Source organism: Pogona vitticeps, chromosome 2, assembly GCF_051106095.1.
Source record: "Pogona vitticeps strain Pit_001003342236 chromosome 2, PviZW2.1, whole genome shotgun sequence".
In the NCBI taxonomy this organism is placed as follows: domain Eukaryota; kingdom Metazoa; phylum Chordata; class Lepidosauria; order Squamata; family Agamidae; genus Pogona; species Pogona vitticeps.
In genome coordinates, this window is record NC_135784.1 from 100,524,019 (window position 1) to 100,668,197 (window position 144,179).

Consider the following 144,179-nt stretch of genomic DNA (forward strand, 5'->3'; position numbering starts at 1 on the left):
CATAATTCCTGTTGAGCAAACAACAGCTGCCCAAAAGGATTTCAGCCAATGAATGCAGTGGGTCTAGCACACCTCTGAGAATGCAAACCAGGGACAGACCACCTGGTGGCCAGCAAATATTTTGCACTATGAACCAGTGGCCAGGCTAGCTTGGGCTTCTAGAAATATAGCCCCAAACATCTGAAAACAGTCACGTTGCCTCCCTCTGTTCTTTTTGTGCAGAAGATACAGAAACCCAATATCAACCCCATTTCTCTGTACCTCTCTCACATACAATACTCATGTAATATTTAACATTCCTCCTCATTACATTACTTAGGTATGGAGTAAACAGCTAACATATCTTCACCAGAGAAAAGGTTAAAGAGCACACCTTGGCAAAGAATCTGATCTGGGAGAATTGGGGGACCTATCTAATGGGAAGGTCAAGTACAGATCCCTGGAAATAATTAGTGCCATTTTAAAGGTCTACAGACCTTTTATTTCTCTTATTTAGACTTGTGTTTGTGCCTGCTTGCTTTAATTAATCCGCAGAAGAAAGAAAGAAAGAAAGAAAGAAAGAAAGAAAGAAAGAAAGAAAGAAAGAAAGAAAGAAAGAAAGAGAGAGAGAGAGAGAGAGAAGAAAGAAAGAAAGAAAGAAAGAAAGAAAGAAAGAAAGAAAGAAAGAAAGAAAGAAAGAAAGAAAGAAAGAAAGAAAGAAAGAAAGAAAGAAAGAATTCTCTAGGAGCAGTTTTATCAGTTACCTTTTTGGACTATATTAACTTCACTGCCAAATTGGTATTAAATGAGAGAGAGAGAGATCTCTCATTCATTTAAACAAATTTTCAAAGCACTTATGAGTTGCCATGCAGCAAACGAAAGCTTGCTGCTCTCCCTTCCTTAGCCTGAGCAGAGAAAAGGAGGATTACAATCCCCTCAGCCTCAATCTCTTCACTAACAGCTGTCCTCTGAAGATGCCTGCCACAGAGACTGGCGAGACATTAGGAAGAACAACCTTCAGAACACAGCCAAAGAGCCCGAAAAACCCACAACAACCATTAGTTCTCGGCCGTGAAAGCCTTCGCGAATACATCTTCACTAATAATTTGCCTTTAATCAATTCCTGACATGAAAACAACTGTAATTGTTTTTGACTTCCACCTGCAGCTTCATGTCACAGTTTTCTTTTAAAAGTGTCTGGTGATGAATAAAACAGCCAGTATCTCATACTCACTACTGTCTGGTCATGAAAACAGGTGGTGGGTGGGTGGAAGAGAATTAAGTTCCTCATTCATACCTAGATTATGATAGGAGATTTCTAGCCTTAAAATAATGTTAGTTTTCTTTCTTCAGTCTCTTGTTTTGTTTCTTCTCTGTTCATCATTGTACATCCCTTCTCTAAGGATGGCAATAGACCAAATTTATCTTCATAGTAAATGGGACAGTCTAACATGGCATGGGCATACTGTAGTTTTTCTTTCTTTTTTCTCCTCGAATGTTGCTTTCATCGCCAAACCACAATGGCTTCTTAAATTCCTCTGATAGACTTGCACATAGCTAGGATGCATTACCCAACAGACTACTACAGGTTAGCAAAGCCATCTCTCTTACATTCTGTCAATCCCCTCCAATTATTCTCTGGCTACAGAATATTCATTAACAATATTTTATTGATCAGCCGTCCTTCCTGAAGATTACTCTGCTGAAAACATGTTTCACTCATATAACTTTACCATATTTTGTTAATGCCTGAAATAGTCCATTTTCGGTCTGTCCAGCTCTTGTCACCATGTGTGTGACATCTTGCTCATGTACGAAAAAAATTCTAGTTTCCACTAGGTGGCGCAGGAAATCAGGAAAAAAACACAACTATTTGCATTTCGATACATTTGTGCCAAACATTCAAGTGATGGTAACAACTTCATTCCATGCCAAGTTCCACTTACATGCAATCAGAGAAGCACTATTTTTCCCCTTATGAGTGTTCTCCATGAAGTCTGCTCTAAATGTAATCTATGTACAATAAATTATGGTCTTCGTGAATATTATAGAGAAGTCATATAAAATGTAAGAGAAAAGGATTTTCTTTGGGATAAGAAAGCCTCTAGACCACAATATTAGTTTAACATTGATTCTTTAAAAAACATCGACTGTTACAGAAGTTTGAAAAGTGCCCCACATCACTGTACATAGAAGCTGTTCTAAAAAAAATTGCTGTGTGACCCACGCTTTCAACCACTGGAAGTTTCATTTACCATGAGGCAGTCTTCTGGTTGGCAGAGGGGGGAGCTAACAGGCCTACCCACAAAGAGAGAACAATTCACAGGGTTGCCCCCCATAGCATTATGGGAAGAAAAGGAGTGTGTATTCACACTTGTACGAGTATGGGTGCCCACAAATGTAATCCAAGTGAAGGCGGGTAGTTAGGATTTCTTGGTTTATTCCTATAAATTCTTTCTCAGAGCTAGAACAAATAAGTGGTACTAACAAATACATTAAAAAAGACCAAGACAAAGCACGTAAGATGTTGCAAATGACAATGTTTTGGTCACATATTTCCATTGACTCAAGTGAGTTCACTCTAACTATGACTTCCTACAGCAAAGTTGCAGTTAGAGTAGACCGATTTAAATCAATAGAAATAATGAAAGAGTAGACTGACCAAATCCCCACTGATTCAATGGGCCTACTCTAAGCAAGCTGGTTTTAACCTATAAAGCCCTAAAAGGCTTGGGTCAAAGCTATCTCACAGACTATGCCTCTCTTCATGAGCCCGTGAGGGTGTTCAGGGCTAGATGGGAGATGGCTTTCTCTGCTGCTGCTCCTAGACTCTGGAACTTCCTCCCAGAGGAGGCCAGACTGGCCCCATCTTTGCTGACCTCCCACAAACAGGTAAAGACCTTTCACTTAGTGACTGACTGTCTAGGAAACAATAAATGGGAGAGCTTACATTTTGTTGCTTCTAAATCTGTTTTTCCTATGGCCTAATATTTTAAATATAATGTCATTAATTCTACTTTAATATTTGAATAATTTGCTGCTTCTAGCTTTTAATATTGTGTTTTTAATAATGTAAGCTGCCTTGGGTCTTTTTAAGGAGAAAGATGGGGTAAAATATGTTAAATAAAAACAATAAGTTAAAATAATTGAGAGACAGATTGCTACAGCTCATGTTGCAAGATGAAAAAAGGGGCGAGGAAGCAGCACACGAAGGCAAGGAATTTACCAAAGAATCTTGAAGTCTTGTTTGGGTGACATACATCATTATTTTTTGGAGCTACCATATCTGACAACTATGGTGACATCCCATTTCTGGTAGCAGGAGCAGGAGGAGCGCATTATCTCATCAACTCTTATCTCTCATCTAGAATTTGACATTCTTAGGTAATGCCCGCCCCCAGAACCCACCTCTAACAGCCACCTCTGCCAGCGAAATTTGTCTTCATCTCCCCCAGGAGACAAACATGGCTCTCCTATTTCTATTCTTAGGCTTAACGGCAATTCCTAACACAGACTTCATCCTCTTCTGCTGTAAGTCTTGTAGCCAGTTGCAGCCGACCCAGGCTTTCTCTTTCTGCCCAAATGTAGTTCTGCAATAAACATCCTTCTCTTCACTGAAGTTCATCATTTGCTTTTTATTCCAAATACCATTTCCGTTCAGGCAAATAAGAACATTCCACTGAGTTACTCCTTCTCGTGCCCCTCCACATTTATCTGTACTATTAGTGGTTGATGAAGGTCGTCTCCAAGCATTTTCTTAAACTTTTCAAAGTTTATGCTAAAGTATTAAAACTGAAAGCATTTCTTCTTTTTCAGAAGGGCATAAACATTTCTCTTCAGCCCTGCCTTCTTCCAAAAGAGGAATCAAGAAAAGCATATTTCCCTGTTTTACTATGGAATTGCATATGTTTGCTTCAATCAATCAATTGTTTATTTACAGTCAAGGACCAGCAATATGTTACAATTAAAATATAATTTCCATAACCTTGAAAATCATGTGATCCATTGTAAAACATTAATTTCTATGTTATGCTTCACTTGTGTTGTTTTAAATATAAGATGGGGAGCATGGTGATGTGAGCTCTTAGAAGACGTCCCACAGCTCTTGGAATACCTGGACATTGCAAGAACGTGAATTGGAGATGACCTAAAATTCACTAAGAAATCAAGAAACCTCTTTTGCAATCAAATGTGGCACAACACAGACAAATCTGTGCAGCTGGTACTGTGTGATAAGTGGTGCATATATTCATTATAAAGGTTTCAGACTGCTGTAATAAACCATATCAAAGCTTCAGTACAAAACTTATCTGCACTGAGCATGTGTGTGTGTGTGTGTGTGTGTGTGTGTGTGTGTGTGTGTGTGTGTGTGTGTGTGTGTGTGTGTGTGTGTGTGTGTGTGTGTGTGTGTGTGTGTGTGTGTGTGTGTGTGTGTGTGTAAAAGACACATGAAGCCGATTCTGTTTAAATTGCTGTTGCTGCCCAGGCCCAATTCAAAGTGCTTGTTTTGTTTTGACATATAAAGCCCTAAACGGCTTGGGCCCTGGATACTTGAAGGACCGCCTCCTTCCATATGAGCCTACCCGGCAGTTAAGATCTAGCCAGGGGGCCCTTTTGAAAGAGCCATCCCTCAAGGAGGTAAGAGGGACGGCTTGTAGACAAAGGGCCTTTTCGGCAGCTGCCCCAGACTAAGAAACACCATCCCAAATGAGATTCGTCTGGCACTGATGCTGATGACATTGGTCAAAACCTTCCTGTTCCAGAAGGCTTTCAATTGAAATAATATCAACTATGGGTCCTGATGGCAATTTTAAGAGTAGATATTTTAATTGTATTTTAATTGTTTTATCTTTTTTTATTGTACTGTATTTTAATTGTTGTAAGCCACTCATAGACCTTTGGGTAGTGTGGGCAACATATAAGATAGAAAAACAAACAAACAAACAAACTAACAAACAAATAATGGTGGTGGTGGTGGTGGTGGTGGTGATGATGATGATGATGATGATGATGATGATGATGATGATGATAATAATAATAATAATAATAATAATAATAATAATAATAATAATAATAATAATAATAATAATAATAATAATAATAATAATAATAATAATAGAAGAAGGAGAGAGAATGGAGAATATTCTATTTTTTTTTCAAAAAAACATCAAAACTACTCAGAACTGGGGGAGTATTAAAAAGTATTTTAAAAATAAAATTACAGTATTTAATGAATGTACTGTACATAGCACTTATGAAAGTGCCATCTCCTGGCTGAAATCTTTAACTGCACCATCCCCTGCTCGTGCATAATTAGTCCTAAAGGAATGCAACTTCTTCAATATACTAATAGACTTCACACTATGCTTATCCCTTTTGAAAAGGTATGCCTCACCTTTACATTTCATGGAGTGATGACCTTCAGTTCTACAACTCTACAACACTGAATGGGTTTCCTTCCTATTCCATATCTTATAAAAGGGCCATCTGCCTTAGCATTAAAGTTTCACATTCTCCTGAATCAGAAGGGCTTGGAATTCTACTTGCCAAAAAATAATGTATTGCAGTTATAGTTCCAAAACTCATTATTTTAGTTACTGCCTTAGATACATTTAAAGTATCTTTGCTTCTTTATCTAGAAAATAACTTGAAAAGTTCCTTTTAGTTATCTTAGAAACACCTCTGAATTCCACAACACACTGACTTGTGATATAAAACAGTCCCCCCCATCCACTTTGTTAGCCCTCAAAAGCCATTTCAGAACACAAGGCACAGTACTATCCAGTGCTTGAAATCATGTGACATTTACCTTCCATCATTTAGGGAAATCATATCAATGAAACTGGAAGGTGTGGAATTTTGTGTGAAGGCTACAAGTGATACAGGGATAGAACTTTGCTGTTTTAACAGGGGAAAATGAGGGAAAGCCTCTTTTTCATTTCCATTTTCTTTCACTGATGACTGGAACACAGTGTTGAGAACATTAATTATTTGTATCAACAAAATAGGAGTACATGAAACTTTTGTGTTTCCACTTTTGTGTGAACTTTCATTTGTATGTTAAATTGCCTGATATTTTTTTTTCATCCCGTAGCATCATGAGGCGTGGCAGTGTGACCAAGGGCTTTCAACAGCCAATCAGAACATGGGGGCATTTACTTGATGGGGGGTGTCTTCATGTGTGTTACTGCCAGGCAGCCTCCCAGAGCCAGCATGTCTCCCAGGGATTTTTGTTTTGTTTTTGTTTTTCTCCCCCAATTTCTTTGGGGATTTCCCACATTCTTTAGTTTGCTTTGTTTTTTTTTTTTTTCTCTTCCCTGGATCATTTTTGCTGCTGCCTGAGCTTCACCTGCCTGTTGCTGTCCTGCTGTCTACTGGGGCACTCAGAGAAGAAAAATGAAGACATCAAGCAGTAGATGGAGATAAACCTCCCAATATTCTATAGTTTTGGTTGGGGGTGGCTCTATTGTCATTTTCACCTTATTTGCTTACCTTATTTGCTTGGGAGTTGGTGTGTATGTGTATGTTTACTTTGCTATTTTTCCCACTACATGTATAAGGGGTGTGCTTTCCCTGTTTTATTGTTTTTTTAAAAAATGTCATTTGATTATTGTACTGCATATTTATTCCTTTAGAGCTGTATAGTTTAGTGGGTTTTTAAAAAATCATTTCTGTTTCTCATTTACTATTGTCTGCTTTTGGTGGAGACCATTGCCTTGCCTCTGTATTTTTAGAGTAATTTTAAGTGTTCTATAGGACTTTTGAAGTGTAAAAAAAAAAAACCCACCACTAATGGAAACACTGCCCATTGCCTAGGTGACACTGAAACAAGGATGACATAAAGGCCTTGAAAAAAATAAGAATACATCTATGTGACTTTCTCAGTGCTCACCCCTAGCTTTTAGAAATGCCCAACCAACTCTGAGGGAGACTAACCTGACTCTGTCCCTCTTTTCTTTCTTTCTGACAACACACACAAATATTCCATTCAGGTAGGCAACTACCCTTTCTTGCAAAAGCAAAACCAGGGGCTTTTAGCAGGATGGATCATATATTTTCTTCTTTATTCTGCACTCATAAATTCAGTTTCAGATTCGCCACACTTCCATTCTTTATGGCCTGAACATAATTGGCAGTCCCAACTAGAGCAAACATATTCCATCAATGGGATTTACAGAAGTGTTGACTCTCTCTCCAGCAGTGGGTTCAGTTGCTCTTCCCCAGTTGGCACTAATGTTTGGATTTAGGCTTTTATGTTTTCCCCGTACTTGTTGTATGTATTTAAGTGTAAAGCACTTTAGGATGCATTTTTTGGCAGAAAGGCAGGTTTTAAATCAATTAAATTAAGTAATAAATTGTGCAAGAAAAAAAATACTGCAAGGACTTAACTTTGACAACAGAACAATAATCTCAGAATGGGGAAAAGCTACTATGTTTGCCTTTCCTCATTCTGGAAGCAGCAGATGGCTTCCAGATGTCCTCCTATGGCACAGTGTCTACTGAAATTCCCACTGGAACTGCACAACTCTCTCCTAATTTCCTTGTGAGCTTGGGTCCAATAGAAGCAATCTGAAGCACAATTACTATCCACTTGCAACAAACAACATCACAGCTCTGCATAATATTAACACTCTATTTTTTTGTCTCCTAAGAGAACTTCACGTGAAGAACAAGTGTGATAATCTATTCATGAAATGAATTTAATGCATTAATTTTCATGAACAACTTGCATTTCTGGTTTTCTTTTTCTCTTCCCCTTCGCCCGCATTTGTAACTATGGTTTTATGGTTTAATTACTAGGCTGAACATTGTAATTATCTAATTATACTGGCATCATTTTCCATACCTTGCTCTGATCATTTCATCACCTGAAGAACTGTCTCATCTTATAGCTGGTAGATTTATCATTTGTTTCAGTTAATACTTCATTACAAAATTATTCCAAAAATGTCATCTCCAATTTGAAAAATATACAGCTATTGTTGCATAAAATATTATTTATTTCATGCTATCAAGTCAATTCTAATTTATAGCAATCTTTGCTATGGTTTTCAAGGAGCAGTTGCTTACCATTCCCTTCTCCTGGGGGTGCTCTGGGATCATGCAAGTTGCCTAAAATTATACAGGCATAGTGGGGAACTAAACTCCCAACCTCTGGTTCAACAGCTAAGCACCAAACCCACTGATCTGTCTAGCCAGCTGTGTATTGCAAGCATATTTAATATATTTCCCTTTTCTCAATGTTATCTGTGAAGACCTCAATCCTGCGCCCCAGCCCTCCTGTAGAGACACATTAATGTTGTGCATGGCCCATTTCCTGGTTGAATCCCTTGCTGATCTTAAGAGACAAGGATCTAGACAAGAAAAGGTGGGTTTGCAGTACATAGGCGCCTTGTCTACATCTGCAGGCTTTACCAACTGGTCCAAATTGACTAGACATCTCCTTCAGATATACTGGTATCAACAAGGAGTCAAGGTCCTAACAGATCTTTCACAGGGACAGATGCTTTGAGTTACCTAATATTAGGGCCTGTCCTCGTCACTGCCTGAAGTGTTTGTCATGAAAGTGATCAGTTGTCAGTAGACCACTGATTCTTAATCTCACATGCTGTCACAGCTTCTCCCTTCTTAACCATAAATGACAATTGGGGGTCTTGCAGAAACCATTCCCAAGCCCTTTCCTCTTTTAAGCAGTGGGCTTGACCTAGAGCAGGCCACCATCACGTTCTCCAACAAAAATCAAAAAACTCCTCTCTGAAAGGGCAGAAAAGGAACTCTCACTTTAGGGAAACTTTTTAACTGGGAAACTAAACACGAGCTCCTATACTGCTTTTCTTCTCAACCAGGAAGATTCCTGAATACATAGATCTGGAAAGGAAACTGAGTCTTGGCTACATTGGGAGAAAAATGGTCACTTGCTCTGAGATCTTTTGCTTCTGTCCAAGACTGAAAAGACCAGATTTTCCCCCCACCAGAAGCATTAACAAAACATTGTGGAGTTTGTGCAGAAATTGATTTTGCGCCCCAAAACCTGTATTCTTCCCAATGTTGTTGTCATTGTTTAGACAAAATACAAGTTTTTTTAAATTAAATAACCCCTCTTCTGTGTATATCTCACACACAAAAACCAAACTGCAAGAATTTCATAAAACTCTCATAATCTTACACAACAGTGAGAAGCTTTTGAAAATTTCCATTCTTGCCTGAAGGAAGGAAATGGTAAAAATTTGCATTCCTAGGGTGGGTGCACTACTGCTTTTTCTAGTCAGTCTCATCTAACTGGACAGTAGGTTGGGAGTTCAATTTTCCACTGTGCCTTCCCGACAGGGGCTGGACTTGATAATCCATAGGGCCCCTTCCAATTTGCAGTTCTAAAATTATTGTTGTTGTTAGATTATAACCACAGTTCAAAAATAAATAAAAATTTGCCACATATCTTATTTGCTTGCGCTGTTCTAAAATTGTGCAGCAATGAAGCTTTTCAGCACAGATTTGATACTTTTGCCAAAAATATTTTAAAAATTTCTGCCCCGTGAGGCAAGCACTGAATAGTTTGATATTTCATGACGATAGTAAGACTACAGTTTTTAAATGTAAGCACACAAACAAAAAATCCACAGCCAAATGCAAACTTTTTTAGAAATATGACTTACCATTTAAGATAGGGCTACCACAATCATATTTAGATGAATCTACAGTTATGTTAATTGACGTGAACAAGGTACATACAGTATCTTGTTTACACCATCAGGCACACAGAGTACAATTATATTGACAGACAACAACAGGCTAGAATTCTGAAGAGTTCTGCTTTATCTGGGTTGGCACTTAAACTTCTGCTTATCATTTGACCATGGCAATCTAGGATGACTCTGCCTCCAGAGAAAAGAGAGAAGGGAACTGTGATCTGTTCTAAGGTTATTCCTATGCCTTCTTGGGGAAGAACCAACCCAGGCTGCCAGGTTTGGACATCTTGGTAAACAAGCATGAAGGGAAATTCCCTCCTTTGTTCAGCCGCTCCTGCTGACAGGAAGCACATGCAGGAAGAATGCAGCAGTTTTACCCTGTCTGCTTCTCAACAAGACAGAAAATTTCCAAACACGGCCAAGTGAACCAAAGTCAATGGACAATAACTCGTAGTTGAGGAGGAATTTTTTTTCATCCTGATACTGCACATTTCCAGTGGGCTGTATTAGCAAAGCAAAGTCCTCCTCTGAAAGGGACTACACACTATATCTGAAATATGACATGAGTTTAGAAAAGGCCACAGAGAAACAAATGCACTATCTCTTTTATAGCACAGTTGGGGATATGTAAAAAAGAAGAGCAGCAATGGAATAAGCTAATGGGAAGTTTTTTAGTGGACTAGAAATAACGCAATGTATATCGGGCAACAAACTTGTATCATCCAGGTGGACTGTATTTGCTTTTGTATTCTCCACTACTCACATTTTTAAAGTATATAGCCATGTTAATCTGTTGCATCATGTGTAAATAGAAGTAAAACAAAAACAAACATATTGTAACAGATCAAATGACTAAAAGATTTATTTCAATGTGAAGAAGGGAAGTGGACTGTAATTCGTGGTTTTATTTAAGTTTTGTTTGATTACAAACAGGTATTTATATTTTTTCGAATTGAAGCTAGAAGTAACCTAATTGGCATGGGATGTGGTGGTGCTGTGGGTTAAACCACAGAAGCATCTGTGCTGCAAGGTTGGAAGACCAGTAGTCGTAATGGAGTTAGCTCCTGTAGCTTGTCTCAGTTCCTGCCAACCTAGCAGTTCGAAAACATGCAAAAATGCGAGTAGATAAATACAGTAGGTACCACCTCGGTGGGAAGGTAACGGCGTTCCGTGTCTTGTCGTGCTGGCCACGTGACCATGCAAACTGTTTATGGACAAACGCTGGCTCTACGGCTTGGAAACGGGGATGAGCACCGCCCCCTAGAGTCAGACACAACTGACTAAATGTCAAGGGGAACCTTTCACTTTACCTAACCCAGGTGACAAAAGTCCTGACTAGATGAAACACTGACTCTCAAATACTGTACAGTCCTCCTGGCTTGTATGCACTGTCTCCATGTCCTGCCCGTAAGTTTTTCAGGTGCATCAGACTGGCTACTACTGAAACAAAATGTAATGTTTACGTCCTTTACTCTTACCAACAGTGGCCACCTTATGGTCTGGGATGGGGGCACCACAATGTAATATTGTAGGGGAGGAGCACCCACCCTGATCACAAGTCATCATTGGCTACAACTCTACATTAAACAGCAGAAATCATCAGTAGCGCTGTTTGCTTTATACCCTATCTGCCCAGAACAAAATTTCAGGAAAATAAGTAGCATGTCTCTGTTGGGTTATCTGCTCTCAAGTCTGCTCTAGGTATTATGGAATCCTTTGCCTCCTTTCCCTATAGATCAGGCTCGTCCAACCTGCGGCCCGAGGGCCACATGCGGCCCAGGTTGGCTCATAATGCGGCCCAGTGCAATTTTTTATTTTTAAAGAAATTCCAAAGTTTAAAGTTACACTGCTGGCACTTGCGGCCGGAATGCAGCTGGGGCACGTCACAATGGTGGGGGGGAGAGAGGGAAGGAAGGAGTGGGAGGGGAGGGGAGCTGCGTGACTGCATTGCGCCATTCCCGTCAATAGGTGGACCCCCTCCCGGCCGCATAAAGCCACTGGAGACGAAGTTGGCAGTCTCTGCTGTCTGAGATCGCTGCTGCCGGTAAGCGCGCTTGGAGCGGGGCTGCGGAGGACGGCTAGGGCTGCCCCCCCATGCGGCCCAAACCAAATTTCTGTGCGGCCCAAACCAAATTTTCATCTTCTAATGTGGCCCAGGGAAGGTGAAAGGTTGGACACCCCTGCTATAGATGAAACCTGGTTGCTGGGTGAGAGAATGGAGGCAGCAGCCTCTCCATGGGATGCCAACAGAGCTAATACCTAGGCATGTAGCAAGTGAGCTAAATAGAGGGTGATTGGGAACAGACAGCCTAGCCCTCCTGTGTTTTCCTCCTGTTTTCCAGATCTACATACAGTAGGCTTCTTTTCTCCTTCTCCCTAAAGATTGCTTCCTGATTCTTTTCATCCTAGCTGTAAGAGGCCTATGATAAAACAGTCCCCCAAAAGAGCTAGCTGACCATGCACCAGAAATTATGTCTAGAACTTTCAGTCCTTCCTGCCCTCTTTTTCTGGATAGTATGGTGATTAGGAATGGGCCTGTTGAGGTTCATGTAGACAAATGTCCTACTGAAAGGCAGAGGAAAGCACAAGTAAATGAGACATTATAAGTTGATTTTAGATCGACAATATAATATTTTTAATACAACACTATCTGTGGTTTTATCTATATCAAGGATATATTATGTTATTAATTGGAAATAAGGGTTTGTTTGATCATGTTTTAATGGAATTTTATTACCCTGCTCGACTTTCCTAAACAATAATTGTATGTATCTATTTTATACTGTTCTGGTTTTACTGGTCTTTGACCGTAATAAAGTATACCTACCTACCTACCCACAAGTAAATGAGTAGAATTAGCAGCGCCTTTTCACTAACTCAACCAAGCTGCTGTAGCACAGCAATAGATAGGATGAGAAATGAGCACACACTTCAGAAGTTGCAAGGGCTGTCCTCTGTGAACGCTTATTTTCTCCTGCTGGTAATTTGTCCAGAAGCTGCCTTGCCACCCCGAGAGCACTTTCATCCAATCACTACACTACTCAGAAAACTGAGGCAAGTGAGAAGAATTATCACGTGCTTAACCTCTTTATCTCTGTGTGTTTCTTTGGACATATGTCTATACAGTATCGAGATTTGGCAACTGAAGGGCAGCCCTGACTCCTGCACGCATACTCTATGTTGTTTCATGAGATATGGGCTAGCGGGCAAGTCAACCCAGTGAACATCTGAGGATATCTCCCAACCCTGGTTAGAGAAAAGGAAGAAACTCTATGATTGTCCACATATTTTGACCTACAACTTCTATCCAGAAGCAGTACTGGATAGCTACAGGAACAGCTACATTTTCGAGACCACTTGTCCCACAACTTTCCAGCCAGTATGATTCTGGATGCTTTTTCTCCAGAAAGCTTTTGTCCCAAGCTCTGCTCCTATTGACCTGGCTTCCTGCAGATTATTGTTGGATTGCAACTCCCAGTATTCCTTACATGAGGTACAGGGGCTGGAAATAATGGGAATTGGGAGTTTGTCTTCAGAGCTGCATTCTGGCCACCTAGAAAAGAAGGGGGAAAGCCAGCATTTTTGCCAGATGGGCATCTGGCTCAACTGCGGATGGGTGGGCAACGACAGGGCCAAGAAGCACCAATTTCCCTCTTCCTCCGGGCCGTGTTCGTTGGCCCCAAAGGCAGCGTCTAACAAGAGTCGACTGGTACTCTTTGCCACGTTGTGCTACTACTGTCCTCCCTTGCCTGCTTTAGTAAGCCAGCCAGCGGCACCCATGAGGTCGTCCCTCTTTTAGAGGAAAGGGAGCCCGTTGTGGCTTTCACCCCTCCCAAGATAGGGTTCGGCTCCTGCTCCACCTCTTCTTGGACCCTCCCGCCGGGCCGGGGCTCCCAGGGGCCATCCCAAACGCCGACAAATGCAGAGCGGGGTAAAGAGGGCAACGGGGAGGGGGGGGTGAAGGCTGCAGACCGGGAACCCTCGCCGGCCGCGGGAAAGGCACGGCTTCCGACGGGGCGCCGGCCTTGCGGTGGGTGGGTTGGGAGGAGGGCCTGCTGCGCGTCCTCGCAACGCGAGGCAACAACGGCGGAGGGAAGAGGCGGAGCGGGAGGCGGCGTTGCGAGGCGCTCGGCGGGGGCCTTCGGCACCCGCACGCCGTCCTCCTCCGTGGGAGAGGCGAGCAGTCCGGAGGAGGAGGAGGAGGAGGAGGGGATGTGACGAGCGCTTCGCTGTGCATTGTGGGGCTTCCTCCACAGACTCGCGACTTGTTCCCGTTCACACAGCAACCGAGCAAAGAGGGGGGGGGGAGTGAGCGGTGCGGGAAGACATATTGCTGCTGCGGCTGCCGCGGGAAGCCACACGGTGAGTCAGTGCTCGCGGGTAGGTAGGTGGGTGGGTGACCCCCTCTTCCTCTTTCCCCCGCCGGCGCTCCCTCTCCCTCTCTCCCGGGCGCGAACTCTGCCCCGGCGCGGCGCCTTTTGTACCGGGCGCGAGCTTGTTCCCTTGTTCCGAACGGGAAGGCGGGGTGAGAACGGCGGGCGGGCAAGCGAGCCTCGCTCCCTCCTGCCGTTCGTCCTGCAGCAGCAGCGCTCGCAGGAGCGGGACGTGTGGCCCTTGGGCGAGGAGAAGGCAGAGGGCAGGCGGGGAGGCTGTGGCGCGCCCGCGCGTGTGTTTGCGATTGTGTGTGTGGCTGAATCTCGCGGTCCCGGGAAAGGCAGTCGTCGTGGCACTCGGGGGGGGGGTGGGACTCCCCAGGTGGGATCGGCGGTGGAAGATCTCCGTCGATCTGTGTTGGGGAATGAATGGCGCGGGTTAAACGGAGTCTGGATTGGTTTCGCGGTGCCCTCAAGCAACCGGGGAGATCCACTCTCCCCTCTGCCGTAGTTATCCATAGATGGCCATTACATTAGATCTCAACTGGACGAGAAGTCTGGAATACGAGTTCAGCGTGGCCCGTGAATTAATTCCACGAAAACCTGTCCCTAGCGCCGTGGGGTTCAAAGACAGCCGGGCTTGGCTTCCGGCCCGGCAGCGGCACCCTGCCCGCCCCGCCTCCCCTCTCCTTTTCCTTCCCTCCCGTCCCTTTTCCTCCTCCTCCCTTCCTACCCACTTCGGGTCATTGCACAGGAGAAGATAACGTACAGAGACTGGGAACAGAAGAGCTGGCGAAACAGTGGGAGGACATAATTTGGCCCGTTCCCCTTTCGCCTGACAACCCCGGGCAAAGTTACTTTGTGTGCAGAGAGGGAAGGGCTGGACTCGAGGAGTGTTGGAAACCACGCCCGGAGGAGGAGGAGGAGGAGAAAGGCTGCCTAAAACAAAGTGGCAGGGAAGAAATCCTGGGTCCAGAATAGGCACCCCTCGGGGTATGATTGTACACAGCTTTCCAAAGCCTATGATGATTGTGCCCACGACCTGCTTCTCCTGCAAGTGACCCTGGAATAGGTGCTCCTTGCTCGCTGAAAGCCCTGCAGGTGAAGGCAGGCAGCTGAGAAAGAGAAAGCTGGGACGGGGTAGGCAGGCTATAAATAAAATGACAAAACCAAATGCAGTGTGAACCACGAAGCACTTCTAAATGGCCCAGTTCAAGTGACCTCATTCCAAACCCGGACGACAGCTTACATATGTTTTTTGTGTCCCATTGCCTGCAGTAGGGCAGGCCTTCTTGTGTCAAATAGATGAAGGGACTGAATTGCAAGTTTTTACAGCTTGTGCACAACTTGTGACAATCTCTAGTTTATATCCAGGCCTGGTCATGCTTAGAGTAGACCCATGGAGATCAGTGAAACTTAACTTTGTCGTAACTAGGCCTGTGGATTTATTATGACCATCACTGAGTTGCATTCTGGCTTGCTGTGTTCATATTTCTCCCTATAATGTCTTGGCAGTAAAACCGTGGTGCTGCCATTTTATGTCTTTTGATGGTCAAAGGGTGACCTGGCTTGAACCAGAAATGACTTCCCTTGGATGCTTGTACTGTAGAATATAAGATTTCTGAGCATACCCACATTGTATTACTTGATCATGATTTCAGGCTTTGTTCATGTGATCAAAGCGTTAATATTTGCCTCCTGTGATTATTGTCAGGCTTTCACAGATCTAAAGGGATTGCTGCAGCCCATGCCCCTCCTTCCTTGTTCTTTAGTGTGTGTAAAGAACCAATTGCAAAGTGTGTCAAAGTCTGTAATTGGGGAAGGGACACTTGAATGTTGATGAGGAGGTATATTTCAGCAAAGGCATACCAGCTGTGTTTGGATTTAGTATTTCAGTTTTTTTTAAGACTTAACAATCACAATTTTAAAAGTGTATTAATAAAGTCAAAGGAATCAGTTGCATAGGCTGGTGGTTAGTTGAAAACAATGTGCTTAACAGGTTTGTTAGGTTTTCAGGCTTTTAACATTAAATATTTTAGAATATTTCAGAATCTAAAATAAGTGTGGGGAGGAAAGAAGGGAAGTTGAGCAATGTTTATAGTTTCTGTATGGCTAAGTATTTTAAAAGAAAGGCTATATCAGTCTGTATTAATATACATGTGATCTAATTTTCCTCTAGATTTACACTGGTCTAACTGAGAACAGGACTTGACCCAGTGACACTAAACACTGGACAATACAACTCAAGAGTTCCTAACTTTAGAACAAAGTGACACATGCATTACTGATAAGAAAATATATCAAAAGTTTATACAGTCATAAGAATATGGTGTGCACCTTTGGAACTGTACTGGTGTCATAAAATAAGCTCTGTTACATAAAAAAAGAATTATTTGAAATAGAAAGCTTATTTCATTTGAATAGTTAAAAAGGAAGTAAAACTGTGAAATATATATACTCTTTTAATTAGCCATCAAAGTATCAAAATTGTTTAATCAGAAATGGGGGGAGAGATCAAAGGAAATGTTTCCTATTTGCATAATTCTTTTGATTTTTTTTTAAAGTATAGAAGGCAATATAGTGTGTTCAAGGAATAAAAGAAAATGGCAGAAGCTCTTTTTATACCTTCAAGGATTTGTGTGTGTGCTGGGGCTGAGGCTGGTCTCTGCCTTTCATACCCCTGTGAACAGAACTTGTATATGTAGGAGCAAATGTTTGCAGGATGCTGGTTTGTAAGGAGAGTTACAGGCACAAAGAGGCACATGATAACAGATTTGCACACACTGGGTCCAGTATGGAAGCTTGCTCCTCTCCGTAGAATCATAACATTGGCCGGGACTCCAGGTATCATCTAGTGCAGCCAACTGCTGATGCAGGAAATCCATAGTTAAACCATTAAATGGGCAGTTCTCCAGTTTCTATTGAACAACCTCTAGTGAAGGAGAGTCCACCAACTTTCCAGCCAGCCTGTTCCCCTGTTGAACAGCTGTTACCAAAGTTCTCTCTAAACTGCACGGCTGCATAGCACTGCATTGGTGCTGCACATCCACAGCCAGTGTTACCACCCATTTGGTTCTAATTGCAGCTGGAACCCTGCACACATAGGTTGGGCAGGGTCCCAGCACTGGCGGAAAATTAGAGGGGATATTGGCTGTTACCCATCAGGAGGTTCTTAATGTTCAGCTGATATCCACACCACTGTATCTGTAGTAAGCTGGTGCAGTCATACTACATAACATGATACAGCAAGGTGAACTCTGGTCACAGGTATCACTGCAAGGTTGATTTTGTGCTACCTACTACTCCCAATTATTGCTGCTCCCACCAGTGGGCCTTAAATACATTGGTGGCTGCATTGAAACTGATGGTGGTTTCTCCCCTTCCTTCTGGAAAAGAAGGAGATTGTCCGCTCTGTTGACTCACAGAGCTGTATAACAGTCGATAGCAGTGGTTCCCATCTTTGAGTCCCCAAATGTTCTTGGACTAAAATTCCCAGAAGCCTTCATCACTAGTTAAACTGGCCAGGCTTCCTGGAAGTTGTAGTCCAAGAATATTTGAGGATCCAAGTTTGGGAGGATATTTGGGTACCCTGCTACATAATAGAAATTTACTACTATTACTGCCAATTTTTTGTAGCAGCGGTGGCAAGAACAGCCTTATTTGCCACTGCTGAACAATGGTAACTGCATGAGAAACTTCATGCGTGGTGTTTCATGTTGGATATTAGATTCTTGGAGAGCCCAGCTAAGCCTAGAGAAATTGTCATGCCTGTGGTGTTGCATAAAATAAGTTTGCATCGTGGGGATGTACATCGTTTGGAAGAATTGTAGTTATCATGCTCTGCAGTACTGAAAATCACACAAAGGCCTTCTTTAATTCACAATGTAATATATTATATGCATTATTTGTAGTCATTTATTTATAATTATGAAATGTTTTTTTCTTCATTTTTCCTGCAATTCCCTTAGTTTCCAAAGGGAAGGGCCATCATATTCTTTCCTGGGTTCTGTGTTTCATCTGTTAGGCTCCACTGCCAACTGTAGCTCCACCACCCTATCATGCTGCACTGCTGTTCTGTCTCCTTGTGATTCCACTACTTATAAGCCCCCAATCTGGAAGGATAGTCTCTTGGCAGTAGTAAGGTACTTTGTTTACAAACAGCCTTAGGAAGACAGCCTTGTGATAAGCCTGCCTGTATTCTAGGATGAATAGTGTCTCTCATGCATAAGAACCTGTTCCTTCACTTCCTACAACCATTTCATATCAGCAGCTGCAAGCTTTGTCTTCATTCTAGAAGTGGTCATTTTGAGTCATCCAAATGAATCTGAATGGTGGCAAATTTATATCCTTGCTTAGCTAAGACTGTTTCCTGAAGGTATTGTGATGGCCAAGAAGACTTTAAAGCAGAGATTCCCAACCCCCGGTCCGCGGCCCAGTGTCAGTCCATGGCCTGAGTCAGACTGGGCCGCGGAGAGAAACCTGCCCCACTCCTGCACACACTCTCCTCCAGCCTGTTTGCGCCTGCGTGCATGCCCCCGCACAAGCGCTGCGCCGTCCTTTGCGCATGTGCACAAGCACGTGCCTGCATGAGTGCTCCACCTCCCTTTGCACATGCGCACAAGTGCCCGTGCACCTGCAGAAACACTACATTGCCCTTTGCGCATGTGCACAAGCGCAAGGGGTGCTCCGCCTTTCCCAGCCGGTCCGTGGGACTAAAAAGGTTGGGGACCGCTGCTTTAAAGGGGGGGGGGAAATGCATGTGCAGATGATAAAGCTATCAACGGCTGTTAGTCAAGTCATAGCGGCTGTGTAATGCTCCTGAAGCAGATGCAGCATGCTCCTGAGTATCAGCTGCCGAGGAACAACAGAGGGAGAGGCTGTTGCCCTAATAATGTATTGCTGCATGTGGGCTTGTCATGGGCATCTAGTTTGCCACAGTGGGAAACAGAAAGTGGGACTGGACAAGCCTTTTGAGCAGGGCTCTTCTCATGCTTTTAGTCTTGTGTTAGCTGGATGAAGAAGGCTTAGAAGGAGGGCACTCTACAGTGCTTTGTACCTGCTGCAGATTGGCATGTTTGGGGCTACTTTGCTGCCAGTTTTTAGCTTGGGAGGAGGATCGGTTGATGACAGGGCAATCACTACGGCTGTGCCCTCTAAATTTGGCACCTTGGGGCTTAGCCCTGGTTGCTCTGCCCTGGTTATGACCCTGCTCCTGTCTGGGGCTGTGTTGAGAAAGAGCTAAATGAATGAATAAAACTAAATTTTAGTGTGCAAGTCTGAAATAATAGTATTTGACAGTTTGAAAGAAAACATTCTCAGCTGGTGACAAAGATAATGTAATGAGAAAGTAACAAATGTGCCTCTCATTTAACTCGGCATTCATCCAATCCTAGGGGATCATTATCTAGTGTCAGAGTCCCATTGATGCCATTATACATGTCGAGCAAGATCTATCATCTGTGAGATAAAGGCAATTACTGTCCATATGTATGCTTACTTCAGAACGGACAAGCCACTTTCTCATATTCGTTAGGACAATTACTAATTATTCCTTTGAAATTCACTCAGTACTCAGTTGTCTTTACTACTCTTGTCTTTAGCTTGACCCCTTTGCCAAATGTTGTCTGGATAGTAACTTAGGTAGTGTGAGATGAGTGACCTAGCCTGCCAACAGACAGAGAAACCAGGACTTGTAAGTCTTGTAGGAGTGCTGGGATTTTATTTCTATTTTTGGGGGTGACCAGAGTTAGGAGGAATAATGGACACATTCTTACCTACTTGAAGCCCTTGGGGAAGACTGCAGTTTTAATAAACATAAGAAGGATGAGTATTTTGAGAGTATTAACAGGAATTGTTAGTTTAATTCAGGGTGGATTTGGTTTAAATCACATTGATTTAAATCACAAAATCAGATATATTTTTTGATGATTTGATTTTTTTAAAAAAACTAATTTTTAATCCATCGTTTTAACTGATTAGCTCATATTGTAACTGAAGACAAAATGTGAAGAGTTATAGCTAAACAAAGCAAAGGCATTTCTATTTGCATCTGCTGGAGTCATTTTCTCCCCCATCTACCAAATCGCCATGCCTCAAGCTGCTTCTGAGTTCTTTAGCATTCTCTGCTAAGGACCAGTGAAAAGGCCCTGATGTCAATCAGTCATTGCCAGTTTCCCATGCCCCAGCATGTCAGCACCATTGCTGTTGTTCTTCTGACAGAGATACTAGCAAGATAATGTAGGTCCCTCTCTGCTGGTAGTGCGGTCTTTGTGTTTAACAGCTTTCTTGCCTGTGTATGGAGCTGAAAAAATGTAGACAGTGGTGGGAACGAATAACAGAGAGTAATGTTAAGATGGGTTAGCATCCCTTTCAGGTGCAGTAATTCTCTATTTGCTGATTCATTGAAATTGTCCCAGTACACTAGCTCTGTACCTAAAATACATTCACATACTTAATATAGGTGCTGAGTTACTGTTTAAAACTCATTAGAGCTATTTGTAGCACTGAAAGGGCACTCCCCCTTTACCAGTAAGCACAAGATTTGTTGAGTTGTGCAGAAACTATATCTTGTATCGTTCCATCTTCAAGAGGAGGCCATGCACCATTAAATGAAGGCCAGAGACTTCTCAAGAGCTTCAGGTAGGTAAGAAAAAGTTCTGGAAAAGTGCAGCTACGCAAGCTGCTTTGAAAGTTTGCTGTGCCTGGTTGTGCAATATTAACCAACACTGCTGACAGTTAAAAATGCAGGCATCTCACAGAAGAGGTAGGTTTGTGTGTTATGTATGCATACTGTATGCTGTATGACTATAAAGTTCTGTTTGCTCTCCCCAAAAAAACAAGTAGACATGCTTATTTTCCTCCATTCTTTCCATTGGCTTCTCTGACATAAAGATTTGCACTAGTAGGTCAGGAAGAGGAAAGAAAGAAATGTTGCAGAAAAAAGTATAACTGCTGTCTTTTTTCTTTCCATTTTGTAGAAGTACAGTGGTGCCTCGCTTAGGGATTGCTTTGTTTAACGATGTATTCGCTTTGCGATGGGTTTCTTTGAGGAATTTTCAGCATCGTTTAACGATGTTCTCTATGGGGGAATTTTGCTTAACGATGTCCGTGTTTGCTCATTTTTAAGTGTCTTACAATGTTTGGAACATGTTTTAAATGATTGGATTCGGTAGTCCACCTTGTGAAACCTATGCACACTTAGTTTGGCTTCCTTCTGAGTCTTCGTTAATTTTTGGTGATGTTTTGTTTTTTCCGTCATTGAAATCCAATGGATTTCGATGTCCGTCCAATGGATTTCAATGAGGGAAAAAACAAAAAATCAACCAAAAATTAACGAAGACTCAGAAGAAAGCCAAACTAAGTGTGCATAGGTTTCACAAGGTGGACTGACTATTCCAACCATTTAAAACATGTTCCAAATATTGTAAGACACTTAAAAATGAGCAAACACGGACATCGGAAAGCCATTCCGTTGGGGAAACATTGTTTCACTTAGCGATGTTTCCTATGGGGATTTTCGCTTAAGGATGTTAATCCATTCCCATTGGAACGGATTAACCGGTTTTCAATGCATTCCTATGGGAAATGGTGTTTCACTTAACGATGTTTCCCATAGCGATGGGTTTTTTGGAACCAATTAACATCATTAAGCAAGGCACCACTGTACTTGTTTAGAGAGAAAGGCCCAGGTATGTAAGGTATGTCACATCTTTGCTGCTGGTGCTGCAGGAGCAGCTACTCATACTCAGCATTTTCAAAAGTACAAGTGCTTATATCAGCTTGAAGGGCCAGCTGCCGTGAAGAATTCCACCACTCCAACAGGGATGTAAAGAATACTAGCACATTCTTCATTCTTGTGATTTGGGCTGATTTGATTCAGTTGGAAGCCTCCAGATGGATTTTTCAAGCCCTGCAAGGTTGATCACTTCTAGGCAAAAGTGAGACAAAGAGTGCTAGTTCATCTTCTCAGAGTGATTGCAATCTGCGCAAACTGTCTGCATGCAAAAGTGCGTCAGAAAGCAAAGCATACACATGCCATAAACACAGAAGAAATGGCTGATTGCTAAATTAAAAAAGCCCCCACTCCAATCCTTCTGTCTTTCATGGACCATGTTACAAAGTTGCAGCCATCGTCGTTTTGCCTAATTTGTGTTTGAACGATATTCGCAATAAAGCATTATTTGCAGAAATTCTGCTTGATGTGCACAGAACTTATTGTGGGTCTCATTCTGTTCTTTTTGAGAGCACCAAAAATATCTCGCCTTCTGGCAGATTAAAAAAGAATAATTTTGTAGTTCCTCATCCCCATGTGTGAAGATGAAACAAGCAAGTATTTACATCTCTACCTAACAGTTGTTGTACGTCTTTTCAAATCTAATGGGAAGCTGTGCTGCATAAACAGATAGCTATGGCTGAGTCCTGAGCTTGTGTGCCACTTCCTCTTTTTTGTATCTACTAGGTGGAAATTGGAGGCATCTCATTTTAAACTATTGTTCTTATATCTGAACTCAGATAAGTGTGATTTGTTTACACTATATTTTAATAAGAACAAGCCAGGATCAAACTATAGTTTTAGCACCTCTGGCACCTTCATATTAAGAAACAGGATGGAGTTGATTTGAATCAAGTCAATTTAAATCGTGAGTTAATTCAGTCGTCAGTAAGATTTGATTTAAATCATGATGTAAAAAACTCATTCTTGCTGGGAGTTATAACCTTTAAAATTGGCAATCAGATGAAGATTTCATATTTAGAATAACAACCTGTCAGATTAGTAAAACAGCTGTATCAGAACAGATTTTATTTGACCAGGTTAATCACTCATATTTACTTTATGTAGCATGCATATTCTTATATTTGCTTAAACATGAATGTGTTCGTTGTTTGTACATAAATTTGCAGAACAACAATGAGATGAAGGTCTTTCTATGAAATTTGTTCATTCTGTACCATTTTTACTGTGAAAAATTGCGTATTATCTCAGCTTGGATAACTTGAATTAATTGAACTAGTTTACCAAAAATGTAAATATTGCATGAACATACAGTTATATTTCATGCTCACTAACCTTTCAACTAGATATGTTTTTTTTCTCCAAAAGCATTTTATTAAAATAAAATTGATTCAAATAAAAAAATACAATTTAAATTTAAAAAGTCCAATTTCAATAAAAATGCATTTTTATATGGGAGTGTGTGTGTGTTTAAAATCATTGATTTTAATCCAACCTATTTAGAAACCATAATTTGATGTTTAAGTAAACCATATTTCTCTGCATATAAATGTCCCATGCAACAGTGTTAAGTTTAAAGTGACAGGAAATGTTAGCAATGTTTTCCTTTCAGTTGCACAGGAAGAGGAGAAGGGAGTGCACGGATCTAAGGCTCAAGCCATATTTGCTTCCCGTGGCTGCCAACCAGTGGAGTTGAAAACTGTTAATTTCTTAATATGTAAAGAGTTGCTAACTGTTTTCTTGAACACAGGGATAATGCCCAGAATTCTGTTAGCATGTTTGTTTGTTTGTTTTGCATTTGTTTTGTTTAATTCCTATTTGAAGCAATTGGCCCAGTTTTAATTTTTAGATCCTGGTGTGTTCTAAGTTCGTGCACATTTGCTCTGCAAAGTTAATGCAGTAGTGCTGCGGAAGAATGGTAGATTTGGTAATCTTATGCAATCTTTGTCATATGAGAGCCGAGAAATGTTGCAAAACCTTCCTGTCAGGTTTTGTAACATTTAAAGTTGTATCCATCATTGATTGTTAAAGAGGAGGTCTGATATTGTGGTCTGTTAAATGGTGGAGGGAAGCCCAGCGATCTGTTTGAAGGATGATTCACGCTACTCTTGAAGTTTTCCAGGAGCTGCAGTTCCTATTATTTTGTTGGAAAAAGAGCAAAGTCAGGGAAGACTGCAAAGACAAACTTCTGAGAAGTACGTTGTGCAGTGCATGGTTAATAATTGGGCAGACTTGAGTGTGAGCTCAAGGGTAAAAGCAGTCCCTATTCAGTCAGACCACAGGCCACCTAAGATTAGTGATACTAAGCACTGCAGGCATGACAGATCATTTCCCATATTAGGCATATGCAAATCTGTGCTTATTATGAACTGCATATGCAAAAGTGCACTAAAGCTAGTCATGGCCCCTTGGAAGTTCTGCTTGTAAATATGTACACCGGGAAATGTAATGCTCTGGAAAAAAAAACATTCAAATAAGTTGCTTGTCTCCTTAAATATAGGAAAATTTATTTTTTCTGTTCTTTGAGCTAGTGTGTTGAGTGGAGTAGTAAATTTGCAGGTGCTCATCATAACAGCCCTCATAACCTCCCCTCACCCCACCCCTGTTGACAAATGAATTCTACTTATTTCTGCTTTCTACTAGTAGGAAGTATTTTGTAAAGTTACTGACTCTTAATACGTGGTGCCACAACAGGGAAAGCATGCAAAAATATACTGGTCCTAGGGAATAAAATTTCTTTGCTAGCTACTGTGTGGTTTATTACAACTAAGCTCAGGGAAGCCTGCAAAGGCTGGTGTTGATGTCAGAGTCCCTGCTAATCTGAAACAGTCAGATCTTTGACTCTCTGCTAAACCACTGCTTGTGTGAAAATTAATGTTATGTTTTGTTTGATTTGGCATTTAGAATTTGTGATTCATTCAGGGCCATCTCCCTGTTCCGTTAAGTTGCCAGTCAAAAGTTAAAAAGATCATGGGAGGAAAGAACAGGTTTAATGCTAAAATTATAGTCACAGTCAAAAACAGATTCCCAACCTGAACTTTAGACAAGCTAGTGTGTATAAAGGAATGATATACAGTATTTATTTAGAAGCTTGTATGACATGTCAGCGCAGATCAAAAATTCCGTAACAGCAGAAGTTGCAAAATGTCAGAATAAAACTGGATGGACTTGCTGCACTTCATTCAGGAATCAGCCCATCTGGGATGCCTGGCACGTGTATTATTGATAGGCTTACCTTGCAGGGATTACAGCCCAGGAGAAATGGAACAATGCTGGTGGAGAGTTGCAAGGGGAAAAAAATTCAAAATCTTGATACAATGATTTCATCATATTAAGAAGTGAGAGGGGGAATGGGTTTGAGAAGCGAGGGGAAAAATCACTGAAAAGGCAACCCTTTGTGTCAGGACAGCTTTGGGTCAGCTGGAGGTTTTCCTAAAGCCGAAATACACCATTGAGTTTTCCTTCAGCTTATAAAACATTGTTTATAAAGCTGTCTATCTCCATAGGGGTGAAGGAAAAAAACCTCTGCAGGCCTCTAGTACAGGAAATCAAAGGTTTAAGAATTTGGACCCGTTTTCTAAACCACCAGCTCCCAGAAGAGCCACAGTTTCTGAGCTTGTAAACCACTGCTCTCCATGGAGCTTTTTAACATTTTAATTTAATGCCTCTGCTTTTACAAAAACACAAGTTAAAAACGACGGACACTGGACAGAATGATCAGTAACAAGTTTGTGTATGGCCGTAAATTAACATGCAGTTGCTGACCCTCGTTCATAGGTGGCAAGTCCAATTAAATGGGTGGAAGGAAGTTGTCAGGTTGAAGTTTATGAAATTCCTGCAGGAGGATGGAATAAAACAGTGTGATTGGTGATGAGATAGGTTCCACATTTTAAAATCTCAGAAAGTTAATGGCATGCCTTTATGCTTTCCAAAGAGATAAATGGGCAAAACAGTATCTATGTGTCAGCACTCCTGGTGAGGCCTAGACTGAAGGGGGTCCGGCCAGCAAGCTTCACCTTGGAATTTGTTTTGAGGCCCAAGGATGAGCTCTGAAACTTTTGATGTCGCCATGGCAGCCAAGTTACCTTTGAGCATCTGTGGCATGTCTTTCCCTAATGACAAGTAATCCTACACATCCAGGATTAAGGGCCACAGTAATGAGCCTGTTCTATAGACCGTTCTAACCCTTTTTCTTAAAATGTTCATTTTGGACATTCTTGTCAGTACAGTAAGAGAGATTTTCCTTCCATCTATCACCAGAAAGAAAAAGTCTAGGAACAATTTAACTTCCAACTAATAGCATTCTTGTACAAGCAGGTTATCTTAATAGGAAAGGTGATTAGGAATAGTTCTAGCAACTTCAATGGTATTTTTTTTTACCCCAATAGTAAATATTTAGTACCTGCTAATGTATCCGATACTATAGAATAATACATTTTATTTTGTTTTATTTTATTTTTAGAAAGGATAGTTTATCAAGTTCAGTAATTTAAAGCAGTTTGTTAAGTGCAAATTTTACTTTTTAGCTTTTGGGGTTCTTTTTAAAATGAAACTCATATTTTTGTTATAAATGGAGAATGAAGTAAAGTATAAAAAGAACAAAAAGTTGGTTTCCATGGTTTCACCCAACTGCCAGCTTTTAAAACTAATTTTCTAACAATTTTTAAAACTAATTTTCTAACAATCGGGGCAACTTAAATACTTGTGACTAGTATTGCCTCAGAAACATTTTTGAAAGCCTGTGTGCAGTTGTTTTTTAGGAGAAAAAACGTGTTTTGTTCTTTTTTAAAAATTCAGGCTGCTTTTATGTGCATACTTTTGTGGAAGTAAACCTATCTGAAACAGTGAAATCTATTTGTGCCTGGAGATGTACTGTTAAAAACTTGAATTTGAATTTATGTTTCATGTATTTTCTTCTTCTGTGTTTATTTTTCTTCACTTCATTGAAATCCCTCTTTTCCTCCATGTAGGAACTCCTGGCAATCACTGTGTATTTAAACAATGATAAACCACAATCTTGATACAAGTAACCAGGGTGGATAAAATCAATTATGTTTTTAAGATCAAATTGATTTAACTTGCGATTTAAATATTAAAAACTCATTTAAACAATTTAAATTGTCAAAAGAAGTCTGATTTTTAAAAACATTTAAATCATGATTTAAATCAAATCTCCCCAGCTAGTAACATTCAGATTATCTAAACTGGACACAACACCGCTTTTTTCTGTACGAGACTGGTTATTTAGTCTTTCTGTTAGTTTGTAATCACTTGCTGTATCATCCAGGCCTAGCAGCTCTCTTATACAGCACATTGCCTTGTCCTTGTGATATACTATGGTCCTGAAAATACAGAATCCTATTTGCCAGATTTGGTTTCTGAATGGAGGGCTAGGTTAGACAACCCCTTTGTACTTTTCCTTCTCCGAGAGTCTAATCACCAAAATAGTTATCTTAATTCCAAACCTGTGACACCTTTTCAGATTGCATGATGTGCTTAATTTTTCCAAGGAAAGATGTTCATTGCTTTCACATGCATATCCAGCAGAAAGATGAACAATAGGGACAGTGTGGTATAACAGTTAGAATGTTTGACCAAGGAGAGTTCCCAAGTCAAATCCTTGGTCAACAACCCAATTGTTATCTACCATTCTAATTTTCCAGAGAGGATTAAATGAAGGAAAACTTTGCGTATGGTCCTGAAAGTTTGCTTGCTTGCTTGTTTTTTGAGAAAAGGGTGGTATAAAATTATAATAAATATAAATGGGCTTAGTATAAAGAAAAATCAAAGTTATTTGTGAAAGTAATCATGATGATATTATGCAAAAATAAATTTTTGCATGCTTGTTTTGCATAATTAGCTTACTGTACATTTTGGGTTGAGTGGAAAATACTTTGTGCAGCATTTAAATATTACATACACACACCAAATCCAGTAATCTTGTACAGATCCATATTTAACTTCAGATTTTAAGTGGCATTAGACAGAATCCTATTGGCATCTGTGCAAGATTTGTGTCACTTTTTGCACTGATTGTGGCTAACTGATGAGGTATTGATGTGCATTTTAGTTGTACAATTAGGTGTGTAACCAGACAAATGTCAAAAACATGTCAATCCATGAAGGGGGCAACTTGTTAATGAGCCACAATTAACTGTGACATGTTATACAAACCTTACATGAACACCAGTAGGATTCTGGCAATTATCTGCAGACATTCACATCTATCTGCTGGGCAATAAGAACCTGGGTCATTATCCAACTGCAAAGCTCAGTAGAAAATAAAATAATGGAAATAAGTCAAAAGTTATGTCAATGAGTCTAGTTGGGACAAGCAAGAGGATGCTGTCTTGATGTTAAATGCAGTAGATGAAAGTTAAGATCCTAAGGTTTTTGAATGTTGTACCCAGTGCCATATTGAAATGATACTTGCATAGCGTGATCAACCTTCCCCATCAATGCTATATAATTTATATATTTCTATGATTTCTACATGTTTAAAGATAACACTGCTGCATTCCATATCACTTACATAACAATTGGAACTGCAGTGCACTGAGAATCATGTGGGTCTGATTTTGCCAGTGGTCATTTAAAAATGGTGAAGGTATCATTCGCTCTTTGCAAACAATTATTACAGTGGACCCTCTACTTACAGAATTAATCTGTATTGGAACGGTGGCTGCAAGTCGAAGTGTCTGTAGGTCGAATCTCCATTGACCTACAATGCATTGAAAACCGATTAATCCCATAACTGGCAGTTTTTATTCTATTTTTGTTCCATTTTTGTTTTTTTCTGGTCTGTAAGTCGATTCTCCGGCTGCAAGTCGAATCTAAATTTTGCGGCCAGAGAAGTCTGTAACTCGAAAAGTCTGTAAGTTGAGCCGTGTGTAAGTCGAGGGTCCACTGTATAGTCCTTGTTTGTCATCTTACCTTTTCTTCTTGCTTCTAGTAGACCCCCTTCAGAGAAAATGTCCAGCAGGAGTGGGAAGAAAAAGTCAACGAAGACCTCTCGATCAGCAAAGGCTGGGGTCATATTCCCTGTTGGACGAATGCTACGTTATATTAAGAAAGGTCATCCGAAGTACAGAATTGGAGTGGGTGCTCCAGTGTATATGGCAGCTGTGCTTGAATACCTGACTGGTAAGTTTACTTGAATAAGAATCAAGAGATTCCAGTGAAAATAAAACCCAATATAAATAGACTGTTAAGCGATATGTGAACGCTCCGTGTCTGTATCTGTGTGGGGGTAATATGAATTGTCTTGCTTTCCTTTTATGATGAGCGAAGTGTTGGCTCTTAACACAATGTTAAATTCATAATGCATGTAAATCCCAACTACAGAACCTGGATTTCTCATCAGTTTTCTTTGTCTTGGAAGTGTTATGCTGAAAAAACCCTGTCTTTTAGATTGCATTTGTAATGGATTCTCATTCAGATTAGTCAGCTTTTGAATGCGCTTTTCATGATACTAAGTTAAATGCATAGACGTATGTAGTGCTGGAAATAAGAATTACTTTCAGGGTCTGACACTGTAGTTTAATTGATGAATTTTTTCTTTTCTAATAATTTGGATTTACGGAAAAAAATAGTGTATTAGTTCAACTGTTTTTTTTTAACTCAGGCAGCCAAAATGTTTGTAAAGCATTTTGGCATTACAGTAAATGTACAGAACAGATTATTACAAATATCTATAATGAAATATAGTGGCTTTCCCTGGGGCAAAATTAAGTTACAGTCTGTCTACCATTAATTAACTGGGTGGTTAGTCGGACTGTCAAGTAAACTGACACAGAGCAAGTCTTTGAAATTCAGATAACACACTCTACTCAAGAAGTTCATTGCCCTTCCTTCTTTTTCACAGAGAGCTTCAGGACAGATCTCACTAGAGGAACTGGGAAGGAAGGAGGTTTTTGTTGACTCTCACTCATCATGTTTTCTATTCCAATTTTTTTCCTGTTCCTCCAAAGCCTCTGGGGATGTGTGACAGAAGCCTGTATGCTGGGAACTGTGGAGTTTGTTTCCAGTCCCTGTGCTGGGTCCATCTGTTCAACAGCATGCTTTTGCTCTGGTACTGTAAAATGCAGTTTGCTAAATTGAACTGAATGAGACCTAATCATCCATTCAGCCATTGCTGCCACCACCTGAAGCCTGCTAGGATGGATATATTAGTAGATTTGTCTAGTGCAGGCATGAGATGGTACATATGACCAAGCACATGTAATTGCTATGGAGTTTTCAACTGTTAGCTCCACTATGTGAGGTGTCCCCAGCTACAAGTTGTGCCTTTGATGTTAATACATACTGAATCAGGAAAATAAGTAGTGTTCAGTGATAGCAAAAGAAATGGGAGTGATTCCATTTCATAAGGCAAGTTAATGTATCCAGACAGAAAATGTAGGCCCTCTGGGGAAAAGAGTGGGATTCACTATATGATAAAATTTGATGGTCCTTTATCTTTGCAGTCTATTTAAGTTGTTTGAATACATTTAAGGGTAGCCTAAACAATAAAAATGGCTTAAACTAAACGTTTACTACACAGGAGTGAAATGGAGTACCTAGCAAACAGACTGAATGAGTGCAGGCTTTATATGTATAAGCTTTAAATGTTCTTGTTGTGAGCCTTGACAGTGCAGCTGTTTCAACCCAGGCCCAGCTTAACACAGTGTTTGTGGCAGGTGTGGCAAATCACACACATACAACAGGTTCACACACTAGAATTTCTATGGGAAATATCCAAAAGAAGTCTAATCCCATATGTCATTTCTTATACATGAATTCACACTTGATGTTCTCCATATGGTTACTATTCAGCTATTTGATCCCTCTTTTCCTTTCCTCGTCGTATGTAAAAACTTACAGTATTATTTCTTTATATTCAGAATTTTTATCTTGTATTTCTATCAAATGCATTCTTAAGATGGCATAAAGCAATTAGCATTGGTGTAATTACTTAGAAGCCAGTTCTGTTTTATGGCATTCTGAAGAATTATGGGACACTCAGTAATATTTAAACATGCATATAAAACTAAAGCTCCTAGTGTTACTGTGGCAGATGTTCTAATTACTAATAAAAATTCCCCTTAAAATTAATTCTTTTCTTCAGCAGACAATGGCTGAAACCTAGCAGTAAGTCACAACTTGAGTTGTCCTGTTAAATCAGTGGGGTTTTGGAGAATCAGTACCTATGTATGTTAAATTGATTAAATGGGCCTACTTTAGCTGTGACTTACTACAGTGGTGCCTCGTTTAACGATTGCCCCGCAAAGCGATGGTCTAAATGGGAGAATTTCACTTAGCGATGATCGGTTCCCTGCTTCGGGAACCGATTTTCGCTTTACGACGATCAAAAACAGCTGATTGTCGGGTTTTCAAAATGGCCACCGGGTGCTCAAAATGGCTCCCCGCTTTGCTTAGGGATGGATTCCTCACTATACAGGCAGCGAAAATGGCTGCCGTATGGAGGATCTTCGCTGGACGGTGAGTTTTTACCCCATTGAAATGCATTGAACGGGTTTCAGTGCGTTTCAATGGGGTTTTTATTTTCGCTTTACGATGTTTTCGCTTAACAGCGATTTTCCTGGAACGGATTATCATAGTTAAGCGACGCACCACTGTACTACATTTCAGCCAATGTGTATTGCTTCGGTAAAGAAGGGTAGATTATTCATTGGGCAGTATAGGATAATCAGATATAATCATCAGGTTAATTACAGCTGTCTATGATTATAGTTTTCCTTTACATATAACAGTAGGGATACAGTCTGATTAGAGATGGGCACAGACCGCTAATTCAACAGTTTGTGTTGGTTTGTCCTTTAGTTGAACACGTCTTCCTTCCGTGCTTTCCTCTGCCAGGCGCCCACTCAGAGGCAGAGCCCGGAAGAGGCAGGTCAGGAAAGCCAAGGTTCTGCCTCTGAATGGGCACCCTCTGGAGGAAGCAGGGGCTGGGAGGAGCTGAACACCTGTTTGGTCTAAGGACGAACTGGCATGAACTGCCGGTTCAGCAGTTTGTGGCCATCTCTAAATCTGATGGTCCCAGGGACCATTTAGAGATTGCAGACTGCTGCCTCTTGAGAGCAGAGACATTTCTGAGACATTTGATGTCTAGACATTGTCATAGCTTCCAGTTGCTAGTATTGCTGAAAACAGAGCAATATGGGAGAGTGTAGGAAACACTAAAGACCTGCAAGCTCATAGGCCCCATCATTTTCCACGCACGATCAGAACTGTCAACTATGCACACTTAAAATAAGTTCCCTACCATTGGAGGCAATGGGAAGGAAAGAATGAAATGGCTGCCCTTGCCTTCTGTTCTGTCTGACACAAGCAGAGGCTTAGGATGCAGCTGTTCTTCTTTCTTCTGCCATGGATCCTCCACTCCCACCGCAAAAGCCTTAAAACGGTTGTGCTGGATAGTTACAGCTTTTATTCAGTTTGTAATTTTGGAGGTTATTTTTCTTGCAAGAGTGATTAGCAGTATTGTATCATAATAATTGTTGCATGCTGTTGAGTCTGATATTGTGACCCTTTCCAGGGTATTCTATGTAGAGTGCTCAGAAGTTAAACCAGTCCTATCTTCTGGGCATGCCCTGGAATTGTGCAGTTTGCCTAAAGCTAGGCAGACTGCCTCTACTCCCAGGAGGCACAGTGGGGAATTGAACTCTCAGTTGAACTCTGCATCCAGATACCTAATTCACTGAGATTTATACAAGACTTTCATACCATCTGGGCTGCATAAAAATTGATAAATTATGATAATCATGATAACTTTTAGAGTATATATTTTAATTGTATTTTAATTGTTTTATCTTTTTTTTACTGTAATTAAATACTGTAGCTGTAAGCCGGCCAGCGACCTTTGGGTTGTGTGGGTGGCATATCAATTAAATAAATAAATAACTATATGTCACCTCAGCAAGTAGATTTTTAAAAGTACAAATTCCATTTTGAAAAAAAAATGAATTGGATGTTTGATATGTGAATAAATATCAAAGGATACATTTGAAGTACAACCATGTTCACTCCACACTTATGTTCCAAACCAGTGGTTCTTAACCTTGGGTTACTCAGGTGTTTTTGAACTGCAACTCCCAGAAACCCCAGCCAGCACAACCTGAGTAACCCAAGGTTAAGAACCACTGTTCTAAACTTTAGAAGCCAAAATCTTAGTGGTGATCACAAAAAGCTTGGATGACTTGCTGCTGCTAATTAGCAATGTTTTGGTCTGTGACTTGGTTACATGATTGGTCATGTGCTTGATTGTGTAATTTGGATGTATTCTGAGTCTTTGGTGATTATCTACAGCAGGTTATGTGTATCTTACAAGAATGCCAATAGGATTCTAGCCAGAGATGGTTACAGTCTAATTGGGACCATTGCCTCTGATACACTGAGTTAAAGGAAGCTTTTTTGTATTAATGAAGAAGCAGTTTGTTGGTTCTCAGATATTCTATTTAGGCTGTAATGTAAGCATTTCATTACATGGCTTTTCAGTGGAGGGATTTAAAGGAGGCTTTCTAATTAAATTTTCTCTTATCGTAATCTTTATTTTTGCTAAATTGATGTTTTATTCAGATTGGAGTCTAAATATATTTTGATGCGTATCCTTAGTTTTTTTCCTGAAGGAAAGAAATATTTTGTCATTGTATAGTTATGGTATGATAGTTTAGATTGTAAATCTCATGTACTTTTTTAAAAATACCCTGCATTGAGTGCTCTTTTTAAAAAATGCAGTTAGCAACTGAGTTATATTACAGCTACAGTTAATGAGCAACACATGGTACCAATTAAATAAATGATTTGCTCACTTTTATATACTGAAATATCTTGAGCAAGGAAAGAATAAAATGGAGCATGAAAATGTTTTGAAAGGGGAAAAAACCATGGGAATTTGTAAACATGGCTTGCAAGCCAAACCAAATTATCCCCAAGGAAGATATAAAGAGAGCTGAGAAAAATGAATTCTCGGCCTATAATTAGTCCCATTCTTAGGACATGGAATTATTGTTTTTAAAAATCTATTTTATGTTTTTCTGTATTACTTACATTTTTTAAAATGAACACTTGTATTTATGTGGTGTTCCCATTTCTATATTAGTGCATCATGATAAGAAATTATAACTTTATTCCAAATAGAAACTTGGTATTCTGGCTATTTTTTATCTGTTATGTAAACTACTACACCAATTTAAACTCTGCTATCAAATCGTGTCTGTACAGTGTAATGAAGAATTGTGTTTTTCAGTATTCTCCTTTTACTGTTTTTAAAGGTATATGTATATTTATCTGTGTAGCAGTCAGTCACATAAACATGAAAAGTGGTATCTTCCTATTTTTTAGGGGCAAGCCCACAGAAACATTGTGAACTACAGACTGAGTTGACTGGGGCTTTGTCCTAGGACACTGAAATTTAAGAGAGTGCAAAAATGTGCACCTTGAAGTACACAAACTCACCTGTTTGCTAGAAAGCAATGAATGCACTTGGCCTTATCACGTACATACACAGTGATGCCTCGACCTACGAATGTCCGGACTTACAACCATTTCGAGTTGCAAACAGCTCTGGCTGCAAAATTTTGCTTTGACTTGCAGCCAGCTGGAGCTTTGAGTTGCAACAGGAAAAAGGCAGGGAATTCAAATGTGCTAACCATTGGTAGGCGAAGAGGCTGCTTCTTTGTAGCTCTTCCGCCCCAATGGTTAGAGTGAGTGCACCAAAGGCGGCTTGGGACTGCCTGGAGCTGCTTTCTGCTCCTGAGTAAGTACATTTATTTTGTTTTGCAGGTTGGGTTTGGGTTTTTTTTTTGGAAGGGTTATGTTTCTGTGCTGTGATTTTTTTGTGTTTTGGTGTGTTTTTTTCTCCAGCTCCATCGCGTTCAGGCTAGCTGTGTGTGGTTTTTTGTCTTTTTTTCCCAGCCCTATGGTGTTCTGCTGGGGCCGGCTGTGTATATGGGGGGCTTTGTGTTTTTTTCCCTAGCCCCATGGCGTTCCACTGGGGCTGGCTGTGTGTGTGTGTGTGTGGGGTCTGAATGTTTTTTCCCAGCCCCATAGCGTTCCGCTGAGGCTGGCTGTATTTTTGTTTTGTTTTGGTGTGTTTGTCTTTCAGCCCCAGTGCGTTCCTGTGGAGCTTGCAGTATTTTATTTTTATTTTTTCCCATGGCCGGAACAGATTAATGGGGTTTCAGTGTATTCTTATGGGAAATGGTGCTTCGATTTACGACCATTTCGAGTTACACCCATCTTTTGGAACGGATTATGGTCATAAATCGAGGCACCACTGTATATGCTACTCCCTGGAAGCAATATGGGCATCATGTCCTCAGACCCAGGCGTTCCTTTCCATTCTTCTGTATGTACCAGTTTCATGTGACCTAACCTTAACCAATTGAGCAACAAGGCTCCACACATCAAAGTTGCTAGTTCCAGCTCTGTCATGCCTCACCTGAAGACTCCTGGCAAATCTGCACTGGGGCAGGGGTGTATGTGTCAAGCCAACCTTTAGTTTTCCATTCTGGAAGAGGTAGTAAAACGAATACCTTGTAAGCCACCAGCAATTGTATGAGGTTCTGCATCAGGCCAATCTGAAGGAGGCCATAGTTTTTCTTTCCTTCTGGCCTATATTGTATGACTTGGCAAACTCAGAGCAATGTGCCAACTATCTTGTGCTCTTTCTAACGTGCCAAACCTGCTACCTTCATTCCTGCCCAGATTTTTCATGCACAAGCAGCAGTAGTATCAGTAGCAGCATTCAGCTTGTGATGGACTTCCATAAGTGGCTGAAGGGCTGTGTTTTTTTCCCCTTATCTGCTCATTATGACCATTTGTAGGACAAAATTGGATTTATAGAAGATTCAGAGCTGGCTCTCCTTCTATCAGTATTTAGATATCTAAGGACAAAATCTATGTACTACTTACCAACTATAGAAAAGTAGTTACACACAGAAGGCTGCCTGGTAAGGGAAGGTGCTGTTTTCTGTTTTTTAAAAACTGTTCCAGTTGTTTTTGCAGCATGGTTTTGGGTTGTGAGAGGTTATGTTTCTGTGCTGTGATGGCTCTTGGGGGAGTTGTTTGTTTTTTGGCTCCCCCCATTTCTGATGGTAAGTAGTACAACTATGTACTACTTACCAAGCTATAGAAAAAGTGACACGTTTCCTAATATTTTAAATGTACTTGTGCTGAATTTTGCACACTTTTATCTTTTCAGTTTGATGATTATTTTGTGTATTGTCCGGGACTATAGCTGAGAAGATGCCTCTGTTGAATCTCATTGCCCCCAATATATTAAAAATCAAGATACAGTGGTGCCTCGACCTACAACCATAATCCATTCCAGAAGATGGATGTAACTCAAAATGGTCGTAAGTCGAAGCACCATTTCCAATAGGAATTAATCCATTCCTGCAAAACCCCCAAGACCCATTGGAAATCGGGGGAAACCCCCCAAAAGCAACCAAACTCCCCAAGACCTATTGGCAATGGGGAGAGCCAAAAAACAAACAACCCCCCAGGACCCATCACAGCACAGAAACATAACCCCCCACAGCCCAAAACCACACTGCCAAAACCCCCAGAACTGTTTTTAAAAAGCAGAAAACAGCACCTTACCTTACCAGGCAGCCTTCTCCGATCACACACTCTCTTAATTGCTGGGGCGAGAGAGCTACAAAGAAGCAGCCTCATCGCCACCTACAGTTAGAAATTTGAATTTCCCGCCTTTTTTCCTTGCCTTTTTCTGTTCGTAAGTGGAAGCTCCGGTCGCAAGTAGAAGCAAATTTATGCAGCCGGAGCTGGTTGCAACTCGAAATGGTTGTAAGTAGGGACGTTCGTAAGCCGAGGCACCACTGTACTGTTAAGCTTCTTGTCTGAGATCCAGTAATGCATTTCAGTATTCCATGCTATCAAACTGGGACTTACCTTACTCTCCCCTTATTGCTGCAGTGCTCCATGGTGCTTAAAAACAAAACAATTTCCCAGCCCTTGGGAGCACAGGATTTAGGGTCACTGGGGGGGGCACAAAGGATGAGGCATACCAAAGCCTGGTACTAGTAGTATAATTCAACAAAATACACCATTGAATTCTGGCCATTGCACTTTCTGCGTGAACCATTATCTTTATGAAAAAGACAGATATTAAAACACAAAATGTGAAAACATACATGATTTAAGGCTTCTATATATACTTATTTGTTTTAGAGGCTCATCAACACTTTTTCAGATATATCTTGACAATTATAGAAAGCTAGAACAGTGTTTCTCAACCCATGGAATGTCTGTCACCACTTTTTGTTGTTGTTGTTTAGTCGTTAAGTTGTGTCCAACTCTTTGTGACCCCATGGACCAGAGTACACCGGGTCCTCCTGTCTTCCACTACCTCCCGGAGTTTGGTCAAATTTATGTTGGTAGCTTCGATGACACTGTCCAACCATCTTGCCCTCTGTCATCCCCTTCTCCTCTTGCCTTCACACTTTCCCAACATCAAGGTCTTTTCCAAGGAGTCTTCTCTTCTTATGAGATGGCCAGAGTATTGGAGCCTCAGCTTCAGGATCTGTCCTTCCAGTTAGCACTTAGGGTTGATTTCCTGCAAAATGGATAGGTTTGTTCTTCTTGCAGTCCAGGGGACTCTCAAGAGTCTCCTCCAGCACCACAATTCAAAAGCATCAATTCTTCGGCGGTCAGCCTTCTTCTGTCGCCACTAGGACACAGCAATAGTATACCTCAGCCAGTTTCTTCACAACAATAACTAAGATTAAATTATCTTCATGTTTTACCATGGTAGTATTCTCTATACTGATTAGCATTATAAATTGTTTTTCCTTTACTGACTTTTTTTGTCTTGTTTCTCCCAACAGCACTGCTTCAATTGTTTATGTCTTTTTTATAAATTATCACTATAATAAAAGAATGCCTACAAGCATCTGTCCTTCTTTGAACATGGCATTTTGGTTCTAGGACCCACCATTATTTGATAAGGCAATCAGCATAATATGTGAAATGTAGGATAGGGAAGCTCAGAATCACAGTGCTAGATGGCTTTTAAATGTTGGGTTCTGAGATTTTCCAAGTTGCATAAAGCAGCTTTTGGTTACATGTTGCTTCATGCTATGTGTTTCATTTTTCTGCTCAGTCTAGAGTTATTGTAGGGGGAGAAAAGATAAAAAAAAATAAAACATACTTAGTGAAGCCTAAAATAAATTAAATTATGATAAATTGGTGGTGGTTTCTTTAATGTGAACTCACCATATTTTCCTCTTTTTTCCCCTGTCTATATTACCATTTTGCTGGACTAATCGTACATTTATGTAGGGTAAAAGGTAAAGGTTCCCCATAACATTTAGTCCAGTCCTGTCCGAATCTAGGGGTCGGTGCTCATCCCCGTCTCCAAACCGTAGAGCCAGCGTTCATCCATAAACAGTTTCCATGGTCACGTGGCCAGCTGGATTAGACATGGAACGTCGTTACCTTCCCACCATGGGAAGCCCTATTTATCTACTCCCATTTACATGCTTTCGAACTGTTAGGTTGGCAGGAGCTGGGACAAGCGACGGGAGCTCAGTCCATTGTGTGGATTCGATCTTACGACTGCTAGTCTTCTGACCTTGCAGCACAAAGGCTTCTACAGTTTAACCCGCAGCGCCACCACATCCCCTATGTAAGGCAAACCATTTGTAAATTAGGTTTTAAATAAAGCAAAACAGGAAAAGAAAAACAAGCCTACAGGTACAGTTTGAAAGAAATTAAACTTATAGGAACTTATGGCAGTGTGTTTTTCTCTACAGAGAAAAAAAAAAACATGAAGAGAGTGAAGAGCTCTTTACAAAACAGCAGATGATATATAGTGCCCCCATCCCTAAAATATACTTTTATTTACATTGTTGCACATTTAGAAACAAGGAGGGAAAAACCTTGAAATGTCTGCTTTGGCCATTAACATTTTCCCACAACCATTATTTTATTACCCATCCATGTGCTGGGTAAAATTTATACGCACTCCCCACCCCCACCCCTAAATTCCACAGCCATAACTCCCTCTCAGGGGTTCTGATGACTTTTATGCTTTGTTCTTGTGCTTCTGTGACATCACCAGAATCCCTGAGTGGAGTTTCAGATACTCCAAGTAGTCCTTGGCTTGCTGCTTCACCATGATTTATTTTCAGAGTGAAAGCCTGTCCCAAGCCATTGAGTGCCTGAAAAATAAAAGCCTCTCTAGTCAGTATGTTTAAGCATTCGTCCCAAGTACTCACAGTGTTGGCTGTCAAAATTCATTATGTGAATTATCATTCCACTGTGGTGTCTTTTTTTTTTCCTTCTCAGGAGGAAAAAGGTAACCATGTGACAGTCATGTTTCATTCCTAAAACATATTTTTTGTGCATGATTTTCTTTTGAAAGGACAGTGGCTGCAGCCACTGTGTTTTACTATAAAACTGACTAGCTTGAAAGCAAATTTTGTTTCCACAACACAGAATGTTGTGTAAGAGAGGTAGAAAAATGGCTTTGAAACAATGAAAAAATCATTACTGTACAGTAACAGCACGATTTGAAACGATGTATATTCTGTCCATCACTATATATTTGATTTCTATGAATAATATAGTGTTTCCTAAATAGAGAGCTCAAGTTGACTAACACTGAAAACTTATATGAACAAATCTCAATAAATTTAAACATTGTACACCTGAGGAAGAAGGCTAAAATCCACAAAAGTATGCCAAGTAAATTTATTAATCTTTGAGATGCCACAAGTCTCTTATTTTTGGTATAACTAAGATAGCTGCCCTCTAGCCCTTAAATTTAGAGTGAGTGTAATAGAGTAAAGATTAAATCCTGTGACAAGCCCCAGCTAAACTAGACCCACTGAATCAACTACAGTAAATTTCATAGATTCAGTAGGTTTTCTCTAGTTGGACTGCTTACTAGGTTTACTTTTTTTTTTTTTTTTTGGCAATGCAAACAAGCATTCAACTCGCATTCTGAATCTAAACAATCACTGCTTGTTTGTTGTTGTTGTTGTTCATTTCTCCACATGTCTTGTGAGGCACACACAGAGAGTTTAAAGACCAATTTATACAGTACTGCAATCCCTTGAAGTCACAAGTCAGTCCCACTAAATTTAGTGGGATCCAACCCTGAGCAAGTATTTTAGTTTAGGGTTGGGATAAGGCCAGGGGTGGGATCTTATGCTATCAGAAATAGCTTTGCGATGGCTCTGTGTTTCTGAAGCATGGGACCAAATGCAATACTGCACACTCAGCTAACTATGTGTTCTTTCCATGCCTTAGCTTGAAATAACATCTTGGCTTCTGACATTATTGTACAATAATGGCATTTTCTCACTGCTTGCTTTTCAGCAGACTTGGCCCAGAGTGGCAATATATTATTATGGTCCCTTCTTAGCTTGAATACTGCTGTAAGCTACATGAGTCAACAACTTGTCATTCAGAAGCCTCTGCAATAAATACAGAATGTGTACCAACTTAGTACAACTGTGTTATTGAACTTGGAGTTGTTCTGTTGAATCAGTTCACTCACATTCAGTTTGAAAACCTGTCCTATTACAGGGTGGCTCATAATTGCAGTGCCGGGTGGTAATATGTGTGTGAGTTCCCTTCTGGGAATTAATATAGTCTGTGATGACATCTGAGCAGACTGCGGAGTGGTGTTGTATAAGATGTGGCTGGCAGATAAATCAGAAAATTTCAAACAGTAAGATTAAGAGGGGCAGGTAGGGAACACAGGATTGGTGAGAAAGACATTTGGCAGCACTTGCTTTCCTGTAGACTGATGTTTCTGTTCTGCATTTTAATAGGGTAAGACCAAACAAAACTTCAATATTTCAAAATACTGATTTGTTGCTCTCTGATTATCTTGTAACAAACGGGAAGATGATTTTTATTTTAAAGAGCCTCATTCTGCAATACTTTCCTTTCTAACCCAAACGTCTGTGAAAATGTATCAGTTATATACTTGGTAGCCTCCTCCCCATCTCCTGTAACTTCACATAATATTTACAGCTTGTTTTAATTTTGGTTTTCCTGTCCGAGCTTTCCATGTTTTAGTTTCAGTTCCAATAGCTGTGTTTATGTTGAACTTATCTCTTAGGGTCTCCCAGGCTTTTCAACAACTAGAATGTTTAACAGTCAGAAGGATTCAAGAGTAAAATAGATAAGGACAGAGTAAGGTTTTCTGTACACATTTGTAATGGGTATAACTGATTTCTTCTTTTTTTAGCCAAAATATGAGGTGAAGCATGCTTTGTCTTTCTTCAAAATATGGTGTGAAACTCACAGAACTGGATAAATAGTGCAACTTCGTTTTATCTTGTGTAAGAATGTAACAGTATAAACAATAGTTCCTGCAGTTAGTAGCTCAAGCAGGTATATGCTTAGGAAGACTGCCTAAAATGGAGTATCGGGAATCTTGATGTTAGTGGACATTCTGTGATCATTACTTCAGTATTGTTGACAAATATATCAGTAGAAAATGTTTGACATTAAGATGTTTCAGCTATCAGGATGAAATAACAATTAACAATCTTTACTCATTATCAGGACGTTTCCACAGGATTTATTAGAAAAAACATGTTGAATTGAGTATATGATTAAAAATCTTTTTTTCAATGGATGACTCCTAAGAACTGAGAGTTAATAGTTTCATTTATAATATTGATTTCTGTTCAATTTATTTTTCCCCTATGGTAATTTGAATTTAATATTAGACTTATTGGATCTTTTAGCAATTCATTAATAATTATTATTGAGCAAAGAACAATAAATAATATTTTAATATTAATTTTTCCTTATCACTTAAACATCTGCATTCTTCAGTTCCTTGTGCTCTTATTCTTGTCCATTTGCTTTTTTTGGTCTTCATGCCTGCTTTCATTTGGAATATGAATTCAGAATACATAATAATTCTGAATTCTTAATAAATATGATTTCAGAATATATAATAATTCGGAAACATCCAGAGACATGTAAAATCTTTTATATATTCCCTATAGAGAACTGGAAATATTCAGTTTTGATATGGAGTATATATAATACATGATATATATTGATTGCTACCTATTTCTCTTTTTCTTGCCTTAGAAATATATACCGTTAATAAAAATTAGTTGAAATTGGGGTGCTCCTTGTCTTCAATAATTGTTACTTTACCTTATGTGGAGTATAAATATTGTATTCAGTATGCTTGTGTGTGTGTGTATGCATATACATATAGTGTACACACACATGTGCATATATACATAAACAATGCTAGTAAAATACTGTTAATCAGAATTGGTAGTCAATATTTGCCCTGTTCTTGAAATACATGTCAGTAAATACTAAAGTAGATATGTTGACATTACTGTGATATTAAACCCCAGAGAAAGAATAACATAAAAGCATAGTTTTATAGTAGGGGCATAATTCAGGGGTAGAGCAGAGGCACAAGAAAGTTCCAGGTGTAGAGTCACCTGTGTCTTCTGGCAGGGCTGAGAAAGATTGATGCCTTATATCCTGGATAGCCACTGCTAGTCAGTGTTTGTATTGAGCTAGATGGACCAATAGTCTGATTTGATATACATTATGTCAGTTTCCTGTCTTCAGATATTCATAGGAAGGCAGAGGCTTCTGAGTCATATCTCTAGCCCAGACTCTTGACAGTGTATGATGCCCCATTTCTGGCCCCTGTGTTAGCTTAGTTATTTGAGACAAACATATGTACTGTACACTGGAGTTATCTCAAAGCATAATCACACAGGATAGATTAGGTGTATGGCACAAACATTAACAAAGGTGTGGCAGCAGGCAACACTGAAGATGGCATCAGAGTTGAGTAATATGAATTTCTGTCAGAAAGTAGAGAGAACTATCCATAATGTTATACACTAAAATAAGTTGTTCAATACTTTGTTCCTAATGTGTTAATGTTAACTGGATAACTCAGTGAGGTGGAGCACCTGACCTGCAGAGCTAGGCACTGGGAGTTCAATTCCCCACTGTATTTTGTAGAAGAGCCAGCTTGTGTTCCCTTGAGCAGGCTACGCAGTCCAAAAGCACTCCCAGAAGAAATGAATGGTCAACCACTTCTATTATCTAGTTACCCTGTACTTAGAAGAATGCGGAAAGGATCACTATAAGTTGCAATCAACCTGACAATGCATATTTATTAAATCAGTAATACATGCAGAAGGTACCTCTGGCATGACTGGTGTTTAATTTGTGTAAATGTAGGTTTATACAGGTTTATGCCCTAAGAAGTTAAGGTGTAAGTCAAGAGCTCATTCAAAAACACAAGACCTGTCCTAAGTGGTAAACCAGTTTGTGCCAAAATGTGTGTACTACATTCACTCAGGCAACATCTGGCAGTGCTTAGGCTAATCATGTTTAAATGCATTTGAAGAAAAACGCATGTGTAAACTGTTAAGAGTAACAAGTAAGTGTAAACTGGTAGGTGAAGGAAACACTGCTTCACACATGGAAGAAGCTAAGTATGAAAATATCAAGATGGCTTTGGCTTCCTGCGAACAGGCACAGATTGCACTCACATTTGAATTCAGTCTCTGCTCATTCTTTAGATATGTATTCTTTAGGTTGCTTCTCGGAGATCCAGTACCAAGTAAACAAATAGTGGAGTAAGATTCACTGGACACAGTGTGACTTACTTCCAGGTAAATGTGTATAGAATTTTTACTGTTAGTCTTAGGAAGTGACTTAGCTTAGAAGTTCAAACATCTGAAAGGAGCACAACAGAAGATTCCTATAAAATAAATGCACTGCAGGATTGAGAGTGCTTCCAGAGGTGGCATTTATTGTTCAGTTGAGCTGCCTCATTCACATAATCCTGTGGGGGCTCCAGACTTCATTTTCCATTTGTAACCCTCTCATATTTTCTCACTGCTCCTTTTGTCTCTTTTTTTTCCTCTCCCCTTAACCACAGAATAGCTGCAAAGTGTTTTTGACACTGCTCTCAGCCTACTATCTAGAAGCATTTCCCTGTTGAAAGTAGGGAAGCACTTACATCTTTTTTTCAGCTCTAATGACAAATGGCTTTTTAACCACAGTGTTAAAAAGTAAGTCATAGTACCCCAAAACTGTAGACCTAGAAGTGCCCCTCAGGATCATCAAACCACCCACAAAAAGGAGAACATCCTTAGCTGCTGCTTCTCTGATAGTTTGCCATCCAGCCTCTGTTTAAAAACCTCTAGTGAAGAAGAGTCCACCACTTCTCAAAGTAGTTCATTCCAAGTTCAAATAGCTCTTTGTATTGTGAGAATCTTGGTAGTGTTCAGTAGATATCTCCTTTCTTGTAATTTGAATATATTACTTTTAGAGTTGTAGAAAACAAACTTGCTCTGTCTTTCATGCAGTAGCCTTTCTTATATTTAAATATGGGCATCATATCACTTCTCAGGCTTGCCGTTTCCAGGCTAAACATAGCCAGTTCCCTCATGGGGGTCTGATTTCCTGACCTTTTGCGATCTTGGTCACCCTCCTCTAAACATGTTTTAGCTCATCAATATCTTAAACTGTGATATTTAGACCTGGCCACAATACAAATAGTAGAGGAGGTGATACCTTTATTTAGACATTTAGTTATTTAGTTAGTTGTCTTTTTAGAACTGGACATAGCATCCTAGGTGATTAAATAATAATAATAATACAGCCGTACTCTTAGCTGGGTGAACAGGTCTACAGGGATATACATATAACCAAAATGAGTGTCAAATTTAAATCTACAGCTGGCTTGACAAGCAGCGTTTCCCTTCTGCTCACCATCTATTAAGCAGCTAGGTATGCCATCATTTGCTCTGCCAGTGGATGAGGGGACTACAATAGATGGTCTGCTAATGCAGTGTTTGCACAGTTGTCCTTCATGATGATGATGGACAATAGATTCTGTCCAGTGTTGTTTTCTTTCTGTGCTAAAAAGGAATATTGTAGGGAATGTATAAGGAAAAGGATCATTGTTGACTGGGGCTGATGGGATTAATAACATCTTCTACAATAATGGACTATTCTAAATTCTCTAAATCAGTGATGGAAACATTGTTTTGTTTTGTTCTGTTTTTGTTTTTTTACATCTATTGTCTGGACTTGTCTGTATGACATAAGTGGTGCCGTAGTTTTAAATGGGCTTATGGCATTGTCCCTTTTGGTTTTGGAAACAGTTTTCTGATTTCTTTTGCATTGAGCATTACCTAAATGTCATACTTTTTCATTGTTTTTCTCTCATTGAATTTTTTTTGTGTTGGAAATATTGGCTATTGCTCAGTATCTCATCTGTTTGCTGTTAGTAATTAAATTCTCAGCATTATGACTTCATTTCAGTAAAGTGAAGAATGACAAAAGGTTTTGAAATAAGAGAAGTGGTCCCCCCCTCAACACATGAAATCTCTTCTTTTCCCCCACCTCTGTCAGAAAAAAAACTTAATCAGCCTTTGGATGAAGTCACCGTTCAGACTTCAGGTGTATTCATATTTGCATAGTGAAAGTTTAAGTCTTGAACACCTGTCAACTGCAAGGACTTTCCTCTTGAGCCAAATGCTTATAATAAAAAATAAGCCTACTATGCAAATATAGAATGTGAGTAATTTTCCTTGACAAAGAACATTTTTGACTTGAAATGACTACTATGCTAGAAAAGGTCCTGACATTTAGCACCAGTTTCAAGTTTCAGAATTATGAAGTGTGCCAGATAGTTTATAATTAATTTTCATATTGTACACTTGATAGATTTGAACCACAATTGATCAGTAATTTTTGTTTCTCAGTGCTGGTAATGTGCATATCAGGGCTGTAAAGAAATTCAATTTATGTTCATTTACTTTATCTTTATGAAGTATACCAGGGCCAGCTTACATTGTGTGTGAAGGTCGTGCTGTCTGGGAACTGGCTTTATTTACATGAGCTTTTCATTTCCTTATGTGCATTGAAACAGTATTGAGCAACATCCATAAATAAGTTTTAAAGGAAAAAATTAAAATCACTGCTTGCAAAGAGCACACAAAGATATACAGTAAATACGAAAGTTCACTAGAAGTCTTTTGGACGTGTTAGAAGTATACCTTTTTAAGTGAAGACAGTGAGCAGTAACCCAGCCATCAGCTATGCCTGGAAATAATAGTAAGTGTCTTTGTGAAGGCAGAACCAACAGATGGAATGTTAGCAGGAGTGCATTTGTTTGATATTGTGTTTGTCAGGTTAAAAATGCATAACATAGTTCCTGAGAAAAACATTTTACAGTACTTGAGAAGCACTTGTCACTGGGAAAATATTGAACTTAGATTTTGGCTTTGAAAATGAATAAAACTGGAAGAGATAAAATGGATTGTTGTACCTTGTTGCTTTGTATGTGTTTTGGTGTTGATTTTGCTTAACCTTTTATTATGGTATTTGTTTCATTCTAATGTAATATTTGTATGCTTACTGTTTTTAGCTCTTAAACATTGTCTTCTACTAATGAAGGCCGCCTTGGGTCCTTTTTAAGGAGAGAGTAAAAATATTTTAGATAGATCGGTAGATAAAGTTAATGTGTCATAAGGTTTTTGGAGCTCTCAACACTTCCAATTAAAAGCTTTCTGCTTAAAACAGATAACTAAATACTTTCTTCTGATTCTGATATAACACCACAAATCAAGCATTTGTTATAATCTGGGGAAAAATATTTAATGAGCCCACTTGTGACTTTTAGAAGGTTGGCAATGGATTGTAGTACTGTTCATTTGACACAACCCCGGGAGGCAGTGGAAGATAGGAGGGCCTGGCGTGCTCTGGTCCATGGGGTCACCAAGAGTCGGACACGACTAAATGACTTAACGACAAACGATGACTGTTCAGTCATTACATGCCTGCAGGCCTCATGTCTGGCTCTGGCTCTGCCAGTGTGCAGCACCTCTTCATTCACACTGAGTCCACACTTTAGCATGATCTGATGCAGAGAAGCTTAGACATTACATAGTAGACTGTCACAAACATAGTCATTATGAAAGTAACTGTTTACATTTAACACTATAGAACATGTGTAAGTTACTGCTTTGTTACATTACAGTTGCAAAGTACTGTAGCTTAGTTCTTTTTTTTAAGTTATTGCAAGAATTAATTACCAGTAGCTTGTTATTTTATGATAAGTCATAACTACCTTGTACCAGGATAAACTTAGCAGACCTTGGGATTTCATTTTGGGTTTTTTGGTTTTTTAAAAAACATAGATTTTATAAAATTACAACACCCATCTAATTCCTAATATGCACCTTCTAGTTTGCATGGACGCTCTATAAAATTACACTAATGTAACTCTGATGTGGAAAAAAAAGTTTATCAGAATCTTACTGGAATCTGCAGTACACATTGGAAATTAGATAACCAGCGTCATGCTGGCACTCTGTCATGTGCTCTGATGTACCCCAGTCCACACCACATTGTGTGCAACCAGGTTTGTGATAAATGAGCAAAATGGTTGTGAAAACTATTTGTATAATCTCCCTTATATGTGCATATGTGCAGTATTTTATAGTAGCACTTCGGCACTGGTTTGAGGGAGCAAACTCAGCAGTTACTACACATGTAGGTTAGATTTGAAGTTTCCTGTTTCTTAAACATTAGAACAGAACTTTGTGTTTGTTCATTGTTGTAAAAAAAGTTTTTATTTCTAGGTTGAGCTATTCTTTTTTCTTTTCTTTTTTTTGGAAAAGTGTTGGCCAATGTTTTTCAAAAATCAGAATATCAGTGCTCAACTGTAAACTGTTTGCTGTAAATGGAATATTACCTTGCTGCACTGTTCAAGGACTTAAAGTAGAATATATGTGGAAGATGGAGTGAGTAAAAAATAAAACTTCCCTTCGGTGCTCCTCATTTCATTTCATTCTGTCCTGTTACAAGCTCCTACCATTCCTCTTAGGCCACACTTTCTTCCTGCATCTGAAAGGAAGTGAGGTTCATGACCTTCCCTAAAGAGCCATTAGAAAGCCATACTTTCAAAATCATTTCCTGTCGAGAGAGGAACATATAGCACTTTCAAAAATATTTATCTTCAGAAAGAAGGCGAAGGACAAATAAATGATCCTCTGATATTTTGAAGAACAAAAGTTATGTCAGCACTCTGGTTACAATATGACTTGTCTGTTTAAGTCGTATTTGGTGCCAAGAGTAACAGAAATGTATTACTTGTTCCAAGTAAATGCAGAATAGAAATTGGAGTGAGATTGTAAAAGCGTTTTCCTAGAGAGGAAAACGGAGCAAAGTAAAAATGCAACATAGATTGTTATTGTTTCACTCTCTCAAGTTGTTTCTAACTTACAGCAACCCTAATAATTTCCCGTCCTTGAGATCTTGCAAATTCAAAGCTGTGGGATCCCTTTTGGTTTATTTTGTTTTGTGGGGGGGTGTTTTGGTTTTGGGGGGGTTATAGATAGGAATAGGGAAATCCATCAGTTTCACTTTTTCCCATATTAATTTTTAAAAATACAGTATATCAAGTCTTCTGTATGGCAAGTTGGCTGGATAGCTCAGTGGTCTGGGAATCTGGCTGTGGAGTCAGATTCCCTACTGTGTGTCCCAGAGGAACTAGCGTGTGTGGCAAGCTACGCAGTTCCAAGGCATCCCGGGAGAAAAGGAATGGTAAACCCCATTTCTGAGTGTTCTCTAGCTGGAAAACCCTGAATAGGGTTGCTGTAAATCAGAATTGACTTGAGGATACATGATTTTTTTTCCAATGAAGAAATATGTGAATTTTGGTGAATTCTAATTAAGTAATCAGTTGAAACAAAATTATCTTGCGTCCTCAAGTGTGAGTGCAAGCCCCCTAGTGTCTTTTTTTTTTTAGGCCAAAGAAAAGAACGAGGTGAAATTCTCATTCCTTTACCTCATTCTTCTAGCCTGCTCTTGACACTGGCAGTACTCACCAACATGTCATCTCAGACCCTGAGGCCTTACTCCATCTTCACAGTGCTTGCTTTAGATTTGGCTTGCAGGAGAATGATGGGGTATCAATCACAATGGCATCTCTAACCTGCAGCCTAATTTGCTTGACACTGCATCCTCCAAAGCAGAATTCTTTTATTTCAGTTTCAGAAGAAAAGAATAGCACCAGATTATCAAGTGCTCCCTTTAACTGTCTTTCCTGTGCTATGAACCTGCACAGGAGTCTTTTTTCAATAAGTGGAATAAGTGGAACATTTCGTGACTATTTGTGGCAGTGGGAGAACTTTTTTTCCTGAAGCTAATAGCAGCACAGGAGAGTGTGCTGCTTTTGCTGGAATTGTGAAGGGCAGGGAAAGAAATAATATTTAATTGAAATAATAACAGCTGTGGGTCCTGATGTCAATTTTTAGAGTATATATTTTAATTGTATTTTAATTGTCTTATCTTTTATTGTGTTTTAATTGTTGTAAGCAACCCAGAGACCTTTGGGTAGTGTGGGCAGCATATAAGTTAAACAAACAAACAAACAAACAAACAAACAAGAACATTTAAAACTCTCTTCCATATGCACTGCTGCACCATTGAAAACCAAGGTCTTCCTCACTTGCTGCTTATTAGAAAGCACAGTATCCTGTAATGCTTCTAAGTGACACATGCCACATTCAGTTTGGGTCTCAGTAGTTCTTCCTGCTTTCTTCTTCTGACATCTAAGTTGCTTCTGGACTATCTTGCATCTTTATTTCCAAATCACAGTGCTGCCTGCAGATCCATTCTTCTTTACCTCCCTTTAGGGTTTGCTTCTGAAAATATTTGGGGTTTTTTCCAAAGACATTGGGCAGAATCTTAGTGGTTAGTTATGCAACCATAAAGGCAATTGCAGAAATTGAAGAGGTGAATTGCAATTAGTTGACAAGATGATGCTTTTATCTCTCATTGTATGCCACCTCCTCTGTCTGGCACACAATAAGGGATACAGCCAGCAACCTGTTAATGGGCAGTCATTCACCACAGCAACTTGTTAACAAAATACAATTCACCACCATATAGCTAAGCAATAGGATTCAGGCCATTGCAATTTGGAATCACTAGGGAGACTGTGGGTAGAGAAAATGGTTTGAGATCCTGAGAAGATTCATTATTACACACAGTGATAAATTTCATTCATTCATTCATTCATTTTTTAGTAAATAGCACAGGTAGCTAGGAGAAGTACTGCCTATTGTTATGGACTTGCCACAGAAATAATGTAAGTTTTGCAATCAATTGATCCCAGTGTATGGTTTGTAGGGAGCAACAAATAACACTCTCTGTGATAAGCTTCCATGTTGTGTCTGTCTCTGGTTGAAGGAGTTGAATAATTTAGTAAAAAAGGAAATGGATCCCACAAGTCCTAGATTTGCCCATTATAACCTATTAAGGCAACCATGTTGTGTAGCCATACGTTCTGCCTTGGCTATTAATGTGCATTCCAGTTTGTGGAATGTAATGCCTTTCTAACACAGGACACCATTTATTTTACACTAAGTGTGACACTAGACCCAGCTGATGCAAAAGAGAGAGAGAGAGAGAGAGAGAGAGAGAGAGAGAAAGGTCTCCTCCTAGGAGTATTCATAAGATGATTGCAAAATGGTTTCTGTGTTATATCTGAAATTGTGGCAGGCCAGTTGCATCTGAATATTCAACTGATGGAGATGCTTTAGACATTAATAGTGCCTAATGGAAATGACTTCCACTTGCTGAAGTCCTGCTGTAGAAAGGTGACAATGTTGGCCAGCCAAGATGCAATTGATAGTAATTTATATCTTCTGTTCCACAGTTTTTCTGAGTCCTGTGCAGTGTCACTCATAGCTTAGAAGCCAGAGCTACTACAAAAAGAGAGAATAGACAAATAAAATGGTATTAGAAATAAACAGATGAAGTAGTACTAAATAGTACTAAGTAATACTAAATAGACAGATGAAGGTTTACTAAAAATCAATACAATAGTCAAGTACATGTAGCCAAACCCAGAATTCTACCAAATAAAGTACACGTCTGGAAGATGCAAATTGAGATCACCATGACCACCAGCTTTCTTAAAAATGTTGCTTTAAAGGCAAAACAGGACACCTTTTCAGAGATGTAGGATGAATAATCCTGCAGTAGAAATATAATTAGGTGTCCAGCAAGTCAAAAGCCTGATCCTTTAAACAAAATTATTCTTAGATTATCATAAATTGGGTAGCCAAGTAGATGATGCAGTAAGTTTTCAAGTATGTTGGTCCTCTTCCCTCATATGGAATTCAGCAACAACCACCTTTGGCTATAACAGAATTCATGGACTGTCATCATAGAACTATGAAATTATTTCTGAATTTAAAATTTGAAATACTAATTACATATTGTGAATAAAGAGTTTAAATAGGTAACTTGGCATACTATGATACAGTAGTAAATCCCAACTAGTGTAGACCCATTGAATCACTAGGGACTTAGTCAGTTTTTCTGTAAGTTGGATTGATTCAAAAGGCCTGCTCTGGTTGCAGCGTACTACTGGATGTCAGCAATTGTTACTTAAATCAGTTATTAGAGAGCTAACATAGACGTTGAACCATGTTGGAGCTTGGAGGCAACATTAATGGACATCTTGTGTAGTTGGCATAGGGTCCAGTAAGAGACCTGAAAGGCCTAAGACTTGAATCTTAGTACCAGCGTGCAGTCCCCATATCAACATTAATAATTTTCTGTCTGTAGAGTCTTTCTTAATTTGCTGCAAAGTCAATCATGATTACTTTATTCAAAAGCTTTATATTACGAGACAAGTGGCCAAATTCTGTGCGGCCGCAATGGTTATTCGTAATCAAATGTTTGGGTAGGTGATTTTAGATGGATATGTTTTTAATATAACTCTGTCTGAGGTTTTCTTATATTAAGATACATGATGTTATTAACTGGAAAGAAGGGGTTGTTTTATCATGTTTTAATGGAATTTTATTACCCTGACTGATTTTACCAAACTATAATTATATGTATCTATTTTATATTGATTTGGTTTTACTGGTCTTTGACCGTAACAAAGTATTCATTCATTCATTCATTCATTCATTCATTCATTCATTCATTCATTCATTCATTCATTCATTCAAAGCTGCCAATAAGTCAGTGAATGCCACAAATGGACACCTGTGTTTTGGTTTTAAGTATTTGGGGACCAAGTTATATGGAACAAAACAGTGATCCAGGATTGATTGATTGATTATTTAGAAAAACAAATTGTTATATAATCAGGAGTTTAACTTTTTTTTAGTAATTATTTAGAATAAACTGAAGAAATATCCTGTGTAACCTCTTTCAACACATGCAATCTGTGATGGTAGAAAGTTTTTAATTACCAAAAATCCAGTACCATAGGATGACATGAGTAGCAGAGGGAGATTATTATTTTTTTTTTTTTGGTAATTAAATACTTCCTTCTTCCATCCTATTACTCACCATGGCTTCCACGTGATGAAAGGGACTGCACAGGAGTCAGAAAAGCTGTGAGACAGAAGTAGGAAGGTTTTGACAGACATAAATTGCGCAACAGGATTTCAGCCAGTATTTAACTTTGTAGGTTTCTAAATTAAAAAATTTGTCAAAAGTAAGTTAATTACTGTTCAGTTATTATGCATGAGAAGCAAAATATGATCTTAGTTCTGTATCTTTTAGAAGCCCTGAAAAAACATGACAAAAATAGGGTTTTTTATCATTGATAAAAATACATTGTGGTTTGTCAGGAAATAGTAAGTATTGTAACAGATTTATCGGAGGATTTACGATTATAGCACACATTTTACAAAGGTCAGTTTATCCAGTGTACGTACTGAAATTAATCCTTTATATGAAGTCTGCTGTAGTTTTAATAGTTTTCTTTTCTCTCTGAAAACTCCTGCCTTACTTACTTCTCCCCACAACTTGATCCATGTAACAATCTTCCTTATATATTGGGTTGATTTTTGTTCCCATGTTAATATTTTATGAATATTCTTTCATGACATTTAATATCTGTTATATTAAGAATAAGGTGAAACAGAATGCTCAAGCTAAACATATTGTTTTTAAGTAGCAAAAATGTCTGTGCCCCTTCCTATATTTCTGTTGCATTTAAAAGCAATAGCAGACCAAGCTTTACAGCCTAGAAATCTTTCCAGTAGCTAGATGGACCTTTTAAAAAAATTACGTAATGCATACATATATTTTTGGTTTCTTAGGTATTCCATTAGTTTTCTACAAATGTTCTCTTTTACATTGTTTTTTTTTTCTCATGAGGTTGTAATCAAAATAAATTATAGATTTGGATTCTTTATTTCAGTCCCATAGCAATTGCATCACATTTTGGAAAATTAAGGCTAATGGCTTCAGTCCTAACTAAGCTGTTCAGCTATTACAAACACAATAGCTTTTTCCATTCATGGACAGAACTGACAGGGCATCCTACCAGCAGAAACAGCATTTTGTTTTCATATTCTCCTCCTCTTGATGATTGTCCTGCTGTTCTAGAGTGTCTCCAAGAAATCTGGAGAGCATAGGGGCCTTTGTGAGGAACTGGTGAAAGTTGCCTCCCTTCTTCTGCTAATTTGAACAAAGTCAAGTTCTGAGCCAGTGTGTCAGGAATAGTGACTTTAACATCTTTGTATCATGGAGTCCAACATAGACGTGGAGGTTGGAAATGTTACTATTTGTGGGATAAAACTACTAGGATCCCTGGAACAAGTAACATTGAGATTACCACGTATCTATGTGCAAAGCTAAATTCTTTCCGTTGTATAATCTGAACTGCTAGCTGAAATTGTGTTGCTTAACATTTTAAATCACACTGCAGTAGATGCATTGAAGCCAATTTTTCCGTATGTTCCACAGATTCGAATGGGCCTGCTTTAGCTGCACCTTACTTTAGGCAAGCTTATTTGAATCAGTGGAATTTATTGAGGAATTGATTTACTTCGTCGTCGTTTAGTCGTGTCTGACTCTTTGTGACCCCATGGACCAGAGCACGCCAGGCCCTCCTGTCTTCCACTGCCTCCTGGCGTTGGGTCAAATTCATGTTGGTCACTTCGATGACACTGTCCAACCATCTCATCCTCTGTCGTCCCCTTCTCCTCTTGCCGTCACACTTTCCTAACATCAAGGTCTTTTCCAAGGAGTCTTCTCTTCTCATGAGATGGACAAAGTACTGGAGCCTCAGCTTCAGGATCTGTCCTTCCAGTGAGCACTCTGATTTGATTTCCTTTAGAATTGATAGGTTTGTTCTCCTTGCAATCCAGCGGACTCTCAAGAGCCTCCTCCAGCACCACAATTAAAAGGCATCAATTCTTCGGCGGTCAGCTTTCTTTATTGTCCAGCTCTCACTTCCATACATCACTACAGGGAAAACCATAGCTTTAACTATTCGGACTTTTGTCAGCAAGGTGATGTCTCTGCTTTTTAAGACGCTGTCAAGGTTTGTCATCGCTTTCCTCCCAAGAAGCAGGAATCTTTTAATTTCGTGGCTGCTGTCTCCATCTGTAGTGATCATAGAGCCCAAGAAAGTAAAATCTGTCACTTCCTCCATATCTTCCCCTTCTATTTCCCAGGAGGTGATGGGACAAGTGGCCATGATCTTAGTTTTTTTTGATGTTGAGTTTCAGGCCGTTTTTTGCGCTCTCCTCTTTCACCATCATTACAAGGTTCTTTAATTCCTCCTTACTTTCTGCCATCAGAGTGGTATCATCTGCATATCGAAGGTTGTTGATATTTCTTCCGGCAATCTTAATTCCGGCTTGGGATTCCTCCAGTCCAGCCTTCCGCATGATGTATTCTGCATATAAGTTAAATAAGCAGGGAGACAATATACAGCCTTGTTGTACTTTCCCAATTTTGAACCAATCAGTTGTTCCATGACCAGTTCTAACTGTTGCTTCCTGTCCCACATATAGGTTTCTCAGGATACAGATAAGGTGGCCAGGCACTCCCATTTCTTTAAGAACTTGCCACAGTTTGCTGTGGTCCACACAGTCAAAGGCCTTTGCATAGTCAATGAAGCAGAAGTAGATATTTTTCTGGAACTCTCTGGCTTTCTCCATAATCCAGCGCAAGTTAGCAATTTGGTCTCTAGTTCCTCTGCCCCTTTGGAATCCAGCTTGTACTTCTGGGAGTTCTCGGTCTACATACTGCTGAAGCCTACCTTGGAGGATTTTGAGCATAACCTTGCTAGCGTGTGAAATGAGTGCAATTGTACGGTAGTTGGAGCATTCTTTGGCACTGCCCTTCTTTAGGATTGGGATGTAGACTGATCTTTTCCAGTTCTCTGGCCACTGTTGAGTTTTCCAAAATTGCTGGCATATTGAATGTAGCACCTTAACAGCGTCATCTTTTAAGATTTTAAATAGTTCCACTGGGATGCCATCACCTCCACTGGCCTTGTTGTTAGGCAGGCTTTCTAAGGCCCACTTGACTTCACTCTCCAGGATGTCTGGCTCAAGGTCGGCAACTACATTGCATTCAATTTTCTGTAACTTTCCTTATCTCCCTTGCATTTTGTTTCCCTTCTCTTCTCTGCTCTTTGTAAGGCCCCATTGGACAGCCACTTTACTTTCTTGCATTTCCTTTTCTTTGGGATGGATTTTGTTGCTGCCTCCTGTACAATGTTATGAGCCTTTATCCAAAGTTCTTCAGGCACTCTGTCCACCAAATCGAGTTCCTTAAATCTGTTCTTTACTTCCACTGTGTACTCATAGGGGATTTGGTTTAACTTTAGATTATACCTGAGTAGCCCAGTGGTTTTTCCTACTTTCTTCAGTTTAAGCTAGAATTTTGCTATGAGAAGCTGATGATCAGAGCCGCAATCAGCTCCAGGTCTTGTTTTTGCCTACTGTATAGAGCTTCTCCATCTTTGGCTGCAGAGAATATAATCAATCTGATTTCGATATTGCCCATCTGGTGATTTCCATGTATAGAGTCGCCTCTTGTGTTGTTGGAAAAGAGTGTTTGTGACGACCAGCTTGTTCTCTTGACAAAACTCTATTAGCCTTTGCCCTGCTTCGTTCTGAACTCCAAGGCCAAACTTCCCTGTTGTTCCTTTTATCTCTTGACTCCCTACTTTAGCATTCCAGTCCCCTAGAATGAGAAGAACATCTTTCTTTGGTGTCAGTTCTAGAAGGTGTTGTACATCTTAATAAAATTGTTTAATTTCAGTCTCCTCAGCAATGGTGGTTGGTGCTTAAACTTGGATTATTGTGATGTTGAAAGGTCTGCCTTAGATTTGTATTGACATCATTCTATTATTTTTGAGATTATATCCCATTACAGCTTTTCTCACTCTTTTATTGACTATGAGAGCTACTCCATTCCTTCTATGGGATTCTTGCCCACAATAGTAGATATGATAATCATCTGAGCTGAATTCAACCATTCCTGTCCATTTTAGTTCACTGATGCCCAGGATGTCGATGTTTATTTTTGCCATCTCCTGCTTGACCACCTCCAGCTTACCAAGGTTCATAGATCTTACATTCCAGGTTCCTATGCAGTATTTTTCTTTGCAGCATCAGACTTTCCTTTCACTTCCAGGCACATCCACAGCTGAGCGTCCTTTAAGTTTTTAGCCCAACCACTTCATTAACTCTGGAGCTACTTGTACTTATCCTCCGCTCTTCCTCAGTAGCATGTTGGATGCCTTTCGACCTGAGGGGCCCATATTCCAGCGTCATATCTTTTAGCCTTTTGTTTCTGATCATAGGACATTCTTGGCAAAATTACTGGAGTGGCATTGCCAGTTCCTACTCCAGGTGGATTGCTTTTAGTCAGAACTCTCCACTATGACCTGTCCGTCTTGGGTGTCCCTGCACGGCATAGCCCATAGCGTCTCTCTGAGTTACTCAAGCCCCTTCACTTGGCAGCAATCCATGAAGGAGAATTGATTTACTTAATCCCTGATAATTCAGTGGGCCTACTCTATTTGTGACTTAGTACCCTAAGCAATCCCTGGGACATGGTGGCACTGTGGGTTAAACTGCAGAAGCCTCTGTGCTCAAGGCCAGCGGTTCTAATATCAAATCCATGCGACGGAGTGAGTTCCCGTCGCTTGTCCCAGCTCCTGCCAACCTAGCAGTTCGAAAGCATGTAAATGCAAGTAGATAAATAGGTACCACCTCAGTGGGAGAGTAATGGCGTTCCGTATCTAGTTGCGCTGGCCACATGACCACGGAAACTGTCTACAGACAAACGCTGGCTCTATGGCTTGGAGACAGGGATGAGCACCACGCGCTACAGTTGGACACGACTGGACTAAATGTCAAGGGGTACCTTAACCTAAGCAGTATTTAAGCTAGTGAGGAAGTAAACATGCCTAGCATTATACTCTGTGTATCATTTACCTAAAATCAGTGGAGGTAATCTAATGTTAAACAAATGCCAGTAGTGTTAAAATGCTGATTGTATAAGACAGATATAATCATGGGTATAGATTCCTATTTCCTTTTTATAAATTTGATGGATTAGTAATAGTTCTCCATTACAGTCAATTATTATCTGTTAATGTAACCCATTACAATTAGGACTGTGTGTCTGATCAAGAGGCACTTGACAGCATGAGGTACCTGCATACCTTTGGTCAGTTGCTAGAAAACTGATTATACAGTCCATAATTGGCCTCATTCACTGATCATAGTCTGTTTTGTTTAAATTAAGATGGTTTTTTTCTTCTTTGGCAGCGGAAATTCTTGAATTGGCTGGAAATGCAGCACGGGACAACAAAAAGGGTCGTGTCACGCCTAGACATATCCTCTTGGCTGTAGCAAATGACGAAGAATTAAATCAGGTAAAAAAGATATTCCCACGTGTGAGGATTTCCTTTCTATATTCCTTTTCATTCTTTCCACAAAGTTGTAATTCAGGACTTTTGAAGTAGTTTGCAGATGGTCCTTTCTAATTACATGAATGGAAAATATATTATCAACTGTTGAAGTTCAAATTGACATAAAACCTCTATTTAAAAGCTGCTCAGATGTGCTCTTCTTCTTCTTCTTCTTCTTCTTCTTCTTCTTCTTCTTCTTCTTCTTCTTCTTCTTCTTCTACTCCTCTTCCTCCTCCTCCTCCTCCTCCTTACTGTTGTTTCTTTTCCTTTTAAGCTGTTGAAAGGTGTTACCATAGCCAGTGGTGGTGTATTACCAAATATTCACCCAGAGTTGTTGGCAAAAAAACGGGGATCAAAAGGAAAACTGGAAGCTATCATTACTTCACCCCCAGCTAAAAAGGCAAAATCTCCATCACAGAAAAAAACCACAACAAAGAAAGCAGGTGGCAAGAAAGGAGCAAGAAAGTCCAAGGTATCTTTCTCATTTATAGCCCTGTTGTAATTGGATTATTATTATTATTATTATTATTATTATTATTATTATTATTATTATTATTATTATTATTATTATTATTATTATTATTATTATTATTATCATCATCATCATCATCATCATCATCATCATCATCATCATCATCATCATCATCATCATCATTCAGAAGCAAGACAGATGTGCTCAGGGAGACTCACAAGTCAGGGCTGTACTGCTAGTACTTCCATATACTGTATGGGTTTTTGTTTTTGTTTTAATTTCTGGTTGGTTGTATGAAAGCCTGCTCTGTTCTACCCAGTAAATGTCACTAAGTCCCTGCTAAAGAGAACAGTGGCTCATACTGTACACCTATGACTCTGCTCCATTTTGTTAAGGTGAAGGTCAGCATTATGAACATTCTAGATCTAAGATATCAAAAGTGAGAATAGCTTTGGAAGCAGGAGTAGAGAGTTATCTTCAAGAGGCATGTTTACTGGTAAGAGAATTCCGTGGCCTGTTACTTACACCTGCTGGCATTGAGTCCATCTACCTATTCAGTGGCGAATATCTATAAGTAAAGAAGTTAGTGTAGGCATTTAATGTTTCACATCAGTTGCGTGACTTGGTAAGCAACAGCAGATGCCTATGCTGACTTTAGCAATTTGCCTAATTTTTGCATTGGATCCTAGCCATTTTGGTGTCCGGATCAATCAGCCCTATTACAGAGGGAGAGGCAGAGAGGACATTTTTTCTCAGTCCCCATATGTATAAAAAAGTGCCTCTCAGCCCACCTAGCTGGCTTTCAAGGGTCTGCTTGATTTGATTTTAGGGACCACATCATCCACAAGGCAACACAATTTTGTTTTTTTAATTGAGGGATAACCTGGCAATATATTTGACTGGAAGAATATCCTTTTTTTAAGCCACAATCTCACTCTTCTTTATGAAATTGGAAATGGAGCATCAGAGAGCAGAAATTCTGTGTCAGTTAGTCCTTTACCTTCTAATGCTGAATATTATTTGCTTGTAAAAGAAGTGTAATAGGTGAAAACCCAGAATGCTACTGGAGGTTCCCAAACACAGATTGATTTCTTTTAATTGCATTAAATAAGCAGAAATAATGGTATCAAATCTTTCAATATGTTTTTTTCTATCTGTTGCTTATCTGCTTTGGGAAGGAAGAGGCAATATTTTTCCTTACTTTTGATATTGTGCATTTAGAAGCCTTGAATCTGAAATATTCAAAGGTTTATAACCATCACTCAAAAGTAGCCTAAGATTTAGCAAGTTTTGCCTGTAGGATTCTGTTTATTCAAAAATGTCTGCCAGGAAGACTTAAAAAAAACTTACAAATGCAGAGCTGAACAACTTAATAAACATTATATGCATTATATAACACTATAAGGTTTGCATGTTCGTAGGTTTACAAACTTGTATTCAAACTGAGTGTGTGATCAGACAGAGAGAAAGGATTGCATCTGATCATTGCTAGGAGCTATATCCCCTAAAGTGATTCTTTTGAACATCCAGGAATCGCTCCAGCCCAGCCCTGAAAAAGAGTAGCCCTGTGGCTGGACCAAAAAGGACCAGCTTGGCACAGATTGGAGTCAGGCTGGAGGACTATTTCCTGCATGCTGTGTGGTTACTGGGAAATAGTTATAGAGGGAGCCCACTAGTTTCATTTATTGTTTAAGTGCAGTGGGAGCAAATCTTGTCTACATGGACCAGATGGCCTGGCGTTCCCTTACAAGATCCAAGGGGGAGTATGAACATTGCTCCCTCTTTGCTGTACCTATAGGATAAAGTGTCTCCCTTCCTATATACTCTGCATGGCCATGGTGGGTTTATTATTATTATTATTATTATTTGTTAGTTTTAGTAATAGTATTTTAAAATTGCTTTGATTGACCAATTGGTTCCTTTCCCACGAGAAGAAACAGGGAGAAGTTAGCAAATCAGCAAGTGCTGACAGCACAACAGAAGGCACCCCAACAGATGGCTTCACTGTCTTGTCCACGAAAAGCCTATTTCTTGGCCAGAAGGTACGTCTCGACTTTTCATTCAGAATATTTGTCTGTGTTGATTTAAACTTCCCTACCTCGGCAGTAGTTTGACATGCATCCATATCAGCAGTTCTCACATCTGGAGCAATGCCTCTTTAAAAACAATCTTCTTAAAATACCTATTATATAGAGTTTTTTTAAGGGGGAAAGTTTGTATATTTAAAAAAAACATACAGAGTTTAATAGATAAACGGAGTTACATGTACCTAAAACTTGATTACAGTTGTGGATAAGACTTCATATATTAAGATGAAGGGCTCACATAGAGAAGAAATTGAAGTGGGAGAAGGGTAGGGGTGGGCAGTTTCTCACCCAGCAAATGTTGTTGGACAGCCACCACCATCATCCCTAGCCAGTGGTGAGAATTAATGCAAGTTGGAGCCCCACAACATCAGGAGGGCCACATATTGCCTACTCCTGATTTTGAGGGACCCCTAGGATAAAGGGAACAAATGACTAACAGGGAGTCAAGTTTGTGCTCAATAGAAAAAGCAAAAAGCAAAAGCAAAGCATGCTGCTTATATACTGCCCCATAGTTAATGACGCAGGCTACACATTGCCCCCCCCCCTCCAGTGAGTTGGGTACACATTTTACCGACCTCGGAAGGATAGAAGGCTGAGTCAACCTTGAGCCAGCTACCTGGGATTTGAACCCCAGGTCGTGAGCACAGTTTTGGCTGCAGTACAGCAGTTTAACCACTGCGCCACGAGGAACAGGAAGGAAGGGAAGGGATCTGGGGAGTGTTGACAGAAATGAGTAATTTTGATAGCAGAATCTTGAACAGGAATAATAGAACTGAGGTGTCATCAGAAAGAGACCATTTCGGTCATTAAGGGTGACAGTGACCAGCAAAGGAGAGAAAGACACATGGTTAGCAAGCTAAATAGTGGTATTGGAGGCTGCTATAAAGAACAGCCACAAGTCACAGATTCCACTGACCAGAAGAAGTGCTGAAAACCAAAAAATGCACAAAAGTTCTCATAATCTTGTCCAACAGGAAGGAATGTTTTATTCTTGCAAAATTATCAAGGATTTCTGTCAACTATCTGAACTACAATATATCCATTGAATCAATTACTAAATGGAATGGCAGCATTTATGCAAATCCCACGAAGTCACTTCACTCTTCACTTTATGGACCGGTTTAGTTGTATTTAGCCTTGACTATCCAGCACCCCCTACAGCTTAGTTTGCATGCAGTGGCTGGCATCCAGTAGTAAACTGCAACTAGAGTAGCCTCATTGAATCTTTGGAGTTTAATGAGTCACCTCCTATGTATTTTCCATTGATACACTGGACCTGCTCTAGTTGTGATTTATAGCTGGATTTCAGCCAGTGTATGATATTTAAGCCCTATTCAGTTTATCAGTAGAATGCATGCATACTCTTAAGAGGTGGCACAGGACTGTGCATACTGGCCATCACCTCATATATGTACATGTGCACTGGCCCACCCCGTTCACATCTGACATCTCTGTGTTGAGTATGACGATTTGAAGGGAAATTTTGAGTTCATCTATTTGGATCAGCTTTGAAGCTTTGCCATAATTGCAAACCATTTTTCTAAACACCTGAAAAGGGCTGAGTTATATTTTGGCATGGCAGAGGTGTACCTCCCAAACATGTTTGCCTATTCATGATGTTGGGGTTCTTTAGAGTTCTGCCCTCTGTTGATTCTCCCTGATACCATCTTCCACATCAGCCTTAGGACCGGAAACATTTATCCTGGGGGAGGAAATAATATGATAGAAGAATTAAAAGAAAGAATCATTAGGTGGGGAATCACTGAGCAAAGTTTTCCCTTGTGAAGCCCCCTCCAGTCACATCATTATTATGAAACAAATATTTGCTCTCTAATGTGTTACTACTTACTGCATGAGCTGAAAAAAAAATCTTAAGGTTGTACTACTACTGCTACACAAACTTAATATGAAGACTGAAGTACAAGAAAATTACTAGTGAACACAAGTTCATTTTTATTTTATGTCTTTTTATTTTGCTCAGAGACTCTTGTTTTCTTCTTTATTAATTTAGTATTACATACTAAATTACAAATCTCCTTTTAGTGTGAGCAAAAGTAGATTTAAAAAGGTTATAATTCATTCATTTCACCTTTAGAGAGACAGAGAGTTTTGGGTTTTTTTGCACTGAGAAATGTTAATGTTTTCTACTAGCTGTCTTTCTGCATAAGTAATGTTAATATTGTGGCTGTCTATCAGATTCTAATGTTTTTATTGCTGATGTGCAATGATTCTCATACTTTGTCAAGCTACATCCATCAAATGTTAAGAGCTGCATTTGATTCTAATCATCGTTAGGAAATAACCTGCTAACATACAAATAATGATGTAGCAGTAAATATCTGGCATATGGTGGAGTTAGCATTCTAGCTATACATTCCATGTTGAGAATCCAAAGAAACAAGGACTTGATGCTATGTGCCCCAGAAGACCTTGGTCTTGCACCTCTATGCTGTCAGCTTAACATGGCAAAACAATTTTTAAAACTAGGAGACTTTCAGAAACAGACTGTAATTTTGAAGTTCCCCTGTATTGAATACCTATACACAATTTGAATGTCCCTGGAAGTCTTTGGGTCCTGGCCCATATATTATATTGAACTGATATATTAATTGGAAAATAATTAAGTTGTTCCTCGGACAGCCCAGTTAGGATATTTCATCTTTATAGCTTCCAACTGTATTTGTATACAGTGTGTGTGTGATCTGAGTATCTCATTCATTTCTACACTAGATAAAGTTACAGTTGCAATCTATTTCAATACATGGCCCATTCATAACATGCTAAGAGCTGAATTGTTGCACATTTTGATATATGTTGCAAAAAAAGCACATATAATGGTCTTTAAATAGTTTTCCTATGTGTGCTTTTCTTCCATATTAATTCTCAGCATATAAAGTTTCATGCCTCTTAATACTGTCCTATCATCAACAACAGTTTGGTGTGCCATCCCAATATTCTTCTCTCAAGGTGCCATTTCTAGTGCAAGAAAGCTTAGGGCTTTTGGAGAAATGATGGCATGGATGGGTAGCAGATTGTCAATGTACTTTTTCCAATTGCAATGGGTTTATACCATATACACTTCCATTCAGGCTAATATTTTTCCATTGTCAAGTGGGCAATTGCTGTACCTTTCCTTTGAGAAAAGAAATAGAGACACATGTATTTAACAACTATGTTTGCCCTATGTTTGATAAGATGTAAATCTATGATCTAGATACAAATTTCTTTCCCTCTCCTGGCCCTTTTTGTAACAGCTAAAGTGCAGATCTATATGCAAAAATGATGTGCTTGTCATGCTGGATTTAGTGTGATAGTCTTATGTTATAGTGCACATGTATGTGTCATATTGAAACTACTGGAGATTTGGTGTGTGCAGCAGTAAGCTATGACAAGTTCAAACATAATAAGAGATCAGGAATGAGCCACCAAAGTTAGCTGTGGGATCATATACCACTTCCTTTCCCTCAGCCGTCTCTGGGAAATTCCTCCCATCCGTATTACATGTGGTTAAGAATTACACTTCATCATCAACAGATTTCAAGGCTGCTGTTGCTGATGCAGGTACCAAGCTATGAAGCTGGTTAACAAATATTCATTGGCTAAATACAGATAAAGGTGACAGTAGAAGAGAGTTGCAGTACAGTTTATTAGCATACAGTAATGTGAGAGGAGAAAGCAATGGGAAAATAAGTAAAGTCACCTTCCTTCTCCGCAAATGTACTTATCCTGAAACTACTTCTCATTTAAAAAGAAAAAAAATACACAACAAAACAACAAAAGGTCAAACTTTCTTACTAGCCATGGCATATAACATGGCTATTATCCCTGTTTAAATGAGCACAAAGAATTAGCACTGGCAAAGAGCATCTAAGCCTGTAGCCCACTTCTCTTATGATTGCAGTTACAAGATTGCCTGATCACCAAGATCAGCTGTGGAGGCCCTCCTCCATGTCCCACCATGAAGAACAATTCATTATGTGGAGACATGGGGAGGGCTGTTTCTTCCATAGCACCCCAGCTGTGGGTAGCCCTCCCCTTGGAGGCTCAAGTTGACACAAACATTGGCATCATTTTGGCACCAAGTCAGGATGGACTTATTTATTAGAGCCTTTGGGGATTGAGGATCATAGCTGTATAGGTTTTAGTGCAATGGTTTTAATGTTTTAATTTTGTGCTGTTTGTGTTTAAATTTAAACATCTTATGTTTTAAAATTGTTTTAGACAGCTTTGTAACCTGCCCTAAGATCCTGTGATATGGGATAGAAATGTTTAGATAAATACGAATAAATGTATAAATAAGATTACCCTAATTATTTCCTGAAACTACTTCACACTTATATCTAGACCAAATATAATATTTTATATAAATGTTATATTTTATAAAAAAATAAAACAGTAAAAATTTTCATACCAGGGATTGCTTGTATCAAGGGCTTTGTTATGTCAACTGCCTAGAATTGTACTTTGATCCCAAAATATTTACTCTATTGTATACCTGCTTGGGACACGTGGTAGAAAAAGGGAATCAAGCACTAGTGTCCATTCAAGAAGCAGCATATGTTTTTAGTTACAGGAAATACTTGGAGGAAGAATCTCTTGATTGAGAAATTAAAGTGTGCACATCTGAGCAATTAGGTTTGTGTTTGCCCAGGATGATGTCTACAATACTGGTAGTTGGAACAGTTGAGGATGATTAACATTTAACTACTGTATTGCTTTAGTTTGTGATGTGTAGTGAAATCATCCTTTAACATTTTTCTTCAGTGTCATATAAGATTTTTCCCCTACCGCTTGGCAAAATGAATTGTCAAAGACAACGTTCAAATAGAAAATGGAAAAGGATTCTAGTAATCACTAGAGGGACATGAAATAATTAGAATGGATCAAAAGATGTTTATAAACTATTTTTTGTATAGTTTACATTAACTCAGAAAATTCATTCATTTTTAAATGATAGTATGATGTTAGGTATATCTGCTCAATTAAATTATTTTCTGTGACCATGCCAGTAGCAGATCGTGGAAAAGTTATTCTTCGGACTGCAACTCTGAGAATCTCAGAAGTTATAGAAAGCTGCCTTATAGTTAGAAGCTTGATCCACCTAGCCCAAAATGGTCCACTCTGGCTGACTGCAATGGCCCTACTGGATTATCCTTGTATGGTCTTCCATTCTAAATACTAACCATGTTTGACCCAAAATTGGAAGATTGAGTGTGTCCATGTTGCAATGGTGGTTTGGTTTGGGCCTGCTGCCTGGCAGATTCTGGGAGCTGAACTCCATAAAAGTAACTTTTCCACGCTGTCCTAGTAGGGAGTCAGGCTAGATGCTAGAAACCTAACATTCCTTTCTCTTGCAGATTCATCCCCATCAGGCATTAAAGCTTACTAAGCTACAGTCCTGATTGTGACAGATGTTTCCTCCCCATGTACAGCATCATGTTTTCAGTCCTCAATTTGAAACATATTATTTTCCTTTTGTTTGTTTACCAGTAGCTTCTTATGACCTGCCATTTATTTTTGCATATTTATTTGCTGTCATGCAATCCCCATCTGTGTTGCAGATCTTGCTTTGCTGCGGCTTCTCTGTGATTTCCCAACTGTCCTGTTGTTATTTCCCACTTCATGCTTTTCTTTTCAGCTGAACCTTATTCACAGTGAAATCAGTAATTTAGCCGGCTTCGAAGTGGAGGCCATTATCAATCCCACCAATGCTGACATTGACCTTAAAGATGATCTAGGTAAATGGGGGAATGGGCTGTACTAACTAACAGTCACTTGAAAATTATGGAATTCTTGTACTATTGTTCTGTAATAAATGCAGCGTATTTACAGCACAATCCTATACATGTCTGTCCAAAGTAAGCACTATGGAATTTTGTGGGGCTTACTTGCAGGTAAGTGAGTACAGGACTGCAGCCCTAATTTCTCAAAATACATTATGAAAGGATTATTGTATGGGCAACATTCTATACACAGTAACTGCATGGTGACTATAACCTAATACCTCACTTTGAAGTCACTTAAACATTGTTCCATAATAATCAGTGGTGACTGTTGGTTCATTTGGGAATGTTTCATGTATGGATTTTGAGGCCTGAAATAGTCTTTTATCTGTCTCTCTATATCAAGTTACTTTCAAAATGAATTAGTTTCTCCATTATGATTACAGGTTTCTATTTTCACTGAAGTAGGTGGGGATAAAATGTGATAGAGATGCAAGAGAAATTTGCTTTGCTCCTTCAACATTCTCTAGTTTAATTGAATCAACTTCCTTATCCTTCAGTTGTAAACAAATATTATTTCAATATTTCAGTGTCTATGTTTGATTTGTTTTTAAATACTGCTTTTGTTCAAGAGGCTTTTGTACTGCTTTTGTTCAAAATTATTGCAGCACCTTGGAGACTGAAAAATTATTTTCATTATGAGATTTTGAGGATTACAGTCTAGTTCTTTCAGATACATGAATGAAACCATACATTTGACTGCGGACAAATTGCTCATTTTCTCCATGTTCATCTATCTATTAGTAGAGTCAATGCATGACCAAAAATGTTAGGACAGACTTGATCCAAGTATTCTGGTTTTCCCCAGTTACCTCATATTTAAATAAAATAATTATAAATAAGCTATCAAAAGACAGCAATGTCTTTAACTATTTATGAAGGATTTATGGCATAGTTTTAATACACATCTAAAGCATGTGGCTTTAAATCTTCATTTAGAAAATAAACATAATTCATTGCAAAAGGACAGCTGTTACAGTAGGCATCATGGACTCAAAAGGAGGCACTGTTACATGTGCTGAGGCAACAGAGTAACTGACCCCAGATCTGCTGGGTTTGAGAGCTTAGGATAGGATAGGGAAACCAGTCTGACAGGGGAGAGGTGCTCTGACAGTAGAAGGAGGACAGTCACCTCTGCCTCATGGATATGATTTTGCTCCTCACCATTGCTCCTCTAGGCTAAAACACCCAGCAAAGCTGCACCTTTCAGTCCTGTGCCTAGGTCAGTATGGGCTACCAGGTTGTGGAAATGACTAGCAATCTACTAGTTCACTCTCCCATCATCTTGTTTAGGATAGCTGCCTTAACTCCCACTGAATTCATTGGGCTTACTCAAAGGTAAGTGCATATATGTACACAGCCTTAAAGTAAAATTGATTTCATAAATTGGCTGGTTCATGGCTTTCTCCCAGTGTGTGAAGACTATTAATACTTTCTGTGGAAAATAATGAAGAAAAAAAAAACAGAGCATGTTTATCATCAAAATGGAGAAACTGGTTTTTTTTGTTGGACTTGATTCAAACATAAGATATTGCTATAATGTTATCTAAAAGTCCAGTTTTACAGGTTTCTGCCAGGTCAAGAAGGTGCTAGCTGCTCTTCATATTTCCTTTTTCAAATGCTTGCAGTGTCTTTGACCTTTTGATCAAATGTTAAAATTGATGTATTCAGTGTTTCTGTACTTCCTCCTTTCATTCTCCCCTTTTCTCAGTACACATCTGTACAGATTTTGGGTTTTATTGTTATTTTTGGCACATATTTTGGAGTTAAAAGGTAGGAAAACAAGGATGTTGGTACATGCATAAATGTAGGTCCTGTTCTGGGTCTTTGACCAACATGGTTGATACACATTTGTTTACCTGTTGTAGTTGCAAGTTGTTCAGGCTGACATTGCCACGATCGACAGTGATGCTGTCGTTCACCCGACAAACTCTGACTTCTACACCGGTGGTGAAGTAGGTAATGGAGAGTTCAGTGCTGCAGAGTTTGTATGTGTATGCATGACCAATCAGCAGCAACAAGCTTGCCCTTGCTTTGCAGATCTGCATTCTTTTCTCACTTCCAGCAGTCCTGTCCAGTTCAAAACACAGAGAGTGCGAAGTTGGTTTAAATGCAAAGATCTTCTAACCATGATCTACATTGCATAATCAGTCATTTTCGTCCACTGGAACCTTTCTTGCTTAGGCCACACTGTGGTTAATGATATCATGGGGAAAAGGCTTGCTCTTAGCATGCTGTAGCAGCATACAGGTACAAAGCAAGTGGTGCATTAATGATGTACCCCTGATAGCAGGTAATCTGATACAAGATGGTTCTCAATTTGCAGCACAAACATTAGCTAGTTCAATATAGTGGGGTCTCTACTTAAGAACTTAATCCGTATTGGAAGGTGGTTCTCAAGTTGAAAAGTTCTTATGTTGAATCTGCATTTCCCATAGGAATCCATTGAAAACCATTTAATCCGTATCTGCTCTTTTCCGTCCATAGAAACTACAGTGGAACCTCTACTTAAGAACTTAATCCGTTTTGGAATGGTGCTCTTAAGTTGAAACGTTCTTAAGTTGAAGCAAAATTTCCCATAGGAATGGACTGAAAACCAATTAATCCGTTCTGGCTGTTTTTTTTTTTTTTTGTTATGTAGAGGTGCGTTCGTACATTGAAGCATTAGTTCCCATAGGAACTAATGCAAAGCTGGTTAATACGTACTCTACCACTAGGGGGAGAATTTTTTTTAACCTAAGATGACCTAAGGTTAAAAAAAGAGCAGGAAAGGTTTTTTTTCCTGTTCTTATCTTGGATTTCTGTTCTCAAGTAGAAGCAAAATTTAGCAAATGGAGCTGTTCTTAAGTTGGATTGTTCTTAAGTAGAGACTTTCTTAAGTAGAGGCCCCACTGTAGTTGTTCCTTCACCCTGGAATTACCTGGAGAACACTTTAAAAATCCTAATAGAAGAACAAAAAACAAAAAAAGCCCACAAAACCTCACATCAAAGTATAATTACCAGAATTTGTATAATCATTGAATTGTAGATTTGGAACATAAGCAGTTCATTCCCCTGCTAGTGCATACATTTCCAGTTTCTTGGGGGAATATGGTATAGTTGTTTAAACTGTGTTAAGAGTAGCATTTGGAAGATTGAGGATCATTTTCCCATTTGACAATGAGATTATGTATGGTCAGTCACTCACTCTCAAACTGACCCGCCGTATAGGGTTGTAGTGAAAATAAATGGGAAGAATGAGAAACAAGTTCAGTATATGCCCTTGAGCTCACTTGAGAACAGGCAAACTATATGTGTAATTAAAAAATGATTACTTATAAAATTTAAACAAACATGTATTCATAATGTTGGTATGATTACATATTTGCACAAAGGTTATATTCCTTCAGATCTGAGCTAGAAGTACTTTAGGAATTCTGTGACTAAATCCAATATCTCCACTATTGATCATATTCAGAAGGGTGTCATTTAATGCATCATGATAGCACTGGAGACAAGCTAGTTTAAGTACAGAATTGCAAGTTCAAAAATATGTGGATTACAAATCAATAGATTTTGAAAACTATACCTGGAAATTCTTAGCTCCATATATGTGTCATTAGCTATAATGAGAAGGCTGATTCGGGTTCACTGAGCTGAGCCTCAGCTACAGAAGAATACCAATCAAAGTCAGACAAAATGAAGTAGCTCATACAGTGTGACACACTTAAGCTTAATGGAAGTTTGTAGGCAAGCAATTGCATTTAAACAAGGTGCAATGGCATAAGTCCCATAAAATCAGAAAATGTGCTAAATATAAATGCCTTTTTTGATGTCTTTGTTCACCACTTCGGTATGATATGTATCTCTTCAATAATGGAAGCCTTGCTGAAAGGTTAATTTAGAATGAACACCAACAGCTGTGGAACCAGCAGTGTTCTTTCACTGAGGTAATCTAGTTGATACAGATCTTTTGAAGATTAAAGTCTGTAAAAAGCATTCTTGAAAAGCCTCATGATTTCTTGAATTTCCCACATGCATTCTAAAGATATGTGTAGAAGAAATCCACAAATTCCTTAAGACAGTTCTATCTTTGAAATATCCAAGTAATACGTATGTTTCATACATATATGTTTGACATTTCCTGAGTCTTTCTAAAAGGAAAGGGTTGCTATGTACACTCACCGCATAAAGAGTAGAATGCTGTAGTTACTTTCCTCACATTGCATGTTTTGTCACCCTCTTACATGTGGAGGATGATGAGTCTGAAGAGAAAGAACTCCACAATTGATGTACACATTCCCCGGTCCTGATTTGCATGGAGAGTGCATACAGATAGTAGAGCTCGCTCTCATCAGATTTGTCAAACACTCCCTACTCTGCACGCACATTTAATGATAGGACGGCATAAGCAACAACAGAGGAGAACAGGGCTAGACTGCTCTGTCCTTCAGGTTGTGACTGTGCACAAAGTACAATGCTTGAATAGGTCTGTAAACATTAAATTCTCCTGAAGGTAGAAAGAACACATCTTACAGGTGGTAGGGATTGCCGGTAAAGTTGCAACTTTGGGATCAGTTTTTCATTATCTGCTAGGACAGTCGCTACTTTATGGAAAATTGTCTTTGAAGCAGTACAGGCAAAGTGAGTTATGTGCCTTAAAATAATGGGTTGGATTCTAGACTGTGCCAGTAATACTTATTACTGCTGAAATAAGGACAGGTGCCAGTTATTTCAGTGGGACCTAAATGTGAGATCATCTTGATCATTTGTTAAAACTGCAAGTTTGGTCTAATGAAGAAATGTGTTTGTATCAAATTGTGGGAGTGGGTTGGAACCTAGTTCATTTCAGTCAGTAGTATACAATCTTTTAATTGCCTGTGACTGCTGGAAGGAAGAAAAAAAATGCACACATGCTTAGCTTCAAATGATTAACTTTTATCCATAGTAAGGCCTTTCTAACCGCAATATGTGTTGGGGGAATATTTTGGAATCTTTACAGGCTTGAATTTTTGCCTAGGCTCTTGTCACCAATGTACCAATGCCTGCTTTGACAGCATGAAATAGTGTATTTCTTCTGTGGGAGGAACACATATATTTGTGCCTGTGATGAGCAAAGACATGTTGAGCTGGAAGTTGTGAAGCAGGACTTTAGCAAGAGCCCCTACCAAAGCAATGTAGTATAAAGAGTTAGTACAATATGTTGTTTCTTAGGTGCAGCTGGCCGTGCTAAAGTACAGCTATGACATACCTGTCAACATTAAATATTACATCCATTTTAAAGTCACATTTAGGGCTGCTAGATTTTGGAGTGTCATTAAAGGTCAGGAAATTATAAACTATTCCGTATATTATTATAAATATTACCACTATCGTACTGAAACACCCACTTTCTGCCCAGGCACCTCAGCACCTGTAGCGATCTCTGATGTTGCTGCGTACATATGCTGAGGGAGTAACGTAGCCATGCACATGAATTTTTTACATTTAAACAGTTCAGAGACAATCAGAATACAAGAGGAAAAGCCAAGCTGGACAAAGAAAACCAGGTTAGGTTGGCTGTATGATGTGCCTGCATACTAATGTATTCATCATGGTAATGAAATGAAACTTAGAAAATCACCGCTTTGAACTGTCTGGAAGAAATTTGTGCATAACTGGAATCAACCAGTCACCCATTTAAATACAATTTAAGGTGACCTAAAGATGCATGGTTGTTCCAGTCATTTCATGGGTTTGAATCTGTGTCTGTTCCTGAATGGTATAATATTTTTGCTGGAGTATATCTAGACACATATCTAGTCATCTTTGTTAAAGTGGTGTATTTGTCCCTTACTGGTAGCCTTGGAATTCTTAATTGTTCAGATTCCCTGATAGTCACAGTTCCAAGGAACATTTTCCATTAAGATTCCCATTGGAACCTGTCTTTTAAAGAGTCATACCCTTGGTCCATCCTGGTCACTGCTGTCTTCAAAGACTGACTCTCCAGGATTTCAAACAGGTGTCCTTCCTTCCAACCCCACTTGGTGAAAAGGCCAGTGATGGGACTTAGAACCTTCTGCATGCAAGGCATGGCTCTATTACTGAGCTATGATCCTTCTCTGCTATGGAGAGTATGATGTAGCTTGGCTATGAAAATACTGAAACCTTTTGATTGGGCTTATATCCTATTCTTCCATCAGGAACCTTAGTTCTGCTGCTCCCAGGCACCCTCCTGTCCACATCAGCTGCAGTGGACTATATCAGTTACACTTATCAGTGTGTGAACATATCATACAGCCATATTGTTGAAGCTAGGTAGGCCTGAGTTTGTTCAGCCCACCCGGGAACCCTAATAAATAAACATGAGAGGCATGATGCATTCAAGGCTCTTTAAAGGCAGTATGGAAAGGAAAGAAATAACATACCTCTAAAGAATACATGATAAACCATTTAGTTAGAATGCTTTTTTCAAATATTTGCACAGTAAAACAAGATGAATTAACAGCTTGTTAAACTTATACATTTTTTTCTTGTCAAATAATATATGATGCATATTCAGTGGTTCTTGTGCTCTTAATTACATATATCATTCATTGAGCATAAAATACTTGCATTTCCATCAGAAATTCTTTCCCCTCCTATATTGGTAAAGCAAAATCCATTTCCCAAGGTACAACACTCAGATCATAGGCATGTTTATTTGGAAATAAGCCTTGCTGAGTTTATGCTAGGAATATATAGGGCTGCAGCTTGAGACTATGATCCAAAGGGCATCTGTTCATTTGAAATAAGATTGATTCACTTCCCAAATAACGAACACTTAAGATGAAGCTGCAGGAGTTAATTTGCAAAGCAGTTCAAAGCAATTTCTAAGTTCAGAATCAATCCAATATCAATGTCATTGTTTCCTTGCCTTGCTAACTTGTATAATAATGAAGTAAAATGCAATGTGATTTGGGATGCTCAGCTAGGAAAAGAACATTATGGGCTACTTTTTGATCTCTTGGTATTAAAGTAAATCTGCAAAATAAGATCTAAACCATTTAGTGGTGGACTGCCTTTGCGCAACTTCACCTGTAAGTTAAAGGATGCAGCTCCTTTCACATGAAGAGTAATAGTGAAGCTTCTGTAGCTGCAGTTAAGCAATGCAGTGGAGGAATATGTTCCATAGAGAATCTCCTTATTACTGAGGCTCTTCCTCTTGGTTAAAGGTGATTCAACAAGCTGGGCAGTTGTCAAGTAAAGCAGCTCGCTGCACTCACAAGACTGTTTCACTCCCGGGGGCCACCTGTTGGGGTCAGGGATGAAGATGAGGTGAGTTTCAAGTTCTTCTTATAGCAAATTTATCTTTAAAGCAATCTGTAACGGAAGGGGGATCACACCCTCTAAGGGACAGGATTGATGTGTCAGTCATCAGATGCCACCGAATGAGCATATTCTCAGGAACATTGTCTAACTCCTGGTGCAGAGGAAGCAGCTAGAAATGTCACTGCCCTGCTGGTTGACATTGAGAATTGCATCAGAAAATATTTTTGGACAGATTAAAAAAAAGTGGGTGGGTTATTCTTTTTTAAAATAGAAAGAGTGAGAGAAAGAAAGGGAGTAGTTTGGTCTAGTCCCCAGAGGTTTAGATCTTACTTTGCAGTCCCCCCAAATTTTTGCTCAGCTATTATATACAACGTATGTAACTATCATGAAGCAATAAATAAATGCTCTGGCAGATATGGAACAGTCACAATTCTGTCCTCACACAGGAAGCACTTTGGAGAAGAAAGGTGGAAAAGAATTTGTGGAAGCTGTTGTTGAACTTCGCAAAAAGAATGGGCCACTGGACACAGCAGGAGGTACAGCTTAAATTTGTGGGAAACAGGGAAATTTAAATGTCCATGGGTGTCACAGATCCTAGTCTGGTTGAAATTCATTACAATGGTGCCTCGCAAGACAAATGCCTCGCAGGACAAAAAACTCGCAAGACAAATGGTTTTGGCAGTGGGGTTGATGACTCACAAGACAAATGTTCCTATGGCCGTGTTTCGCAAGACAAATGTTTTCCGTTTTTTGTTCCTGCCTCATGTCTGCTGATTTTTAAATGTTTTTCTATGATGTTTAAAAAGTTAAAGTTTTTTGGTTGAAATTTTTGAAATCATCTGCACAATATGTATGGCTTTAAAGAGCACTTAATAAACCCTTTGTAAACCAAATTTGACTTTGTTCTGACTTTTTTTTGCCCATAGGAACACATTAATTAGATTTAAATGCATTCCTATGGGAAAACGCGTTTCGCAAGATGAATTTTTCGCAAGACATTAACTGTGGAACGAATTACATTTGTCTTGCGAGGCACCACTGTATTTTGAAAATAATGAAAGGGTTATACATACCAGGCCATTTGTATTTAGTTTCTGAAAACCTTCTGGGGTTTTATTTAAGTGTACACAGCTCTAAAAGACCATGAACACCACTATGAAAATAGTGTGTGTAGCTGTAATGGGATCCAGGGGGCTGTGAATTTCATTTCTGAACCCACTAAAACTACCCTTCCTTTTGTTAGACCATACTTTAGCATTGTGTATAAGCACAAGCAATATGTATGTATGCAGTTGTGTGACTTATTAAGGAAATAGCCTTTAGAGCAGAGCAAGTCCATTAAGTTCAAAGAAGTCACTGCAGTAGTAAAATTACATTTTTCATACTTTTGTTCTTCAGAATCTCAGGTAACCAATATTTGCTTCTTCCCCCCCCCCCAAAAAAAAAAACAACACACAGCTGTGGTCAGTGCAGGTCATGGATTGCCTGCTAAATTTGTGATCCATTGCAATAGCCCTACTTGGGGTGGAGACAAATGTGAGGAGCTGTTGGAGAAGACAGTGAAAAATTGCTTAGCTCTGGCAGATGAAAAGAAACTGAAATCAATTGCATTTCCTTCCATTGGAAGTGGCAGGTAAGGCTGGCCTATTCAACTTTTGCTTCTTATTTTCTTCCTTCTCTTAGGTACATGCATTTCTACCATTACAATCCTCCCAAACTATTCTTCTTTTCTTACCTAATTTACCGCATTCCTATAATTTCTTCTTACTTGTAGAACCAGGCTGCCATTTTCTAGCAGGGCAAAACAAGCAATCGCTAAGCACCCATATCAAGACTCACCTCATTCCATGAAGGGATGTGAATTCTGAGATCAGTCTCTGACTCCACAACTTTATTTGGCTGTTGGGAGACCGGTCATTAATTCAAGGGAAATAGCGGTTGTAAGGAGTATAGCTGACACCCAATGAGCCTCTTGTTAAAATGTAACATGTGAATTGTATAAGATGACCACATTCTAAAGGAAACAGCAGTGTAATGCTTTGAGAGGTCTTTGAATAAGATACCTTATGCCACGTTCAAATTTGTTACTGAAAAATTATGACTTCGAAATTTGTATTTATAGAATGTCAGACCTCTTAAAGAATCAAAGTCCTTGTTGGAATAACCTGCAATGACAATGCCACCCAACAATGATGCCATTTACTGTTCTGTCTCAAGAAATACTGTTCTGCAAAGATGAAGAAGTCCTACACTAAATTTTTTATATTATGGGCTATCATCTACTTGTTATAACACCATAGTCGTCACCACAGTGATGAAAGTGGAAGACAGCAAGTCATCCGAGTTTCCCCATGGCATTTTGCCAACACTCCACCTATCTATCATCCACCTTTACTATTAAAATGATATCATAGTTAGACCTCAGTTTTTTGGCAATGAGTACCAAGCCAACTGTATCATTCATTTGAGGAAACAGCTAAAATAATTAAATATTGAACAGTGTGTAGGGTAGGGAATCAACCATTACACAAAGCATAGATGCAGAGCCAGTACTCACACTGTTCCACTTGATGTATAGTGTTAAACTTAAAATTATATGAGCTTGTCAATCTTAGATTGGCTTGTTACTAACATCTTCATAGAAACATTTTGAAAATCTTCCTGCAAAAGAGCAGGAAGGTCTCAGTTCTCATATAAACAATAAAGCACTACAAGAAGAAGGTCTAAAATTCCATTGTGTGTGGCAGGGGGAAAAGTTTAATAGCATTTAAATCAGAGTGGTGCTTTAAATGGAAATGTGTTTCTTTGAAGTGTAACATACCCATCCTGCCAGTATAGTTCAAAAGTAATAGCTTTTAAAAAAAATTTTAAAAAAATCTGAAAACATGAAGAGTTTCTAATTGATTTCTCTCATAGCCAGCACATGTACAGAACTAGGAGAGACATCTGTCAAGCAGACACTACTCACTAGACTTACACAAGTACTCCATTCATTTTTATAACTAAAGAATGGGTTCACATGGTGGTGTGTGTGTGTGTGTGTGTGTGTGTGTGTGTGTGTGTGTGTGTGTGTGTGTGTGTGTGTTTCTAGGAGGGTGGGGAAGCATTTTATAGAATGTAGCATGCCAGATGCTCTCCTAACTCTTACTTTGTTATTCCAAATGTGCAGAGTGGCAGTGCAAAAGAAACTACCATTTATGTGTGCTGGGTTCAAAAGCAACGGTTATAGTCACTTCAGTGTCAACACGCTCTTTATTCTGTATTTCTTTAAATGAGTCATTAAAAGACTCTGGCTCAACGCATTTCGGCAAAGCCTTCTTCAGGAGCTGAGCATAACACAAAGCCACACATTAGATATTGAATCATTCAGAGTTTCTTTTTTTTTAAAAAAATCATATATATGATTGTGTGTGTGTATACACACACGCACATACATACATATATACACCTGGATTGGGACTCTCAACTTTATATTAATACATACATTTATACTAAGCACATTAGGCATGATAAAATATATTAAACAGAATATCAAACACTTACCGAGCTTCTTTATACTTTCTGCGCCTTTCTTTGGTCTATATCAGCTCCAAAACTATTTAAAAGTGTTCAAAAGTGCAGGCACTAGGAGAGGAAGCACTTGTACACAGCTGTGCAGAGTGGCGAGATAACCAGCCCACCAGTGTTATAATAAAAGGAGAAAGTCTATTTGTTCATTTAACCCATGATGTAGTCAGGCAGTGATGGTGAACCTATGGCACGCGTGCCACAGTTGGCATGTGAAGCCCTTTCTTCTGGCATGCAACAAGCCTTTTGAAGTGGCTGCAGCTGGGATTCCCCCTTTCCCTTCCTGTTCTGGGTCCTTTAACTTCCTGTCCATCCCCATGATTCCCCCTTTAACTTCCTGTCCATCCCTATGATTCCCCTTGAAACTGCCACTTCCTGTCCTGGTTCTGGTCTTCCAGGCGGCACGGCAGCCACTGGTTTCCTCCCCACCCCCTCATTTTGGGCACTTGAGTCGAAAAAGGTTTGCCTCCACTGTACTAGGGTGTTCAATTTCAGGTTCCAGGCAATTTCAGAATCCAGGCAATTATAGACACTTCAGTCTCAACATCAAACTTCAGCAAGGTGCAGTATTACAAACCCAACTTCTGTCTTGGTGCTAAAAACTAAGCAAGCACCAAAATAAAATATCTGAAACCCTGCTTCAGCTAATAGTGGTATCAGTATTCCCCTACGTAATGCATCCTTAAACTCAAGTGGACGATTACTACATGAAAGAGTCACAGGAGAAAAGTCTACTTTGATCTTTTCCTACCGAACTGATTTAAAAATTCTTTTTTCCTCCATTCCTACCCTTTCCAAGGACAGCAGTAAGTTTTTTTTAGTGTGGTTTACCCTGAATATATTTTTTATGTGGGTTCAACATTTCCATAACAAGATCAAGCCATCTTTAGCTGTTTTCATATAGCATAAACTGGATTTTTAACAATGTTTGCTGGCCTCCCTAGATGCTCTAGGACAATTAAGACTAGCTCAGAAAGTAAGAGAATAAATGACCATGTGTCTTGCCTGGCTAGAAGAATATTATTACAGGGTCTAGCTTGGAGAGTTGATCCCTGCTGTTTAATCGAGTGAGGAAAACTCCATCTTTGGAAGTGTGGAAAGAGGGACAAATTCCTCCTGCAATCATTTGAGAAGCTCATTGTACTCAGAAGTAAGCATCATCACATTCAGTCATCCTTACAGAAAAAATTGTATATAGCATTGCAGTCCAGTTATATCATTAGAAACCATGTCAGCTTTCATCTGAGACTTGAAACATGTACTTTTTACCATTTCCTCATACTCTAGGCTTTGAGATCTTCTGGGAACAGTCTTCCTCCAATCCCACCACGCTCAGACACCCATCGGGTAGTGATATGATGGCTGTCTTAGAAGCTACTTTCAAGTCTAGGTGTCCTTATGTAATCTCCTCCCTGCTATCCTTCCAGTTTTAGCTAGGCCTTTGGCAGTTAAGCTGGCTTGCTGTGAAGGGATGTTTAAGAGAGCATTCTTTATCTTATTGATGTGTTTTTAAAAGGGTTTTAATGGACTGCACTTTCTCTTCTATGTGTTTCTGAACTTTTTTTCATGTAAATTGAATTTGTTGTGTTTGCTTTTTTACATTGTTACTTGCTCTAGTCATTCTTTGGAGAAAGACAGCATATACGTCCATTACATATAAATTATATATTTAAGTTTATAAGGGGATTATTATATGTTTTTTGGAAGGAGCGGCGATGTCAGTAACAAATTTATTGACCAGATGTTCTCTTCTTGTCTCTTTCCTCTTCCTCTTCCCTATATTCTCTCTTAGGAATGGCTTCCCTAAGCAGACTGCGGCCCAGCTGATCCTGAAAGCCATTTCCAGTTATTTTGTGTCCACAATGTCCTCTTCAATCAAGACAGTGTATTTTGTGCTTTTTGACAGTGAGAGTATAGGGATTTATGTGCAAGAAATGGCGAAACTAGATGCCAACTAAGCCTAGAAAGAAAACAATACCTGCCTCCTTGTCTATCCCCCTATCCCTCAAATTCTTAATTCTCCATTGTGAAACAGAGCTCCCCTTATTTTAAATCGCTGCTCATCTAGGGGAAATAAATGTGGGCCTCTTTTTTTTTAACTTTCTAAAACATTTTTATGTTGGCACTGATAGTTGGCATCACTGCTGTTAATGCACTGTATTCCAGGCATTGTCTGAATTTAGTGTAATCTAGGAGATTTTATAGTTTTATTTTAATGAAGTATTGGATTGATTCAGAACGTTGTTAGCAGTACATAGTCTTCTATTCGTGAAAGAAACCGGCAGACCCTATTTTGTAACTGTGTTGTGGTGCTTTTATCAAGTGGCGTTCCTTTCTCATTTTTTTAAAGGAGAGGGGAGAAAAAGATGCTACATATCTAATTTGTGTTTATTTCTTGTCTTAATGATGAATCCAAGAAAAAAAGAACACTGTTGCCCTTAATTATATTTGCAATTTGGAATTTGTGTGAATTGATTTAGTAAAATGTTTGAAATGGTCTGGTGGTGTCCTATGATTTAATGTTTTGTAAGCCTTTGGCAACTGTGTTTTAGCATTTTGTAGATACTAATCTGAATGATCAAGCAGTGCACTTACATTTCAATATAATCTCTCTCTCTCTCTCTCATTTGTGAGGGAAAACTTCTGTGGCTGAAACTCCCTCTCTGCAAGCAAAGACAGAATCTCTTGTGAGCAAAGGTTGCTTCATAGATATATGAACCACTTAGTCATCTAATATTTGTTTTGACCACAACATTGCAATTCTGGGAAATCCAAAGTTTTCACTTGAAGAGTTGACAACCTTGGAAGGGTTGTGGGATTGTTTTCCATGCAAACTATTAAAACTAGGAATGGTGTGTGTGATTTAAACAAAAACATAAGCGCCAAAGAACCACATCTGATTTTGAAAGATAGTTACTGTTGGTATTGTTAAATAGTGCAAAATGCTTTGGGCCTGTTTAAAATGGGAGAATATTTTGGTGGAGAAAAGATTAGGGAGTTGGGGGAGGAGCCTACAGAAAGAGTGTTGGAGGGACACATGTGGCTCTGGGTCTCACTTTGCCCACCCTTGGTGTAGCACATTCAGAAACTTTGATTTCAGTTGTTTTTTCTTGTTGCATTCCTAGCCAGACATTTCACCACAATCGCACATTAGCTACTAGCAGATAGTACTCCATTGGAAAGCCACTGTTATTAAAAATGGATAGTTGAATTCCAGCATTGTAGCAACCTCATGTCAGTTTGTCATCATGAATATAAGAAAATATTTGCAATTTGAAAAATCCTGTGAAGTAATTACCTTCTTTGTGGTCTTCATTAATTCACACAACTGAGTTTGCATGCCTATATTGAACATCTTTGGAATCTTCTAGAACAGCCATTCTCAACTGGTGCCATATGGCCCCCTAGGGACCCTGGAACATTTGAAGGGGGCCAAAGATTGGAAACAATGCTTCACACAACATCATATAAAGGTTGTTATGCAATTTATAAAATCCTGATTTGACCTATTTTTCTTTCATACTGTGTTTATCAAAAAGAGTTGAGAATGACTGTTCTAAAGCCTGCATGCACTCAGAGCTTTCTCCTTCATCCTTGCCTACTTTGCATGTCCTTTTCACCCCAGTCTATTTGTGTCTGCTGCAGTTAGCAACATCTCAGAGCCTAGAGTCTTCTCTTTTTTTACCACTTGTAATTATTGCTCCTTCTAGCTGTTCTTACCAGTTTTCGTGAAGGCTTTCACAGCTGGGATCTAATGGTTGTTGTGGGTTTTTCGGGCTCTTTGGCCGTGTTCTGAAGGTTGTTCTTCCTAACTCTGAGTGCTGTCCTCTGAAGATGCCGGCCACAGAGACGTGGCGAAACCTTCAGAACACAGCTAAAGAGCCCAAAAATCCCACAACAACCTTACCAGTTTTACTTATTTTCTTCCTTTTTTTCAATCCTTATGCCTAAAAGAAAAAAAGTTAGTTGTTTGTTATTTACAGTCTTAACTCCCATCCCCTTTTCCTCAGCAGTTTCCATATCATTTTATGACCACTGTCACCTTAATGGAAAAGTGTCTCAACTGCAGAGCAAACTATCCCTCAAGCTGACGGACATCCTAAATATCTTTATTGCCTTGGTGAAGGTCACTTGATGAGATATTGTTCTATTTGCAAGAGATTTACTAAGGTAACACTTCACAGTCATGAGTTTCATTTAAAGTTTTATTTATGGGAGAAGTCACTGAAGGCAGTTCATTCTATTTCAGCTGACTCATAACATAAAAACTGTGTTTCAGCCATTAAAGATATGGATACCAATCATAATTTACCTCAGGTTGCCCCTTCTGAGCAAGATCAGTCTTCAGTGGCTTCAGCTGTTATTCCTCCAGGTCCAGTTTCTACACCATCAACTTTGAAATCGGCATTTAGAACATAAGAAGAGCCCTACTGGATCAGGCCGAGGGCCCATCTGGTCCAGCTGCCTGTATCTCACAGTGGCCCCACCAGATGCCTCTGGGAGCACGTGAGACAACTTGATACCTGTCTCCTGATAACCCTCCCCTGCATGTGGCATTTTGAAGTACCTTCCTTTTAATCCTGGAGATTATACATCCCCATCACGGCTTGTAACCTGTGATGGACTTTTCCTCCAGGAATCTGTCCAAACCCCTTTTCAAGGCATCTAGGCCAGATGCCATCACCACATCCTGTGGCAAGGAGTTCCACAGACTAACAACACGCTGGGTAAAGAAAGATTTTCTTTTGTATGTTCTCACTCTCCCAACACTCAGTTGGAGTGGATGTCCCCTGGTTCTAGTATTGCGTGAGAGGGAAAAGAGCTTCCCTCTATCCACTTTATCCATCCCCTGCATAATTTTATATGTCTCAATCATGTTCCCCTCAGGTGCCTTTTTTCTAGACTAAAGAGCCCCAAACGCTGTAGCCTTTCCTCATAAGGGAGGTGCCCCAGCCCAGTCATTATTTTAGTCGCTCTCTTCTAAACCTTTTCGCGTTCCACTATGTCTTTTTTAAAGTGCAGCAACCAGAACTGTATGCAATACTCCAGGTGTGGCTTTACCAGCGTTTTGTACAATGGCATTATAATGTTTGCTGTTTTATTTTCAATCCCCTTTTTAATGATACCTAGCATGGAATTGGCCTTCTTCACCGCCGCCACACACTATGTTGACACTTTCATCGAGCTGTCCACCAAGATCTCTTTCCTGATCCATCACAGACAGCTCAGAACCCATTACCCAATAAATAAAGTTTTGATTTTTTGTCCCAATGTGCATTACTTTACATTTTCTTATATTGAAACGCATTTGCCATTTTGCCACCCATTCTCCCAGTTTGGAGATATCCTTCTGGAGCTCTTCACAATCCCTTCTGGTCTTCACCACCCATAAAAGTTTCATGTCATCTGCAAACTTGTCCACCTTACTGCTTATCCCTGTCTCCAGGTCATTGATGAACAGGTTGAAAAGCACTGGTCCCAGGACAAATCCCTGGGGCACACTGCTTTTCACCTCTCCACTGTGAAAATTGTCCATCGACATCTACTCTCTGTTTCCTAGTTCTCAACCAATTCTCAGTCCATAAGATGACCTGCCCTCTTATCCCCTGACTGTGGAGTTTTCTCAGCAGTCTTTGATGAGGGACCGTGTCAAATGCCTTCTGAAAATCGAGACAGACAATATCCACTGGTTCTTCGTGGCCTCTGTGAATGCACACAATGGGTTGTTCTGCGCCTGTGCAGGACGTTTCGGAAGTTTCTAGAGCTGAAAGACATGTAATTAATAAGACATTTCCCTGTGGAGCACATGCTCTGCCTTCCAAAAGTCCCCTCAGCAATTACTGAGATCAATCCTTTAAATCAATTTGGCTATTTTCTATGATCTATTCCATATTTTCAATCATTTTTAACATTCCCCTGTAAGTTATCCACTTCTTTTTTCTTTTATCTACTCCATTTGTTTTCTCTCCCCACGGGTTTTTTCCCTCCTGCCACCTTTCCCTTCCCTTTTCCCCTACCTTTTATGGGGCCCCCAGGGCCCTTCAAGTGGTGCATGCTTTGCACGATTAAGATCCTGCGTACTGATGGTCACGACCGTTGTTTTTTCTGCTTAGGGGAACAACACGAAACGCACTCCTGCCCTGAGTGCAGAAAGCTTACTAAACCTGCTTTAAAACTACACCTACAAAGGCTTTGCTCCTACCTTTGGGAAAGGTCTGTTAATCTGACCTCCATGGATCCTGCAACCTCTCCAACTCCACATCCAGAATGTTGAGAAACCTTCGCCAATATCAAGCCTGACAACTCCACTGCCTTGACAAAAAGACCCTTTGAAGACTGCTTTGAAGTCGAGCTCGACCTCCATGTCAAAAGTTCCAACCTGTCCTGATGACTCATCTAAGAAAAAGAAAGATAAAACAAAGAAAACTAAGAAGCCTACAAAATTGACTCAAATAGATCCACCTCAACTGATGATCCCATCACCCATCCTGGAGGAGTCATCTTGAGACGTCCCTGGTTCGACCTTGGATAGAGATTACCCATCTCTAACACCAGCTCAAGCTGCAGCCTCCATTGCTAGCCTTTAACTGAGTACTGGCCTATCTCCGGCTGATGTTCATTCCAGCCCAAACTTGGCCCAGTTCTCCCAGTTCTCCCCACGAGCGCCGGGTGAAGAGACAACATCTTTCTCCAATCCAATATCCCCCTTCGCACAGGGCTACTATCCTGAACCATCTTGGTGTCCAACTAGAGATGACCATGGGGAGCTGTACCATTACTACAACCCCTACTATTCTGAAGATTTGACCGATCAGGTCTATTATTATGAACCAAGGAGGGTGAGATATGCTTCTCCACCCCGATATTCACCTTCCATATCACCTTCACCACTGTGACATCAATATACTTCATCTGCAGCATATCCAATATCGACTCACAATACATGGATCCCTATGAAATCAGCCCTCAAATGTACTCTCCTGGTACCAGATTCTCAACTGCAATCCAAACGTGCTAAGCACTCTTCCAAGCACTCTCAACATCATACCTCTCTCCAAGTCACCACTACCTACAAAGGGCCCCCATAACATCCCCCTGACATCGAACAACATCCACTATCACAACTACCTCCACCATCAGCATCGGCGACCAAACCACTACACTGATCATCCTCACAATCATCCCTCTCCATTCAAGATTCAACATCCAGTATGTCCCAGGAATCACCCTCTAATTTGCCTACTTCCATCTTCTGATGTTGGTGAAAATCACCCTCCATCCCCATCAGAAGATTTCACATCTTATTCCCGGCTGGTTATGCGAATGGCAAAATTGTTACAACTCGACATCGAAGAACCACCACCTCAGAAAAAAAAGACCTGGTCTTCGTTGATCTTAATCAAGATAAAACACCACATCTTACTTTGAGGTTCATTCCGGCCATGCTCGATTTAGTAAAAGAATCATGGGACAGCCCCCCCCCTCATCACTTCAGATTTCACGACAAGTAGAAAATCATTATAAAACTCACGGCCCTGACACAGCTTTCCTTTCCAAACATCCCACACCAAATTCACTTATTGTAGAATCCAATCAATCAAGAGCATGAAAAAGGAGCATCACCTGTGGCTCCCACCAACTGAGAAGGAAGGACACTTGACATTCTGGGAAGACGACTCTATTCCCTTATATCATTTATCATGAGGGTCGCGAACTACCAAGCCACTATGGGTGCATACCACCGCCAGCTATGGAATAGGATCCTAAGAGGACCCAAGGGGCTCCAGACACCACTAAGACAAAAGCCCTGAACATTCATGCCGAGGCTTCAACTTTAGCTAAACAGCAAAGAATCGCTTCCCACCATTCCGCAGATGTTGCCTCGAAGGCTATGTCCATGTCTATTGCCTTGAGATCTATTGCCATGCCTGGCTGAGATTGGCAGATAACTCTGATGATACTAGAGCAAGGATAGAAGACCTTCCTTTTGATGGTGATGGCCTTTTCAATACTAAAACAGATGAGGTCATGGACAATCTCCATAAAATTCACAAAATGGCACACTCATGTTCCACCCAGCAACCTTACCAGTATCAGCGTCCTCAATTCCAAAGACAACCTTTCCTTCAACAGCAGTTTCAACCATACCAACAACCATATTGACCATACAAGCCACAAGTATCCAAAAGATCCTACCCAGGCCCATCTACATCTACCATAACTTCCTTTCAACCTCAACAGCAACAAGCACATCGACAGCCCTTTCGATGCCCACAGAAAAAGGGTAAGCAGTATCCATAGACCCCTTCTATTTACATTTCAAACTAGACTCCATCCCTTCATCTCGGCTTGGCGCCATATCACTAATGATCAGTGGGTCCTTTCTATTGTCCAAAATGGTTATTTCATTGAATTTCAATGTACCTCACCCTCTGGCACCATTAAGACTACTCCATACTCTCTAGCTCTCCGTGAAGAAGTTTCTCTTCTACAAAAACAAGCCATTCTCGTAATTCCTTCCCCTACATTGCATGATGGATTTTACTCCAGATATTTCACAGTCCCCAAAAAAGATGGAGGACTCCATCCTATTCTTGATCTTAGAAACCTTAACAAATTCATTTGGCCCAGACAGTTCAGAATGCTGACCCTCGACACTATCATCCCTCTCCTTACACGGGGAGACTGGTTTGTCATCATTGACCTCTAAGAAGCCTACTTTCACATCTCTATGCATCCACTTCATCACAAATTTCTACGATTCTGATTTGACAATGTTTCATGCCAATTTTGCTCTCTCCCATTCGGACTTTCCACTCCACTGAGGACATTTACCAAATGTATGGCACCAATCACAGCCTACCTTTGGCTACAAGATATTACAATATTCCCCTACATAGACGACTGGTTATTAGTTGCTACTTCATATCACGATGCAGTCGGAGCTACCCAACAAACTCTTGATACTCTTCAAGATCTAGGACTCAAGGTAAACCTTGCCAAATCCCATCTTGAGCCTTCACAGACTGCCACCTACATCAGGGTGTATTTTGACTCCCTTCGAGCCAGAGCCTTTCTCCCTCAAGAGAGAATCACCAAACTAAAATGAGCTATCTGAACATTATGACCCCTAGTTCCAATATCAGTGCAGCAAGCCCAGCTTCTTCTTGGGGTTATGGCTTCTATGACAGCCATTATCCAGCACACAAGGCTCAAAATGAGGTCTCTACAATCATGGTACCTATCACTATTCGATCCTATAACAGACCACTCTTCCAAATGTCTCATAGTAACATCAGAACTCGCCAGTCAACTCACCTGGTGAATGTTTCTTTCTCATTTGATACTAGCCAGACCCTTTCGACCTCTACAGCTCTCAATGCAGGTTACCACCGACGCCAACCCATCAGGATGGGGAGCTCACTGTCAACATCACAAAATACATGGCCTATGGACAAAACAAGAACAATCATTAAACATCAACGATCTCGAATTATCAGGGCTTACCATGCCTTCTTACCTCTCATTGCAGGACAAGCAGTACAGCTAGCTGCAGACAATCATAGTGCTGTACTATATAAACAAGCAGGGAGGTACCCACTCCCTTTCGCTCCTGTATCTGGCGGTTGAACATTGGGAATGGTGCTACCTACACCACATTTTCCGGATAGCCATCCACATCGCCACAGATGACAACCGTCTTGCAGACTATCTCAGTTGTCTTACCACAAAGACATATTAGTGGGCATGAACGACAAGGTTTTCGACCTCTGTCACCGATTGAGTGCTCTGTCCATCTATCTGTTTGCCTCCAAGACCAACACCAAGTGCCAACAGTATTTCTCCTAAGCCACTATCAACACGAACTCACTCAGAGATGCCTTCATGATAGACTGGGTGGGAGGCCTACTCTACCTATTTCCTCCGATTCCATTCATACAATGAACTGTCATTCAACTTTGACAGTTCCATTCGAATGCCATCCTCCTAATCCCATGGTGGCCACGTCAACCGTGATTCACCCACCTGAGATCAATATCGACTGATGTGTTCCATCTCCTGTCGATCCCCAACCTTCTAACCCAAGACAACAGGATGGTTTACCATCCTGACATAGACTCTCTGAACCTGACAGCATGGAGGATATGCCCACCATACAAAATGTACTGGATCGAGCTCAAAAGCCGTTGGCTAAGAGGTAATAGCAAAATAAATGGAAATCATTTCTCTCTTTGTTCATTCTCAGAATTTACCCACAATTCCAGTTTTGCTGAGGATTTTACTTACCTTTATCCTCCATCTCTTTCATCTCGGTCTTTCTCATTCTACCCTCAAAATGTACGTTTCTGTTATTATAGCTCATCAACCTTCTCAGTCTGACTCAGCTAGGCTTTTCTCTCACCCAACACTGAAGAAATTTCTCAAAGGACTCCTCAATATCTGTCCCCCACGTTAATATCCTCTTCCTCAATGTCTTTGGTCAGGTAATGCACTTATCTTACTATCTTTCAAACCACTACTTTCAAATTACTTTCTTTAAAAACATTGTTCCTCATAACATCTGCTAAATGTGCCAGCGAACTTGCAGCCCTCAGATCAGACCCACCTTTTCTTCAGTTTCATCCAGATAAGGTTACCCTCTATTTTGATCCAGATAAGGTTACCCTCTATCATTTTTACCTTAAATTCTCTCTGATTTTCATCTCAATCAACCATATTTCCACCTCCTTCTACACCTCTCGAGTGTATGCTCCACATGCTTGATGTAAGACGCTCTTTGGCCTTCTACATTGATAGAACTAAATCATTCAGAAAGTCCTCAAGGCTCTTCTTATATTTTCATGGCCCTCATAAGTGTGCCCCAGCTTCACCTCAAACTATCTCGCTGGATTGTACAAGCTATTTCATTGGCCTGTGAGCTCACAGGCAAGACTCCTCTTGAACATTTAAGAGCTCATTCTACCAGAGCGCTGTCAACCTCTACTGCCTTCCACCGTGGAATAGTGCTTCCTCATATCTGCCATGCAGCTACATGGTCTAATCTATTGACTTTTGTGAGGCACTACCGTCTGGATGTCCGGGCGAAGAATGATGGTGCTTTTGGCAGAGCAGTCTTGACATCTTTTCTACTATGACATCCCACCATCTGGCAAGTGAGCTTGTCCGTCACCTAACTGTGTGCATTCACAGAGGCCACGAGGAAGAAAGAGAGGTTACCTACCTGTAAGCATGGTTCTTCTAGTGGTCCTCTCTGAATCCACACATCCCACACATCCTCCCCTCTGTCCATCACACTGTCTTTTATATTAGCCTTTGACAGCGGAAGACTCTTACAGGAACTGAGGGGACTTTTGGAGGGCGGAGCATGTGCTCCACAGGGGAACGTCCTGCTAATCACGTCTTTAAGCTCTAGAAACTTCCGAGACATCCTGCGCAGGCGCAGAATAACCCAATTTTATGGATTCACAGAGGACTACTAGAAGAACCATGGTTACAGGTAAGTAACCTCTCTTTCACCAGCATCCACATGCCTGTTGACCTTTTCAAAGAATTCTAAAAAGTGTGTGCAGTCAAAACTGAAAGAGTCTGTTCATAAGCCTTTGATGTACACAATATTGAATTAAATCTATTGGAAAAGAGAAAACACACTTGTGATGAACGGGTCTAAATAAACTAAAAAAGGATAAGACTCACTTGAAATCACTAATTTAATTTGTTTTGTGCTCTGCTTCTGCTCAGATTACCAAGCATGCAACTGGCATGATTGCAACAGGGTCTGCCTCTGAAAGGCAGTCAAGGGGAGACTCCCCTCCATTTGTGACACTGTTGGTACCTACCTCCTGCTCTACAGTGTCAGCTCCCAGGTCAAAGTTGAGCTCAGGTTCTTCCATACCTCATACACAACTAACAAACCCTCATCTTGCAGAGAATCTCAACAAGCCTTAGATTCTGGATTGGATTAAAACTTTCCTGATGTCCAGTATATACATAGAATACAGACATCGTCATTAAGGCAGGAGAGGCCTCATTTAAGATCAACATCTAAAATTTCTTGACATCATTATCAATCTCAGTCTGGATCAAGATTATGATCTCAGTTCAAAATTCCTGTGTGTTACCATTGACATTCCTGCTCTCCATCTTGAGAGTCATGGTGTCATAAGGACAATTTTTTTTCTCACCACCTTTTTACTACCTACCTCATTACTACTATGGTTCTATGGCCTGGCCTTCTCCAATGTCATTTAGATCTGATTATAACGATAGTTGGTGTCCTGTTCTTGTTCTCCATTACATTTGACATCAAGAGAATGCTGTACTGCGTGGAATGATAGAAGATACTAGAACTGTCAATATTTGCATTCCAAACCATCTACATCAAGAAAGGCTTCAGGTTGTTGTTCTAAGACATTCTATTATAAAAATATCTAGGTCTGTCATGGAGACTGTTTGGCATTGATTCTCCCAATTCTCCAAAACATGTGTCTTTAAATTTTAGACTACCTGATATTGCAGACAAAGGAGCTGAGTCTATGGATGTACATTTTCCTCCTCCAGACTCTGCTCTCTTGAAATTGATGTGTTCTGCCTCAGTGGTTATGATATGATAGCAACGTATGCACAAATCCTTCAACTAACATATAGAGGCACTGTAACACTACATTTTGCCACAGGTTGGTTCCCATGATTTGGATGATGATAATGAAGCATCACCTTGATCACCTTGTTTACCTGTCACCTCACCTGATTCTGATGTGGAGAATATTTCATTCTTACCTCCTGAGACGATTCATACTTACTTTGACCTAAGTATCTAGAACACTCAGTAAAGAAGCCACAGCCAAAAGTTTCCAACCCAGTTTTTAAAAGAGTGATGTTTACTACTAACATTCCCTAAACAACCCATAAACCATTTGTCTTCAAAACTCTTCATTCATTTTATTGTTAAGAACTTTCTCCAGATTTTAATTAATGTTTTTCCTGACATTAAGATACCAACAAGGCTGTGGTCCTTGTCTTTCATGTTCTCTATGTTCATGAGTCTTTGATTTGAGCCTATGGCTACCTGAGATTTAAGACTCCTTAAAACTATGTTTCTTGTTGCAATAACAACAGCTAGGAGAGCCAATGAATTGTATACCCTAAGGTCTGGTGTACCATACACTCAGTTTAATGGCAACAGAGTGACACTATTTCCAGACATTACCTTTCTTCCAAAGTGATAGCATCATTCCATACCTCACAACCTATAAAGTTACCATCATTTTATCAAAATCCATTGTCACCATTGGGGATACCTTTGCATAATTTAGGTGTTGATAGAGAGCTGGGATTTTGTGTATCGAATACTAATGAAGTCAGAAAGATTACTTGACTTTTTGTTTACTGTCAGGGACCTCATGGAGCTCTTTCTGTGTCTTTTCAAATATTAACTAAATGGGTGGTTAATTTGATTAGCTTATGAAATTGCTAAAGTTCCATTGCCTGGCAAGCCAAAAAGTCATTCTACAAGGGCAGAAGCAGTATCCTTTGCCTTCTTGAAGGGTATACCACTGCATGATATTTGTAAAGCTGCTACTTGGTCTCAGTTAATGACATTTATTAAGCTTTATAGGCTAGACCAGAGAGATGCTTTATCTGGAAGAGCAGTTATGTCATCTGCGAAACTATGACACCCAGCTTCCAATACAACTCCTTGTTAACCACCAAAGTGTGTAAATCACAGAAGACCGTGGAGAAGGACAGCTTTTCACCTGTAATTGTGTTTCATCAAGTGGTCATTCTGTGCATTCACAAAATCCTTCCACCCTGTTTGTCACATTCATTCTTGTTGGCTTTGCAGTAGACAGGCTGGGAAGGAGGTGAAGAGGAGGGGCATGCTCAGTAGGCAAGGGAGGAGGAAAAAGCTCTGGGCATGTAAGCTGTAGAGAGCAGTGGTTCCCAGACTTGGGTCCCGTATGTTCTTGGAGTACAAATCCCAGAAACTCTGACCAGCACGGATAGTGGTGAAGGCTTTTGAGATTTTTATTCCAAGAACTTCTGGGGAACCAAGGTTAGGAATCACTGCTCTAGAAGATTCCAGTGGTGTTCTGTACAGGCACACAGAGCAAGGTGTGTGGACACACATAATAACTTCTCAAAAAACAAAACAAAATGGTAGATAAGTAACCTCGACATGGAACTGAGTAGGCTTCAGATGGACATTGTTGCCCTGCAAGAGACGAGATTGCCACACTCGGGCTCTGTCAAAGAAAAAAAAATCTCATTCTTCTGGCAAGACTCACAATCAAAGAAAAGTGGAGGAATTTGCCCAAGTGCTTGAGGAAACCCTTCCAGGCCTAGCACTTGAATGATGAAAACATTTTAAGAACGCTGTTTATAACATCCATCTAGTCTAACGTTTTGCATTTAACAAAGGACAGTCAGAAGAAGCTGATCAGTTGACTGCAGGGCAGATTGGAACATAAGGATTGCTTTGCAGGTTCAAACCATCTGATCCATCATCCTCTCTCAAACTCAACACATCCATAGACACTTAGGAAGCTTATAAGCAAGGAGCAATGGAAGCCATCATGCCGTGTTATCTTGCCACTGGCATGGTAGTCAGATTAATTAAAGTTTAATTGGAATTCTGTTTTAGCATTTTCCTTAAGATGTTTTAAAGAATCAGTTGCTTTGCTTCTAGTATGGTGTAGTAACTCCTTCATGGATTGCTGCCTTGTCGTGGTGAAGGGGCTTGAGTAACTCAGAGAAGCTATGGGCTATGCCGTGCAGGGACACCCAAGACGGACAGGACATAGTGGAGAGTTCCGACTAAACGCAATCCACCTGGAGTAGGAAATGGCAAGCCACTCCAGTATCTTTGCCAAGAACGCCCCATGATCAGAAACAAAAGGCTAAAAGATATGACGCTGGAAGATGGGCCCCTCAGGTCGGAAGGCGTCCAACATGCTACTGAGGAAGAGTGGAGGACAAGTACAAGTAGCTCCAGAGCTAATGAAGTGGTTGGGCCAAAGCCGAAAGGACGCTCAGCTGTGGACGTGCCTGGAAGTGAAAGGAAAATCCAATGCTGCAAAGAAGAATACTGCATAGGAACCTGGAATGTAAGATCTATGAACGTTGGGAAGCTGGAGGTGGTCAAACAGGAGATGGCAAGAATAAACATCGACATCCTGGGCATCAGTGAACTAAAATGGACAGGAATGGGCGAATTCAGCTCAGATGATTATCATATCTACTATTGTGGGCAAGAATCCCGTAGAAGGAATGGAGTAGCCCTCATAGTCAACAAAAGAGTGGGAAAAGCTGTAATGGGATACAATCTCAAAAATGATAGAATGATGTCAATACGAATCCAAGGCAGACCATTCAACATCACAATAATCCAAGTTTATGCACCAACCAGCATTGCTGAGGAGACTGAAACTGAACAATTCTATGAAGATTTACAACACCTTCTAGAACTGACACCAAAGAAAGATGTTCTTCTCATTCTAGGGGACTGGAATGCTAAAGTAGGGAGCCAAGAGATAAAAGGAACAACAGGGAAGTTTGGCCTTGGAGTTCAGAACGAAGCAGGACAAAGGCTAATAGAGTTTTGTCAAGAGAATAATCTGGTCATCACAAACACTCTTTTCCAACAACACAAGAGGCGACTCTATACATGGAAATCACCAGATGGGCAATATCGAAGTCAGATTGATTATATTCTCTGCAGCCAAAGATGGAGAAGCTCTATACAGTCAGCAAAAACAAGACCTGGAGCTGACTGCGGTTCTGATCATCAGCTTCTCATAGCAAAATTCAAGCTTAGACTGAAGAGATTAGGAAAAACCACTGGGCCACTCAGGTATAATCTAAACCAAATCCCTTATGAATACACAGTGGAAGTAAAGAACAGATTTAAGGAACTAGATTTGGTGGACAGAGTGCCTGAAGAACTTTGGATAGAGGCTCGTAACATTGTCCAGGAGGCAGCAACGAAAACCATCCCAAAGAAAAGGAAATGCAAGAAAGCAAAGTGGCTGTCCAACGAGGCCTTAGAAATAGCAGAGAGGAGAAGGGAAGCAAATTGCAAGGGAGATAGGGAAAGTTACAGAAACTTGAATGCAGACTTCCAAAGAATAGCAAGGAGAGACAAGAGGGCCTTCTTAAATGAACAATGCAAAGAAATAGAGGAAGATAACAGAAAAGGAAAGACCAGAGATCTGTTCAGGAAAATTGGAGATATTAGAGGAACATTTTGCGCAAAGATGAACATGATAAAAGACAAAAATGGGAGGGACCTAACAGAAGCAGAAGATGTCAAGAAGAGGTGGCAAGAATACACAGAGGAATTATATCAGAAAGATTTGGATATCCCGGACAACTCAGACAATGTAGTTGCTGACCTTGAGCCAGACATCCTGGAGAGCGAAGTCAAGTGGGCCTTAGAAAGCCTGGCTAACAACAAGGCCAGTGGAGGTGATGGCATTCCAGTTGAACTATTTAAAATCTTGAAAGATGATGCTGTTAAGGTGCTACATTCAATATGCCAGCAAGTTTGGAAAACTCAACAGTGGCCAGAGGATTGGAAAAGATCAGTCTACATCCCAATCCCAAAGAAAGGCAGTGCCAAAGAATGCTCCAACTACCGTACAATTGCACTCATTTCACACGCTAGCAAGGTTATGCTCAAAATCCTACAAGGTAGGCTTCAGCAGTATGTGGACCGAGAACTCCCAGAAGTACAAGCTGGATTCCGAAGAGGCAGAGGAACTCGAGACCAAATTGCTAACTTGCGCTGGATTATGGAGAAAGCCAGAGAGTTCCAGAAAAATATCTACTTCTGCTTCATTGACTATGCGAAAGCCTTTGACTGTGTGGACCACAGCAAACTATGGCAAGTTCTTAAAGAAATGGGAGTGCCTGACCACCTTATCCATCTCCTGAGAAACCTATATGTGGGACAGGAAGCAACAGTTAGAACTGGTCATGGAACAACTGAGTGGTTCAAAATTGGGAAAGGAGTACGGCAAGGCTGTATATTGTCCCCCAGCTTATTTAACTTATATGCAGAATACATCATGCGGAAGGCTGGACTGGAAGAAACCCAAGCCGGAATTAAGATTGCCGGAAGAAATATCAACAACCTCCGATATGCAGATGATACCACTCTGATGGCAGAAAGTGAGGAGGAATTAAAGAACCTTGTAATGAGAGTGAAAGAGGAGAGTGCAAAAAACGGTCTGAAACTCAACATCAAAAAAACTAAGATCATGGCCACTGGTCCCATCACCTCCTGGGAAATAGAAGGGGAAGATATGGAGGCAGTGTCAGATTTTATCTTCCTGGGCTCCATGATCACTGCAGATGGAGACAGCAGCCCTGAAATTAAAAGGCGCCTTCTTCTTGGGAGGAAAGCAATGACAAATCTTGACAGCATCTTGAAAAGCAGAGACATCACCTTGCCAACAAAAGTCCGAATAGTCAAAGCTATGGTTTTTCCTGTCATGATGTATGGAAGTGAGAGCTGGACCATAAAGAAAGCAGACCGCCGAAGAATTGATGCCTTTGAATTGTGGTGCTGGAGGAGGCTCTTGAGAATCCCCTGGACTGCAAGGAGAACAAACCTATCAGTTCTAAAGGAAATCAACCCTGAATGCTCACTTGAAGGACAGATCCTGAAGCTGAGGCTCCAGTACTTTGGCCATCTCATGAGAAGAAAAGAGTCCTTGGAAAAAACCTTGATGTTAGGAAGGTGTGATGGCAAGAGGAGAAGGGGACGACCGAGGATGAGATGGCTGGACAGTGTCTGCGAAGCAACCAACATGAACCTGACACAACTCCGGGAGGCAGTAGAAGACAGGAGGGCCTGGCGTGCTCTGGTCCATGGGGTCACGAAGAGTCGGACACGACTAAACGACTAAACACACACACACATGGTGTAGTAATGTGTTCTTGCCAGCTGGACTGTGACTTTATCCAGTTTCTGCCCCCACTCAGTTCTGAATCTCGCAGGATAAACTTAAGCCAGCCATCCTGTCTCAGGTTGGCCCACTTCACAGGACTGTTATGACAAGTAGAGTGGAGAACATCCATGTATTTTCCCTTGAGCAAATTAGACGAAAAATGGAATAAAATAAAATATAAGACTTCTGTTACTAAAAAATACTGCTGCTGCTAGCATTACTACTATCAATCAGAGTAAAATCAGAAGCAATAACTCCATAGGGTTTAATCAATGCTTAAGCCTAATTAATCTAGACATCTTGACTAAGTTGGGTTTCAGTGATTTGAAGAATCTTGCTTTAAGTAAGACTGTGACTGGATGTAAGCCATAGAGCAGGGCTGGGGAATCTATGGCTCTCCAGATGTTGCTGGCCCTTTACATGGAATTTTATGAGTTGTAGTCCCAAGAACCTCTGGACATCTAAGGTCTTGCCACTTCTGCTGTAAAAACAGGAGAAAATAATTCTCCGGGTAATGCAAATCCCATTTATTTGTATTGTATTCTTGCAAATTTTCTTGATGGTTTGTTGATTTATAACAGAGGTTCCCAATCTTGGGTAATCCAGATGTTGATGGACTGCAATTCTCAGAAGCCTTCACCTCCAGCTGTGCTGGTCAGGATTTCTGGAAATTGCAGTCCAAGAACACCTGGGTTACCCAAGTTTGGGAACCACTGATGTAGAACGTTGTTGACATGTTTGTCATATTAGAACATTGTTGAAACGTTCCCATTTTACACAAAAAGTATGGCTCAGATGATGCAAGTTTTAATTCTGAATACCTCTTCAGAGTAGATTGCAAATAAGTTGATGACTTCTCTCCATTAGGAATTACATTTTAGAGATTTTTAAAGGTATTGGATTGTTTCCTAACATTTTGTCCTTTTCTCAAAAGTGTGCCTTATGGAAACCCCACTAGATGTCGCTAAAAGAATTGCAAAAACCTGGAACGTGACACTGGATTTTTTTTATCTTCCTGTAAGAGAACAAGTTTAGTTTGTCAACACTTTTCATATGGACATTAAGTCTGTGCTCTTCCTGACACAAATGAAGAATGAGATGCCCCTATATGTTATTTGCAACAACAAAAATGAGAATTTGAAATCATACCATAGTATCAGATATCAGAATTGTTAAATGATGGGATGTCATGTCGCATCATTTTCAGACACTAAATGAAAAGCAAATGTTCTCATCCAGCCCAGAGATCTGCAACAAATAAAAAGAATAAAAACAAAACATATAGTATATGCTATCCTTCACACTCCACATTTGTTTTCGGTTTGTTTTGGTTTGTTTTTGATAAATACATGTCTTTCTTTTTTTTACAGTGGGATGGACATTGTGGTCAATGGTGGTTCTCTAGGTCGTGGGTCTCTCATTTTTAAAAAAAATCATTTTAAATCGGATCATGTCAAAAATATCTACATGCCCAGACTCTGCTTGTGCTGATTTCTCTCCCTGTTACTGGTACACAAGTATTCTCTGTCTCATGCATTGATATTTGCATAGATTCCTAAATTTATGTAGTTATTTTAATGTGCCTGGACAGGCATGCTGTGTTGTAGTGATACAACATACCACCACCTCGTATTTTTGCCTCCCTGCCATAACAAAAAAAAAACTCCTGCAGACACTGTAGGTCTCATGCATGCAGCTGTGTAGTGTATTTTTGCCAACAGTCAGAGGTCTGTCCTCAGGGGTCTTTTTTGGGACTGCACAGAACATTCTGGATTGGCGCTTGTACCCATCTCTGCTATTTGCATCCAGGGATAGGATTTTCTCGCTCCATCCAAGAGCAAACAATAGCCCACTATGCACAGCGTAATCATGTGGTTTTCTCCCAGGCTGCATGGAGCTTATTTGAATGAGCACTCACACCTTGTGTCCATTGCCAGACTGAATTCGTATTATGGCTTTATTAAGATTTCTCCAACCAGATCTTCCCGGGAGAATCCAGCTCCAGTCCTGGGACTTATTTGTAACCAAAGGTCATAGGACTAGCCTAGATGACCACAGGTCACTTTATAGAAGACATCTACTCTGCGAAGACCAGTTCCTATCCAACGCCAATTAAAACAAATTCTTTCAATTAAAAAATAAAAAACCTTTTTTTAAACGAATGATTACCCTGAGGTTGCCTGCTACAGTTCCTGGACAGCAGATGAGAAGTAAGCCTACAAATCACTTGGCTCTCCTCACTCAGGTGATGTATTTTTGCACCTTAATTAATGCTTTCTTTCTAAATTGGTATCTGTGGATGAAAAGGAGTTTGTGCAAATATGTGTGTTTTTTTGCCTTCTTTTTGGTGATATATTTCTTTTTTTGGCAGGAGTAGTGCAATGTGTAGTCCCAAGAGCCAGGGTTTCCCATTTCTGCTATACAAAATTCAAGGACCCTGGAGAAACTAATTATTTTCCCAGAGTACCTTAGCTCCCTGCTATTTATATTAGAGCCATTGTGGTGTAGTCATTAAAAGTGTTAGATTCAGACTCAGGAGACCTGGGTTCTAATTGTCTGTGAAATTCAACAGGGTAGACCTGAGGCAGTCACACAGGGCCAGACTGGCAATCTGGCAATTCTGGCAAATGCCAGAACAGCCAATGGTCAGAAGGGCCGGTTCCTGCCTCAGCGCAGGGCCAGGCTGAGCCCCCCTCCCCAAAAGAGAGCGAACGAGTGAGAGAGCGAAAGGGAGCCTTCCCTCCCCGCCCCCTTGCCTTGCCTTTCCTCCTCCTCTTCCTCCTCCTTCCTCCTCCTCCCACCCCCTCCAGCTGGGGCGTCCCCCCCAACCTCCCTGCCCGGCCCAAGAGCGCACCCGCCCCCAAGGGGGGGCAACACCGAGGCCCGGCTCCTAGCGCGGCAGCAAAGGCGGGCTCTGGGCGGCGGAGGCGGCAGCCATGGGGACGTGGCCGCTCCGCCTCCCTCCCGCGCCCGCGGAGCCGGCGGCGGTGGCACACTTTGTTCGAGGCTAGCGCGGGCAGCCAAGACGCCGCGGCTTCCTGGCCCTGCCTGCCCGCCGGCTGCTCTCGGGCCGCGGCTGGTGCTGGTGGCCAGCCGGAGGGTCTGGCCGGCGCATCCCCCGCCCCGCTCGCTCACTCGCTTCCTCGCCCTGGCGCGCCGGGGCCGGGGAGGGCCGGAGGGCGGAGCGGGAGCAGCGGCAGGAGGAGGAGGAGGCAGCCTCGCCTCGGATCCTCCCCCACCGCCCGCCCGCCCCGGCCCGGCCAGGCCCGCTGCCCGGGCGCCCAGGTGGCCGAGAGCGCACAGTGCCCGGGCGCGTCGCCTTCGCCGGGCGCCCTTGGCCTCCCCAAAGGGAAGCGCACCACTGGGGGACGGGAGAGGGAGCAGGCGCCTCGGCCGGCCTTCCCCGGGCGGGCGGGCGAGGAGGGAAAGCCGGGGGGGGCAGAGAGGGGAGGAGGAGGAGGAAGGGGGCGAGGATGGGGAAAAGAGCGGGGGGGACTGGAAGAGGTGAGGAGGGCCTATCGGAAACTGGAAGCCGAGAAAGCCTCTCCTCCCGGGCCTGGGGGTGGCCATGCTGCCTCCCAGGAAAGCCCCTCTGACGAGGCTGGGCTGAAGTTTCGTCGGCAAACCCAGCCTCGACCGGAGGGATCCTGACCCGGTCCCGGGAAGATCAACTTTCCTGGCCAGTTTTTTTTTTTAAGTGAAAATTTCCTCATCAGAGCTGGGCTACGCTGTCTTTGTTTCACCGTCCCCTGAGAATGTCACAACCCCACTTTAGATACGAGTTGCCTTCTTATCCTGCTCCTTAGGATTCGCTGCGGCAGAAAAGATACACTCCTCTTGCACAGGGAGGTTCTGTTTATTTGTTTCGTTCATATCCTCGGCTCCCTCCCAAGTTTTATCCTCCTCCCTACAGCCCTGTGAGGTAGGCCAGGCTGATGGCGAGAGCACCTCGCTCAAAATCCCCCCGGTGCATTTCAGGGGTCCATAGGGCCAATCCTGGCCAAAACCAGGTGGGCCTGTGTCCCCACAGCCGGTGGGCCTGTGTGCTCTAAATGCCAGGGCGGATTTTTGGTCCCAGTCCAGCCCTGGAATCACATACTGTGAGCCTGACCTACTTCACAGGACTATTGTGAGGCTACATTGAGGTGGAAGAGAACCACTCCTCTGAGTTCATCAGAGGAGAAGCAGGGTATAAATGTAACAGAAAGGAATAAGAGACAAGCCTGCCCCATAGGGTCTGGCTGACTGCAAATGGTGAGATTAGGCTAAAGAGCCAGTTTGGCTTGTGGTAACCTTGTTGCATGGTGGCGCTGTGGGTTAAACCACAGAAGCCTCTGTGCTGTAGGACCAGCAGTCGTAAGATCAAATCCACATGACAGAGTGAGCTCCTGTCGCTTTGTCCCATCTCCTTGCCAACCTAGCAGTTTGAAAGCATGCAAATGTGAGTAGATAAATAGGTACTACCTCAGTGGGAAGGTAACAGCGTTCCGTGCCTAAGTCGCGCTGGCCATGTGACCACGGAAACTGTCTTCGGACAAACACTGGCTCTATGGCTTGGAAACGGGGATGAGCACCGCCCCCTAGAGTCGGACACGACTGACTAAATGTCAAGGGGAACCTTTACCTAACCTTGTCAAACATTATGTTCATCTCTGTGTGGAACTACTTTAATTCAAACATGGCTGTCTTTTTTTTTTTTTTTTTTGGTTACTTTCAGTAATCACCCAACCTTGGGAAATATGCAGTAGAGATAGAACAAAAGGCAATAAAGATGTTGGAACACCTTCCCTATGAGAGCAAGTCAAAGTATATAGAAAAAAATGTCAGTAAATGAAATGATAGAAGTTTATAAAATCTTAGATAGTGTGAAGAGAGATTTCTCTCCCCCACAAGCAAAAGTTAGGAACACTAATGAAAATTATTTGTGATAAGCTAAAGCATATTACTTCACATAATGCCTAATTAACTTAGCAGAGTTCACTGGCTTTAAAGAAAGAAAGTAATGAAGGAAGAGTTCAGTAACCACAGCAGATGCAGACAGACTGATGGTTCCTCCATGGACTGAAGTAATACATTTCCCAGTACTAAACAGACTAAGTACTAAGTGGCACATAGAAAAAAGGCAGCGAAGGCCTTCTCCTTATCCTGCTTGTTAGCTAAGCAGGGGCATCTGACTTGATCAAATCAAAATGAGAAAAAAAAATCTAGTGATGGGTGGAACCAGCATCTTTAATAATACTGACTTACTGCTACATATGTTTTCATGTCCATGATTCCTTCTTTGGGAGCAGAAAAATACTCCAGTTACATCCAACTTCCATACTTTCCCAATGAATGAACAAATTATTTCAATTACAGTTTAGTAATTACTGAGACATGGCTAGAGATTTTCTATATTCCTCCCTCACCAGATTGATTGGTTGATTTTGTCCACCTATGGCTTGCTGTATCAGATGCAGTGTTCCCTGAGGTGTTTCACTTCTTTAACACCTGGAAATCAATTCCCTAGTCTAACAGATGTTAGTGAAATCTAGGCTGCATGGTTAGTGAACTCTGCTTATAACCATAAGGAGCACAGAAGCATACAGGCATCACCTAGCAAACAAGATGTAATGGGATCTGCAAGCTTTTGTGTTACAGGTTGCCCGAATGGAATCAAAAGTATTAGATTTGACAGCTGCACATGGATAAAAATAATGTTTCCGCAAGTGGTAGAATCTTCACTTACACAGATTGACACACAACCCCTTCTAATTCCCAACTGGGAGGCATGTTTTAAATTGTCCACACCTTTATCCAAATCAGTCATGGTGAGAGCTCAAGGCGGTTTCCCATGCGTCCCTTGTTTCTGGAATGTTATGTAACTACATTACAGCCTGATTATAATGTGCAAACCCATTCAAAACAGATTTAGAACTTAATAGAAATGATCAAATATTCAATCAGATATTTGACAGGAATGACTCCTCTTGTAAGCTGTCCTCTAAATTAAATTTTCTTCAAGGCAGTTGGAGTTGTTCTGTTTTCCCATCAACAGTGCGTGAATGAGACTGGCTAGGACTGCTCTCACAGCCCTTTCACTGTTGTGAAAGTATAGTATTGCAATGACACAGTGGCATTAACATCGTGGCCTTCTTAGGCATAAGCATTTGGGAAGATGAAATGGATAAAGCAATTACGTGTGTTGTGTCATATCCCAACCAACTTATAGCAATCCTAATAAGAACGTTATTTAAGGAGTGCTGCCGCCACTTTGTGAATTTCCATGGCTGAGTGGGAATTCAAACACAGGTCTCCTGAGTCCTCATCTATCACTATCCACTACACTACATTGGGTATCATGGCTGGAGGTGGCCAGAATCCTATAGAAAATATCCTCCAAAATAAATGAAAGGGCATAAATCGTGGTACCAACTGGGGCAAATTAACGAAGTGCTAGTAACATGCAGATCATGCACCTAATCACATGTCCAGTTGTGGATCTGGTTGCATGACTCATACATGACTGGGCATGCACCTCATGAATTCATTGCAGTTTGAATTCCCGCCACCTGATTTCTCTTGGTGGTGTAGTAAAATCTCAGTGGGATTCTAGCCTTTATCTTCCTCTTCTGAGAAGTTGTCGGCGGACACTAGCAGAAGATACCTCCATAAATACTGACATCTTATCCTACACATAAAATTCTATGAATGACAACAGGAAAGAAAACTAATTGTATTTTTCCAAATTTCTGAGACTGTATCATAGCCCATTCTGCAGAGTTTATACCGAAGATGGGCACGAACCATAGTTCAATGCTTTGGTGCAGATCAGTGGATTGAGCCCACAGGTGTTACATGGGCACCCTGGTGTAGGTGTCCACTCAGAGGAGGCAGCAGGGCCGGGCAGGGAAGCCCAGCATGCTGCCTCTGAGTGCGTGCGCATGGGAATTGGCAGGATGGGAAATCTGGGACATCCACGAAATTGTGATTCATACACCTCTCTACTTTATAGCATACCACAAAAAAATCTCTCTTCCCCAAGTATATATTCTTCCTTCTTTTCTCCTGCCAGAAAAAAAAAAACACCTTAGAAAAGTAGGCTGGCTGCTTTGTAAAAAGTAGTAACATGTCAGTGTTTTGATGCTGATGATAATTCTACTGTTTCCAATGTTGTGTGAAATGTATTATAAATAGCCAGGTCACTTGAGGTAATTATTTTTCTTGTCCTTTTCACTGCCAAATCAATTACTCATTTGTACAGGTGCATATAAATTTCTCTAAATTTCCTCATGCATGACCAACAGGTTCCTTTCTGAGCTCTAGTAAAGGGTATCCTTCCATTGACAAATCTCTCTTGGTTTGAATAAAGACTGCGGCTTCTTCTCTCATTATATGCCTAATCAGGTCATCCATGAAAGTGTGCTTGTGTTACTACCCTTCTTCTGTATCTTATTTCGTGTGGTCCCACCCCCTCATAGCAGAACCAGTTTGTATTTAAACTCACTGATTTGTGGGCTATACACTTCCATTATACTGGACTTAAACAAGACTTTATCCCACTTTCTATAGAATCATAGAATAATGGAGTTGGAAAGGGCCTAGAAGGCAATTGTGTCCAACCACATGCTCAGTGCAGGAATCCAAGTCAAAATATATCTGACACATGGCTTTCTAACTTTTTCCTGAATTCCTCCAATGTTGGAGGGCTCACTCCCCCCCCCCAATAATTGGTTTCATTGTTGTACTGTTCTTAAAAATTAGGACATTTTTCCTGATATTCAATCAATATTCCTGTAACATGAGCCCATTATTATTTGTCCTGCACTGTGGAATGATTGAGAACAGATCCTCCCCTCCCACTTTGTATGACAACCTTCCAAATATTTGAAGAGTGCTATCATATCTACCCTCAGTCTTTTCTTAAGGCTAAATGCACCCAGTTCTTTCACTCTTTCCTCACAGGGCCAGGTTTCTAGTCCCCTGGTCATCCTTGTTGCCCCTCCTATGAACTTATTCCAGTTTGTCTACATCCTTCTTAAAATATAGTATCCAGAACAGGACAGAGTACTCAAGATGAAGCCTAGCCAGTTTCAAATAGACAGGAATGAATACTCCATAGCATATGGAGACTATATTTCTGGTAATGCAGCCTAAAGCAGCATTTGTTGTTTGTTTGCTTGTTTGTTTGTTTATTCATTTATTTATTTATTTTGGGCAGCCACATTGCACTTTTGGTTCATATTCAGCTTGTGATCTACAGCAATTCCAAGATCCTCCCCACATGTAGTATTACTGAGACCAGTATCCCAATCCTGTAACTGAGCATTTGTTTTCCTAAATGTACAGTAGGACCTTTGCACTGACAGTGTCTCTGTTAAATTTCATCCTGTTGATTTAAGCACAGTGTTTGAGCTTTATCAAGATCTTTTTGAATTTTGTTCCCATCTTCCCAGGTATTAGCAATTCCACCCAGTTTTAATAAAAATGTTGAAGGGCCCTGGGGCCAGGACAGAACCTTGAGGTGCCCCACTTGTTACTTCCTCCCAGTTGGAGAAGGAGCCATTGATAAGCGATCTCTTGCAGTTAGTTATTGACAGTTAGTGAGAAAGTCTCTAGCACTACTTCAGCCTACCCAGTCAAAGCCCACACAAAAAAGTAATTCATTTATCCCACATTCAGACATACATTCAATCCAAGGAGCAACAGACTCCTTGTAAAAAAGAATGTTGGGGGGAGAGAAAATTCTAGAAGGCATCCAGTTTAGTAAAATGTAACACCTTCCATTGCCCTCCTTGGATGCAAAATGGCTTTTCAGTCAGGTGGACAGAAAGACATAGATTCTGATGAGGATCAGTCAGTGCTTCCTCAAGGCCAGGGCAACTAAAGCTTCCAGGGAAGGTTTTGGCTTTCACTGAAAATTCAGTCTCCTTCTGCTTTGGCACCTCTACTCTGGCTCTTCCTCTTTTTTTCCATACATCAATTGGTGCAATGTATAACTCCTCCCTCCCCCAAATTGCAGCATTCCTAAGAATGTGATTATATTTAGAAAACAAACTTCTCCATTTGAATCAAGTTAAGTAGGTTTTAAATTGATTTTAAAATATCCCCTCATATGACACACAGCTTAGCATGTATTATTTTTGCCTAGAAAGTGAGTTATTTTAAACAGCCAGGAGGGGTATTTCAAAATAAATTGGATCCACTATTTTAACTCAATAGTGAATCCAATTTATTTTGAATCATTTGTCTGTATGAATGCCTGTGTCAGAGTATTAATTGTGTCTTCCGGGTTTGCGTAAATGAATCCTTGAAGTAGACTGGTTGCATACAAATACCTTAAAGACCAAGATTACTTCTCTAAGTTCAATTGAGAAATAGATAGGCTATTGAGAAGAGCAGTTTAATGTGTCTTGCTGATCTGTTCTTTGCTTTTGCTGATCGTTTTATGTTATTGCCCCTTTAAGAGAAGCTGAACTCTAGAAAAGAAGGGAAAAGGCGGATCCCATAGCACTTGTGTTTGGTTTTGCTGTGGACAGCTTGTGAACCTTCTGCCAAGCTATGGAATAGTTTGTGCTCACTAAAAGCTGGCTTTTCTGGAGTGTCCCTGGGCTGGAGTGTAACCCTATCTGCACAATTGGCAAAACATATTCCAGTTGATGTGTGGACCTGATGAAATCCTGGCCCACACATTCCTCACCGCTTGCTGTTTCTGATCTATCTTTAAACTTTAAAGGCATCTTTATGTATTTCCAGTTTGGATGTAACTGAAGGATACGTAACCAAAGCCAGAATTGCTTTCTCCAAATAAGAGTTTGGAAAATGACTTTTTGAAAACAAATCATTATGTAACTCATTAGAAGCCCACAAAAAGGGAACTGGTTGCCATTAATATTACCAACAACAACAATATCAGCCCGCCCCTCAAAAGTCACATAAACAGATAATATAATTGTTGCAAGAAAAGCATATTAATATTATTTTATTTGTACCAGGAATGCAATGTTATCATTACTCCGAAATGCAATATACTGTATCATAGTTAAGGTCATCATACCAAACTCTGTTCTAAATACTGTTGTATCTGGTGAATTAGCTGAAGCTGACAAAATGCAATTCCAGATGCATACACTAGAGAGGTTCCCTTCATATTTCTGAGCCTACTGGATATGGAAGCCCCCAGCATCTGTTTTCCTCTATACAGTGGACCCTCTACTTATGGAATTAATTCATATTGGAATGGTGCCTGCAGGTTGAAAAGTCTGTAGGTCGAGTCTCCATTGACCTACAATGCATTGAAAAACGATTAATCCGTAACCAGCCGTTTTTGTTCCGTTTTTGTTCCATTTTGGTTTTTTTCTGGTCTGTAAGTCGATTCTCTGGCTGCAACTCGAACCTAAATTTTGCGGCCAGAGAAGTCTGTAACTCGAAAAGTCTGTAAGTCGAGGGTCCACTGTGCTGGATTTCCCTATTCTAAAAAATCTGTAGTTCATAGTAGAGGAAGAAAGAGGAATATTTCATGTTGTATCTTCTATGTTATTCTCATGGCCAACAAACAGCACAGATATTAAATTCCATCAGCAGGGTTAAATTATTTCTATGGCCCATATTGTAAGAGGTTATAAAGAGCAACATACATAGTTACATCCCTGTAGAAAAGAAGGAAAATACAATCAGCATGATTCCCGGCCATCTTATTGTTACCTTTGGAACCACTGAGAGGCTTTTAGAGAGGCTTCAACATATTATTTTATGTTGAAGGTGCTATAAATGATAATTAAATAAAGCCCAGGCATGGCAAATTGCAGCCCTCAGTAATTGTGTGTGTGTGTGGGGGGGTGTAGCCAGATCATTATTTTTTCTATAAGGCATCTTATTATATTATAAATCATGTACACATAAATTTACAGTATGATATCCACAAGTGTCACAGAGACTTACTATTTTTGTTTTTATTATAATGTTGTTTCAGAATTTTATTGGATGAAATCCCATTGTGTAAGTTATGCCATGTGAAGCTGATGAAGTCATCTACCATGAAGATTTTTCAGAAGTAAAACATTTCCAGTTTCTCCTCCCCACCCCCAAGGTACCAAGACTCTCAAGTAATCCCTTTCATCTCTGAGAAGTAGAGATGGGCATGAACCACCAATTCAGATGATGGCCCAACAGGCGTTCAATGGTTTGGCACCCCACCCATAGGAGGCAGGGCAAGGAAGCTGGGGCACAGCCTCTGAATGGGCCCCTGTCAGAGGGAGTGGGGCTCTGAACTGCAGTACACCTGCTGGGCTGTCATCTGAGTCAGCACAAACCACTGAACTGGTGGTTCATACCCATATCTACTGGGAAGCAGTTCAGGGCTGTGTGATGGGAGGGAGAAAACCACAGCCACCAGTCAAGCCATGCAGCATCAATTTTAGTAAATATAGACTTCACGATCCTATCCAGTGACTAGATAGGAAGGTAAAATCTATAATGGCTCCCAGTGACTTCCCAACAATGAAAAACATTTCACAGAAATCTTAGGACCTTTGGGGAAGGTTTTATTTTCAGAAAAATCACTGCATCTGATGACATCATGAGGCTTACATGGTGTGACTTATGGCAGCAGGATTTCAGCCATTTTATTGCAGGAAGGTGGGTTATATGTTTTTATATCAGTAAATAAATAAACAGGTGGGAAACATTTCTAGTCTGAGATGGCTAAATAAACTGAGCTGCTCCCAATTGCTAAAAGAAGATTTTTAAATATTCTCCTATTGAAATCGCTGTTGTCTGAGAGTACAATGAATATTTCTTGAGAGGAAAATATGCTTTTTAAAAATAAGCTGGCGATTGATCTCTTTTTCTGAACTCTTCCCTCAGTGATTTTGTTTTTTGCTTGTTTGAATGCCAAGAAGACAAAGAAAAGGAGCCAAGAGCCAAGGTAGAAACAAGACAGGTCTCTCTTCTCAGATCATAGTTTGCCAAGGGTTGAATCTTGTGAAGGGGAAACAGCTGTGTTGAAAATATGGAAATTAACCATTGAGAAAAGGAAGAAGAAGTGATATCTCCAGAAAGTGCCAAGTTGCAGGAAGCATTCATCTGAAGCATAGATTTAGTAACAAAGAGGAACTTAGTTACTAGAAGGAGAAAGCTTTTGTTTGAAACATAGAACTAATAAAGATGGGACTCCTGAGGTCCACAGTAAGATAAGTGACATGATGAAAGAAAATATTGTTAAATTCAGGAAATCAACAGAGAAACTTTATTAGGAGCTTGAAAGGAACTTAAAATAGAATTGAGGTAATCAATTAAAAGACAATTGAAACAAAATACACAGAAGACAGTGACAGAAATTAAAGCAGAATTACTTAAATTGATATCTGAGATTAATTGAAAACGTTCTGTTTGTAAGTGAAGGAAGTTGATAAAATGGTTAAAGCTAATGCTGGAAAATTATATTAGCATTGAGTCAAGTTTACCGAAACTGATAAAAAGCTGTTGATTTGAAGGATAGATGGCAGAGGAAAAATGTGAATTTACATGGATTTCCAGAAGAAGGTGCTGAAGGTAGAACAAATCTTAGATATATGGTATTGGAATGGATCAAGTCAGCAGAAATAAATTGGGGCTGGGTTTCAGAAAACTTGGAGAGGTTGCATTGAATGGGCTTTAAATTCAGAGGCAGGATGTCTTTCTTCTAGAGACATTGTTGTAAGGTTTGCAAATTTTTACAAAAAAGAGCTATTTATTAAAGCAGCTAGAGAAAAGTCTGGAAGTTGCTATATACTAAGGATGGTGTATCAGGATCACTGTTTTACAATTGTATCCTTTGCCACAGTCTAAAGCTGGTCACTGCCATCCTCATTAAGAATAATCTAAGATATAACTGTAGTTATTGAGTATAATTGAGTTTTATATGCTGGGAAATACTAACAAGATGGGCACGATTTCATAGAGAAATTCAAGCAGATCAAGGGGATCAAAAAGGAGCTGTTGGTGGAAAGTCGTTGGATTGATCTATCAGTCCAGGGAGAGATACATTTGATTCTTATATTCATTTTTAAAAGTTTATACAACAATATAAAATATAATTAGATATAAAGAAGTTATGTTTGTGAGATATTTAAAATGATTTACTCTTTTCATTTTTTTTGTTTACATTTTACTCTTAGACATAATATAGGTAGTTGTGGCGATCTTCCCTTGTTGCCCCTATTTCTTTGGTCCTCACAAGGGATCACTCACTTTTTCCTTCACACTGCCACCAGGTATTCTCCTAATACCACTTATGTTATACCCGTGTGCTGCCAAAACTAAGGGTTATAGAACTTAGGAATCAGAGGTTTAATTAAGTATTCTTTTATTGTCAAACAAATCATAAAGGTAAATCACATAAGATCACTTAAGAACTGTATCAGGTTTTAACACAGATTGGATTATGTATGCAATAACTTTTATTCCAACTACTATGTACTTCCAATCAATATATCTCTGGTAGTACTAGTAACTTCATTATTGCTTGTTCAATATCTTTTATCTCAGTTTCCTCTTCTAACACTCTCAGCTCAAATCCCTAACTCTCTTCTTCTCACTGCTAAACCCTAACTGCCATTCCACATCTCCAACTGTCTGTCCAACTCTCTGTGTACCTCCACCCCCCTGCCCTATCCTTGGCTCCTCCCCCTTGAGCTTCTGTGATGGACAGGCAGGAATGACGTAACCATTTGGCATTTCGCTATAGCAGTTAATAATGTGAGCAAGTTGGGTTAATTTGGATATAGGTAATGAGAAGATTTAAAGCAGATGTAGTATGAATACTATGGTGAATGCTTTTATAAATTATAAATTATGATATTATAAAAGCATTCATTCAGGGTTAGTAACCTGAAGAATGGGGTTGGGAGTATATATGTATGAGCAAATTGGGAGATGGGGAAATATTATAAAAGGAAAATCAATGGGGAAGACTGTGTGAACTAGTAAGTTAAGATTCTTTTAGGCTACAGATTCTCCTCAAATAGGGGGGAAATATGAAGTTCAAGGGGAAATTTTTAATCAGTGAAGAGGATAAGAAGGTATATGAGGGGTAGAATGAATTATGATTATAATCCTAAATTATCCTAAGAGAATTATTAAGGATTTTAATATAAAGGTTTTAATCAATGAAGGGCATAAGAAGGTATGTGAGAATTTAGAATGAGTTACAATTTTAGTCGAAGATTATCCTAAGAGAATTAAGTAAATAGTATCTGTTGATAGTAGTTAGAATTTACAGAGATGGGAATTATGATTAATAGATCAATATGAAACATAGATATGATAAAGATATCACTTAAATAGATGAGGGTAGAATGGGATAGAATAAGGATGTTTATATAGGATGGGCTTACTAATTGGATATATATGGGATGGATCCTAAAATAATTAAATAGATTTAAATTTGAGTGAAGTAGGGGTAGGACAAATAAAGGTGGAAGATTGGGAACTGTGGACAGCTGCCAGCTTGAGGATGGTGGGTGTTACTTCCCCCTCTTCCCTGGTTTCAGATCAAACTATGATTGGGGTACTAGAATCTCAATGGATTAAGGGGGAAGAAATCATTATGCTTTGCTATGGTGGGTTGTGGGGAGGTTGGATAATTTGATTAGGGGTAGGTTGATGCTCATGAGTTTCTTAAAAGTATTTGTGAGGATTTTCACAACATGGGACCAGAATGAAGAAATGGAGATACATAAATATGGTTAAACATTTAAGAATAACAAATTTAAATATAAAAGAACTGGGGAATGATATAAAAAAATAAGGAAAAAGAGGACATAATATTTTGCAAGAGATTCTTCAAACAAAAGAAGTTGTAAATGAACTTAAATTGAGTTGTTCTAGTATCTATGAAAAAGCTTATGGAAATTCAAGGCCAAGAGGGATATGTACCTTGACAAGAATCGACACAATTTTGGAAGGGAGATGGGGCGCCATAGAGAGTGGGGGAGAAAAATTGGTTATATCTCCTAATGGTCCCAGTAGAGGGGGGAGCTGGATTTGTGTAGTTTTTGTTGTTGTCATGTATTATTAGATGCTTTGTTTGTATGGTTTTTGTTTTTTAATTTTTGTTTTATCTTTTTAAAATATAAATAAAGAAGTAAATAAATACATTTTGGAACCATTAAAAAGACTGAACTGTGTTACTGGTTTCCTTTGATATATCTATTTCATTCTATAAAAGCCAAATTTGTTCTAAGTTCTTATCTGATATACTTTATCAGAAAGAATGTAAGGTATTGGACATCTAAGTCATTATGCTGAAATCCTCCTCACATGCAAAATGTCTGGCAATTGGAAAGGGGCAAAAAAAAAAATAGAGCTTTTCCCATTTTAATTTGTTCCCTGTGCAAACAACAGCAACAACAAAAACCTGATGTGTGATTGCGCCCCCATTTTTTTCCTGTACTCTTGATGTACAGGAAGCTCCCCCATCCCAAACTAAATCATAGGATTAAGATTGTATATGCAATGTATGAATATACATAAAATCCATACATTCCATTGTAGGGGATATATGTACTTTCCACGTCATGAAGATCACATCATGGTGGACTCGATGGCCTTACAGGCCCCTTCTCACTCAATTATTCCATGATTCTAAGTAGTGAAAAAAGCGGAAATCTCTTCCAAATGACAAATTCACAGACATATGTTAATCTCTGTGATGATGTCAAACTCATGTGGTGACTGAGGAATGTAGGAATGCGCCATCTCCATTCTAGCATCACAAATAGACCAGTTACACCATCTTAGGCACAAAATGCTGCTCACACGTAAAGCCACAATACATTCAATGAAGGGCGCGGCACAGAAGGACTGTCTCCACTTCTGATGCAGCCAGTAGCCATGCACATGAGGAGCTGCGCAAGAAGAATTAGCCTGACACAACTCTTGTGTATTTACAACTCTTCCTCACAACTGGAACCACTTGGTTCATACTAATCAGGAGAGCCTTAGGTCCAGGTGGCTGTAGTTGTGTAAGACCTGTTCCAAATAATGTGTCCACATGACGATCTTGGCTCTTTTTCTAACATGTGCCATTCTGGTTCCCTGCCATGCATTTATTGAATGTCCAAGGTCTTTCTGTTGAATGGCCCTGCCCTTCAGTGAAGCTACTGTCCACCTGAAAATTATGAAGTGTATAGTAATCATGTGCAAAGCTAGATAGGAGCTTGCATATTTGAAGTTTTTCCTGCTTGGGTTCCCACATGACCAAAGATGGGGTTGAAAAGATTTTCATTTATAACATTTCAATAAATCCCCCTTTTAAAAGTAAAGCAAGTACTAAGTTCAAATTTAGCTCTATGCCTTCTTTGGATTTATTCCTACATATACCGGTAAGTTATTCATCTCTTCTGAGGGCCCTTCCAAACAGAGCATTTATCGGTTGTTGTGGGTTTTCTGGGCTCTTTGGCTGTGTTCTAAAGGTTGTTCTTCCTAACATTTCAACCTTCAGAACACAGCCAAAGAGCCCGAAAAACCCACAACAACCATTAGATCCCGGCCGTGAAAGCCTTCGCGAATACAGAGCATTTATTCTTTGTATTGTACCTAATTCATTGTACTAATCTTACAAGTATCACCAACCATGCATCATATTTCAGTTCCAAAAGTGACAAAATCTGTGATTTTTCCATACTTTGTTGTTCTCTCCTGAAATATGTTTTGTTTTAAACCTCAGTTTACTCTGCAAGGAGTGGAGTTTAGAGTCATGAAGCTTCCTAGTGGAAGTTCATTTTTGTGGTCACTGCTTACTGAGCAGAAGCTTTCAATTAAGCTTTCAGTTTTATGCCAGGTACTGTCAAGTTACATCCAAGACAGAGTGACACTAATAGGGCTTTCAAGGTAAGCAAGATCTTGAAGGAGTAGGTCTAGCAATTCCATCCCTCCCTTCCAGTGAGTTTTCAGGGACAACCAGGGATTCAAACCTGGGTGTCCTGGGTCCTAATCTGTCATTCTGTCCGCGACACCACTCTGAAACTTTCAACTAACCACTGCCAAGACAAGAAAAAGATCCACTGGAGAAGTAGATGTCTTTCACATTTGATGAATTGGAAGACTTCCTGAGCAGATGTGGTTTGGTGAGAAGTGTTTTTTTACACTGAGGTTTGTATGTGAACCATTTAAACCCCACAATCCCCACAAGCAAGCAGGGACAAACCAAGAGAAGGAGGGTGCATCTGGAACACATCTGGAAGATCCATAAGTCACATAGTACTTGGGAAATGCTGACCTGGGTGTTGCTTACAATTTACCACCATCATTTGAATTTTAAACCAAATAATGGTGATTTGGTGTTGTTATTTTTTGTCAGTTTTTTGTTTTGTTTTGTTTTTTTGGAGGCCAACCGGAGACTTATCGTGGTTGTAACAGAAACAGAGCTTGGAAAAAAATTACTCTTCTACAGAAGCTCCTAGAATTTCCAAGCCAAGAAGGGAACTTTTGCGATCCCTATACGTATAAGTATAAGCATCCCCCCCTCTATCTGTCCCTCCCTTAGATAAATACAAAACCTGCTTTCTATCCCTTAAATTATTTAGGATAGATACAGCATTTTACTATTACCTTACTTCTAAATTTGACTCTTGGCTTGCCATGTGTTAACACTGGTTCCTCCTTCCTGCCTGAAAATCCACACTACTGTGCTATAGTATACTTGCTCTTTTTATATATGCTAAGGCTAATTGCAAATATGAACCAGGCAGTTTTAAAATGTTAGGTTAATGATCATGATGGACGTCTGGATGCTGGTGACGCTACAGTTGGTAAGAAACCATGGACTGGAGCTGAGCCATATGTGCCATTGTCAAGTTGCAAACTCTAGTAATTCTAAGATCAGCATTTTCAAAACAAAAAACAAAAAAACATCATGATCTTGATTACCTGCAGAATGAGCTGTCTTGCTCATAAACAAAACCATGGAACAGGAACAGACTTAGTCTTCCACAACATCATATCTTCAAAAGATACCATGGCTGCTGTTTTTTCAAACACCACGACTCCTCGGCAGCTCTTCTTTCCGACATATTAATCCAATTATTGTTTGGAATTGGAGCCCTATTACTTACATTCAAGAATCAGGCTTGGCATCTGTGCTAACTAGCCATATCCTTTGCTCTGTCTTTCCTCTGCAGAGGGCTGTAATACCAGAAGTTGTAACTGCACCTCAAAGGCAGCAGCATAATTGATAGGCCTGAAAGGTTCAGGTAAGTAGAAGGATTGCATTTACATCCCTGGTCAGAATCCCACAGGGAACTCGGCTAGTGCACACTGGCTAAAAGACTTCAAAATTGCCACCAGTTCCTTTCCGTGTTCTGTTCTTCAGAGATTTAGTTCATTCCTCCATAGAATCCAACTTAATGCCTCCACAACTCATGTTTAACCATTATCACCAGCAACTGCTTCATAAATGTCTTTGCTCTTGGCTGGCTCTCACAAATAGGAATCAAGGGAGATGATATTTCCTGTTTTCTAATAGCAAACAAATAGTGACAACATTTCACAGTGTAGCCTATGAAATCCCAATTCTGCCACATGTGTTTTTGCACCAGCCTGGTTAACACAGGAAATTTGATATTTCTGTACCTTGAAATGACTAGGCTTCTTAGGCTTAGGAGAATAAATTAAAGTTGAGCCAAAGTATGCCTCAGCTGCAGTGGATGGGCAGATTGATTTGCTTTCCATCTGGGAGATTAAATTCTACTGCCAAAAAATGGCACCAGCATAATTAGCTGTCAGTCAAGTTGCAAAGAGACAGACTATGTGGGATAATTGAAAGCCCTGCAGCTTCTCATTACTTACTACAGTAGCTATATTTGCAAATTTCCACCTTGAGGTGGTTCTCAGAATGTTGTCAGAAACTGTACTTATCCCTCCTGGCACATTCCTCCTGATGCAAAAGAAGAATATCGGGCAAGACATGGATTAATGTTAAGTAACTTTCACTTAACCCAACTTTGTTGTAATATATTTGTCAACAGCCACTGACAGCTCTACTAGACCTTAATTGCAAGCATACCCACACAGCATGAGGGAAATTGTGAGTCTTCTATCAGGTTGTATCCTCGAGGCATTCTGCAGGCGTAACTGTCTTCTCCATGCATGGGGAATGGCACAAAGAACTAACAATACAGCAGTGGATGTGTCTTGTTGTGTTTGACACATACTGAATAAACATTGTTTGAGAATGAAATGACTCATATGAAATAAATTATGGAGATTCCATGCATTTAAAGTGACACCCATTGTTTTAAGATATGATTGAGGTAGTGGTGGTGGTGGTGGTGGTGGTGATCAGCAGCAGTGGCAGTGGCAGCAGTGGCTGGGTTCAGATGCTTCCAAAATGGGTGGTAGAAAAAGACTTTCTCTCACACACCCCTCCACAGCTGCCTTTCTAGCTTCTGGAAATTACTGCACAGAAAGTAAGGAATCCCTGTTGCTGGGAGAAAGGGATGGTCTGTAAAAGTCAAGTGGAGGCAATCTTCATTAGACCACTGGTGGCCCCTAGATCTCTATGTAGCATTTTGTGAAGGTTCACAGGGATGGGGGAGGGGAAAAAAGAACTGTTTGCTTCTATTAGCTCATACAAGCAAACTGCATTATGGAAACAAATTACCAATTTGCATATGCCTAAATCTAGATCTGCCATTTCTATTCTTGTTATCTCTGCTGCCACAGCTACTGCTGCTTTTATGACCAGTAGTATTATCTGCAGTTCAGAAAGGATTATAATGTTTCTATAAGAAAAAGGGCTTCTGTTCAAATGGGGCCAAAACTCTTTGGGTGATTCGGACACACATTATTGACCCATTTCTCCGGACATAGAAACTGGCAATGGCTTTCATTCTTATTTTGCCAAGTCTGAAACTGAAAAAAGGATGAGGACCATATTTCCATTGGTCTTTCCACTCTGAGTGAGACTTGGTCTTGTCCCAAATTAAAATGTAACTGAGTCACATACATCTTCTTCCACAACAGAAGCTGCCAGCTTCTCCCCAAACATGGGCAATTCTTCAACAAAACTTAATAAAAAATATTTTGCAGAATATGTTAGCCATATATGTAAAGGTGACGGCTGAAATAAAAATGCTGCGAGGACCATGAAATGTGCTAATATTGGTATCTTTGTGCAGTACTCCCTCACAAATTTCCATATAGGCTGTTGTGGCATCTTGACAAATTTTACTGAGCATATGCTGTCATGGACTACTCATCAGTTTCATCTTCATTTTATTTCCTTGTTTATGTCAAGATGTGAAATTTTGAATGTATAGAGTGCGAAGATAACTAAGGAGTGATTTTGTGCTTTAAAAATGATGTTTGAACAGCTGTATACTAAAATCACTGCAAAACCATCAGCCAGCTCTCCAGCTGAGTCTAAAAGCAAGATCACTGTACGATAACATTACCTTGTAAAAGAATCTCTTTCATGGCTGACAATCAAGTGTGAAAGTAAACAAAAGGATGGGAGGGAGAGACTCCTAGCATCCTGAAGTGCAGATAGAGTAAACTGGTACCTGAGCTACTTTGTCCACCAGCATTTTAGGCCCATAACATGTTGCCTACCTGGTAAAATAGGATCCAAGCAACTTCCACCCAGTGCAGCCTGATTCCCTGGCAGATGAACTCATCTGTTAGTCAAAACAAGAGTTCTTATCTGCCATTTCTGTTATTTGCCTCCAACGTATTTTGCAGAAGTCATATTTTGCCATCTCAGTAAAAGCAATATAAATTTCCATTATAATTTTTTTGGACTGTATACCAAGCCCCATTAGTTACTAAAGTGGCAAAAGCAAGTCGTTTATAGTTGAAAGAAAATGTAAACATCTAAGAGAAATCTAAATACAGGGAGGCAAGAGACACATACATACAACTCCAGAAGTTACCATACTGCGCACACCAGATATCAACAGCATTGATACCAGGGGGTGTTAGGCATCATGTAGCAGCAACATAAGCAGCCAATAACAAGGACAACATGGATTTTCCTCCATAGATTCAAACTGCTTTTTGATTGTGTCTTTGTAGGCTATAACTCTTGCATTTTTAGAATGTAATTTAAATTTTTTTTTGGTATGTCTAGTATTTTGGATTGAAATTCGACATAAATACTTGCCTGCAACTTTAGTTTTCATATAATTTTAAGTGTTTCCCTATAGTTTTTCCATTGCTGTAAGACTTTTGGATGTTTTCAACAACTTCGAAGTATGTTTGTGCATACGGAATAGAGAAGCAATGTAGATCACAGAATCATAGAATAATTGGGTTAGAAGGGGCCTATAAGGCTATCAGGGTTGACCACCTGCTCAAAGTAGAATCAAAATCAAAACAAATCTGACAGAAAAACATGTATATGCTCCTCTTTCTTCCAGTGCAGAGATCTAAGGCAACTTACGAAATGATTTTAAAACAGCAACTAAAACAGACCTGGGCAAAATGCGGCCAGCGGGCCACATACGGCCTGAGAGCTGCTCCTGTCTGGCCTGCTGGTCGTTGCTCCAGTCCGGCCCGCCTGTTGCCGCTGAGTGAGCTGAAGCTCCGGCTCCAGTCACCCAGCACGGCAGTAAGCAAAACTTTCGAGATCCAACACTTGGATCCAACGTTTAAAAAGGCCTTCCTGGACCTTTATTGGAAATCATTGTATTCAAACCATGAAAGCCTGTGAGTGCGATGGGACCAAGAAAAAGGTTACCCCTAATTATTTTCATGCTAGCGAAGCCCAGGTACATTGCCTCTTTATGAAGATATATTTATATTATATTAATGTCTCTCTATTTGTTCAGCTACTGTTTTTCAAATGACCATAGCTTCAGAGATTTTAAAATTTCTATTTCTCCACTCAGAGTATCCACACATGTATTAAGGGACCTTTTGATTCATAAATCTCCAACACAAATTTGATTATTCGCATGCTGAATTTGACAGGTGACAGGTGCTATTTCTGTATTATTGTCATTGTGCTTTTCTTGGCAGTAGGTTTGGTTTTATTTTTAGATTCATAGATCAAATCTGGTCCTGTTATAGACGCATTTAAATCTGTCTCTCAAGATATTTTAAGTCTACTTCTTTTGCCATATGTGTTGTGAGCTAACAATTAAAAAATTACTGATATTAACCTTTAATTTGCAACATGGGAATTATAAAATGTTCTTAAAATACAAATATCAATATAAGAAAACCCAGAAATTGCATATTGACAGCAGTCTGTTAACAGACTAAATAAATCATACTCTTCAATATGTTAGAAACCATTGATTACCTAAATTGTATTATCTGAAGTGTTTAAAACAACACAATCTTGAGTTTGTTGTGTGTCTACAGTTTGCCTATAATATATACATGTTCGAGGCACACAATATATATAATATATTTTCTCTAATATAGAGTAACTGTCTGTGTGTGTGTGTCTGTGTGTTCCAATCTTTTGTATTCTTCATATTTTGCAAAACATGTAAATTACAGTTGCTTGTAAATTAGAGGGAAATGACAATATGAATGACAGATGTGATTTTCACACTGTTCCAAATGTTGCATACCCAGTATCATTCTATATTGGCTGCAACCATTTCTTCCTAATATAATGCATTTTTGTGCATAGCTCAACTGGTGTTGTTGTGGGTTTTTTTTTAATTTTCTTCTTTTTTTTCAATATATGGACTAGTTTGGCAAATCTGAGTTTTATCACTGGAACAAAAATCTGATTTCAAAGAACTGCTCCTACATCTCTAGGGAGTCAAAGGAACATTTCTAAGAAACAGAAGGTCTTTCCAGATATGAAGTGTGGTTGAGGCCCATGACAAGGAAACAATAAAGTAATATAACAAAGAAAGGGAGGGGAAAATTTAAAGGTCATCTTTAATTTCAGAAGTCAGGGTTGGTGGTGACAAGAGTACAAAGAAATTGAATTATATGGCACCAACTGTTTTAGAAAGAGTGTAGGGCGTCATTAATTTATGGATTGTTCAGGATTTGTTTATCAAACAAGAGTGGCCCGAGTTAATTCAATGAGGAGCACATCAGGTTGTTACCTTTAAGCAATCTCTAAATACATTTTCAAACATGAGGAAAAAGTACTGTACTTTCAGTTTTGCCATTGTACACAAACTGACATCCTATCAGTATGTTTGTAAGGTGAAACAATAGAACAAGGCTAGAGTAGAGTAGAAGGAAAAACAAAATATCAAGGACTTACTGCATTTTATATCTGAAAACAGATCTGGTATGCATCAAGCATGGCATAATTTTAACCTAGGGGTTCCTTGTACACACAGTGCAGAAATATTGCTCATGCACCTTGCTTGGATTAAAATGCCTACTTTCATTTAGCTTCAGTTACTAAATCCAAAAAAGACTAGAAGTGGAATAAAGTCCCTTGGCTATAGAAGGGAATTAAAGTGACACTTATTTATCAAGGAAGATTCCTTAATTACTGGGGTCATGAGAAGCCTAAACGTGTCATGTGACAAAGCCCACTGAGACAAAACGACTTCTGACTTTTTTAAGCACCTTACAAATAGTGTAACATTCAATTATGGTTGGAACAGTGGAGTGAGAGTCCGTGTTTGCTGTGTTTGTCTCCTTGTAATTAGTCTCCCAGATGGAGTGGAGGCAGGTGATTTTTTTCGTGGTGCTCTTTTGTTGTTAGACCATGGATGGAGTAGCCTGTTCGTCTTGAGTTTCAAGCACAGCACAGCTGTTCCACAGGCAATTACTCTTCCTTTGCACACATGAAACTCCACCATTTCCCTCCTTCCAGTCTCTGCTTGATGTTTGTTCAGTCTAGCTTGTCTAAACTCTCCAAATGCACGTGTCCCCCATAAATCCAACTGAACATATATTGTGATAACATTTCCCTGAACAGCTCCGTTAAGTATGAAATAACTGGGCCATGTTTGGCTCTGCCATGTTGTTTCAAAGGTTTGTTTGCCCTCTTTTCTTAATGAACCTTTAGGCATGAGCTCATTTCTTGCAATGGATGGGGAACAATGTCATGGAACCTGACAGAAACTGTGTAAACAGAAACACCATGTGTGGTTAGCTTTCTCAAGCTGTGATAAGGTATTCTGAATTATTCCTTAAGAACACTTGACCTTCTTACCTGTACCTTTTAAACTTTTCCAACCATGTAAATTTTAATTCTTAATGGGCTGTCTGTCTGAATTTCCACTGGATATATAAATGTTCAGCCTCAAGCCTACGTCTTATGAGAGCCTTATAAACTGGCCTGATCATTCTTATCCTCGCTACTTTCACTTAATTTACCATCAACAATCAACATGCTTTCCCTCTTAAAATGGTTTTCTATGCTGAGATTTAACACTTCTTCATCAGTTCTGCTCCTAATAGGTAACAGGCTCTTGTTATTATGTATTGTGGGGTACTTCGCTAGAGGGAATGCTAACTGAAAGACTACCATAATGAAGTCAATTCCCTCAGGCAGTGGTGAGCACTCCAACACCTGAGGCGTTCAAAAGAAAGTTAGACAACCACCTGTCAGATATATTTTGATTTGGATTTCTGCATTGAGTAGGGGGTTGGACCTGACTGCTTTACAGGCCCCTTCCAACTTCATTGCCTATAATTCTGTAAGGTTGTTCCAGTTTTCTTTGTGCTACCACAAATTTTGCTCTGTCAGGCTTTGCTCCACAGTGACTGACTCTGGACTCTGTAAAGAAAACTGGGCAGGCTGCCAACAGCGGCAGCTTCTTTACCTTCCTGCCCTGTCTTTTTTCCCAGAGTGACTCTTCTTTTCTTCATGATAGTACCACTATCACCTCCCCCTGCCCACTCATAGCTATGGCTCCCTCATCTACATTATCTGTCTTATAAGGACCAAGTCAGATGCGTCCCTAAATGCATTTTAGCATTACTAATACAAGTAGTTGAAGGGGCTACTAATGGGAGAAGGAGGAACTTAACCATTTTTCCTTGTCTTTTTGCAGTCTTGAGGAAAGATGTCATTTGCTTATAAGAGAAGATTTACCCTGGGAATCACCAGTGACATATTTTCTCCACATATGTTATTGCACGTGAAAAGTCAAGTCACATATATCTTCATTTTTAGCACCTGAAACAATATACAAACTAGGGTAGTTACCAGAAACAGTTCGGTGGTGATATGGGTGAGGACAGTTCAAATGTGGTTTCAGTTTTGGATGCATGTAATTCCTGTGCATTAAACTAGTACAAAGTTGACAAAGGAGTGGCCATGTTAGCTTGTTTCAGCACAAATACCCCATGTATGTTGAGAAATGGATTTTGATCTGGGAATAGTCATATTGAAATATATCTCTTAGTATTTCAGAGGCCACCATGTTTTACATTTTTATTTCTCTTTTCTTTCATCTTTAATTTTGTCATGATAGTGAGTTTTGCATTCTCTTTGTGTCACGTCTGGATGAAACAGATGTAGCTAGAAAGACTGCAAATTTAGATGCTTGCTGAGAACACTAGTTTGGTATCTTGCTGTATTGAAAGAGAGAGAGAGAGAGAGAGAGAGAGAGGATTTTCTTCCTATGTTTATTTGTTTAAATGTTTAAATGTTTATTTAATGAACATTCTCCCCCCCCAGGAGATACTCCTCAACCAATTATATGTAAATAAAGTTTACTGTTGCCATCAGAGAGCTTTATGCTTATGCATATGTTTTGTTTTCATTATTTTTTTTTTGTGTCTTTTTATTTGATGGTGTGTGTATATGTGTTTGTTGTGTGTTGTGTTTAGTCGTTTAGTCGTGTCCGACTCTTCGTGACCCCATGGACCAGAGCACACCAGGCCCTCCTGTCTTCTACTGCCTCCCGGAGTTGTGTCAGGTTCATGTTGGTTGCTTCGCAGACACTGTCCAGCCATCTCATCCTCGGTCGTCCCCTTCTCCTCTTGCCATCACACCTTCCTAACATCAGGGTTTTTTCCAAGGACTCTTTTCTTCTCATGAGATGGCCAAAGTACTGGAGCCTCAGCTTCAGGATCTGTCCTTCAAGTGAGCATTCAGGGTTGATTTCCTTTAGAACTGATAGGTTTGTTCTCCTTGCAGTCCAGGGGATTCTCAAGAGTCTCCTCCAGCACCACAATTCAAAGGCATCAATTCTTCGGCGGTCTGCTTTCTTTATGGTCCAGCTCTCACTTCCATACATCACGACAGGAAAAACCATAGCTTTGACTATTCGGACTTTTGTTGGCAAGGTGATGTCTCTGCTTTTCAAGATGCTGTCAAGATTTGTCATCACTTTCCTCCCAAGAAGAAGGCGCCTTTTAATTTCAGGGCTGCTGTCTCCATCTGCAGTGATCATGGAGCCCAGGAAGATAAAATTTGACACTGCCTCCATATCTTCCCCTTCTATGTCCCAGGAGGTGATGGGACCAGTGGCCATGATCTTAGTTTTTTTGATGTTGAGTTTCAGACCGTTTTTTGCACTCTCCTCTTTCACCCTCATTACAAGGTTCTTTAATTCCTCCTCACTTTCTGCCATCAGAGTGGTATCATCTGCATATCGGAGGTTGTTGATATTTCTTCCGGCAATCTTAATTCCGGCTTGGGTTTCTTCCAGTCCAGCCTTCCGCATGATGTATTCTGCATATAAGTTAAATAAGCTGGGGGACAATATACAGCCTTGCCATACTCCTTTCCCAATTTTGAACCACTCAGTTGTTCCATGACCAGTTCTAACTGTTGCTTCCTGTCCCACATATAGGTTTCTCAGGAGACAGATAAAGTGGTCAGGCACTCCCATTTCTTCAAGAACTTGCCATAGTTTGCTGTGGTCCACACAGTCAAAGGCTTTCGCATAGTCGATGAAGCAGAAGTAGATATTTTTCTGGAACTCTCTGGCTTTCTCCATAATCCAGCTTACCTGTTGTAAACCGTCCGGATCAATCAATCAATCAAATGTAGATTGGATCCCATAGTAATTTTTCACAAAAGTCTGAAACTTCAAAATCCCTGAACTTGCTCTTTATGATTCTTGATCATGACCTACAACTGAACAGTTTTCAAATAGAATACATCTTCAGGAAGAGACTGCTGTTTGTTTGTTTGTTTGTTCGTTCATCCATTCATTCGCTCGCTCGTTCATTTGTTCGTTCATTCATTCAGTACAGAATCTGGCTATTCCACCTGATTCTGTGCCATTTTAATCGAAAAATAGTACAGTTTATGCTGTAACAGCTAAAACAACATTATATTCTTCATTACTATGTGCTCTTAAATATAGACATAGGGTGCCTGAAGTGGAGGAGTAATACTAGAGAAACAGAACTAAGGCTAGCCAAATAAAACTAGAAGTTGTAGTTAATTCTTTTCATGTGAATTAATCTGGAGCCAGCACATGCACATGTTTGCACAACCTTTCATGCATGCTAACATTAAAAGTGTCAACAGTTTTCCGAACCTTCCTCTCCTACACCGACCTCTAAATAATATAAGGCATGCTATTGAATTGTAAATCTTAGAATATTCATTCAATTAAAAACAGCTTCCATGCAATGTTCTGGATTTTTAAAATCCAGCATTTATTTTTATTTATTTTATTTTATTTATTCAATTTATACCCCGTCCATCTAGACCGAAGTCCCTTGCCATGTAGTCCTACATATTTACTCAGAAGCGAGCTCCACCACTGAGTCTCATTCCTTAGTAAGCATGTATTGCACTGAAGTTGTCATGTGATTTATTGAGTTTTCTCTTCCCACATCAACTGCTTCAGTTCAGCTACTATTCATTATGGAGATGGAGAATAACCAGAAAAATATAAAGCATGTATAATTAACATGGTGTGTTTTTCTCTAAAAAGCACATTTTGTTCAACAGATGTTGTTGTTTACTCATTAAGTCGTGTCCGACTCTTCATGACCCCATGGACCAGAGCATGCCAGGCCCTCCTGTCTTCCACTGCCTCCCGCAATTGGGTCAGATTCATGTTGGTAACTTCAATGACACTGTCCAACCATCTCGTCCTCTGTCATCTCCTTCTCCTCTTGCTTCACACTTTCCCAACATCACGGTCTTTCCCAGGGAGTCTTCTCCTCTCCTGAGATGGCCAAAGTATTGGAGCCTCAGCTTCAGGATCTGTCCTTCCAGTAAGCACTCAGAGTTGATTTCCTTCATAATGGTTGCAGTCCAGGGGACTCTCAAGAGCCTCCTCCAGCACTATAATTCAAAAGCATCAATTCTGCAGTGGTTGGACTTCTTTATGGTCCACCTCTCACTTCCATATATTGCTACTGGAAAAACCATAGCTTTGACTATGCAGACCTTTATCGGCAAGGTAGTGTCTCTGCTTTTTAAGATGCTATCTAGATTTGTCATCACTTTCCTCCCAAGAAGCAGGAATCTTTTAATTTCATGGCTGCTATCATCATCTGCAGTGGTCATGGAGCCCAAGAAAGTAAAATCTGTCGTTTCGTCATTCGTTTAGTCGTTTAGTCGTGTCTGACTCTTCGTGACCCCATGGACCAGAGCACGCCAGGCCCTCCTGTCTTCCACTGCCTCCCGGAGTTGTGTCAAATTCATGTTGGTTGCTTCACAGACACTGTCCAGCCATCTCATCCTCAGTCGTCCCCTTCTCCTCTTGCCATCACACTTTCCTAACATCAAGGTTTTTTCCAAGGAGTCTTTTCTTCTCATGAGATGGCCAAAGTACTGGAGCCTCAGCTTCAGGATCTGTCCTTCCAGTGAGCACTCAGGGTTGATTTCCTTTAGAACTGATAGGTTTGTTCTCCTTGCAGTCCAGGGGATTCTCAAGAGCCTCCTCCAGCACCGCAATTCAAAGGCATCAGTTCTTCGGCGGTCTCCTTTTTTATGGTCCAGCTCTCACTTCCATACATCACTACAGGAAAAACCATAGCTTTGACTATTCGGACTTTTGTTGGCAAGGTGATGTCTCTGCTTTTTAAGATGCTGTCAAGAATCTGTCACAGCCTCCATATCTTCCCCTTCTATTTGCCAGGAGGTGATGGGACCAGTGGCCATGATCTTAGTTTTTTTTGATGGTGAGTTTCAGGCCGTTTTTTGCACTCTCCTCTTTCACCCCCATTACAAGTTTCCTTAATTCCTCCTCACTTTCTGCCATCAGAGTGGTATCATCTGTTTCGTTTCTTCCGGCCATCTTAATTCCAGTTTGGGATTCCTCCAGTCCGGCCTTTCTCATAATGTATTCTGCAAATAAGTTAAATAAGCAGGGGGACAATATACAGCCTTGTCGTACTCCTTTCCCAATTTTGAACCAATCAGTGTTTCCACATCCAGTTCTAACTGTTGCTTCCTGTCCCACATATAGGTTTCTCAGGAGACAGATAAAGTGGTCAGGCACTCCCATTTCTTTAAGGACTTGCATAGTTTGCTGTGGTCCACACAGACAAAGGCTTTTGCATAGTCAATGAAGCAGAAGTAGATGTTTTTCTGGAACTCTCTGGCTTTCTCCACAATCCAGCATGTATTAGCAATTTGGTCTCTAGTTCCTCTGCCCCTTCGAAATCCAGCTTGTACTTCTGGGAGTTCTCGGTCCACATACTGCTGAAGCCTATCTTGTAGGATTTTGAGCATAACCTTGCTAGTGTGGGAAATGAGTGCAGTTGTACGGTAGTTGGAGCATTCTTTGGCACTGCCCTTCTTTGGGATTGGGATGTAGACTGATCTTTTCCAATCCTCTGGCCACTATTGAGTTTTCCAAACTTGCTGGCATATTGAATGTAGCACTTTAACAGCGGCATCTTTTAAGATTTTAAATAGTTCCACTGGGATGCCATCACCTCCACTGGCCTTGTTGTTAGACAAGCTTTTTTTATATTTATTATTTTTATTTATTTAATTTATACCCCGCCTATCTGGTCGGTGAGGACCACTCTAGGCTTTCTAAGGCCCACTTGACTTCACTCTCCAGGATGTCTGGCTCAAGGTCGGCAACTACATTGTCTGGGTTGTCCGGGATATCCAAATCTTTCTGGCATAGTTCCTCTATGTATTCTTGCCACCTCTTCTTGATGTCTTCTGCTTCTGGGAGGTCCCTCCCATTTTTGTCCTTTATCATGTCCATCTTTGCACAAAATGTTCCTTTAATATTTCCGATTTTCCTTTTCTATTATTTTCCTCTATTTCTTTGCATTGTTCATTTAAGAAGGCCCTCTTGTCTCTCCTTGCTATTCTTTGGAAGTCTGCATTCAATTTTCTGTAACTTTCCTTATCTCCCTTGCATTTTGTTTCCCTTCTCTTCTCTGCTCTTTGTAAAGCCTCGTTGGACAGCCACTTTGCTTTCTTCCATTTCCTTTTTTTGGGATGGATTTTGTTGCTGCGTCCTGTACAATGTTATGAGCCTCCATCCATAGTTCTTCAGGTACTCTGTCCACCAAAACGAGTTTCTTAAATCTGTTCTTCACTTCCACTGTGTATTCATGAGAGATTTGGTTTAGATTATACCTGACTAGCCCAGTGGTTTTTCCTGCTCTCTTCAGTTTAAGCTTGAATTTTGCTATGAGATGCTGATGATCAGAGCCACAATCAGCTCCAGGTCTTGTTTTTGCTGACTGTATAGAGCTTCTCCATCTTTGGCTGCAGAGAATATTGTCAATCTGATTACGGTATTGCCCATCTGGCGATTTCCATGTGTAGAGTCGCCTCTTGTGTTGTTGGAAAAAAGTGTTTGTGATGACCAGCTTGTTCTCCCGAGAAAACTCTATTAGTCTTTGCCCTGCTTCGTTCTGAACTCCAAGGCCAAACTTTCCTGTTATTTCTTTTATCTCTTGACTCCCTACTTTAGCATTCCAGTCCCCTAGAATGAGAAGAACATCTTTCTTTGGTGTCAGTTCTAGAAGGTGTTGTAAATCTTAAAAAAATTGTTCAGTTTCAGTCTCCTCAGCACTGGTGGTTGGTGCAGAAACTTGGATTATTGTGATGTTGAAAGGTCTGCCTTGGATTTGTATTGACATCATTCTATCATTTTTGAGATTATATCCCATTACAGCCTTTACCACTCTTTGTTGACTGTGACTACCATTCCTTCTACAGGCTTCTTGCACAAAATAGTAGATATAATAATCATCTGAATTGAATTCACCCATTCCGGTCCATTTTAGTTCACTGATGCCCAGGATGTCAATGTTTATTCTTGCCATTTCCTGTTTGACCACCTCCATCTTACCAAGGTTCATAGATCTTATATTCCAGGTTCGTATGCAATATTTTTCTTTGCAGCATCGGACTTTCCTTTCACTTCCAGGCACATCCACAGCTGAGCGTCCTTTCAGTTTTGGCCCAACCACTTCATTAGCTCTGGAGCTACCTGCACTTGTCCTCTGCTCTTCCGCAATAGCATGTTGGATGCCTTCCGACCTGAGAGTCCCATCTTCCAGCGTCATATATTTTAGCCTTTTGTTTCTGGTCATGGAGTTTTCTTGGCAAAGATACTGGAGTGGCATTGCCAGTTCCTGCTCCAGGTGGATCGTGTTTAGTCAGAACTCTCCACTATGACCTGTCCATCTTGGGTGTCCCTGCACGGCATAGCCCATAGCTTCACTGAGTTACTCAAGTCCCTTTGCCACGAGAAGGCAGCAATCCATGAAGGGGTCAACAGATGTAACATTAAGAAAATCACAAGATAGCAGAAAACTTCCCAATTTAACCTTTTCTTTTTTTCCATATCACTAGAGACCCTCACGAGCACTGACCTTAAGGTTTAAATTTCAGCAATGATTTAACTGAATGTCCTTTGGCAAGCAACTATTTTTAGATGGAAAATAATTCCCTGTGGTTTAATGATCTACTTCTACAATCCCAGTAAGAGTCTAAGGCCTGAAAAAGGGTTCCCGTGTGGAACATAGGTCTGGCCATGATGCAGTTCCCAGTGGGAATCAATGCAGTTTCTGGACATCTTTTCCCACCTAACATGTCACAAAAAAACATAGAGTTCTCTGCAAGATGGTTTTCTTATTCTCCTAAACCCCCTAGACATGCCCCCTTACATACAATATCAGAATTTCTGCTTCTGGAAAAGTAGTTCTCCTTAACAAGAAAACGATGTGTTCCCTTGTTCCCCCCAATGAGAGGTTTTGCAAAAGCAGAACTCTTTTGCTTTTAACCCATCCACCCTGCTCATTTTGGGAGGCTGATGCAACTTACTATGTATTCTAAGAGCAAACATCTCATGCATGGCCCCTCAGAGCATGCACATCTAAACACTGCATTGGCTTTTAGTGGATTGATGAAGTAATGTATGTGAAATGGTCTAAATGTGTAGAAATTTGCCATTGTTGTTATACAGTACTGGATAAAATGATAGGCAGATTGCCTATGGCTCATGATCAAGTTATATTTCAATATGACTTTTCCTGGACATACCCACGATAGATTAGATTAGATTAGATTAGATTAGATTAGATTAGATTAGATTAGATTAGATTAGATTAGATTAGATGGACGGACGGACGGACGGACGGACGGACGGACGGACAGACAGACAGACAGATAGATAGATAGATAGATAGGAATAGGTCTTTCAGGTATTATTTTGCTAGGAGATTTGAGTCGATTGTTGCCATGATTGCAGAGCGCTATTTGTAGCCTAAAGCCTTTGATAAGGGATCCTCAGAACATAAAAAGCCCAGAAATAATAGCTATTAATGCCTTCCAGCAGCTTACTTCTGCATGACTGGATGCCTCCAGATACTTTGTCTTTGTTTGTGGTGAGAGGCATGAAAGCTGAGTGGCTCCTCTGAACAGAATTCACATTTTAGGATTTCTACCACCTAGGTGGCTAATCCACACAAAAAGGCTCATTTGTCTCTCTGAAACCCTATGACTCCTGTTTAAGAGCTTTTTTATAGACTTGTATAAGCTAGAAAGTGAACCTTTAACATGTTTGCACTTCACTGAGTTAATAGATGTAAAAAGAAGTAAGACTAGAACTCCTATTTTCATGCCTAGTCAATCAAGGGCTTTAAAAGATGATATGATAGAGATGGAGGTTCAAGTTAATTATCTTTTTGACCTTGGATGTTAATGGCATATAAGAAGAATAATTTGAATAATAGATTCAGAAATGGCTTCTGAAGTGGAATATCTAAAGGGTTTCTTGTTTGTTTGTTTTATTGCTATTTTCCAAAGAATTGACCCCATCAGAGTAATTGCAAGTGACTGCAAGAATATTTGTTCAATTATTTATTCAAAATCCTTTTGCAAAAATTAATAACCATGTGACTTCAATTCCATTCAAACTCATGGCGACCCTCTTCAGAGTTTGCCAGGTATTGAATACTGAGAAGTAGATTCCATTCCATTATTTCTGGGGTCAATCTGGGACTGTGCAGCTTGCTCAAGCTGTTTTCGCAGGAGGCACAGTGGGGAATCGAACTCCCAGCATCTGGTTCCACAAACCACTGAGCTATCCAGTCAGCTGTTGCACAATTTATGCCAGTGTAATGGAGATGATGTCACCTGCAGTAGGAGATTGCTAGTAATCAAAGAGACCCTTCTTTGATTCTATGGCTTTGAAGACTTGCACGCAATCAGTCTCATTGAACATGAGTCATGTCAGCCCTGGGACTGAACTAGAAACTCTTTAATTAGTGTCAGTCTCCCCTTTCTGGTAATGGAGTTTGTCCATTTACTTATATCTCACTTTTTTAAAAAAATCAAATCCGCTAGAATGGTACAAATTCATTTAAAAATAGTATTGATTACAGAATAAAGTATTGATTACAGAAATGTAAGATAGGCTCTGAGACAGAATTTTAAAGAACAAAGTAACCAATAAAACTGCATCCAAGAGAGCAAACTATTTTATTTGTTAAATATAGCCAGAAAGCAATGTCTTTGTTACTGTCTGGTATCATTGGTTGAAGTATTTTTCAAAGAGTGGTGGTAACAGGAGTATATCCAGAAAATATTAAAATGATGGGCATCTACATGAGACTGTGAAGAATGCTGAAGGCCAGAGGGCACATTTTTTTAGCTCTGAACTGAAGTATAGATTGTGTCTCTATTTTTATGTATGTGTTTATTTATATGTTTATCAATATTTCACAGAAAGCTGTGCCCAAAGCAGCTCACAGTAAACATTACTTCTCAAAATACATCCCATTTGAGGGGACAGGAGAGTGAAAAAAAAATGCAGAATGTTGGCAAGTCTTTGGGTCCAAGTCCCGAGTCTAAGTCCAAGTCCAAGTCTCAAGTCTGAGTACCAAGTCCCGAGTCCCAAACTCCAAATCTGAGTCCCTATTAAAAACAAGTGTGTGTTTTTTCCGCAGAGGAAAGGGAGGGATGGGCGGTTTCTAAGTCATGAGTCGAATCTGAGTCATTAAAAAAAAAACTCAAGTCAGATCCAAGTTGAGTCACCAGTGTGACTTAAGGCCGAATTGACAGCGAGTCCTACAACTCAAGTCTCCATCCTTGAGTATTACTATTCCTGATCTGCATTACAAAGATACATGTTGCACATGGTCGATTTTAAAAACTCTTCACTATTACCTTAAAATGGTTTGAAGAAGAAAAAAATTGCAAAGGCAATTGAAGGGAAAAAGGAATCAACACATGGAAAGCAGGCAAGGTGGGGATATGGCAGGCATGGCGGTACCAAGGCACAGTGCTCATACTTAGAAGCTGAAGTGAGAAATTGCAGGAGGAAAAAGGTTAAGTAATCCTGAAAGGGGAAGAACAAGAAGAAGAAATTAAGGGTAGTTTAAAATGAAACAGAAAAGTGGGACTGAGAAAATCCAGCCCCCTGAAGGAAAATCCTTTTGTGTCAGCTCAAGTACCCAGAGGAAGTGTTAGCTGTGATTCTCAGAAAGTATGACTTGGATGGAGTTTCCGTGAAAGCTTTCCTCCTTGTTGCCTCATTTTTCATTTACATGAAACACACACGCATTTTAGTCAAATCTCTCTGAAGGGTGGTGAAAGCCGTGGAATCCCCAGCCATCACGCCAAGTGCCAAGTTAGCTGCTTTAATTCCAAGCTCAGATTTTACTTAAAAATATTGTTCTGGGCTGTTATTTTATTTGAGCAGAAAGCCAAGAAGACATTTAAACTGGTGGGAACTGCAGGCCAGAGAAGCCTTTTATTAAAAAATTGTCCAAAATTACATGTATGGGTTGCTCTTATGTTTATTCAATAATTCTTAGCTTAAAAGAGATTCAAGTTATACAGCCTGGCAGCACTTAACTGAGAATAGCAAATGTTCTCATACTGTGAGGTGGTCAGATCTTCTTTCCATACACTAGTTATATGAATTTATGGTGGAACACCTTTGGACCAGAGGTTGTCCAAGAGAAGATCAATGGCTCATCTAGCCCAAGGCCTTGTTCGATGACAACAGATATTTCAAATTTCTTAAAAGAGTCATAATACTCATGGAAGGACCTCAGGAGCAAAATATTTGGGGATCTCCACCACAATGTGTACCATGAGAGTTATTTAATCTTATGAACAACTCTCCTAGTATTTGGTATGAGAAGCAGTCACTACTATGCAGACACAAGATGGTGATTGAGGTCTTGCACTAGCATGACAAAGTTAACTCCAAGTATTACTCTGGTAAAACAGTACAGGTTAGGATTGCTCAGCTAGTTACAGCCATCATTACAAAATGCAGCAAAATAAAAACTAAGAAGAAAAACAAAAAAAATCATGGTGTTTAAAGGAAGACTGAAAAGAAGGGGAGGACCAAAGGAAAGCATGAGGGCAACTAAGGGTATGATCACATGGGGGAATAGGTTGCCTTTTGGACATCTTATGGAGTGGTCCAGTGTGACATATTTTCCAGTGATCACATGGCTTGCAGGTGTTGCAACCTGACCCCATGCCCAAGCTGCACCTTTTTGGTCTAGTTGAAGGGTCATTATTTTAGGGGGCTGGGCTGAAGTGATAGCCTGGCAGATAGAAGGGTCACATTCAGAGAGAGAGATCACTCCCTGTAACGTAACCCTTTCCAGTAGAATTAGGTGCACATCTTTCCAGCCATCTGATCACATCTGACTTGAGCTTCCCAAAATAATTTCAGCCGCCATGGGGTTTAATGATGTATGTCAGCTATCGCACCTTTCTCAGGGCGCAACTACACTAAGAACCTGAATCGTTCACATTTGGACCTGTTGGGAGACCATACAGTCTCCTATTGCTTTAGGTGCTCTGTTGTCCATCATGCATAAAAGTCAAATAATCAAAATTAGCATATCAGTTTGACACATAACCCCAATGCCCCGATTCCTCCTCTGTCACTTTTAACAGCCTCTTACTTGCCTTTCCCTGGCCCCTCCCTTTAATTCCTGCTGTCAGCCACCCGACTTTTGTTGGTTTGTTCATGTTCCCCAAATGACACTGGTGGATTTTGCAAAACACACAAATATATGCATGTGATATACACACAATACAATACAAATGTAATCTGTCTGTTCTAATTCATCAGGATTGCTTTTAATTTAATATAATGTTTAATTTTATCAACATTAATTAAAAAAACTTTTGATTGATTTAGTTTTTCTATAGGTGTCCTATAGAACTTCTCCTCCTCTTAAAATCAATCCCTGCACACACTTCTGCTGCTTTTCTACATCAGAACACAGAATAACACACTTCTAAATTAATGCAGTACATTTGCTTGCCCAAGAAAAAAAGAGAAAAAGCAGAAGCCCCAGGGATGTAGAGGAAAAGTATGCATCAGGAGTAGCCATGGGGACGAATAAAAAAATGGATCACAATATTCATTGAATATTGCTGAGTCATCAGATACAGTATTCATCCCTTCATATTCCTGAGTTCCGGAGACTCTGACAAATATGAAGGGACAAATCTATACCTTTTATATTCATCAATTTGTCCCCATTTCTCGTCTCTGCCTATGCCCCCACAGATCAGCTGATCTGGAAGGTATAGACAGACGGGACAAGCCTGCCCAAAGGGAACCCCCTCGCTGTTTTTGCAAGGAGCTGGAGGGATTCCCATTGGGTAGCCAGGTGGCTTGCCTGTCTTTCTTTGGGATCTGCAGTGGCATAGAAACACAGGGAAAACCTGCCTGAAGGGAAATCCCCCCCATGGGCTGCCTAAAAAACAAAACAATGAACTGATGAACCGATTCATGGTTCGTTAGTTCACAAGCGAAAATTCATGGTTTATGGTTCATCAACCCTGATGAACCAAAGAACCAAGACCAACCACCATTTTGGCAGTTCATCCCCATCTCTAATCAGGAGGAAAAAATATCTGGACTAAACTGGATTGAGCTGTAAATTGTGTAGTCAACAGAAAATGCTATGAATCTAACCACTCCAACCCCAGAGCAATTCCCAGCGACTGCTTTAACTATTCATTAATGTAGTTGTCCCCTCAGTGGCTCAGAAGAACAGCAAAGGTGGGTCCAGTCTCACCTTTTGTGAGAGGGAGTTCCAAAGTCTTGGAGCAGCAACAGAGAAGGCCCTCTCCCATGTACCCAATAAATGTACCTGTGAAGGTGGTGGGACCGAGAGAAAGTCACCTGATGATCTTAGCACATGAGCGGGTTCATAAAGGGAGATACAATCCTTGGACTTAGGCCAATTAGGACTTTATAGGTTAAAACCAGCACCTTGAATTATGCCCAGAACTGGATCAGGATCCAGTGGAGGTGCTGTGGTGGTGGTGGTGGGGGGGTGGTTGTGTGATTCCTGTGACCACCAGCCCCTGTTAGCAATCTGGCTACTGAATTTTTGTCTTGCTAAGGTTTCTGAGCACTTTCCAAAGCCTAAGCTGTCTTCCTTCTTATTGCCATTCGACCTGCAAGCAATGAATGACTTTTTTATTCACCAACTCTTTAAGTATTTAAAAGGTGACTGAGGAAGGGGTCTTTACTGGGGCTGCTGTTTTCCATTGCTTTGCTTTCCATTGCTTTTAATGCTACTCTATTTTACCATGATAATTTCTGTAACAGTTTCAATATCCCAGAGTTTTGTTGTTGTTTCTTTTTCTATCTCTGTCTCTTTTAACTTTTATTTTGAATTGCCTCAAGTCCTAATCTTGGGAGAAAGGCAGGCTGTGAATCAATACACATGAACTATATTCCATTTGTCTATCTCTGTGTTTCTCTATCATCCTTGCTCATAGAAAGGTGACACATCAAGAGAATGCTCTTCTATGGCAGGCATTTTAATGCAGTGGTTGTTTTGATATGCAAAAATATTTATTTGGGCGTTTAATTGTCTGTAATCCCATTGTACTACTTTACACCATGTCAGGTAAATGCCATCAGCTTCAGCCATGCCATGGGCATTTCAGGAGAACAAAACACTTCCTAAGTCCCACCTTTCAGGTTTAGGAGATTCCTGGGCCAAATGCTGGGAACCATGGAATGGAATGTGGAACAATTTAGGCTGGAAAAATCAATGCCATTGGTCCCCACTGCCTTTGAGTTGCTTCCTAATTTAGTAGATTCTGGAAAAAGGGTTTTAAAAGCAGACATTGGCAGAACAAATTCCTCACAATCTGTTTCATCAATCACTCACATTGCCATTCATTATAACTGTGAAAGTCTGCTGTCGCAGATCTTGAGACAGTCACTGTTTCCCTCTCTCATACACACCTACAAACATATGGTGCATCCTTCCTAAGCCTAGCAGGGCTGACATGGCAACTTTTCATCTGGAAACAGGCTTACAGAGCATATTGCAGGCTGACAGTGGCATGGATGTCACATGGAACTGCACAACTCCAATTGCTGATGATTTCAGCAGCATCCACACTGGGCCTAAATTTATTGGACACAGCATGGAATGTTGCCAAGTGAACACACTTCTAAAGATGGCTGCAACTCAGTATTTTAACTTGAAATACCAAAGCCGTGCAATCAGGCAACAGATATAAAGGTAACAAAGTCACCCTCAGGTTCTTGTGGGCACTGTTACAAATAATTTCCTTCTATGTCCTCATCAGTGAAAAAGGATAAGCCATTGCACTCCCATAAGATAAGTCAGGAGAGTGAGAGAGAGAAGTGGATCCTGATGAACAGAATTCATCTTCTGATATGCAATTTATACATGGGGAATTAATAATTCTTATTAGTCTTTTGTCTGTGTTCACTGTAATAGAAACTCCTGTCTAGACTGCATGGCTACCCCACATAATCCTAGTAATATCCAGTAAAATCACTCTGAAATGTGATAACCATAGTTATCAGTGAGGGGCAGGATTAAGTTGATTGATTGAACAATGGACTTCTGGTTTTTAACATGATCTATATGTGTCTTAGAACTTACATATATATGTGTATGTATCAGAATATAAAGAGAAAAAGAGAAACAGAGAGAGATGGCTATAAATACTTTATTGCAAGGAGAGTTATCATACTCAGTAAATGTACTGACAACCCTAAAAGGATAAAGTTTGGCAATCTTACCTAAAAAGAAGGATAAACAAGCCACGGGCAGAAGGAAATACTTTTTCTTCATCAGTCCTTCTTTCTTGATGGGTAAACGACTTGCTGTCAGGCACCCATCTGAAGTGGTATGATTGTTCAACATTTCTTCAGCTGCTCCTATTCTGCCATATGAAGTTGACCTGCTGCTCAGAATGAAACAAATAAACAAACAAAAAAAGAAAACAATTAGTACGGCACCTAGGGAAAGAAAGTGGATCATTTTACTGGGTAGTTCAGCCATGATGGCCATTACTTGTGCTTTGTGTTGACATCACTCTAACTCCTTGTCTTATCTGTATTGTTCTAATAGGTCTGCATGTCAGTTAGTAGTGGTCAAAATGTGAGGGAGGGGACTCACATCAGCAAGGAGTGAAGCAAAAGAACCTTGATGTTAAAGTACAAGCTACTTGCAGCGGATGTGTTTGAAGTTCACGACCGGTGTGCCCCAATTGCAACAGACCTCACAATCACTGTCCTTCTGGTGAGTATGAAAGCAGAGGAAACCCTGGCTATATGGAAATGTGTTCTTGAATTTCAAGTCATCACCTTAATCCCATTCTTCCGAAATCTGTGTTCCTAGATATTGTTGTAAATACCCTGTGATGTAGTGTTGGGCAACGACTCAGGAGAAATGGGTTTGAATTCCTACTGAACCATGAAAATTCATTGCAGGGGGTTGACCTGTTAAAACCACTCCTTAAATATCTCAGTTATCTCAAAACCCCTGTAAGGTCTATATAAATTGGTTCTGACTTGATGGCATATAACATAATAGATATTGTTGTCTTTCAGCTGCCAGAAGTCCCAGCCAGTATGACCAGTGGTCAGAGATTTTGAGAGCCAGAGTGTAATAAATATTGGGGACCACTGACTTAATCACCCAGTCCACAAAGCTCAGGATTCTGGAATGATTTTCTGCAATTAGGATCTGTTCCGACGATAATCTGTTCCTTCAAAATCGATGTTAAGCAATATCAAGTGAAAGAAAAAAAACCCATTGAAATGCATTGAAAACCGGTTCAATGTGTTCCAATGGGTGAAATACCTCATCGTCCAGCGAAGATCCTCCATAGGGGAAGCCATTTTCGGTCGCTGTCTTCCGGAAATAGGTCCGGAAAACAGCGGGCGGCCATTTTGAAACCCAACGATCAGCTGTTTTTGATCATCGTAATGCAAAGAATCGGTTCCCTAAGCAGGGAACAGATTGACGTAAAATGCATTTTCCCCTTTGAATCGTCGTTTTGCGATCGCAATAGCGATAGCAAAAACCTCATTGTGAAGCAATTTTGTCGTGGAGCGGGGTAATCATCAAGCAGGGCACCAGTGTATAATGTGCTGAGTACACAAATCCTCCCTTTCTTGAAAGCTAATTCTCACAAATATCATATAGAGGGTAACAAGTATTAGGACTTCAAAGTGTCAGTAATGACACATGGGCTTGAATGGTCTGTTTAAGAAAACAACAACACAAAATACTTCAAAATTAGCCAACAACAAGGAACTTGCCTCCTGACATGCTAGTTTTTCTGAGTTAGGATGACATGTTTTGTGTGAACAAGCCTTCAGTTATATAAACCTCCATCCTCAACCCAAAATGTACCAGTCTAGATATTGGTTTGCCACCATTCTTGCTCCTTCATCACTGTCTGTGATGGCTAGGCCTCCGTCAAAGTCCAAATGTACAATTTGCCCATCATTTAAGTTTGAAAGTTACAAATTACAAATAACATATGAGTTATAATTAATCCTTCCCCCCCCCCTAACTATGAAGGTATAATTACATTACGTTACAATTACAACTTAATAAAAGATGATTTCTGCAGTATAACTGTAACTTTTGTTATTTTCATAGTTAGGGAGTATGTGGCCTCACTAAGTGACAAATGTGGAATATCACATGGTTGAAGTGTTGGCTCCTGCTGTGTTTTAAGGTGACAAGAAATAGATGGGAGTGTGTGTTTTGTACTAGAGCCTAGAATTTTGCAGCAGAGATGTACCTTTTAAAAAAATAATTGAAAAGGCGTATTTTTATATAACTAAAACTTTTTAAAAATTGCAACAGTATTACTCGGATCTGTTGTTGAGTACCATGCACGGCAAGGCATTGGTACTTTGCGCATCAGGTAAGTGATATTGTACGGTTGTTTACTACAAAGGGTAACAGTATAAAGGGCAGTCTTCTATCTATATAACATGGAGCCTGGGATCTACCTTCAAAAATTAATTTTTCAAGCCCTCAGTCATTAGACCAGATTCCCACAGAAATTCAAACAAAGTTGTGAAGACTTCTCATGAAAGAAGAAATGTTTTTCAAAAGAAAAAAAATCACATTCCAATATATTCCATTTATACAGGGGAAAAAAGATGCAGCAATGCAGTTCAAGGATCTCTTATACTCTCCTAGCCCAACCTGCAGTCTGAAAACAAGCAAGGAGTTTGCCCAATTGTTGTGCTCACAGGTCCACCAATCCCTGAGTTTTCAGCAGGGATCCAATTTAGAGTTGCCAGGAATTAGGGTATTGGCTGAAGTTTCAGGGAATTTTCTGTAACTCTCTGGATCTCTGGGAAAGGAGAGAAATTTCAGGTTGAGCTGCATGGGAGCAAAACAATTTTGGTGTGCAAGAACGACTTTAAAGCCTGCTCCCCATCTGCAGTCATTCCTGGTTGCTACAAGGGCTTGCTGTCTCACAGTGCAAGTGTTTACCTATGTTGCACTGGGCAATGTTGACAAACCAAAAAAGCAAGGACAAGGGTGAAAGGACTGGAGAGAGAGAGAGAGAGAGAGAGAGAGAGAGAGAATGGGTCCATGTGTTTCAGAACATCAGGTCATCTAAGGCAAGACAAGGAGTGGAGTACCAGCACTGTGACTCATGGATCTTCTTGCTCCATGTATGCCAGCACCAGCAGTGTATGCCCAGAAAAAAAATCATAGACTGGTAGTGGCAAGCCTTTCATAAGTCACAATATCCACATAGGGCCTGAATAATTTCCCCACATGTAACAATTTTCAAAGAGATAGCTATATTGAGTGGCAGGACTAGGAGATAGTCTGGCATGAGAGTGTGAGTTTTGCAGTGCTCCACCTTGATGAGGGATTCTCTTGACTGTATCCGCGAAGGCTTTCACGGCTGGGATCTAATGGTTGTTGTGGGTTTTTCGGGCTCTTTGGCTGTGTTTCTCTTGACTCCTTCCAAGATGCCCCTCTAAGTCACTTGGCCATCATTCCTAATTTCTGTCAATTAGCAGCTGAGAAAGATGCCATGAACATCTTTCCAAACAGCAATAGATGGCAGTATGGCACTGTTCTCTTGCTTTAATTAATTAGGGCCACTTTGAGTACTTCCATTAATTCTGAAAAGGGCAGCATGAAGTGTAGCCTTCCTGAGGCCTACCTGATAGAATGCGACTGTGCTCTCCCCAGCATCTCTGGGAGATCTTCTCCCTCCACCCACCCCCACCGTCCTCCTCTGTCCTCGACTTCCCTAGGTTATCAAGTTCCATCTCAGGAAATTCTGCAATCTGATATATTGGTCTTTTTGACATCTACTGTATCCCCAGCTTGCAGTGACCCAGGCCAGGGTGGGTGTCAAGGCTTCTGTTTTCATTCTCCTAACAGCTATTTCAGTGGCGGTGGAAGAACTATAATCCGGTGGGATTAGATATCATTGAAACAACTGCAAAGTTTTCTCACCCAAATGTTTCAGTAATCCAGGTTCTCATGGTAAATGTAGAATCCCTCTCAAAGACAGTGGCACAGATCTGGTTTCGTGTAATTGCTGGGCTGATGTCAATACTCGGAGATGAGATATATGATGTTTCCATTACAATCATAACATTTCTGTAGACGCTTTATGTTGCCATTTTATATTTAAATTAAGCAAACCAAAACATTCATTAAATCCCAAGGAGAGGCATCTGAGATGCCAATGTATCATACATCCAGTGAATGATAATGGAAAAAGAGTAATCCCAGCATGTCATTGAATAAGATCCAGCATTATCAGGGTTTTGTATTCATCCTAGGTAACAACAGGTGTAACTCCTGTACATTAGTTCACTCACAGCTTGGAAAAGTCCTTTTTTGGACTACAATTCCCAGAATCCCCCAGTTTCTAGGACTACAACTTCTGGAATCCCCATTCATGGCTTCTGGAATCTACCCCCCAAACATGCTACGTGGAGTATTCTGGGAGTTGTAGTCCATGAAAGCAATTTTTCTCCAAGCTCTGTTTTCTCCTCAGTGCAAATAGATGATGTCAAGAGAACTATTAGGGTAAATGAGACCTTCATACATTTTCTTTTGACATTGTCCATTTGTACTGAAAGCTTTGCCATCATCCTTGCCTTTGTGCATCCAGAGCGGGTTTCTCAGACGTACATGGCTATACTCAGAAGCAGGACTTTTGGTCAAGTCCTTGAGCTACTTGGATCTGTTGTTGAGTACATCTCCATGCCCTTTCTGTTTCCTCTATTCCAAACCACTAGGACCAGCAGATTTGCCAAAAGGACGTTATGGCCCGAGGAACTCCCCATGCCTCTTTCCTGTGCAAAAACACTTGTTCTCTTGCTTAACTAGTAATAGCATTGCAAAAGAGATGTTTAAAGCCTTTAATTTTAATTATATTTTAATAACATAACAAGTTTAATCCTCTTTTAATGTTTGTAAGTTTATTAAATTTTGATGTTCTGTTATTGTTTTTTAACTGTGTGGTAAGCCACCTTGGGACTCCGCTCTGGGATAACAGAGACATAAAAAAGACATAACAAAACAAACCAATGCTGTGCTATACTGTACTATACCAGCATGATGTTACATTTTGCATTCTTCCACTGCATACAAAATCCTTCCCCTTTCGCATGCAAAATACTGGACCCACTTCCACTTCTCTAAAGAAAGAGATGCGGAAGTCTTCTGCATAAAGACAGAACAGGAATTGTCAGTCTGGAAGCATTGTTCTCAGATTGTGGCTCATTCATCTTTCATCTGTGGAGGACCTAGATTTTCCATGCATGGCAAGGCATTGCATTGCACGTATGGCTCTCCATTGGTACTTTGCATATCAGATAACTGATGTTGTACAGTTGTTTGACTACTGTATAAAGGGTAATGGTATAAAAGGACAGTCTTCTATTGGAAGGTGTGCTCTTTGAAAGGCTTAGTCCAACTAAAATTATAAGAAGGGAGATCAGGGACCCCAAAGCAGTTCATCTGAGCAGCAAATAGAGCAGGCACACAGTTCACTGGCTTACCATCTTCCCACTTGGGTGAGATGTACTGTGTTTTTTGTGTACTGTGTTTTTTTTATGTACACAGATGTACTGTGTTTTACTGTGACATGGGGTCACAAAGAGTCGGGCACGACTTAACGACTAAACAACAACAACTGTATTTTTATTTAAACCATGGCACAAAGACAAGAACCATGACTAGTAAAATTGACTGGGTTGCTAGGTCAGTGAATCAGGTACCTGACTATGAAGCCAGAAGTCTGGAGTTTCATTCCCTGCTGTGTCTTATAGGAAAAGAGCTAATCTGTGTAGCTTTGGGCAAGCTGTATGGTCCCGGAGCATCCTCACAAAAAGGGAATAGTATACCACTTCTGTCTACAGTGGTTTACTATTCTTTCTACAGTGGTTTACAGTGTGTCTAGAAAACTCTGGAAAGGGTCAGAATTAACTTGATGGCACAGAATTAAAAATTCAATACAGAAAATTATACAACTTTAAAGCTGACGGGAAGAAACCAAATTTGTTAAGGATCTCCTCTACCTGAGTTCGGCCATCAACACAAATGGGGACTACAACTAAGAAATCACGAACAAAAACTGAGACTTGGAAAGCCAATTATGAAGAAAATAGAAAAGAGTAAAGATGTGTCACTGGAGAAGAAGGCCAAGATCATCCATGCTTCAGTACTCCTGGTTGTTATACCGGGATGTAAAAGCTGGACAGTGAAGAAAACTGACAGGGGGGAAAAATATTCATTTTAAGTGTGGTGTTAAAAGAGGGATTTGTAGATACCATGGAAAGACAAATAGATGGATTCTAAATCAAGTCTGAGCTTTCTCTAGAAACAAAATTTACTAAACGGAGGATATCATATTTTGGACACATCATGAAATGACAAGACTCACTGGAAAAGACAATGATGTTGTGGAAAGTTCAATACAACCAGAAAAAAAAGGAAGACCAAATGTGAGATTTACTGGCCCAGGAAAGGAAACCTTGACCTTGACTTTGCAAAAAACGTGAGCAGGGACATTAAGGACCTTTTGGAGGTCATTAATTCATGGAGTCTGCTTAAGTTGGAATCAGCTTGAAAGCACATAACAGCAACAATTATTTCTATATTTGACATTTTACATATAAGTAAGCATATGTGAATTATGAGAAAGGCAGCCTACAAATGATACTAGCTAACTAGCTAACTAGCTAACTAGCTAACTAGCTAACTAGCTAACTAGCTAACTAACTAACTAACTAATTAACTGTGTTGTTTTTTTCTGTTCTTGACTATGCTATTTTTGGGGAATCCATAAACACTACACTATCATGTCTTCAGTGCATGAGTGGCATGATCAGCCTCAGTGCTGACTGTTGGATAGTGATCCAAATTCCTAGTAACATCAGGAGGGTACAATGGCAGTCTTTATTTCTCAGCAACTATTGCTGTGACATTGTTTCTAAACATAGGGCCATCACTACCCTGGCATATTTTTCCTTCTTATAATGCATAGTAGTAGATAACTTGAATCCTCAGCTGAGTCAGAGTGGATTTGTCTCAACCATTTGTTGTTGTAGTTGTTCATTAAAAAGCAGCACACTTTGTTTTAAAGATTGGGCTGAAAATAAAGCAAAGCAAAGTGTGCTGCTTATATACCGCCCCATAGTGCTTCAAGCACTCTCTGGGCAGTTTACAAGTTAATTATGCAGGCTACACATTGCCCCCCCCCAGCGAGCGAGGTACTCATTTTACCAACCTCAGAAGGATAGAAGGCTGAGTCAACCTTGAGCCGGCTACCTGGGATTGAACCCCAGGTCGTGAGCACAGTTTTGGCTGCAGTACAGCGGTTTAACCACTGCACCACAAGTCACTGAAGCTTAACCACTTGCCAAGCTAAAGCACTGGGCACTTCTGAGCATGCTTAGCAGACCATTCACAGCTGCTAGGACTCATGGTTAATGAAGTACCTAATGATTTCCAGTCAACACACCAGGAAGCATTCAGAACTATAATCGTAATAATTACATTTTGTCAAGACAATAACCTTTTCCAAATACAGTGGTGCCCCACATAACGACGTTAATCCATTCCGGAATAATCATTGCTGTCCGGAATCGTCGCTAAATGGAACTAAAAACCGTAGGAACGCATTAAAATCTGTTTAATGCATTCCTGTGGGGACCAAACTCACAGTTCAGTGAAGATTCTCCATAGTGCCGCCATTTTCACCGCCTCGGTAAGTGAGGGCAGTGCGCAAAAATGCTTGCGGCAGCCATTTTGGGCATCTGGTGGCCATTTTGGAACCGCCAATCAGCTGTTCTTAAAAAATCGCAATGCGAAGATTGGTAAGCGAAATGCTTACCGATCATCGCAATGCGATGTTTGTCCATTTAGAACATCGCAATGCGATCGCATTGGCAATCCCAAAAAATAGATCGCTATGCGGATTCGTCGTTAAACGGTGCGCTCGTTATGCGAGGCACCACTGTATAGAGTACTCAGAAGTGGTTTGGCAGGCCCTTCTTCTGGAGGTGCCTTGGGACTGTGCAGTTTGCCCAAGACTACACAGGCTGGCACATCTCCTAGAAGGTACAGTGGGGAATCAAACCTCTGGCCTAGGGCTCTGCAGCCAGGTGTTCAAGTCACCAAGCTATCCAGCCAACAACTATAGACCCTATGATTTCCAGTCGCAAAAAGAAAAAAAAAACAATCTCTTACATATTCAGATGTTTATTTACCATTCAAAGGCAGAAAATCATTCCAAGGGAAAAATGTTCTTCTGCTCTATCAGCATTATGACTCAAGAAAATGCTTTTATTATGCCAGTAATTAAGATATGTGATTACAACTGCTTCTATGTTATGACAGCATGGGGGAGAGAACCAAAGCCTAAGGCATTGTGCATTCCTTCCTAATAGGAAGGAAGATACTTTCTAAGAAATTATTTGGAATTTGAAAGACCCAGAAAAATGAGAAGATCTGGAATATAGCCCTGGCAGGCATGAAGTCCTAGCCGTTAAGTTACAGCTGTGCTCTAGTCAGTGCAAGTGAAAATGGTTTTAAGCATTTAAAACTGGTTTCCGAAGGAAGTGTCTCATTTTATTGTAACATGGATAAGAGGCTCAAAAGAAATGTTGACTTTGTTTTACATTTCATGAAAAACACAATATTGTAATTTCATGGGGGCTGTAAGAAGAATCCTTTTTTTCCATCCCCGCAGAAGAAATTTCTCCCAGAGGGCTGGAGGGGAAATCCCATTAGCAAGGAAATGTCCATTCCCTTTTGTAAAGCCCGAATTTAATGTGCATAGGGATAGAACTGAGAAAAGCTATAGCAGGGCTAACTGGCCGACATCTGAAATTAAACAGAGGGAAAGGTCTGGGTAAATATTAGAAAGCTGATGCTAGATTCCCTCGGCTTTCCAAATGACAAAATTTTTCCAGAAGAGGTGGTAGGTCATATGCTCCATACTTGATTGCTTCATTGGCAGTACACCTGTTTTAATTCCACTCACAAACAACTTTGGCACTTTAGAAAAAAGATAGGTGAAGGTCACAGCACAGAAGCCCTTTGCTGCTGCTTAATAGGTTTGGGAGCACAGGCAGCCACAGCAGCACGAAGAATCTTGACCCGAATGGTGAACCAGTTGTTCATCTTCAGAAGATGATGAATTAACTGAGGAAACATGGCTGGAGAGTAGGGATTCAAGTCAATATGAAATGACTGGTTAAGGGGACCTTTGCATCATTAATGGGTTAAGTTTTGGATAAAAGAATGTTCCAGTCTTCTTGGCAAATGTATCTACCTTTTCCTAAGGCTTGAAAAAATGCACCACTTCTGTAACTTTCCCCAATATACTGCAAGATGTATTCTTTATATGTAAGAGAGCTCTCTAGAGGCTTGGGATTATCCCTTTTCCCATTGTTTTTTTTTCCTGGCAAAAGCATCAGATCCCTTTTCACTCTGGCAAAGGAAAGTTCCTCCCTCACTCCCCAGGCCTACAGGACTCACAGGAGTGGCTAAGGCTGGTTCCAGAAACATCTGTTTGGGACTGAGGGACTGAAAAAGGGAGAATGGATCCAGATTTCTAAACCGGATTTTCTGTGCAGGCGCTAACAGGCTTGTCCTTAGATTTCCTGATAGCACTTTGGAGTTGCTTGCGGTCTCTTCCCCGTGTTGTTTCACTGGCTCCTCAAGCACAAGTTATTGTTTATTCCCATGGCAGAGACCTAGCAGCTTTAGCATCTGCCCCCAAATGCAGTACTTGGGTTTGGGATGGGTCCCCTTTTCTTGCTATTTTTGCTGCTGAAACTCTATCACCTGCAAATTCAGACTCTGCAGAGACACATGCTCAGAGTGTACATTTCATGAGTATAAGCCAAGGTTGTTTGAATAAATGCAATAAAACTGTAAGATGCCAATAGTCATTTCTCTGCCAGAAGAACTGCTATGTAAAAAGCAAGGAAAGGCTTCCTTCAAATACATTTCTTTTTCTTGGTAAGTTATTAAGTAAAAAGGCATCTGTGTTACTTTTCCTTTAAGTGCTTTGGAGTAGACCCCATGTTGATGACATCAGCATAGAGATCCAGCTAAACCAGTCTCCAGAGAGCTAACTTAAACAATGAGATGTAATTTTATGTCTCATAAAAGCTTATTTCTTCAGATGTCTCTGACTCGGATTCTTCCGTATTCAGCACATGCTGTATGTAATATTTTCTCCAGACTTGAAATTTGCATTACTACAAGGAATGAGGAACACAGGCCCGCCCTAGTTTAGAGTTGCTAGTGTTCATTTAAAATATATTGTTCATCTGAGAATGGCCAGACACTGCATTCAATTAGGGAGGGCAGAGCAAAGCCAGAACAGAATCTCTTGGATCAGGATAGAACTGGGGCAGGTGCAAGGTAAGCCAGTTGTTAAACAAAACAC

At 40.2% G+C, this 144,179-nt stretch overlaps 1 protein-coding gene across 8 annotated transcripts; it reads left to right on the forward strand.

Annotated features, from left to right (window-relative positions):
• Window positions 1-13,858: 13,858 nt before the first annotated feature.
• Window positions 13,859-79,201, forward strand: MACROH2A1 (macroH2A.1 histone). Of its 8 annotated transcripts, none has more exons than XM_078385716.1 (9): window positions 13,859-14,027; window positions 28,723-28,913; window positions 57,383-57,489; window positions 57,800-57,997; window positions 59,932-60,039; window positions 65,723-65,822; window positions 73,583-73,672; window positions 74,595-74,769; window positions 78,496-79,201. In XM_078385716.1, exons 2-9 carry the CDS (start codon window positions 28,742-28,744, stop codon window positions 78,659-78,661), a joined length of 1,116 nt encoding a protein of 371 aa, XP_078241842.1. In that variant the 5' UTR covers window positions 13,859-14,027; window positions 28,723-28,741; the 3' UTR covers window positions 78,662-79,201. The 8 variants fall into 8 exon arrangements, with proteins under 8 accessions (XP_078241842.1, XP_078241845.1, XP_020638318.1 ...); XM_078385719.1 differs by lacking the exon at window positions 65,723-65,822 and adding an exon at window positions 67,736-67,826; XM_020782659.3 differs by having other exon boundaries at window positions 13,885-14,027; window positions 28,726-28,913; window positions 59,929-60,039.
• The last annotated feature ends 64,978 nt before the right edge of the window (window positions 79,202-144,179 follow it).

Excerpts from the sequence above, each read along its gene's own strand:
- MACROH2A1 (XM_020782659.3), top strand. The coding sequence starts at position 28,742 with ATGTCCAGCAGGAGTGGGAAGAAAAAGTCAACGAAGACCTCTCGATCA. Across the intron at positions 57,490-57,799 it reads ATGACGAAGAATTAAATCAG|CTGTTGAAAGGTGTTACCAT; the intron begins GTAAAAAAGATA and ends TTTCCTTTTAAG. Across the intron at positions 74,770-78,495 it reads CCTTCCATTGGAAGTGGCAG|GAATGGCTTCCCTAAGCAGA; the intron begins GTAAGGCTGGCC and ends ATTCTCTCTTAG.